Source organism: Balaenoptera acutorostrata, chromosome 2 (genome assembly GCF_949987535.1).
Source record: "Balaenoptera acutorostrata chromosome 2, mBalAcu1.1, whole genome shotgun sequence".
Lineage (NCBI taxonomy): Eukaryota > Metazoa > Chordata > Mammalia > Artiodactyla > Balaenopteridae > Balaenoptera > Balaenoptera acutorostrata.
Window position 1 is genome coordinate 80,923,568 of NC_080065.1, and position 144,179 is coordinate 81,067,746.

General features: G+C 42.1%; 2 protein-coding genes and 1 non-coding gene across 6 annotated transcripts; 1 reads left to right on the forward strand and 2 right to left on the reverse strand.

The window, feature by feature from the left end:
* The first annotated feature begins 4,192 nt into the window (after nucleotides 1-4,192).
* Nucleotides 4,193-90,136, forward strand: RHOBTB3 (Rho related BTB domain containing 3). 3 transcript variants are annotated; one of them, XM_007197460.3, is made up of 12 exons: nucleotides 4,193-4,324; nucleotides 4,505-4,730; nucleotides 12,765-12,951; nucleotides 22,013-22,167; nucleotides 25,205-25,316; nucleotides 27,797-28,162; nucleotides 35,002-35,114; nucleotides 38,167-38,287; nucleotides 43,646-43,819; nucleotides 47,064-47,230; nucleotides 51,249-51,345; nucleotides 89,252-90,136. In XM_007197460.3, coding segments are annotated over exons 1-12 (1,758 nt in total). In that variant the 5' UTR covers nucleotides 4,193-4,322; the 3' UTR covers nucleotides 89,290-90,136. The 3 variants fall into 3 exon arrangements, with proteins under 3 accessions (XP_007197522.2, XP_028018470.1, XP_057396161.1); XM_028162669.2 differs by lacking the exon at nucleotides 89,252-90,136 and adding an exon at nucleotides 56,547-59,495; XM_057540178.1 differs by lacking the exon at nucleotides 89,252-90,136 and adding an exon at nucleotides 52,998-56,526.
* On the reverse strand, nucleotides 86,128-95,350 carry GLRX (glutaredoxin). Of its 2 annotated transcripts, none has more exons than XM_007197459.3 (3): nucleotides 95,020-95,350; nucleotides 88,860-88,979; nucleotides 86,128-87,257 (listed from the first exon to the last, which is right to left on the reverse strand). In XM_007197459.3, the coding sequence occupies exons 1-2, from the start codon at nucleotides 95,224-95,226 to the stop codon at nucleotides 88,866-88,868; spliced, it is 321 nt and encodes a 106-aa protein (XP_007197521.1). In that variant the 5' UTR covers nucleotides 95,227-95,350; the 3' UTR covers nucleotides 86,128-87,257; nucleotides 88,860-88,865. The 2 variants fall into 2 exon arrangements, with proteins under 2 accessions (XP_007197521.1, XP_007197520.1); XM_007197458.2 differs by having other exon boundaries at nucleotides 86,128-87,254; nucleotides 95,020-95,342.
* Nucleotides 95,351-126,665: 31,315 nt separating this feature from the next.
* On the reverse strand, nucleotides 126,666-126,772 carry LOC114235917 (U6 spliceosomal RNA). The gene has a single exon (XR_003621987.2). It is a non-coding gene; the product is annotated as a U6 spliceosomal RNA (small nuclear RNA).
* Between the last annotated feature and the right edge of the window lie 17,407 nt (nucleotides 126,773-144,179).

Here is a 144,179-nt window from a genome sequence, read left to right on the forward strand (position 1 = left end):
TTGGCTTGAATCGTACACTCCTTAAATATTTTAGAAATATTGTTGAGCTTTATGAGTTTGGATGTCTACTTTTTAAGTGGTTAGCTAATGGTGATCGGTTCAGAACATCATTATCTGTAATACATAATTTGGGTGAAGATGTTAGTAAAAGTAAATATAAATTCATACTTACAACAGTTTTAAAAATAATTTTAACAATCATTGCCAACTTCTTGTCAGATCTAATTAGTCATTAGTTTTTCATCTTGCAGTGTGGTTCCAAAAGGGTGCCAGAAATGTCAGCTCAGCCCATTGTGTTTGCCTGTTCTTGCATTATTAACACTGTTTCCACTGATCCATGCTATAATAGTTTACTTAAATATGATCTATAAATCCATTTAGTTAGATACAGAAACTGCAACGTGTGGCAATATGTTAAAAGTGAACAAAGGAGAGAGTCCTCCCCTCCCCACACAGTGAGCTGCTGTGCTACCACCCTCTCCCCAGAACACCCTGAGTGCCTGCCCACTTAATGGATCAAGTTTGGGGTGCCACTACCAATCCTCACATTAAATATTAGTAGGGCTTAATTTCTTTCCCTTTTTTTTGGGGGGGGGGGGAAATATATGTGTTTGAAGATAAAAGTTCAAATATCTTTTCTGGAATTTCAGGGGTCAACTTCTGTATCTTACACTCCTATGTGGCTACAATTTATCTGGGGATAAGAACATCTATCAGAATGAATATGAAACAGTGGCATTCCAGCCAGGAAAATAGAAAAACATACTGTTTGGGCTGGAGGACCTTCCTTGTGTGTTCTGCAGTGACCTTGAAGTTGGAGGACATATGATAATCCAATTTGTTACACCCTGGTAAAAGTGCAAACAAACAGACAAACAAACAATGCTACTAATGAGGGAAACTACAAATATATAAACCAAATAAAAATTGTACATAAAAGGGAATTAATTATTTAAAAAGTAGTCTTAAGATAATTATGAAAAGAACCTTTAAGATATCAGGAAATGGACCATCTGTGACATTGTATTAGCCAAGATAAGTAATACTAGCTGCTGTAATATTTGACCCCAAAATGTCTGGCTTAACTCAATAAAGATCTATTTTCTCACTCATATCACAGTACAAGGCATGCTGTGAGGAGGCTCTGCTATAACTAGTCATTCAGAGACTCAGGCTTCTTCTAAGCTGCAGATCAACACATGGCTTCAAGGTTGACCCGGCTTCATCCAGTTGGTAGATGGATGGATGAAAAAAAATGGAGAAGGTCCATCTTCTCTTAACTACTCAGCAAGGATCATATTTCACTAGTGAGAACTAATCACATGGCCCTATCTACATGCAAAAACATTTGGGAAATGTACTTTATCTATGGGTTCTGGAAGAGGAAATGGGTTTGGTGAGCATCTAGACAGGCTTTTGTCATATAAACAGAGGTTGCTCTAGGGATTCCAAAGCTATAACTTGAGTATCACCAGGTCTGACTTTGGAAATCCCTTGGGAAGCCTCTACCATTCTCTTTTCTGCCTGCTGTAATAAAGGAATCAGAACACCAGCACTAATTTTAGCTCTTGCTGTTCCCTGAATCAGCCACGATCTTCCACATCTCTACCTCTGCATGTGATTTGTATATGACGTCTGTCCATTCTTTCCACCAATACTTCTAACCACCGATTCCTCCAAATCTAGCAAGCTTCTCTTCATCTTCTAAGACCTAACACAATGGTTACTTCCTCCATGAACATCTCTCTGATGACACACAAGGCACATATCTCTTCTTAATGTTCACTGAACTTTATCCATGTACTTTGTGCCTACCTCTATTACTGAATGCATAAGCCTGTATTATAATTTTTAAGGAACAAGTATGTTTTCAAAAGGATTGGATGCATTAATATTCACAACACAGTGACCATTAATAATATTGAATAGATTTAGCTTCTCAAGGGTGAGGACAGAGTCTTATATATCTTAGTATCTCCCATGCCTACCAGCACAGACCTGGCTCATATACTCAATAACTGAGGAAAAAGTGAACACTGTCTCCCTTCCTTCCACTTCCCAGCAACTCTAACTCTAACTCTCTCTCTCTCTCTCTCTATATATATAGTGGTAAAACACATAAAACACAAAATTTACCATCTTCACTGTTTAAAAGTATACATTACTATATGCACCTTGTTTGCAACAGATCTTTTAACTTTTTCATCTTACAAAACGGAAACTTTATACTCACAGAACTCCCCATTTTCCTCTACCCTCAGCCCCTTAAAACCAGCATTCTGCTTTCTGTTTCTAAGAGTTTGACTGCCTTAGATACCTCATGTAAGTGGAATAAGCAGTCTTTGCCTTTCTATGACTAGTTTATTGCCCTGGAGATTCATTCATGTTGTAACATATGACAAGATTTCCCCCTCTTTTAAGGCCGAATAATATTTCATCGTATGTATATACCACATTTTTCTTTATTCATTCACCCATTCTAGTGTCTTTGTCTTTGACTTGTGGTTACTGGAGGGGATTGATGACCCCAGAGAAAAGGTGATCCTGTACTCTCAAAGATTTCAGGATGTTTTAGGTTCTAGAGACTAAAAGAGAAACTATACTGAGTGCAAAGGAAATTAGATTTAAAAAAAATCAGTGACAACATAAAGAATGCCCCCCATTATACCCTATTTGAGCATGAGAAACTATGAAACTACTTTCAGTTGAGCAACCAAGGGCCCATAATAAAAAGTTGTTCACATTCCAAAGGGCTCTTACCCTAGGCTTTTCACTGTCCTACTCAGCACCTCCTGTTTCATACCCTCAAAATAGCTCGGTTGAGAAAAGAAACAGCAACATTTTCAAGTAGGGCAAAATAAATAAATAAATAAAGGGATAAACAAGAACTCTTTCAACACAGAGCACTTGTAAGAATTTTCATGTTTATGGAGAAGCAGAGCCCCAGAGTAAACTCTGGCCTTTCTTGGAATTAGTGGATTCCAGTGTTCATTTGCATTGAGGCAGTTTGAGGCCCTTTGGGGACATTCATAGCCTTTACTTCAGGGCGTTATCATGAAAGAATCTAAAGTATCCTTGCATTAGCATGATCGTTATTTTTTCAGCTGGTCTGAGGAGGTATTATTAAACACGTGGCCATAATGTGCACAGAAAAATCTCCAGGTAAACTAGCATTGAGCATGTAAACACAAACACCTCCCGCGTAACTGGTGTCTAAAACTATCGTAGTAAGAACCTCAACACTTAAAAAAAAAAAGCAAAAAACCCTGCAGTTTTTGGTAAAAGATGCCGAATATAGCTTGAAGTAGTAAACAATCCTTCTGAAGCGGTATTAGCGAATTAATTGCTGCGTGAACAAAGAACCCTTTCTGCACCAGGATGAATGTTGCCTTTATTTTTTTCCTCACAAGTATGATTCTAGAAAACAGCTGTACTACATGTTGACAAATGACAAAGCGGCAGACTTGCTAAAACACTTTTTGGTCAAGGCCAAGAGGGAAAAAAAAAAAAAAAATTGGGGCTGCTGGAGCGGCCAGCGAGCTGGACTCCCAGGGAAGCTGGCTTCCCTCACCTCTTTTTTTTCCAGTCTTTAGGGAGCAGGGGCCTCAACGACCCACCCTCCCCTTTCCCCGGCTCTGGTTACAGCCTGTCGAGTTGAACAAACTTGCTGCAGGCGGATTGGCGATCGGGAGCTCTCGGGCTGCGGCGTCGTATTTATTAATTTATATTCGGCGGCGCCCCGCGCGCGGGCCGCTCCTTTGTACCCGGCCGCCGCCGCCGGGGCTCCGGGGCCTCAGCGGGGAGCGCGGCCCCCTCGTCCTCCCGACCCCCAAGGCCGGCACGTGCTGCTCCCGCCCGCCCGCACGCCCGGCCCGCCGAGGGGGCGGAGGCCCGGCTTTTCTCCTACCCTCTCTGGGCCAGAAGGAGGAGGAGCAGCGGCGGCAGCAGCAGCAGCAGCAGCCGGAGGAGGCGACTGCTGCCCGGCCGAGGGAGCGCGGCGGAGCGGTGCTACGGCGCCCGGCAACGCTCGGCGGCCGCCGGGGAGGCGGGAGTGGCGCGGCCGGCCGGGATGTTCCCTGGCACTTCCTGACTGGCTGGCCGCGCGCACACGGCCAGGCTCGCACGCCCCCGGCCCCCGTGGCTCGCTCGCTCGCTGGCTCGCGCGGGCCCGCTCTGCGTCGGCCGCGCCGCGGGGGAGGCGCGCTAGGGGGGACGCGGCCCGGCATGAGCTGATTGCGGGTGGATACGCCGCCGTCGGGCTCCTAGAAGCCGTGAGGAGCCTCTTTTCTCCGAGTCGCCGCCCTGCCCTTGGATTTGAGATCATGTATGTACGCGTCGCGGTCCTGCCATTGTCTCTACCCCAGCGCGTGCCGTGCGCCCCTGGGCGAGGGGCTCGTGCCCATCCCCGCCGCGCGCTGCCCCCCGCACTTCCTGTTGGGATGAAAGGGAGCCTCGCGCTGACCACGCGCCTTTTCTCCCCCTCGCCCCCGTCTCTGCCGTGTAGGTCCATTCACATCGTGGCGCTGGGGAACGAGGGGGACGCGTTTCACCAGGACAATCGGCCGTCGGGGCTCATCCGCACTTACCTGGGGAGAAGCCCGCTGGTCTCAGGGGACGAGAGCAGCTTGTTGCTGAACGCGACCAGTACGGTCGCGCGTCCCGTGTTCACCGAGTATCAGGCCAGCGCGTTTGGGAATGTCAAGCTAGTGGTCCACGACTGTCCCGTCTGGGTAAGGGCCCGCAGCTGCTCTGTGCAGAGGCTGATGGAGCTTTCCTTTTCTTTCTTTCTCTTTTTTTTTTTTTTTTCCTCCTCCCCTCTTTTCCCCTTTCAGGAATGTGGACGTCCGGGTCACCTGGGGAGAGTTTTTAAACATTTGGGGGAAAATCTTTGGTCCTTCGTTTCACTGGGCAGGGGCAGCCTAGTCAGAGAACACTCTTAGAAGGGAAAAAACCCCAGTGGGAATGTGAAGCACTTAACGGGTACACTTCACGACTCTGGGTTGTCCCTTAGTAGACAGCTGACTGAATGTCCCAACCCCAAGGGACGAGGTCACTAAGTTTCACCAGTAGACAGCAATGTTTTTTCATGCCTACCCTGTGGGTGATATAAAATATTAGTGTTCTAAAAATAAAGATCTCTGAAAGCTCAACACAGCAAAAATACATTTCACTGGGGCAGCTCAGAAATAGGACCCCTGGAGAGGGGGCGGGAAAGACAGGGACTGAGAATTAATTTTAAACGATTCTTTTACAGCACGATCCACCTTTGAAAAAATTTAATTAGTGTTTTTAATTTTAATAATGAAGATATTTTTGATATATTTAGCCATTTCTTTTTAGTGACCGGTAAATCAGAAATATTGCTAATACTGTTTTGGGACTTGAAAAAGCTTTAAAATTTGCTATAATTAAAAGAAATCATAATGAAGTTGATAAATGCTAGTCTAATTCTTGAGTGATAAAAGAAGAAATCTACTCTCTGACATGTATAAATGTTTTCAGTACACAATAGCATCATGTTTTGAATGTTTTCATGTAATCTTACTTGAAAGTTTCTGATTCTTTACTAGTATAAAAGTTATATTGCAGGTAAGTATTATATTTTATAACAGAAGAAAGTTTAATGTCTAAAAAAATACAGATATCATTATGTGAGATTTACATTTAAACTGCACTTTAAGAAAACCGAATTAGGAACTACAGGGAACTAATACACCTTTCCAAAGAAATGTATAGAATGTACATAAAAACATTTCTTATGCAAATATCCATATTACTGAAAGAAAAGATCACTTGCCCAAATAAATTTTCAGCTAAAGTAAATTTGATAGGCTAAAATAAATGAAAAATGGGCTTTTTCAATAACAGGGATGCTATTAAATTCCTAATTATGACAGTGATGATGCTGATCATAGGAAGCATTGGTAGAGAACTTACTGGCTGGAGTCCATGCAAGCAAATGAAACCCTTCTTTTACTTTGGTCATTTCATTGTGAAAAAGCTTACAGTCTAAAAACTAATTGGTTCTACACTCAGTTGAACAAATGTTGAGTGAATAGAGTAAATAAATGTAGGGAAAATAAAATAAGCTGAATTAGGATGTTAGGATAACCTTTCCTGCTTTTTCTTTGAGCAGTGAACTCTTTCCTTTTTATGTTGTTAGTTTAGCAAAAGCAATACTTGTGATCCCATGGATTGAAGTAAATGAAATCTTCCAAATCGATTGAAATAAGCCTTCACAGTCTGGATTGTTTTGGTCTTAAGTTTATTGTTATGTTTTATTATGCTAATCACCTTTGGTTTGGTTAGACTCTGGCCTTTTTTAAGACATTGAGTTTGTAACCAGGCACAGTTTTCTGGGTTATAGTGGTCTTCAGACATAGTAGAATACATCTGTAGAGCTACTCTTTATAAGGTGCTTTTCTTCTCTTGGTGGGAAGTAAAAGCCCATCAGAGATATGAAAGTTGATTGTATTCATCAGCTGGTATTTGACATGTACTGAATCAGAATATTAAACATAGCAGAGCAGATAGAGCACAGGTTTTGATATCAAAAGGATCTGATTTCAGATCCTCACCTTGCGAGTTAGTGGCTGTGTTCCTGGGTAAAGTCACTCATCCTCTCTTAGCGTTGTTTTCTCTGTGTGTAAAATAAACATAATAATCCCTGCCTCCCAGAGCTGTGCTGAAGAATAAATGAGTTAGTATGTGTAAAGTTCTTAGCATCCAGATGGGCATGTAGTAAGTAATCAATAAGCCGTAGCTACGATAATAATAAAGTGTTTATCACAACTTTAGTATAGCCGTGTATTGCTTAAATGAAGCAAAAGTAAAGTTTTCCCACACATCATTCAAGATCTCCACACAAATGAAGTACATAGAGGCAGCCGTGTTAGTACTTAGTAGATGCTGTATTGCAGCCTCACAACCAAGTAGAATAAAGTTGTTGTTTTGCTGTAAAAATTAAGATTATTTTTCAAAAGATGAGTTCCATTCCCCAAATGTGGCTCCAAGCCTCGTGTTGCATAACTGCCTAGAGGAAATCCTGGAACTGATTTACAAGGGGTGGGAGAATTTGATTTCCTTCATATTTCTAGAAACCAGTGGAGCATTTTCTCTTTGAGACAGTTTGAGAAGAAATGTGGCATTGTTTTCTTGGAGTTAGAGTGAGATAGTTGTGCTTCTCTCCCTAGTTTTCTTCTGTATATCCGCAGCCTCACTCTGGATCTTTGCCATATATACTTGGCACTTTTTAAATAAATGTGCTTCAACTTCATTATATGTAGCTTATTGTTTAGTATGTCTCTCTCAAACCCACCCTTTTTTGTTATAGTATTATTTTATTTCTAGATCTTTTCCTGTTTACCAAAAATATTCCATAAAAAGCAATGAGATAATATATGCACACTTTTCTTGGGCAGGGTTTGAAGCTCTGATTTGTATTAAAAATAAAATTATAGATTTATATCCTCAGTACCACAGAGTTAATGAAGCCAAAACCCATTTCCTCATGACATTTTCCCTTAAATGTCTCCTTTTTCTTTCTACACGTCTCCAGTAACTCTGGAATTTTGAACTATTTGGAATGCAGAAAGCAGTTACTTTTGATTTGTTCTCACAGAGTTAAATGGCTGCTTGATATTGGTACCACTTAAGTTTAGTTTGTTCATCCCATTCATCTGACTTTGTCCTCTTTCTTTATTGTATTTATATACCCTGTTGTACTTATATACTTTGAGCTTGAATACTGTAACAGATACAGCTGGAACTGAATGGGTTTTGTGGTTTGGGATTTGGAAATTAGCATAGAGCTCTGCTGGGAAGCTTTCACATTTTCTTGATCTGTGTCCCAATTCACTTCTCCCTCCTCTTACATCCTCCACTAAGTTCAAGAATTTTGCCTTTGCTGTTTATATCCCCATAGTTTGCCTTTTTTTTTTGGTTTTTAAATCTTCCTCTAAAAAGGCTCTGTCCATCCCACTCTCAGTAAAGTATTCATATCTAAAAATTCTGCAATTCTTGTTACGCAGAATATACTTGTAGGAAATACGCAGGTTGTGAGGGTGTAGGGAATTGGGAGAGGCTTTGCTGGGGCATGGCAGTGTACTGGTGAGAAGAAGCTCTCTGCAAAAGGGCATTGCTGTGACACTTCTCCAGAATTTTCTAACAGGATAAAAGCTCTGTCACAACTGATTGATTCAAACCCTGGTTTGGACTCATATTTCAAAGTGCAGACTTTCATAGCCCAACAGTTTTTGGACTTGTTAGCCATATCTAGCTGTCTGTTTTCTTAATCTAGCTTTATTACATCCTAGGAATACATACCAAAGGCCACATGAAAGGACAAATAATGATTAATAGTTAACCAGAATGTGAGAAGGAAGCCACTTATGCATATTTAGCAATGGTATTAAGGTACATAACGATATTTTTCTTATACCACTATTCACACAGTAACTTTGAAAAATTATTTTTAAAATATCAAGGCGCAAAGTTTTAAGGAGTAGGGTCCATAATAAATTACTTTTGGCCCTAATTCTAAATATAAATATTATTAACTGTAGTCCAAAAGTAAACATTTCAAAACTGAAAAGCTTTATCCTGAATTTTTAATTGATATGAACAAAATACATGAATTGCACATATGTTCCTTACCATGTTAACATCATCTTATAAGACACACTATCTTTTTTGGAGGCATACCCCTCCGCCCCCCTTGTTCCCCTCACATGCACACTATATATATGCAGTACTGTCCAAAGAATGGATAAAGTTGAAAAATATATATGAATTTTGAGATATGGATAAAATATATGGAACGCCACAGAATTCACAGGGTATTATCAATACAATCTAAATCACTGAACAATCCTGCATTATCTAACTGGGTCACAGAAAATCCTCTGACGCTTCCTTACTCACATTGATGCTCTTGCATCTAATGAATAGTGTTAATTTTTGAAACTATTAGGTGATAAAGCTATGGCATAATTTTATTTTATTTTCTTGTGTATGGCATTTTATTTATGTTTTACTTCATGTGCATAAATCTAGCATTCTGATTTTTTTGTACTTAGTCCTAGTGGATTTTTTTTTTAACGTCTTTATTGGAGTATAATTGCTTTACAATGGTGTGTTAGTTTCTGCTTTATAACAAAGTGAATCAGCTATACATATACATATATCCCCATATCTCCTCCCTCTTGCGTCTCCCTCCTACCCTCCCTATCCCACCCCTCTAGGTGGTCACAAAGCACCGAGCTGATCTCCCTGTGCTATGCAGCTGCTTCCCATTAGCTATCTATATTACATTTGGTAGTATATATAAGTCCATGTCACTCTCTCACTTCGTCCCAGTTTACCCTTCCCCCTCCCCGTGTCAAGTCCATTCTCTACGTCTGTGTCTTTATTCCTGTCCTGCCCCTAGGTTCTTCTTTTTTTTTTTTAGATTCCATATATATGTGTTAGCATACAGTATTTGTTTTTCTCTGTCTGACTTACTTCACTCTGTATGACAGACTCTAGGTCCATCCACCTCACTACAGATATTTCAATTTCGTTTCCTTTTACCACTGAGTAATATTCCATTGTATATCTGTGCCACATCTTCTTTATCCATTCATCTGTCGATGGACACTTAGGTTGCTTCCATGTCCTGGCTGTTGTAAATAGCTCTGCAATGAACATTGTGATACATGACTCTTTTTGAATTATGGTTTTCTCAGGTATATGCCCAGTAGTGGGATTGCTGGGTCATATGGTAGTTCTATTTTTACTTTTTTTTTTTTTTTTTTTTTTTTTTTTGGCTGTGTTGGGTCTTCGTTTCTGTGCGAGGGCTTTCTCTAGTTGTGGCAAGTGGGGGCCACTCTTCATCGCGGTGCACAGGCCTTTCACTATCGCGGCCTCTCTTGTTGCGGAGCACAGGCTCCAGACGCGCAGGCTCAGTAGTTGTGGCTCACGGGCCTAGTTGCTCCGTGGCATGTGGGATCTTCCCAGACCAGGGCTCGAACCCGTGTCCCCTGCACTGGCAGGCAGATTCTCAACCACTGCGCCACCAGGGAAGCCCCTATTTTTACTTTTTTAAGGAACCTCCATACAGTTCTCCATAGTGGCTGTATCAGTTTACATTCCCACCAACAGTGCAAGAGGGTTCCCTTTTCTCCACACCCTCTCCAGCATTTATTGTTTGTAGATTTTTTGATGATGGCCATTCTGACTGGTGTGAGGTGATACCTCATTGTATTTTTGATTTGCATTTCTCTAATGATTAGTGATGTTGAGCATTCTTTCATGTGTTTGTTGGCAATCTGTGTATCTTCTTTGGAGAAATGTCTATTTAGGTCTTCTTCCCATTTTTGGATTGGGTTGTTTGTTTTTTTGATATTGAGCTGCATGAGCTGCTTGTAAATTTTGGAGATTTTTTTATCCTTTGTCAGTTGCTTCATTTGCAAATATTTTCTCCCATTCTGAGGGTTGTCTTTTGGTCTTGTTTATGGTTTCCTTTGCTGTGCAAAAGCTTGTAAGTTTCATTAGGTCCCATTTGTTTATTTTTGTTTTTATTTCCATTTCTCTAGGAGGTGGGTCAAAAAGGATCTTGCTGTGATTTATGTCATAGAGTGTTCTGCCTGTGTTTTCCTCTAAGAGTTTTATAGTATCTGGCCTTACATTTTGGTCTTTAATCCATTTTAAGTTTATTTTTGTGTATGATGTTAGGGAGTGTTCTAATTTCATTCTTTTACATGTAGCTGTCCAGTTTTCCCAGCACCACTTATTGAAGAGGCTGTCTTTTCTCCATTGTATATTCTTGCCTCCTTTATCAAAAATAAGGTGACCATATGTGCGTGGGCTTATCTCTGGGCTTTCTATCCTGTTCCATTGATCTATATTTCTGTTTTTGTGCCAGTACCATACTGTCTTGATTACTGTAGCTTTGTAGTATAGTCTGAAGCTCAGAAGCCTGATTCCTCCAGCTCCATTTTTCTTTCTCAAGATTGCTTTGGCTATTTGGGGTCTTTTGTGTTTCCATACAATTGTGTAATTTTTTGTTCTAGTTCTGTGAAAAATGCCTTTGGTAGTTTGATAGGGATTGCATTGAATCTGTAGATTGCTTTGGGTAGTATAGTCATTTTCACAATGTTGATTCTTCCAATACAAGAACATGGTATGTCTCTCCATCTGTCTGTATCATCTTTAATTTCTTTCATCAGTGTCTTATAGTTTTCTGCATACAGGTCTTTAGTCTCTTTAGGTAGGTTTATTCCTAGGTATTTTATTCTTTTTGTTGCAGTGGTAAATGGGAGTGTTGCCTTAATTTCTCTTTCAGATTTTTCATCATTAGTGTATAGGAATGCAAGAGATTTCTGTGCATTAGTTTTGTATCCTGCTACTTTACAAAATTCATTGATTAGCTCTAGTAGTTTTCTGGTAGCATCTTTGGGATTCTCTACATATAGTATCATGTCATCTGCAAACAGTGACAGCTTTACTTCTTCTTTTCCGATATGGATTCCTTTTATTTCTTTTCTTCTCTGATTGCTGTGGCTAAAACTTCCAAAACTATGTTGAATAATAGTGGTGAGAGTGGACAACCTTGTCTTGTTTCTGATCTTAGAGGAAATGGTTTCAGTTTTTCACCATTGAGAATGATGTTGGCTGTGGATTTGTCACATATGGCCTGTATTATGTTGAGGTAAGTTCCCTCTATGCCTACTTTCTGGAGGGTTTTTATCATAAATGGGTGTTGAATTTTGTTGAAAGCTTTTTCTGCATCTATTGAGATGATCATATGGTTTTTATCCTTTAATTTGTTAATATGGTTTATCACATTGATTGATTTGCATATATTGAAGAATTCTTGCATTCCTGGGATAAACCCCACTTGATCATGGTGTATGATCCTTTTAATGTGCTGTTGGATTCTGTTTGCTAGTATTTTGTTGAGGACTTTTGCACCTATGTTCATCAGTGATATTGCCCTGTAGTTTTCTTTTTTTGTGACATCTTTGTCTGGTTTTGGTATCAGGGTGATGGTGGCCTCGTAGAATGAGTTTGGGAGTGTTCTTCCCTCTGCTATATTTTGGAAGAGTTTGAGAAGGATAGGTGTTAGCTCTTCTCTAAATGTTTGATAGAATTCGCCTGTGAAGCCATCTGGTCCTGGGCTTTTGTTTGTTGGAAGATTTTTAATCACAGTTTCAATTTCAGTGCTTGTGATTGGCCTGTTTATATTTTCTATTTCTTCCTGGTTCAGTCTTGGAAGGTTGTGCTTTTCTAAGAATTTGTTCATTTCTTCCAGGTTGTCCATTTTATTGGCATATAGCTGCTTGTAGTAATCTTTCATGATCCTTTGTATTTCTGCAGTGTCAGTTGTTACTTTTTCATTTCTAATTCTATTGATTTGAGTCTTCTCCCTTTTTTTCTTGATGAGTCTGGCTAATGGTTTATGGCATAATTTTAAAACAAAGTGTTTATTTTTAAGTACAGGTGTTGAAAGAGGTTGCTTATTCCATCAGAGTCTCAGGAATTCTCTAGATTCTATTTTACTATTACATAGTTGTCCAGGCTAAATGAATAAATAAAAAAATTTAAAGACTTGATAGACTTCAAATGTTTTAAATTTCACGTAGTTACTTTTTTAAAAATAAATTTAAAAAATGAATTCCAAAAATTAAAATATAGTAAAAAAGTTAAACTAATATGTTACAGTTTATTTCATGATGGATTTGAAGATAAGCAGACTAAAGATTGCTCTTTACATTTTGGTTTAGGACATTTTTGACAGTGATTGGTACACCTCTCGAAATCTAATTGGAGGTGCTGACATCATTGTGATCAAGTACAATGTAAATGACAAGTTTTCATTTCACGAAGTGAAGGATAATTATATTCCAGTGATAAAAAGAGCATTAAATTCAGTTCCAGTTATCATTGCTGCTGTTGGTACAAGACAAAATGGTAAGTATTTAATTTTTCTTTTATATGAGAGTGCAGGTACCGTATTAATTTTGAATAGCATTAAGCTTATAAATGATTAGTACAGTTTTTTTGTGTGTTTTTTTTGAAAGCAAACTGACTGGGTTTAAATGCCATCTGTTATCTCTTCATCATTGGATATGATAATGGGACATCAAAGGGAAGTATCACAAACTACTGCTGTGATTCTGATGGGTACAAGTTTGTCTTTTAAACTGCTGTTCTATAGAAGCGAAGGAAGTCAGTAATTGTGTTCTTTTTGATATAGGAGAGGTATTAGGCTGACACTGAGCCCTGGAAAACTCTTTTTGACAATCTAAGGGACTATTCAGTTGGTAAGGATAGATTGTTCACATAAGGATGTGGGATTGGGAGCAGCGTTTTTAGGTAGGTAGCAATGAGTGAGCTGAATACACTGACAACACCACCTAAGAGAGAGGATTGTTGACTCCGTAGCTGATGGATTAATTTGGTTCAGTCAATTTCAGTAGTTGCTTCTGTGCATACTATTGGCAGATATCTCAGGGTCAACTCAGAATCCACTTTGAATTGGTGGTATTTTATAGTTCTTAGTGGTTATTTCCTCAGTAAATCTGTCTTAAAATTTCATTTTTACTCATTTTTTATTTTTATTGAAGTATAGCAAAATAAAGGACATTAGACTTCAGTAATTTTAGAGCACAGTTTAATGCATTTTTGCACATATATACAGCTATGCAACCATCACACATCTCAAGATCTAGAACATTTGCCTCACTCCAGAAGCCTCTCATGCCTCTTCCCAGTTGATAACACCCCTCCCCAGAGATAATTGCTATTCTGACTTCTAACAACATAGATTAGTTTTACCTATTCTTGACCTTCATACAGATGGAATTATACAGTATGTAGTGTCTTGTGTCTGCCTAATTTCAGTTAACGTGATACTTTTGAGATTCATCCATGCTGAACTTATCTGTAATATATTCTTTTTATTGCTGTGTATTATTCCATTGTATGAATACGCCATGATTTCTTTCTTTCCTTTTTTTTAAAAAATTTATTTATTTTTATTTTTGGCTGCATTGGTCTTTGTTGCTGTGCGTGGGCTTTCTCTAGTTGTGGCGAGTGGGGGCTACTCTTGGTTGCGGTGCGCGGGCTTCTCATTGCGGTGGCTTCTCTTGTTGTGGAGCACAGGCTCTAGGTGCATGGGCTTCAATAGTTGTGGCATGAGGGCTTCAGTAGTTTGTGGCTCGTGAGCTCTAGAGTGCAGGCTCAGTAGTTGTGGTGCACGGGCTTAGTTGCTCCGCGGCATGTGGGATCTTCCCGGACCAGGGCTCGAACCTGTGTCCTCTGCATTGGCAGGCGGATTCTTAACCACTGTGCCACCAGGGAAGTCCCCCATGATTTATTTCTGTATTCTCCTTTTAGTGATGCTTAGGTAGTTTCCTAGGAGTAGGATTGTTGGGTCATATGGTAGGTATGTTTTTAGTATTAGTAGATATGAATAAAGCAGGCCTGACCCTTCTTTGACCGTATGTCCCCTCTACTTCCCTAACTTTCTTTTTATTGCTGGTCATGATTCTTGAACGAGTCATCCACACTTCCTGAGTGCACTTCCTGACTTCCCATTCATTCTTCAGTCCACTACAGTCTGACTTTGACTTTCACAATTACACTGGGTTTGTTTTCACTCAGGGCTGCCAGTTATATGCCTATTGCCAAACTTAATTTACATTTTTAATAACAATCCTCCCTTTGAAATTATTCAAATACACCTCTCCCTCCACTTAATAAAGCTACTCTTTCTTTCCTGTTTGTTCTAATTCTCTTTCTTCTTTCCTGGCGCCCCCATCCTCCCTTACACACATATACCAAATCAGTACATCCGGTAGTTGTTGCCCAGGGTCCCATCCTTTAGCTTCACCTCTTCTTGCGGTTTACTCTGACCATGGACCTGCTAATCTGTTGCCCTAGCTTCCCCTGTATAGACACTGGTGATTACCCGGACTGTTTTTCTGGCTCCAGTCTCTCTTCTGACCTATGTCTCCACAGACATCTTCCTCTTTCTACTGAGTTCCCTGTCTTGGTGAATGATGCCAAACCTATCCATTCACCCAAACTAGAATCATCCAACCCAACTTTCGTTCCTATTCCCCATATCCAGTTGACTAAGAAGCTCTTTTGACTTTATATTTTAAATTAACCTCAAATTCATTGCTTTCTTGGACCCAAACCAAGGATCATAACCCTAGACATGTAAACACTAATATATATAAAATAGATAACTAATAAGAGCCTGCTGTATAAAAAATAAATAAAATTCAAAAATTCAAAAAAAAATTCATTGCTTTCTCATCATCTTCACTGGATTTCAGTTCCCAGTCATTTAATTATCTCTCATAATGACCTTCATTTTGGTCTAAAGAGGCAGTTCCAGATTTGCAGGATCTGAAACTTACACAATTTTAGAGGTCCTTTGTAAGAAAAAAAACTACAAAATTACAGATACATATATGTATACAAATGAATATTTATTTAGAATGTGAAAAGAAAGCACAAGAAATTACAACTCCGAAAAAGCTGTCAAATACGACAGACATTAAAAAAAGTTTCTATTATTTAAAAACCGGGGCTTCCCTGGTGGCACAGTGGTTAAGCATCCGCCTGCCAATGCAGGGGACACGGATTCGAGCCCTGGTCTGGGAAGATCCCACATACCACGGAGCAACTAAGCCCGTGCGCCACAACTACTGAGCCTGCACTCTAGAGCCTGTGAGCCACAGCTACTGAGCCCACAAGCCACAACTACTGAAGCCTGCACACCTAGAGCCCGTGCTGTGCAACAAGAGAAGCCTGTGCACCGCAATGAAGAGTAGCCCCCGCTTGCCACAACTAGAGAAAACCCGCGGGCAGCAACGAAGACCCAATGCAGCCAAAAATAAATAAGTAAATAAAATAATTTAAAAAACAAAAAAACCCTGACACTTCTTTAACTTTTCGTATATTTTTTGTGCTCACAGTCTTTGCAGTTCTTCACATGATAACAACTTTTTGAGATTTTCTATAGGGAGAAGAGAATGATAGTTTTTCTTCCAGCGTATTTCTTCATTCTCCACATCTTTGTGATGCTGGGCACTTCGGTTTTTGTTGTGTTTGTCTTTCAGCTCTGCCTCTTTGTGTCATGACGCCAAATTAGTCTGCACAGTGGGTGGAAGAAGCATTCCTGAAGGCCATTCATGTACCAAGACAGCTCGCAAACACTTACAAGGAAGTGACTACAAACCACAAATAATATCTCGCTAAACCTAAATTTAAATTCCCCTTAGCAGGATCCTAAAAATGTCCGTGGCTACTCCAGAGCTGCCTGATGCAAGGTGAAGTGAACTGGACTGGAGAGAGACTTATGTCTTAACCAGACATAGTCAGAACATCTTATTTTGCAGATTTTACAAAAGCATACATCATGTGAAAGAATCTAATGCCTAGGTTTCTCCCAAGGCTTTGGAAACAACCCACAAGGAAGGGCCTTGAAACTTAGGCTTCCTGGTAAATCAGCCTCTGGTCTCCTTTTCCCGCGTGGCTTCTTTCTGAAATGCATCCTCTCAGAATAATCATTCTAGAATATGTCTGATCATGGTACTCAATTCTTTAAAATCTTTAGAAACTTTCTTCTTTTTTTCTAACTTTTATTTGCAAAATTTCAAATCTAAGAAACTTGATAAAAATAGGACAGTGACCTCCAGAAATTACAAATACAAACACACACACATACACAGCACACACACACTTTTTTTTGTTTGAACCATTTAAGAGTAAATTGTAAACATTATGGGATTTCTTCAATCCTGATTAATTAAACATGTCTCATCTAAGAACAGAGTCATTTTCCTATTAACCATAATGCAATCATCACTCAAGAAATATACTATGACCTATTATACTATTATTTAAAATATAACCCATATTCACATTTTTCGATGTATTCCAAAGCTGGTTTTATTGTTTTTTGTTTTTTTAATCCAGGATGAAATTAAGAACTATGCATTGCATTTAGTTGTCAAGTCTCCCTGGTCTCTTTTAATTCAGAACAGTTCCCAATCACCCAGCCTTTTTCTGGGGGGTGGGGTATCTTTCATGACATTTTTAAAGAATCCAAGCCCATTATTTTGCATGATTCCTTCAGTTGTGATAACTGTGGTTACAAAATAGTGATTTCCTATCATTCCTTCTACACTTATTACTTGGCATTCTTCTGTAAATAAGGCTTTCCCTTTTCTCTGCTCCCACGTCTTTCTTTAAGAGTCACTATGATTCATGGGTTTGTTTCTTAAATTCAATATTTTATAATCTGTTCTTCTCATTATTCTTTCTGATACTCCAGTTACCCCAGATTTGCCTAGGGGAGCCTCTTCATGCTCTCTCCAATTAATTTGAGTCCTTCCTTGCTTTCTGGCACAGATGTTCCAGGCTCATCTTAGGCTTGGCCTGCTCTAGGACCCATGGGCCTCTCTACTTCCGCTGGCGTCCTCAGCTAACCTCCACTCAGTTGCCCTTGGTCTCCTCCTTGACCCCCTTCGCGAGGCAATGAGCACTTACATGTTGCTGCAGTGCATGAGGTCCCACCTGTCCTCCAAGCCTCAGCATCCCTCTTTGGTCGTCACTGCCTGCAGCCCCTCAGGTTTTCCTAGTTTCTGGGCTGATGAGAGTCTCTCCTAATGTTTGAGTGCTGCTGCATGTGCACACCTCCCTTCCTCCTCTCTCTTTCTCCCTCCCCCATCCCTTGCTTCCTTCCTTCCTTTGTCCTTCCCACCTCTTCCCCCTCCCCCTCATTATTTCATGATTTCTGTGATTTGGCAGGGAGAGGAGATTGCAGTGTGGGCTTAGCTTGCTCTCTTGAAAGTGGAAGCGATGTCTTCCCTTTTTTCTCACCTTCAGGCCTCAGCATGTGCTATACTGTGTCATGCTCTGAGTGGACTGGCCCTCTGCACAACCCCTGTCATATCTGCATAGCGAATTCATCCTTACCCTTTAAATCGTTCCCTCTTCTGTGAAGCCTTCCACACTCCCCCAGGTAGAGTTAATTTCTTCTCCCCTGTTCCTATGGTGATTTTGTACACCTTTATTTTAGTACTTTTTTTTTTTTTTTTTTTTGGGCTGCGTTGGGTCTTTGTTGCTGCACGCGGGCTCTAACTTTGGCGAGCGGGGGCTACACTTCGTTGTGGTGCTCGGACTTCGCATTGCGGTGGCTTCTCTTGTTGCAGAGCTTGGGCTCTAGGTGCGTGGGCTTCAGTAGTTGTGGCACGTGGGCTCAGTAGGTGTGGCTCGTGGGCTCTAGAGCACAGGCTCAGTAGTTATGGCACACGGGCTTAGTTGCTCCGCGGCTTGTAGGATCTTCCCGGACCAGGGCTCGAACCCATGTCCCCTGCATTGGCAGGCGGATTCTTAACCACTGCACCACCAAGCAAGCCCCAGTACTTATAATTGTCTGCAGTCGTATCTGTCTTGGCTCAGTTGACTATGAGTTTCATTTATCTGTGTATCTTTATATCTCTGCTATTTGAGGTGTGGTAGGTGCTCAAAAAACATTTGTTCAGTGAGTGAATGAATGGCTTTATGAATGATATACAGAAGTGAAAAGATCATTTTCACTAACAGGTTGAAATTAATTTACCTTGTAAGATGTGATTACAAAGTAATTACAAAGCTAAATCTGTCTCTTCAACTCAAGGACATGTATTGCTTCTCCCTCCTCCAATCCCTTGCAGTCTGTGGAACTGTGCTATGTGTTCTGGTAACTCCTCTCTCCAGCTCCTTTAAGAACAAGTTCGGCAAACACAATCAGTCTCATCTCTTTCCTTTGTTATACGTGTTTTGACAAGCTTGACTGTGTGTGTGTCTTCATAATACTTGGCTCTGAATAAATTTTTGGCTTTTACTAAATATTGAATCTATCTTTTTTTTTTTAAAAGCTTTTTTCCTCTTGTATCTTTTTTTTTTTTAATTAATTAATTTATTTTTGGCTGTGTTGGGTCTTCGTTTCTGTGCGAGGGCTTTCTCTAGTTGCGGCGAGCGGGGGCCGCTCTTCATCGCGGTGCGCGGGCCTCTCACTATCACGGCCTCTGTTGTTTGCGGAGCACAGGCTCCAGACGCACAGGCTCAGTAGTTGTGGCTCACGGACCCAGTTGCTCCGCGGCATGTGGGATCCTCCCAGACCAGGGCTCGAACCCGTGTCCCCTGCATTGGCAGGCGGATTCTCAACCACTGCGCCACGAGGGAAGCCCTGAATCTATCTTTAAAGTAGAAATTTTTCTCCAGACTTGACAAAGGTGTATTCATAGCCTTAAGTTCCTGAAAGCGGGCATCCTATCTTTTCTTTTTGGAGCTCTGACAGAGCCTAGTACATTGCAAGGCTGGAATTCCTCAAAGGATTTCTAAGAATCTCAAGCACTGGCAAGATTGTAAGAATCACCCTATCAGTTCTCAAATCCATTGCTTTGAAAGAGATGCCATTCATTTTAATTCCAGAGTTACATTGTGTTTGCTTTAAAAAAAAATAGACATTTTGTGATAACACCTTGAAAGATAATATATAAGAAAAAAAAATAAAAGACTACCGTGTTAACTAGAAGAATAACACTGATTCTGAAGTTCCAGGACTCTGAGGTAGGCTCATAGGAGTGAGTCCTGAAGAAGGCACCACAATTTAAGATTATATTGGGTCTTCTCATTGTTCCTGATGAAATGCTAAATGTAGGTTTATTTAATCCATAATGTTTTATTGATTCTCCTACCTAATATGTAATGACTAGGCATTTTTCCTTTTGGGTGCAAGTGAACAAAAAAAAATGTCTTCTGTGACATAGAGGAGATATAATGATTGGATATAAGGAGGCACTTTCTAAGTTGGTACGATGCTTGTGGCTACACACAGTGGAAAACCCCGCTCAGCTGGGTTGAACCTGACACTAGCTGGATTTTCCCTGAAACCAAGTTTATTTCCTAGCCATTATTTTACATTATGCTGTCTTAATTTTTCACTCAAAACACTACTGACTTTATTTTTGTCCAGAAATAAAGTTTAATAAGATGATCTGCCTACCCACCCCATTCCATCAGCATAAGGAGAGCTTTGTAGTCATAAGAAGACCTCTGTCTTCAGAAAATCAAAGGCACTGTTTATGAAGGCTTTGTAAAGAATGTGAAATACCAATGTGTTATTTTTCAAGATAGGCTAAATTGTGTTGGTAACGTTATTTGTTCTGAACCAAAAATGATCTCAGAAAAAGCAAATGCAAGAACTCAGATTAGGATTTGTTGTATAATTTGGAGAAACCAAGCTTCATTTTTAAATCACCACATCTTTGGAATTAATAATTTTTTACTCAAACTAAATTTTTATCTTATCTTTTGATGGCTCTTTATCAGGTAGAGCAAGTAACAGTTTTATTGTTTCTCCATCTCTAACACACAAGGAGACTTGGACAAGTCAGTTAACCTCTCTGAGCTTCAGCTTCCTCCTCTGCAAAATGAGAACGTGAATACATGGTTTCTGAGCTCCAAATGCTTTCAGTGAAGCTAAATTATCTAAGTCGTATGTGTATGTGCACACATGCATGTTACATGTATAGTATGCACGTGCACTGAATATCCGTAGCGTGCACGCCATGTGTACATACATGTGCTCCACCTCTGTGCAGTTCATTGGTAGGACATTTGTTGTGTAGGCTGTGGCGGGGAGTAGCCTAAATGCCCTCTCAGGACCACTGTACTTACTCCCTCAGTTACCTGGTCTTCAGGCCGCTGATGGTGAACAGCTGAGTCCCTTTCCAGGCATTATCCCTGTGCTGATAGAAGCCGCTTGCCCAAGGTCTTGCTCCCTCCACAGGGCAGCCCTCCTTTAATTACTGGCTGACGCAGGGATACAAAGGCCCAGCTTTGTATGGGGAACCACTCTAAAGGGCCATCTAAGCTCCAGAGGCCCCTGTTGAATGGCTCAGGTCTCTGTTGCAACAGCATTGCAGTTCGAATTCTTCCTCTGCCCAGTCCTGCTTCCTGCACCCTTGAGAAGAGACGTTCCCAAGATCACCCCCCAGTAAACCTCCAGCACACCAGTCTCCATCTCAGAGTCTGCTTCTCAGGGAAGCCAGCCTACAACAACAACATGCTCTTTTAGAAACGGATTTACCCCCTTTTGACTTGGCTGCCTTTTGAACAATGACATGTCTGATGATGTAGCATGAAACCAAACAAAGCTGGCTGACGAATATGGAGTTGAACATACACTTTTAGCGTTATGAAGGTGTGTCCTTAGAGATGGGTTGATGTACAACCTTCCCAGCCATAGGTCTGTACATGGTACAGCCATGACTCTTGGGACAGTTCACATTTTGAGTAATTACTTTTTATTCCTTCAGTTTTTAATTTTTTAATTTTGAAGCAGAAGATAAAAAGTGACTGAATTTGATCTCTGCAGTTGAATGCTTTAGAGTTCAATAATTGAAACGTTTGGATGAATAAGAACGTACTTCATATGAAATTTACAAAGACTGGCAATTTTGCAGCCTTAGAGATTGAGGTCAAGTTGAGGATTCTATTAAAATAAAAGTATAAGATCTATTCAAACTTAGTGAATATATTTAAAGTTTATTACAAAAAAAAAAAAAAGCGCCAATCCATGGTTTCTATGGGCAGTCAGGTTGTTGATTTTGTATTGATATTCAGGATGTCAAGGTTGTATAAAAGGAAGCAGGCCTGGCATTATGGGCTGATTGGTCTAATTACTATAATAGCCTTGGTAATATTCATTCACCTATTTAAAAATTCTTCTGTTTTCTAAGAACCTATTCATTCTTCTTGCATTTAAAGCTTGTTTATCTTAGGGACCTTGCTGTTATCACTGACACTTCGTATTCAGAGTCTAGTGACTAGTGGATATACTAAATGGCCCTGAACTGTGATTCTGGCATGAGCTCTTAATTTGCTGTTTAATGTCCAGGTTGTCTAGGTACATTTTTTCATGTTTAATTTCAAAAGTCTTTGTTCCTCATATTCATTTTCTCAGAAGAGTTACCTTGCACATGCCCACTGTGTACCTCAGACAGAGGGAGCTGTGTCAGTACGACGGAAGGGATCCAACTTGCTAAAGAACTAGGAGCCACCTATCTGGAACTGCACAGCCTTGATGACTTCTACATAGGAAAATATTTTGGAGGAGTGGTAAGTGGAAATTCCAGTCACATAAATTAGAGTCATTTGTCAGGTTGGCTCTTTAGCTGTTTTCCAGAGCCTCAATTAGAACTTTAGTTTTAAAAGCAGGATTAGTTTTAACCTTGTGAAATAAAACGGGAGCAAATACAAAAAAGGTTTTGTCAGAGTAAAACTCTAATTTTACTTCTCTCTCCAAACGAAACATTTTCTGTTGTCTAATACGATACTTTGAATTTTCCATTTGATGACACTTTACACAAACCTGTGATGTCTGTTCAGCAACTGACATTTTGTCACTTTTAGTGAAAAGATTTAGTAATCTTTACACAGCTTGATGAGCCTGGCAACCTGAACCAGCAGGGCCTGAAAGTTCTCCTTCATTTCTGTCTACTACTTGAGAAGGATGATTTTTCTTCACTATGTGTGCTTCGGCAAGATTTCGTATACTCCTGATGTTGCTGTAGCTCACAGTATATCCAGAGGAACTACTCGTACAAATGGCTTCTTGTTGGACAGGTGGTGGGGAGCCAGGGTCTGCTGCTCTGTTGCAGAGGCATCTATTGGGTCCTGCAGGCATTCTGAGGCCCACCTTAGCCCACAGCACCTACGCTACGACACTAGGGCTGCGTGCCCCTTGGAGAATACCTGTGGAGTTGTATCATTTAAGTACTACTGACTTTGGAACTATCTTTCCAACCCTCTAAGGAGTGACTCCTTTCAACAGACAAATCTAGTAAACATTGACAAGAGGCTTAAACCAAAGTAAACCCTACATTAAGCGGGAGCACTTTGGACTTCTCCATCAGTTCCTAGCTCTTCATCAAGTACTTTATCCAGTATGCCAGACTATTCATTGTATATATTCATGTCGAAATGTTGAGGTGTCTACAGATGACCAGAGAAATTTCATTTGTTCTGGAGATACTCAACTCCAAATAAGAACCAAAGATAAAATAAGAACCCAATATAATAGTTCTGATTTCTGTCAAATATAAATGGCTATTATTCATTCAGTAATGTAAAGAAACAATAATATAGCATTAAGGAAGATACACTCACAATTGATGTTATCAATGACTGTGAGAATCTTCTGTCTTATTTGTTTAGTGATGAGCAGTGGGTAGAAAGGTAAAGAGGGGTGAAATGTAATTTTTCTGTCAAGCTGATTATATTGTAGTGGCTTAAAAAAATCTTAGTTTGTTCTAAGAATTTTACATTTCCCTGAAATTCCTAGGGAGTTGTGTGTGTGTCGGGGAAGATAGTTTGGTTTCATTTGTTGGAGAAGATGGAGCTCTTGGGGGCCTTTGGTCTCCTGGTTCCCCTTTCCAGGTTCCTGACCCTGAAATTCTCAGGATCACTCTTCCCATTTCCCAACTCCCACTTTCTCTTCTTTTCTCTCATTGTTTCTCTTTGTTCCTAACACCTAGTGTTGGAGGCATGATGAGAATTGAAGATGTGGTCAAAGTCAGGAGAAAAACTTGGCGGTTTCTTTTTTCGCTAACTCAAGACTATGAAAATAAGATGAGAAAGATCTCATTTTAGACTCTTGAATAGTAAAGTACGACTGGGATCTTGAGTGTAAGAAACAATGGTATTTGCAGGAATATGGATGGAGTGATAATGTCAGAGTGAAAGGAGCATTTTACTATCTTGTGTTTAAGAGTCGGGGAGGAAGAGCTGTGCAGTGTTACCCTCAGACCTGGGCAAGGGTGGCATGTGCCCTGGAGCTCTAGAAAGCCTTATCTGGTCCTCCTCCAGTTGCACCCCTTCCCACAGGGCACGAGTTGATGGAGCCATGGGAATGTGCCCACTACAGCTAGTAGCTCCCTTCCGGAGCTGCATCATCCATGTGGTAGCCACTAGCCACACGTGGCTGTTTATATTTAAATTAATTAAAAAGTAATTCGTTTCCTCAGGTGCACTATCTACATTTCAGGTACTCTATAGCTACATGTAGCTAGTGGCTACTGTTCCGATGATTAGCACGGATGTTATAGGACATTTCCATCAAAACAGAGCAGAGAGCTCTGTGGAACAGTGCTGCGACCACGCTCCCGAACCCAGGACCCCAGAATTCTCTGACCAGCTGGCTCTGAATCTGTTTCCCAGGTCTGTACAGGCCTCTTTCCTGGGTCTGTCCTCCTGAAGGTGGACTGCATAGCCGGTGTTTGCACCCCTAGTCCTGAGGGGGGACTGCATATGGGGAGCGGGGGAGGGCACAGTGGATGGAGCTTGGTTGTATAGGTGTGGCTGTCCGCCTGTATGCACCAGCCTCCTCAGGTGAGGAGGTGTGGGGTGGAGGAGCGGGAGAGAAGAGGAGGGGTGGTCTTGGGTCCCAGGAGTTAGGGGCCAGCTCTCCCTGTGCTGCATGAAACTCCCGAGGACTCTAAGAATTTAAATCTGAACCTGGCCTTCCTGGCTTTAATGATGACATACTGGTCAAAGCAGGAGGACAGAATATATTTTACATAACAGTTTATTTTCTTGATTTACAACGCTTAAATATTTAAGTATGTGGTATGTGGACCTCCATTTGTACTTTTGCCCCAGGCCTCATACGCCTGGAGCTATGTAAGTGCATGTGGTTAAGATTTTTAATTTATATAATAAGTGATGTATTTCAAAGTAGCTTATTCAGGAAAAGAAGTAGAGCGCGTGTGAACTTTCCTAGTTGATATGGGTATATGTGACATAGAGCCAGATCTGTTCTTGCCTTGAATTTATCTAGTATTAGTTGCTGTGGTTGCCCACGAGATGGTTATTGGCAGTCACACAGTCGCACTGCTTGGCTTTCTTGATTATTCAAGAGAAAATACAGTTCCTGATTGATTGATAGTTTATTTATGTTTAGACAAGGCACAATCTGTTCTGCTTGAAAGATTTTTTTTTTTTTAATAAAACAAATTGTTTAAAAGTGTTTGCTAAAGCATACATGTAGTTGGTACTGGCATTAAAAACACTTGGCAGATGTGGTTTGGGGTACAAATAATCATGTCAGATACATCATTTCATTGGAGCTTTAATTAAAATTTGATTCATGTTTTAGTTGGAGTATTTTATGATTCAAGCCTTAAATCAGAAGACAAGTGAAAAAATGAAGAAAAGGAAAATGAGCAACTCGTTTCACGGAATTAGACCACCTCAGCTTGAACAACCAGGTGCATTTATTAGCCAATGTCTAGACATTCAGTTGATATTTATTGTAGATCATTTCACAAGTCATAGCAGTTGTTCTCAATTTTGAGTGTGTTCAGGACTCATTTGGCATTTTGATTCAGTAAATCTGGGATGGAGCCTGAATCTGATTTTTAAATAAGCTTCCCAGATGATTCAGAAGCAGGTGGTACCTGGACCACATTTTGAGGACTGTTGTCTTAAAAACTTGAGCCTATGGATTCTTAAAAATAGTGTGTGTGGTAGAGAGCTGTTCTAGATTATAGTCTAATGAGAAATAACCAAATGTAATGCATGAAACTTGAGTGGATCCTGGTTCAATAAAAACATCTAAAAGATGTTCTTGGGACAGTTGGGTAAAATTTCAATATGGACAGGAAATTAGATGGTATTATGGAATTACTGTTAATTTTCTTATGTACGATAACAGTATTGTGGTTAATAGAAGAATGTCCTTATTTTTAGGAGGTAAATGTGAAAGTATTTAGAACTGAACTATCCTGATGATTACAACTTACTTTTAAATGGTTCGTGAGTGAGAGAGGGAGAGAGAAAATCTAGAGATAAAGCCAAAAATGATAAAATATTAATAATTATAGAATTTAAGGGCAAGATATATGTGTGCTCATTGTATCATTCTTTCAACTTTTTTGAATGTTTGAAAATGTTCATAATACAAGGTTAGAAGACAATAGTAAAAATAAATAAAATTACATCAACTGTTATCAGAATTTATTGTATAATTTTGTGATAGCAATGGTAGACTAGTACTCTATTCAGATCAATTAATTATGGATATTATTTTAAAAAGGTACTTGATAAATATTTGTTGAATGAATGAATGTAAGTTAACAAACCAGGAAAGTATAGATTTGTACAGGAAGTCAATTCCAAGTTTTAAAAAATGTGGATACATAGACCATTAAATTGACTTTGCACTTAGTGGTGTGCACAGTGAAAGGGGCGACATGGTCTGTTATGTAGCAAACACTGGAGCCTTAAGTACTTTCTGGATGAGAGGAGGAGTGGGGAATAGCCAAATAAATAATATTGACAGATAATTTCTTAGTTCTTATTAATCAAGAAGAGAAAACATACCAGTTCCTCAGAGAAAGCAAAGCATTTCATGTCATTTAGCACCAAAAGGAGTTTCTCCTGTGGGTCTTCATCTGGGGACGCTAGGTGGGATAGTGGGCAGGGCCTTCAGGAGTGTCCTGTCAGCAGTACAGCCTCAGCTTCCACAAGACTGTCTCTTGTACCCCTTCCAATGGGAGAGCTGTGGAATTGCACTGATTGTAACCCAGGGTCCAGTCTGGGTTCACACTGAACATAACCCAGTCTGGGTACACGTTTGTTCTGGTGCTGACTTGTTCTAAGGACAGATCCTGGGCTCTGGGGCATGTGGCTTTCAAACTGTTCTCAGACTTTCAGGGTCTGTAAGGTGCCTCTGGCAGTGGAGAGGAGGCTGGGTAGGGTACAGTGCAGAAAGAGCCTGGCCCCCAACCTACCTTGTTGTTGTCCATTTTGTAGACAGGAGTTTTGCTTTAGAATAAAGAATTTTTATTCCTGAAGAAGTTTGAATTGCACTTGTTTAGATGGTTGCATAACCTTCAAGCAGCCCTTCACAGATCACACTGTCCTCAGCGCAGCTGTTGCAGAGAGTTCACAATTAGGACCTATGATGAGGGCCTAGGGTGTGGTCCTCTGTGTGGAGGTCCTGCATTTGATGGAGGCTAATCTAATTTTGTTAGCAACCACACTAGGAAATGGAAGGTAACATCCCCTCTTGGAACTCAGGGAGCCTAGACAGCAGTCTCCCTGAGGTGTGCTGAGGGGAAGGAGCTGGTTCTCGGGAAGCATAGTGTCTTACTAGGAGGAAAAAAAAAATTTTAGCATCAGAATAAAATGTTCACAATGGTTTCAAACAATAGAGTCTAAGACTCTGAGCCCTAGCTTTGAAAGGCTGCAGTTTTAACAATTTATTCCTCCACCTCCATTTCCAGTCCCAGAAAGAAAACAACTTCAGATGTGAGGTTGGGTTCTTCAGAACTTATTCAGTAATTTCTTTGAGTTTTTTTATCAGGTGAAAGTAAAGGATGATGACAACCAACATACTAAAATTCAGTATTTGGAGAAAAATTTTACTTTGGGACACACGTAGTGAGAAATGCTCTTCATGGCATTAGTACATTTTTCATTTGCACTACACAAAGTAAATACAGTATTTCTGTGTGTCTGTTTTAATCCCTGGGTAATTAGTTTATATGTGTTTATAATTAGATTAAGCTATACAGAAAGTGCTGTTTTATAGGTCAAAAATGGCCAAATATTGGCAACTTCATATAGTTCAACCTAATAATACTAAAAAATATTGTCTTGTTGTGTTTAAAACAAACCGGAAATGATGGGGGCCCATAGACCTAAAGAATAATTTATTATTTATTTTTTTTCTTCTTTGAAACAGAAAAAATGCCTGTCTTGAAGGCTGAAGCATCACATTATAACGCTGACCTGAATAACTTGCTGTTCTGCTGCCAGTGTGTGGATGTGGTATTTTACAACCCAGATTTAAAGGAAGTGGCTGAGGCCCACAAGATCGTTCTCTGTGCCGTCAGCCATGTTTTCATGCTGCTTTTCAATGTGAAGAGTCCTGCTGACATTCAGGATTCCAGTATCATCCGAACTACCCAGGATCTCTTTGCTATAAACAGAGATCCTGCGTTTCCAGGTGCTAGCCAGGAGTCTCCAGGCAACCCACCCTTACGAGTCATTGTTAAAGATGCCCTCTTCTGTTCTTGTTTATCGGACATTCTGCGCTTCATTTATTCAGGTATCTTGTCAAATGGTTCTGGCACATTCTCATAAGCTTTTGAAATGAAGTATGGCCTGTGGTCTCAGGTATACTGGTTGGTTTTACATTTCTCTTCTTCCTACCATCTGAGGTGATGATTATACATGAAGTAGTATTTTGCTTTATCGATAGGAATTGGTCCAAGCTTTCTGTCTCTTTACAAGTTTCCTTGCCTTGGTTTTAAATCTACTTGTAAAAACAATAATCTCTTTTCCTATTGAGCAGCTATGTTAGTATTTTATTTTTAAAAAACTCCAAAATGTGAAAATACAAGAATTTATTGTCCATTTTAACTTTAAAGAAATAAAATACTTCAAGTATATATGAAAATAAGTGTCTTTAGCTACTTATTCATTTTTTTTGTTTGTTTGACCCAGATTTTGGAGGGAATTGAGGAGAGAAGTTAGCATGGTCATTGCATTCAGTTTAGCAACTAGAAACAGTTGCTAAAGTTAGTCTAAAGTTAGTTAAAGCTGAGATCTGATCAACTTTGGCTATGATTATTTTAGACTTTACTTCTTTTATTTACTGTGCTCTTTGTAAGATTCAGCTTATCAATTGTTTTTCTTCTTATCCTTTTAAAAACTGAGTAGCATGTATATTCTAAAGATTAGACTCTTCATGAGTTATTTTAGCAGATGAACTGAAGGTCTCACATCTAAGTGTCCTATATAAGAATGGAAAAGAATGGATGTAAAATGATTTTTAAAGTAAGCATCTAAATATACATTTTCTGAAGATTTCTCTTTTTTAAAAAAATCATTTATTTATTTATTTATGGCTGCATTGGGTCTTCGTTGCTGTGCGCGGGCTTTCTCTAGTTGTGGTGAGCGGGGGCTACTCTTCATTGCGGTGCGCAGGCTTCTCATTGCGGTGCCTTCACTTGTTGCAGAGCATGGACTCTAGGCACACGGGCTTCAGTAGTTATGGCTCGCGAGCTCTAGAGCTCAGGCTCAGTAGTTGTGGCGCACGGGCTTAGTTGCTCCACGGCATGTGGGATCTTCCCGGACCAGGGCTTGAACCCGTGTCCCTTGCATTGGCAGGTGGATTCTTAACCACGGCGCCACCAGGGAAGTCCCAGATTTCTCTCTTCTTTATTTTCTTTTTCTACTTGGAATCATATGCTGATGAATTATTAGGTTGAGGTCGATCCTTCTCTGGAATGTGTCTGGAGAAACATTTATGATCTGTTTTTAGACTTCAGAATTGCAGATTGATGACAAGTTTATAAAAGTTTGCAAATAAAGAAAAAAGTATTATTTAGCATCAAAGATTTGGGTAGCCTTCAGTTGAAATGATTGATGTTAAGATTTCCCTTTTTTTCATTTGGGTTGTTTTTAGTTTTATAAGTTAAAATAAAAATTAATGGTTGTGAGAAATACAGTTGCAGCATGCAGATTTAAGTGGATTAAAAATATACGTATTGGAGTAGAATGTGGTGGTAGGTATTAAATCCATTGTTCCGTGAATATTGGCTTGGAAAAGGCATAAATAACCACTCGTAGAGAGCATGCCAGCACAGTGCCTTCAGCGTGGAGGCTTCTCTGTAAGTGTTGGTTGAACTAGTGAGTAGACGCTAGTAGCTGTGAATCATCATATGAATAAACCAGATAAGTTAGAGACTTCATTTAGTACTACGGATTTTTATGTTTAAACTTAGAATCTCACAGTTCAGAATTTAAGACTAATTTTGAAAAACCAAAATGTTTACATGTTAAAAGAAAAAACTGTCTTTAATGATATGTCAGAGAACCATGAAGGAAGTGTTTGACTTTTCTTTTCAATGAGTTTGCTGTTGAAATTATAAATTATTTAGCAAGTTTCCCACAGTATCCATTAAATACTTTCAAAGGCACACAAACACTTTGAGGTCAGTTTTATCCTGTTTAGTATGGTAGCAATAAAATAGCTAGATGTCTCTCCAGTGACAGAACCTGCTTGTCTTTCTCCTAGGAAGTAATTTTTTTTTAATTGTAAAATTAGTACTTGCAGATGGAAAAAAGGGGGAAAGAAAAGAAAAAGTTCTCCTCATCCCCCAGTCCCCTTCCCCGGAGTCCATTATAACTTTTGCATGTGTTCACTCTAATGCTTTTTGAAAGAAATTAATATATTGAGAAACTTGCATTAATGAAAATGTAATTTTTGGTGATTGCTGTTTTCTGGGAACCACAGGTAGTTTCCATGGCTGGAGTATACAGTGGGAGGTGATGGCTGGAAGGAGCTGAGGCTGGCAAGGCCAGTGGGAGCTCTTCCTAATGTCCTTAGAAGCTGATCTAGAATTTTATGCATGATCAGACCGGGCTTTAGAAAGATCATCTCTGGTGATGGTGGGAAGATGGAATAGAGCAGGCAAGACAGGAGTCCAGTCAGAAGGCCCTGTTATTCTGGAGCTCAGCCTTAGGAAGGCCAACATTCTGAAAATAGGTAGTTGGTTGGTCTTGCGGCTTGTCCATCATCTGGACCGGTCGTTTTCAAACCTTAAAGTGCATACAAGTCACCAGGTGATCTTGTTAATGTACAGATTCTGATTCAGTGGGACCGGGGTGGGGCATGAGGTTCTGCATTTCCAACAGTCTCCAGGCAGTGCTGATGCCATGGCCCACAAGTAGCTGCAGCACCTGCTCTTGGAAGAACTGGGACCAGCCACAGCGGATAAGGGCCTGGAATTCAGCCCAGAGGCCCAGGAGAGGAACCCAGTTATTAGTCTCAGGGCACAGGGTCAGAATGGAGTCAGCTGCAAGGCTGACTGATGCGGAGCTGTCTGGAACTGGGGCTGTCTGTGCCTTCTTGTAGCCCCTGCCTGAAGTTGGGGAAAGTGAATGCTTAGCAGTTGGGTGGAAACTAAGTGAGCCTGGGAATAGTGATTAGAGGGCATAGGGGCATGATGGCAGGGAGGAGTTGCTGAGCTACAAGCCCGTGACCAGTTCAGAGCACAGGCTTTGTAGTCTGATACGGAGCTGTTACGTTTCTGCTCTGAACTCTGCTTGTATGTGACCCGGTCAAGAGGTGGTGTCAGGTATGAGCAGGGCCACAGGCCATTGACCTGGGGCTACAGGGAGACCCGGATGTGGGTTGAGGAAACGGGAAAATAAATGCTTCAGCAGGTACCTGTTAATTATTCTTCAGTTATTTACAAAGTATAACTTTAGACTCAAGCAAAAATGATATTGTTTGCTGTGTCTAAAAGACATTAAAGCTATATTTGCACAGTAAAGACAGTTTTGAAAAATGTAGAAAATTTGTTAAGAAAAATCAACCAGATTCCCATTCTGAAATGTCTAAACGTTTATTGATGTTTTGTTTTACCCTTTTAGTCTTTCTGAATAGGTTACTTTAAAAAAAAAAATTTTTTTTTTAAATCAAAGCAAACTAAAATATTAAACCTAATTTTTTTTTCTTAGAGACTTCAATAAAGAGGCCAGGCTTGTGTGTTTTGTTTGTTTGTTTGTCTTATTGTTGTTGAACATTTAAAAACTTTTGAACAGAGCACAAGTCTTAAGACCCAATTACACACTGGTTTCCTCACAGCAGCCCAGGCCTGTCCGCAGGTTTTGTAGGGAACCGCGGAGGACAGGAGCCAGTTGTACTCACGTCAAGTTGGGCTGGGATGCAGAGGCAGAACTCCATGACAGGGCGTGCTTGGGAATATTTGCCCTGAGCAAAAACATGGGCTGAAAAACCCTATTAAACCTATCTCCTGCTTTATAAAAAAAAAAAATGAACCAAATTACAAAGACTGTCTTAATTCTTTTTAAATAACATGCTTCTTTTTTTTTAACCTTTAGGAATTTGAAATTTTGTAGGTATTGTGTCACCATGGACATTTGGGTCCTGTATTTAGGAAGGGCCTGTTTAATCCTCTGGTTAAAACTTTACCCATATAATAAAGGCTTCTGTTTATTTTCCTATTCAAATTTCTGAGCAAACAGATACAGTGAAAGTGTGTATGTTTTGCATATGTTAATTTCCTCTTGGAAACTGTTAACACTGCGTAATGTCTGAGTACTTAATGGCTAACACTGAAGGAGGAATAATCTGAAAAGTGAGGCCGGCAGTTTCCTGGTCTTGAGGAGTAATCCTTAAATGGTGTACAATTGTAACATTCTTACAATACACTACACAGTCTTTATGCTGGCAAATTCCTGAGTCAAGGGATCTCAGATGGTGAGGAATTGAAGTCTTTGTAAGAGGCTCAAGAATTTAGTTTTGAGCTCTTCCTGCCACAGATGGCCCTTAGAATTTCACATCACTTAATGAAATGCTGCCAAAGTAAATGAATCTGTGGAAATGAGCATAGTATTTTCCAGCTCCTGAAATTATTCTGCACTGCATGAACACACAGCTGAATGCACAGTGGTAGACCATGCTTTCTAAGGGTCTAAGTAAATAGGTGCTCTGAGAAGTTAACTAAAGAAAATCGCAGTCAGTTATGCAAGACAAGTTCTAGAGCTCTGCTGTATGTACAACATTATGCCTATTGTTAACATAATGTTTTGTGTACTTAAAATGACGTTAGGAGGATAGATCGCATGTTAAATGTTATTATCACACACACAAAAAAAAAAAGAAAGAAAAGAAAATCTTAGTCTGACTGTTGCTTTATTAGGACCTAAGTGTCAAAGATGGTTTGATTAGCATTTCTAATTATGAAAACAGCCCAATCATTAGAGTGCCCTTATGAACTAGTCTTATTTTCCTTTTCAGTTATTGGATCGTTCTGTGTCTGTTCTCAAACAGATTGGTGGACTGTAGAGATTTACCTGCTACTAATCCCATATATTTAGATTTGATGCTTGCTTTCTTTCAAGTACTCTTCTGAATGGAGATGTATTGTGTAGATGTTCTTTAGTTAATATAACTTTACTTTTAAAAACAATATCTGTGCTGTCCTTTAACATGCATGAGTGTAGACAGTCAAAACTACATACATACACTGTTTGTTGCATGCCACTGACCCTGGGTTTTGATAGTGGATGAAATGTCTAAAGGAAGAGCAATAGTTGTCAGCTCTCAATACACATTAGAATCACCTGGGAGGCTTTTAAAATTGGTGTCCGGGCCCCAGCCCCAGAAATTCTAATCTAACTGGTCTGGGGATAAAACCTCCAATGGTATTTTATAAACGATCTCCAGGTAAATGTAATGCACAGCTAGAGGTGAGAATCACTGGCTTAGAGTGAATTTTCTTGATTTGGGGTCCCTGGGCTTCTAAGGGGTTCTTCTACACCTAACATTTTAAAAAAATATTTTTAATTACCTTTTTTATTATTTAAAAAATTTTTTAACATCTTTATTGGAGTATAATTGCTTTACAATGGTGTGTTAGTTTCTGCTTTATAACAAAGTGAATCAGCTATACTCCTAACATTTCTATACAGACTGCAATGTCTATATGTGCATTGGAAATTTTCGGGAGTGGTGAGCCAAAAATTTATCAGATTGTGAAAAGCGTACGTGACTTTAAGTTGAAAATCATTAGTTGAGGAAGAGGAAAACTACTACACTTCGCTTCTGTCAGCATTCTTGTCAAGGGCAGGTAAGGAGAAGTTGATAGGCAAACATGCTAAGTACTGCAGGGCTCAGCTGTAATGAGGCCTGAGAGCAACTGGACTGTCAATTTGACTCTTCAGATGAGCTTTGGATCTCCTTGGTACAGCCTGGCTGCAATTGCCTGATCTCATTGGTTCAATAAATATTTATTCTGTGCCCTCTCCACTCCCTGGTATTCATGAAGGCATCTGGCAAAGCTCTGGGTACATGAAGGGAAACATCAGAAGAGCTAGATTGAGAGTAGATAGAAAAGGATCTCGAGTTACCCAGAGAGGTGAAGCGACTTGCCTAAATTAACACCAGTCATTACTGGCAGAGATAAAACTAGAAACTGGGTCTCCCAGTTGTGTCTACACCTTTTTGAGTTATATTTTTAGGAGTTAGGACTTTCTGTAAGCCATGGGATGGATAGGGGTAATCTCAAAATACACTTTTGGAAACTTATCAGCATTGATAACAAGATACGTTTGATGGGGAAAAGGCCACCCGGGAGCAGGGAGGCTGGGTAGGAGGCTGCTGTAGGCCAAGTGAGAGGAGTGTTTGGGGAAAAGGGGAGGTTTGCTGACCCTGTGTTTTGTAAGACACGGAGGAAAAGGGGCTGACAGAAGTGAAGTAAGCTACGGAGGAAAAGGGGCTGACAGAAGTGAAGTGAGCCTAGAAAGAGATGGCTTGAAAGTGGGTTGGGGTGAAAACAAGGGACGAAGGGACCAGGTGGGGTGATGTTTTTCTAATGTCATGGTTGTGTAGTTCATCAGAAAATTATCGAGCTCCCTTCTTCAGGTTGGTTCTGTAGACTTGGCTATGGAACATCCTACTGTGACCCTGACAATGCATGAGACCTTCTGAATACATTCTGCTCCTCTGCCTGATGGTAGTCACTACTCTCCATGATGAGTATGATTTAATCCAACCTTAGGACCACAACTACCCCTTACTCAGGGCAAGTAAATAATTTGGGTTTGGACCGCTTGTGACGGGAACTCATATACTAGCCATTGCTGTTATCACTAGCTGATCACCTACTATAAAGAGATAGTAGCTGTTCAGGAAGAAGGACTCCAGGTTTTGAGAAATAATTTAGGTGAAGGCAAACTTTTTTTTTTTTAATGTGAGAGCTGTTTAAATGTTTTAGTGTAATTACACGGATATATATTTGATAAATAAAAATTAAAAGAAAATACTAAAAAAAGGAACATTGATACCTAATAAAAGATTTATTTTTATTCCTGCTCTAACAGAAAATCCAATGTATATTAATTTGTTCACAGGCGCCTTCCAGTGGGAAGAATTGGAAGAAGATATCAGGAAGAAGTTGAAAGATTCTGGGGATGTTTCAAATGTAATTGAGAAAGTTAAATGCATTTTAAAAACACCAGGAAAGGTAAATTAGTTTATTGTAAGATAGTTTACTTTGACTTTCTCTGAATTATAACTGATATACTATGGATGAATATACTGAGTCGTGAGGAGTGTCAATAATATATAGTTTTCCTTAAGTATATTTTTTCCATTTAAATATTTTAAATATAAACACATGATTTCTTGCTATCTCTGATTTTAATTCATGTGAGAATTCAAAAAAGTGTGAGTCATGTCTTTAAAATGTTGGTTTGTGAATTCCATTCTCTGAGACATTCCCCTAGGGCTCTGGGAATATGCAATCTATGTCAAGAATGAAGGGCTGTTGAATTTGTCCAGTTACAGTTAAGCTTGCTGTGGGGGGATGCCTTCTCACTGCTCACGATTTCACTCCAAACAGCTTTCAGGCGCAAGGCAGTTTCTGTGTGTGTCTTTTTCAAGAGTTCCGAGAAATCTGTTTGACTAGGTAGACAGTTAAGGATTTGTTTCTCACCTAGTATAGATTTAAAATTATACATTAGGTTCAAAGATTATAAAAATGTAGACTTTGTATATGGTCATAAACTTGTACACATGAAAGCTCTAGTAACAGATTGTGCAGAGTCTATAAGGGCCTTAGAAGTAAGTTTGTTAAATTTTAAGATGACTACATTATACAGTTTAGCCAGTGTATTTTTATTTCAGATTCTGTGATAAACAAATTGGCTACAGTAGATAAAAAAGGTAAGTTGTGTGCAATGCTTAGCAGAATATAGGTTTATATTAACTGTAAAAAAAAAAGATTATTTCTTTGATTTTTATACAGACGACTGTCAATTCTACAACCTAAGTTTATTAACAATTTAATATTTTAAAACTGCATCGACTTTTATAAAGACTCCCAACTATTCTTTAATTGAGAAAATGATCTTTCTCTCTCTTTTTTTTTTTTTTAACAAAGTAACATGGAATTAAGGGGCAAGACCTTTCTTTTCTTGTTTTAATAACACATTGAAATAAGTACACAGAAGCTGTCCAGCTGTACAGGTGTATGGCAGGGTGGCAGCTCTCTTACAATCTAATTCAACTAAATAATGCTTTTGTAGAAACGTGCACATAAACTTGCATTCTGCTTTTCATAAGTTCCCTAGATTAACTTGTTCATGGACCAGTGAAAATGTACATCTGTATTCTCTGCAAACTTCTGCCCTCCCATTTTTTTCAAATTCAAGACGTAGGTGGGAGTTCCCTGGTGGCCCAGTGGTTAGGATTTGGGCTTTCACTGCCATGGCCTGGGTTCAATCCCTGGTCGGGGAACTGAGATCCAACAAGCCTCATGGTGCAGCCAAAAAAAAAAAAAAAAAAAAATTCAAGGCATAGGTGACAAGGAAATCTGTTACACAGATTCATAATCTGTATATATCCATACCTGAAATACATCTACATATATTCATGATGTACAAATTCATAAGCTTTATATAAATGGTTAGGATGGAAGTGTTGCCTTTTTTTCTAAACCTGAGCCTTTCCTTGGGTTGGATTCTGAACACAGTCATTCCTTTGAGTACCAAGAATAATACAAATTCTTCTGGGGGAAGGGAAAGCTGGGGACTATATTATTCCATGAAATTGAACTAAATTCCCTCCTTTGCACAGGAGGACAGAAGATTTCTTCTGTGCTTTCTTCCTGTGCTTTCCCGGGGTAAGGGTCTCTCTCCTTCATTGAGTATTAGGAATCAGGAAATAAACATTTAAATTGTGAGTCTGCCACAAATTACCTGTGGCTTTGAGTAAGTCTTCTCAGGGCTTTTTATAAAATGAGGGATAAACTGGCTGATTTCTAAAACCCCTGCTAGCTCTCAGGTTCTGGTGATGCTTTTTCACCGTTCCTCTCCTTTATGTGTGGCAGTCACCCAAACCCTCTCCAAGAGTTCCTTCAATGTGTATTAAAGTATATTGTGTGTAGGACCTGAGACTATAGGAGCAGGATTTGTATTATCCTGTTTTGGTTGTCTGTTTTGCTCATGGATGTCATTCTGGAGTGTATGTTCTTTGGGAGGAAGGATAACATTTTTTCCTTCTTGCCAAACATTTTAACTTCCCACCATAGTAGATTAACCTAGAGTGGGGAGTAGGTGCCGTTTATTCTTATTGCTAAAGTTGTATGCTTGATTATTTCTTAGGGATAAAGCTTTCTGAATTCCCTACCTAGCCAAGCAGAGGGTCAGAGTCTGACCCCAGGCTGAGGTTCTGAGCGTCAGCCAGGGAAATGGGTGATGGGTGAGGGAAGAGGAGCTGGCCCTGTTTCTGGGGTTGTCAGAAAGGATTGTCTGAAGGATCACAGAAAGGATAAACAAAGCACCAAATCCTGAGTGGAGAGCAGAGGAAGGCTGGAAACCCCCAGGTCAGAGATGGTGTTACTGGAGCCCGCCAGTTAGCAATTGTGAGAGGACAGATAGGTGTGGTCATGGGACAGGTTCTCTAGAGCTCCAGATCATAGATGCAGTCAACCTTTGATGATCAAGATTCCAGCAATGACAGCTATGGGCAGGAAAGATATTCAGGATTATAAGTTTGCAGATTAAGACAGAGATGAATTAATCCATCACTCTCAGGTGTTTTAATGTTGGATCCAGTGAGCAGTAGGACATGGTGTGATAGGTGAAAAATATGTTTTCTTAATTACAAATTAAGTTTTGTGTATATATTTTCTTAATTAATGAATAAGCAAGCAGGTTGTATATGCAAACATATTGTACTAGGTGTTCATATGAGATTGCACTACTGTTGTCTGTTTCCCAGCTAACAAAAGTCCGTGGGGATTCAGGACCCCGCAGCTTCTCAGCTGTAGAGTCGAGTTTTCACTTAGCCAATTCCTTCACCACTGTGAGTGCTGCATAGGGCAGTGTTGCTCATTGACAGGTAGCAGATGTAGTTCTTGAGGGTAAGTTTCCGTGAAAGCTGTGATCAGAGATGCCATAGAGGAGGTAATCATTACTTCTTTAGACATTTAGCACAGTTTTCCAAATTCTCTAGGCAAATTACCAAAGCATATTGTATAACATTTCCCCTTGTATTTTTATTTTTCCTTATAGTTTAATTGCCTGAGGAACTGCAAAACCTATCAAGCCAGAAAACCTCTGTGGTTTTATAACACTTCCCTCAAGTTTTTCCTTAATAAACCAATGCTTGCTGATGTTGTCTTCGAAATACAAGGTATAGTTCAATTTTTACAAAGTTCATTATTCATTTTTATTTCTTGTTTTCTTACCTAACTTTCTATTTCAGCTTTGAATATTTTGGGTGAAGGAATGACTGTTCTCTATTGTAGGATGTAGATTAACACGGCTTGAATTTCTACAAAAATTTTCTAGGGAAATGAGATATTTTATTAAAATAAGAAAAGAAATGTATATATTTTTTTCCTTATTTTTATTTCCTTACCCAATGCTTCATTAACTTTTAGGCACCAGCAAGGGATGGGGTGATCTGTAATATCGCCCCCTTGTATATTTTTGTTTGTGTGTTTCTTTAAGATTCTAGTTTTTGAATCATCTGAAACCAGCCCCCTTAACATTATATTACCTCTAGTTTATTTTTTCAGCTCTCTTAATTGAGCAAAAGGAACTAGTCTGGTTGAGGGTCGTGCCTGGCTTACATCAGGCATCCGTAGATATTGCTACATTTTCTCCTTATGGCACTGAGAATTACCACCGGAGCAGCGGAGAGCTGCTTTTTATCTCTGTAGCAAAGTAATGCTACCTAATTTTAATAAACATGAGCTGTTTTAATGCCCATTATTGATTATTCGCTTGGATACTTTGGTCACTTTAGTAGATTGAAAGCATAGTATTAAAAATGAATTGTGAAATACCTTCAATTATGCAAGAAGGCTAGAAGGAGTTGTTTCAGATGACTTAAGTAGCACTTCAGATGGGCTATTACCAAAAGGAAGATATAATTTAATTTTATGGTAGAAATGTATGGCAGCTAACAGTAATTTACTTTTTAAAAATTTCCCCCAGAAAGATCGTTTTACTTGTAACTCTGCTCACTTGCTAAGACAAACAGTGAATTGGAAACTTTCCAAGGTGCGTTTGGCTAAGCTACTGTTAGTAGCTGCAATGTGAGCGTGGGCCACTGAGAATGGGACAGTGAGTGACCTTGAAATTATATAAAAAATGATTTGGAAAAAAGAAAGCTAACAAGGGACTAAATTTGCTTATAATTTTCATAGGAAGCACTGACACCAAACATTGTTAGTGTAACCTACTGAAAAGATTTTCATGGGGAATATTTAATGCATGAAAATATATGTTGTATTAAGAGAAAAGAAACAGCAGTGATGTGGAGAATCCTTTCTCATAGTCTTTTGCTTTTCTTCCATGATTCCACCTACTGACCCTTTGCAGGCACCTGCTCACACCCCACCTTTGCAGACGCTGGATCTGCAAGGGTTCCTTGTAATGCCTGTGCTGATGCTGAATGGCAGCTGCTCTAGTGCCCTTTGTAGCCTCCTCAGCTCAACAGCCAAGGCCTCCGAGGGAGTCAGGAGCAGAGAGAAGCAGGAATGGGTGGAAGCAGGGTCCAGCAACAGCTTCTCTGCCATCAGCTGGAGGAGAGGCAAACTGAGCTCTGAGGAGTGTGGGGAGGGCAGCTTCCAGAGTGTAGAAGCAGCAGTGTTGTCTGCTCTGGAGGAGGGTCTGGAGCCCTAGCTCTAGCCTTGGCTTTGCCTTCCAACCAGTGTGTGTCCTTGGGCAAGTCCTTAATATGTTTGGCCTTGAGTCTTCTCATTTGTAAAGTGGAGAAAGTGAACCATGTAGATTCTAAAAGGTCCTTTTTAGTGTTAAGCTTGATGAGATGATAGTAACAGACCAGGTCAGGGTCTTGCTTGGATGCATATTTACTATATAATAGGTTTTGTTGTGTTACTTTACATTTCTGATCCTCTGTTTCCTCACCTATAAAATGGGGATACTAGTTTCTACCTGGGAGAGTGGTGAGTGGTCTTGGAGATGGAGATGGTGCATATAAAGGTGTGTTTAGAGGCCTGATGGGCAGACTCCACTATGCTCCCCCTACAATGGCATCCAACACTGGTGGATCACTGCTTTTTTTGTGTGCTGAACCGAGGGCTGCAGCAAATCCCTTTTTAAAAATGTTCCAGGGCTTCCCTGGTGGCTCAGTGGTTGAGAATCTGCCTGCTAATGCAGGGGACACGGGTTCGAGCCCTGGTCTGGGAAGATCCCACATGCCGCGGAGCAACTAGGCCCTTGTGCCACAACTACTAAGCCTGTGCGTCTGGAGCCTGTGCTCCACAACAAGAGAGGCCACGATAGTGAGAGGCCCACGCACCGCGATGAAGAGTGGTCCCCGCTTGCCACAACTAGAGAAAGCCCTCGCACAGAAACAAAGACCCAACACAGCCAAAAACAAAATAAAAAAAAAAATAAAAAAAAATGTTCCAGGCATCACTGACAACTGGCTGGAGTTGACATGGGATATAAAACCTATTTACTATCCCTGAAGTAAATAGTCATCAAATATATACATATACAAATATATATATATATACACACAAATATATGTGTGTGTGTGTATGTATATATATAAAACTACCACCCACAATTTGTTGTTTGAGTTTGTATCTTTTTCCATTAAATACTTCTAAAAAAAGCAGCTCTAAAACTAGTCATGGTAAACTTTTGGATCTGATGTAGAAAGGTATGTTTCTTTTTTTTTTTTTTTAATATTTATTTATTTATTTATTAATTTATGGCTGTGTTGGGTCTTCGTTTCTGTGCGAGGGCTTTCTCTAGTTGCGGCAAGTGGGGGCCACTCTTCATCGCAGTGCGCGGGCCTCTCATTATCGCGGCCTCTCTTGTTGCGGAGCACAGGCTCCAGACGCGCAGGCTCGGTAATTGTGGCTCACGGGCCTAGTTGCTCCGTGGCATGTGGGACCTTCCCAGACCAGGGCTCGAACCCGTGTCCCCTGCATTGGCAGGCAGATTCTCAACCACTGCGCCACCAGGGAAGCCCTGTATGTTTCCTTTTGACATTTGAATCTGTGCCTTGTGAAAAATACTTTTACAGAGTTATATTCTGTCTTGTTTACTTAGTACATATTCTAAATCTCTCTTGAGCTAGGCAGGTTTCCTGTTTTCAGAATAAAACAAAAAATGATTCTAAAAATTTCGTTTTTGAAACTTGGCAAGTAGTGTGAAGAAGGTATGACAAATGTAGTATTTTATTTTACTATATAAAAAAACAAAGATCCTTGATAATCTGTGCAAAGTTACTAGAAACTTGGGCTTTTAAATTTTGTTTCACTCTTAAAACTCTTTTCCTTAAAAAAAATTCTTCAAAAACAATAACAGTTAAATACTCCAAAGGAAAGTTACTTTAGGCCTTGACATTTTGAAAGGACATGTTTATCTCTTAGCTTGAAAATTGATGTTTTTTTCCCCCTAGTAATTCTTCAGCTCTATCCTATTGCTGTTGCATAAATAATCGTTACATTCTTTTCATTCAGCATGTTTTATACAGTGCTTATACATTTATGCAGTTCATATACAATGTTTAAAAATGTGACTATACTGAGGTATTGTATTACAGTTTCACAATAGAACAATTTATAACACCAAAACAGTAGTGAAAAGGTGAGAAACAGAAATGGATGTTTTCTTGGAGGTATAATGGTTTTTCAAACTACATTCGAAGCTTGAAATGGGCTTTGAAAATGCTTTAAGGTACTGACTGTTTTGTTTCTGGTTTTGTAACTCTGCTGTAACTACATTATCAATGGAAAATTTCTGTTAAAATTTCAAGGTTACCCAGCAAGCTTCGTTCCCATCTACTACTATCTACTAGGTATTTTCTTGCCAATCTTAAATCCCTCTGCTTAATCCAAATGATGGGTTATCTAGTTTGTTTAAGCCATACTTCTAATTTTCTTTTTCTTTTTTTCATGGTTCCCTATTTAAGATTTTAAGACTAAAGTTACAAGTCAAATAACATCGCCTGTTTGAATTTCTTTTCAATTGCCGTGTACAAATATATCCAGCATGCTTTAGTTATGGAAACTGGTTATCCCCGGAGATGGACACTGTAACCTTGAGGGCAGGTGACCTAAAGGCAAAGAGGCAGAGAGGAAGGGGAAGGGGCTGAGAGGGGAGGCTGCCTGCTCATAGGTGTGAGGACCTGGGAAGAGAGCTCCTTTGGCTTCTCCCTGCGCCCTCCTGGGGGAGGTGCGCCTGTGTGGGTGACAGTACCAAGCAGGGAGCTCAGAACTGGCACTGTCCGGCATTGCGTATGGATCCTGAGGGGTTATTGGCTTTGGAGAAAGTCACTGGGTTTACGTGGAACTTTTTTCTCCTTTTTCTGAGCCAGAAGATGTTTTGCGTGGATTTCAAGAGGATGAAGAACAGTAACTGTAAATATTTTGGAGAAGAATATATGTCCCTGAGAAGTATGAGATTTAGGGGCTGCCAGGTGAAGACTCTTGGGCAGAGCAGAGTGGTCTGGCTCATAGTGTTACTTTCTGGAAAGGCACAGTTTTGTCACTTACACTGGCGGTGGTGTCTTCCACCAAACTAAAAGCTTGGCTACTCCAAAGCAGGGTAGCTCCGTGTTTCTCATCTTTGTACCAAACACGGTGATTGGCACATGGTGGATGCTTGGTGATGATCTGTTGATCTGATCTAGACTGAACTGAGGGCTCACTATGGGTTCGTGGTTTCCTAAGGTGGTGGGAGTGGTAGGAACTGCTTCTTCACCTGTGAGCCCTGGGCCACATGCGTCCCATCTGGCATTGCCTTGGTGCGGTGGCGCAGTAGCTGGAGAGCTTAGCAAGCTTTCACTGGAGAGTCGGTTTAGTTTAATGAGCTTCAGTGAGGGGTGTAGACTGAGGGGCCTTTAAAATTGAAAGCCGCTCTGGCGCTCCCACAAGCAGGCAGGCGTTGTTCATTTAGGAAAGAGTTTCCCTGTGGAGGTCGTACGACAGGGAGGAAGCAGGGGACTAGGTCATCCCCATCCACGTCACCCATAAAGTCTGAAATGCTCCCCTTGGCCCCAGAAGAGATTCCCTTGCCATTCCTTCTGTGATCTATGGACTACTTAGGCTAAGGATGGTTTACTGTTTCTGATTCAGGGAAGCCCAGCCAGGACTGTACTGTGAGTAATGGTTGTGTTTTCTTCTGAGACACATGGGCAGGGGAGGGTGGTGGTGTCTCAAGCCAATTGCAAAGAATAGATGTTTCATGATAAAAAGACATTAAGCAAAATATTGCATTTCAGTGTTTCTGTCTTCAGGAAATAAAAACTAAGTAACAAATAATTGCCTGACTTGCAAATTGTTGGTTTCAACGTCAGCTTTTGAACTCTTAATTTTTCAATTTATTTTAGAACTACAAAGTCTCCAAAGTTTAATACAGGTTATCACCTCCACATCTGGTTTCTGAATATCAGCTTAGCCGTGCCTACTGCAATACCATTCTAATTAGAAGGAAAATTGCTAGAACAATAACTCTGCAGGTTTATCTCCCTTAGCTTTGTTTCCCTGTCTAACCGTTACAGGTACGACGGTACCAGCCCACAGGGCCGTCCTGGTGGCCCGGTGTGAAGTGATGGCAGCCATGTTTAACGGGAATTACATGGAAGCAAAGAGTGTTCTGATTCCAGTTTATGGTGTTTCCAAAGAGACTTTCTTGTCATTCTTAGAATACCTATACACAGACTCCTGTTGCCCAGGTGAGCCATTATGAATGTTAGCTAGAATCTCATAACTCTTTCTTTCCTGATAACCCATTTTGAGAAATTGCTTTCTGTGAAATCTCTTTTCGTTTAAGGTGTATGAGAGTTGACGTCATGGAATGTGCTAATAAGCAGGTGGAGGTGATCTGGGGACAACAGTGAACTTTCAGTCAGTTCACGTGGAAGAGCAGAGACTGGGTTCCTCTTCTGGGCGCTCAGACCCTGGGATAAGTTCACATGTCCCAGCCAGCACCAACAGCGTGCTGATCACTGTAGGCACCCCCCTGGAAATGGAGGTGTCTTGTGGTACCCAGTGGCTACTTCACTTCTACACACCGGAGCAGAGAGCGCCTTAGAACACTGTCCCTTTCATGAGGAGAAAAGGGCTGGGCAGCTGCTGTTATGGCTCTGACTTCTGTTTGAGGCACTTTAAGGAATTTCAGTATTCTGAGACTCCTTTGGTCATCTCTCTGGCCCAGAGGATGGGCTTTTTCTGACTTTTATTTAAAAACTTAAAAAGTCTGACTTTTCCTGACTTCTCCTAGAGTCAGACTCCTAAAGCTGACTTATCCAAAAACTTTTCCTAAATGGTTTAGAATGCCCAGTGGACTGTAGGATTTATTTTCCTACTCACCATTAACTAGGAACTGTCTATGGCGGCTTCATGTTGCAACAGACCTTGCAGGTTTCCTGTAGCTGGAGGCACTTTGGAGAAATTGTAGAATCCTTTCAACAGGCCTGGAGCCTTGGGATGCAGGCGTGGAAGCCCATTTTAATTAGTCTTTGTCCTTTCGCCACCAGATGGCTCCCACCACAAACACAACTAGAATAAGCCCGTGGTGGCTTAGTCCAGGAGCCTGAGACCTTGGTTACAGAACCTGGCCAAGAAACTACACATTTCAGACCATACCTCTCTTCAGGTTTACTGCTTTAATTTTAGATTTGGAAGACTTCCAATGTTCGTTATTGAAATCTCCTAAGTTTTAAACAAGTCATGAGCCCTCTAGTGAAAAGTTTTAGAAGTTCCAGAACAGAACATTCTTTTAATTGAATTAATTATGGTCTTGCAGCTTTCTATAGAGTATTTTGGAGCCAGTTACAAAACCAGTGTTAAAGACTGGCTTATCATTTCTGTTTAATAAAAATGAAATCATTGGACTTCCCTGGTGGCGTGGTGGTTAAGAATCCGCCTGCCAATGCAGGGGACACGGGTTCGAGCCCTGGTCCAGGAAGATCCCACGTGCCGCAGAGCAGCTAAGCCCGTGCGCCACAACTACTGAACCTGCGCTCTAGAGCCCGCGAGCCACAACTACTGAAGTCTGCGTGCTCTAGGACCCACGTGCCACAACTACTGAGCCTGCGTGCTGCAACTGCTGAAGCCCACGTGCCTAGAGCCTGTGCTCTGCAACAAGAGAAGCCGCCGCAATGAGAAGACCGCGCACCACAATGAAGGGTAGCCCCCGCTCGCCGCAACTAGAGAAAACCTGCACACAGTGACGAAGAGCCAACGCAGCCAAAAAAAAAAAAAGACATCATTGATTCTTATCAGAACGTGTGTTATTGTGTATTTTATTATTTCAGTATTGGCAAATTTATATATTAAATTTAAAAATTTGACCAGTTTTGAAATAATAAGAAAATTTGGTTTCTTAATCATCCTCTCACTAGAGTAATTGAAGCTTTGGATTTTAAGTTTTATCTTACTAATTAGAAAAAATGCTCAGAAAAGCAATAATAACTATAAGACAAAACACTTTAAAAATTGGTAAAAGGTGAAGGTGTGTGTGTGGGAGGGAAATGAGTCAAAATGAATAATCAAAAAATTAAGCTGGATACTGGAAAATTTGCATTGGGAAAATTGCAGAAAGAAAAATAATCTATTCATTATGATAAATAGTTATCATACACACTCTTCTTGGTTCCTAGCTACAAAGAATGTAAGGAGTTTAAAGAGGGACAAGAAAGAATTACAGAGAAGTGTTAAAAAAACAAACAAAAAAACCTTGGTGACTGCCAGAGGTTGAGGGAAAGGGGAAGTGGGGAGTTAGTGCTTAATGAGTGCAGAGTTTCAGTTGGGGAAGAAGAAAAAGGTTTTGGAGAAGGTAGTCGTGATGGTTACACAACAACGTGAATGTACTTAATGCCACTAAACTTTACACTTAAAACTGATTAACGCTAGGGACTTCCCTGGTGGTGCACTGGTAAAGAATCCACCTTCCAATGCAGGGGACGCAGCTTGGATCCCTGGTCGGGGAACTAAGATCCCACGTGCTGCGGGGCAACTAAACCCCGCGCCTCAACTAGAGAGCTTGCGTGCTGCAAACTACAGGGCCCACGTGCCTGGAGCCTGTGCGCCACAACTAGAGAGAGAGAACCCACACGTTACCACTAGAGAGAAGCCTGCGCACCACAACAAAAGATCCCGCATGCCGCAACAAAGACCCGATGCAGCCAAAAAATAAATTAAAAAAAAAAAAAAGATTAATGGTAAATTTTATGTTATGTTTATTTTACCACAATAAAAACAAAACAAACAAACCTGGGGACTAAAGCCAGAAGAAGAAAAATTGCAAGGATTTAGTATAGCTAGCAGACAGAATTACCCAGTAGCCCTGGAGTTGATTATTAAGGGCAATTGTAGAATCTCTTTCTCTGGAGAATTAAAAACAACAACAGATTCACTTCTGTGTGTGAAGGCTTGAATAAATTCCTTTTAAACTACATTTTTTTTTTTAAACTTTTTTTTGGGTTTGTTTATTTATTTGTTTGTTTATTTATTTATGGCTGTGTTGGGTCTTCGTTTCTGTGCAAGGGCTTTCTCTAGTTGTGGCAAGTGGGGGCCATTCTTCATCGCGCTGCGCGGGCCTCTCATTATCGCGGCCTCTCTTATTGAGGAGCACAGGCTCCAGACGCGCAGGCTCAGTAATTGTGGCTCACGGGCCTAGTTGCTCCGCGGCATGTGGGGTCTTCCCAGACCAGGGCTCGAACCCGTGTCCCCTGCATTGGCAGGCAGATTCTCAACCACTGCGCCACCAGGGAAGCCCCAATAAATTCCTTTTAAAATGGAGTAATAGTTTAGATTGCTGACTTACCCCTTCAAGGCTTTTTTAGGCATTCTATTCTACATTGGATGATATAGTCAGCATTTTTTGGTTTTTGTTTTTTTGTAGTTGTTTTGTTTTTACGTCATAAAAGAAATGGTTTTATGGTCCATTTTCTCTTATTTCCCTTCTTGCATCAGCTGGCATTTTCCAGGCGATGTGTCTCCTGATCTGTGCAGAAATGTACCAAGTGTCCAGGCTGCAGCACATCTGTGAGCTGTTCATCATTACACAGCTGCAAAGTATGCCAAGCCGGGAACTGGCATCTATGAACCTCGATATAGTCGACCTGCTCAAAAAAGCCAAGGTAATTGGCCCTATGTGTCTGGTTGTTTGATTTTTTTAAAAATACTACAAAAATTATATTACTTCACTCATTTTTTCTGTTCATTAAGAGATATATTAGTGCTTGTCTTACTTTGGAAATTTGGCTAAATGAAGTAAATGTGCCCGCACAACAATTTCTGCAGCTAGATAATTTTGAAGCATAGTGTTTTTGAGCAATCCCTTTCTAAGGAGGTAGGATTTGCCAGTACAGAATTTTTTCAACTGAATGGTGGCCCTTATTAGCGTCAGTTGAGTGTGGTGCTGTATTATTTTGTATAGGCATTATAGAAAACAGAATTTACATTGAATTTCCCTCAGATGATCACATCTTAGGGTTCCTGAATGGAAAATGACAGGATTGGTCCATACATACTGATAGAGATGGTTACGCAGAACTCATTTATTTGTTCGTTTGTTCATTCCTTCGTTCATTCATTCACTTCACGAGCATGTTTTACAGTTCTGGTTGTTTGTAGGAGGTATTGGTGTACTTCATCAATTCTTTCAAACACCTTTTGTTGAAATGTCTCATTGTACGAGGAGTTATCCTACCATTCCATCGCCTGCCCTAAGACAGTTGTAGGGCTGCAGCAGTCATGGCACAGTGATGGGTACTGAACTTGCATTAAGCTGAACCTTCTAAGTCTTTTTCATAGGAATATATCTGATCCATTGTTACAGACAATCAGGACTTTGTAAAATATTATCTGGCGTACAACATATTGACTGTCCCTATGAACTTTGACATCCAGAATTAGGAAAATATGACAAATTTGTCTTCACCCAAGTTGCTAAAATAGAGCCACGTAATGGGGCAAAGGACTGACTCTGTGACAGCTAAAAGCTTGCCTCCACGCTGAGATGAATTTATTAATCAATATGTCTATTGCTCAGAATGGAAGGGAATTCATTTAAAGCACCTAGGTCTTCTCTTATTATCTCCATAACTATTTTGGAGTTCATTTCTCTCATAATCAAGTCTTCAGATCATATGTATTTAATGTTAGGGAAAAAAAAATTTTTTTAAATGAGTAACCTTAATCTCTCTTTGTAATATAATTACATTGAGCTTGGGATTAATAGCTATTCTCTAGATTTAAAAATTCTTTTTATTTTCTTAACCACGGCACCACCAGGGAAGTCCCTCCTGCATTTTTGATGTATCATTTTTGTACATTCTAACAAGTCTGTCATACTTTTAAGAAATGGGCACAAGCTTTTCTTTCCTTATCTTGTAGTATCCTTTTACATAGTTCCCGCATAAGAGAACTTCCTACTTGGTTGCACTGATTTCTTTAAGTGCCCCCCCCAAACACACACGTGCACACACAATTCCTCATTAGCGTCATTTATGATTGTATTGTCAGAAATTCTTCCTGACCTGTATTCCCTGAATGTGTGGTTTCTATGTGATTATCCTTCTTTCTCCCTTTGAATTTTAAAAGTCTGAGATACCAGCTTTTCTTGAATTTTACTATTTGTTTCTGAAGACTTTTCTGTTTGCTAAGATTAAGCCTACCTTTACCGGTTTTCCTTTAGTCTATTCCTGGTGGTCCCTAATTTGCCAATTATGAATCACAGAAACAGGATAATTTTCTCCCTGTTTGAAGTTCTTAGGTTGAGGTTCAACTTCGCCAGCCAGTTCATCTGTTGGTCAAACTTTAGTTAACCTTTCCCTCATTGCTTCTGACTTCTAGGAGGTGAAATTGTCTTTTGGCAGAATTAGATTTCCAGTAGCTCTCTGAATAATTGAAATTTCCAATTCCTCTATCATCTCTGCCAGTTTTGTACTGTGTATCAGGAAAGCATCATTCATACTTTTGATACAAATAAGCAGTTTTGATACAGATGAACTGGAACTCTCCTTTAACCTCTCTCAGTTCTTTACCATGATTCTACCTTCAGGTTCATATGTTTCCATCAAGTTGAAATCTTAACATGCAACAGAGGCTTTTTTCCCTTAATCGGATCAGTTCCTTTGGATTGAGGTAGAGATTTCCTTATTCCTCCTCCCCTTTAAACCTTATCTTGGCAAACTTTGGTGATTCCTGTGAAGTCCTGTTTACTCTCATATTAAAGTTTTAAACTCAAATTCTTGCTTATAACCTGTGCATTTAATATTTGGCTTCTTCAGGCCACCAGTTTTGTTTCTGACCTTTTCCTTGTGAGTTTTGGGGTACTTTTTCCACCATTATTATTCTTCACAGGGCTGTTAAATGCTGTAGCATTTGGTTTATGGTATTTTTTAAAATTTCTTTTTAAAATTCTGTTGTTTATTTCAGTTTAAACTGTCTTCTCAAGTCAGCACATATTCTTCCAAAAATGTAGTTTTTCCAGTGGGATGCATTCCATCTCTTGCCAAGAGCCCACAATTATGAAATCTTAAATCTTATTCAAAAATAAAATTCTGCATTTGAACCATGTTTTTATAGCCAGCTATTCATTTCTGTGGTCTCCCTCTCTTTCGAAGTCACAGCCCTTAGGCAGCGTTCTGAACGTCTGTTGGTAGGTTTTCTCCTCTGGGTTAACCATCTAGTAGTGCTGGTGGCTTCTGTTAAAATAGCTCCACATTCTTGCTCTGTTCCCTTGAGATCACTCATATTCATCTGCTAAAACATAAAGTGAAGAAAGATTGTTAATATGTGATGTGGTATTAGATGAACCATGAAGTCTCTTACAATTCAAAAATTCTGAGTTTGTATAATTAAGATCAGAGGGACCTGTGAATTTACATGTAAAATATTCACACATTGTAACTTTTAAAAAGAGTGATACTTGAGTTTCATTCTTAAGATTTGAGATTACAAATCTGTCTTTAATTTAGCATTACTTATTGCTTATATACTATTTTTGAGTGTCCTTAAAAGAGCTATATTTAGCCTAAAGGTGGAAGCAACCTAAATGTCCATCAACAGATGAATGAATAAACAAAATGTGGTATATACATACAATGGAATATTACTCAGCCTTAAAAAGGAATGGAATTTTAATGCACGCTGCAGCATGAATGAACCTTATGCTAAGTAAAATAAGCCAGTCAGAAAAAGGACAAACATTGTATAATTTTGTATAACTTGTATAACTTATATGAGGTACCTGGAATAGCCAAATTCATAGAAAATAGAATAGTGGTTACCAGAGCCTGGGAGTAGGAGGAAAGGGGAGTTATTGTTTAACTGTACACGTAAAGATGGTTAAAATGGTAAGTTTTATGTTATGTATATTTTACCACAGTAATAATAAAAGAACTATACTCATGTTCCTAAGTTGCCTGCCAGCATGCTACTGTAATCTGAATTGCGTGGTTAGATGGATTAGTGAGTGTCACTGGGTTGGCACCGAGGTAATGATGTCATGGCCAAGTTTCTGAGTTTCCCTTCCATTAGCTTTTGGAATTCAGGATGATAAATGTGCTGGAAATCCTGCTCAGTGTAACAGTACATCCCAGTTAAAAGCAGTTATTCAGACATAACCTTCTCATAGAAATAATTACATGTGGAAACCCATACCCTTAGATTGATGACATTTCCTCCTCAAAATATTCTTTGGTTTTCTCTGCAGGTGAATTTGTTGAGATATTGCCAGATGTATACCTTTGCTAACCATAATCTTCTCTCTGCTACACAGATATAAGTCCAGTTAGTGAAGGCCATGACCTTAGATGAAAAGCTTAAATGGAAGTCCTCAAGAACCTCTAGTAGTCTTTGTTACCCACAGATGCAACCATGAATCTGCTTAAAGACATTCAGCCACTATGGCAGCCGTAGCTTGTTCTTCATTTGATTTGGTTTCTTCATTGATGTGATTTTATTATTATTCGTTAATAATGCTCCCTTTTCCTTTCTGCTGTCAGAGTAGACTGAAGGCTGAATCATATACAGACACATTAAACGTGGAATTGGGCCCTCCGTGAGTTCTCCTGGACCATTCTCTCGATCTAATCATCATGTTGATGGTCATTATGTACAATATTGTTTCACTTTCCATTTTTCTTGCAGTTTCACCACTCTGATTGCCTCTCAACCTGGCTGCTTCATTTCATTGCCACTAACTACCTCATCTTCAGTCAGAAGCCTGAATTTCAGGATCTTTCAGGTAGATTGTTAATTAATGTTTTTGGAATGAAAAACCTTTACGTTCTTTGTTCTTGGATTTGAGACATAATTTATAGGAATAGTAGTTTTTAAAAATAAAAAGTCAGTGTAAGACATTCCTTTTAAGTATGCAGTGTGGTAATTGAGGACACTTATAGTAACCAGTGTTTCATAAGAAGCTTAACCTGTGTTACACAAGAAGTTTTCTAATGATTGTTTCATAGCTCTCATCCATTTTTAAGTGCATTTTTTTCTGAAGTAGAGAGAGAAGGGGGCCTCACATGACATTTGGTTGTGATAAATGAGATTTGGTTTTAAACACCTAAGTGAGAAGCAAAATGTAAATAGTACAGCTTTTTAAATTTTCTTCTTAAAAAGAAAAAATTACCTCTAGTATATAGTTCTGTTGTACTGGTATCTCCTGTCTCTACAGGAGTCCATTATATCATTCGACAATAACAATTTTTTATTGATCAAAGAGTGGTGCAAAATTTACTGAGCAGAGAGTATACTTAATGTGATTTTTTAAGGTAAATTATAAAGATTAAAACCAATCAAAGGGTGAGCTTCTGAGTGCTGCATAAGATGAAAGAGAATGAAAATAGAAGAGTCATCAAAGTAGACAGTTTAGATACAATGGTTTGCTTATGTTATTGCCTAGAATAGACCCAAGGAATAATCAAGATAAAGGGAGAAGGAAATTAAAGATCTCCTAGTCAGGTAGTTTCAAACTCTAAGTGGAGAAACCTCCTTGGCGATGATGCCCGCAGTTCTTGTGAGGTGGGGGCAGAGAGCGGGGTGGGTGGCGCAGAAGAGGGAGAGGGGAGGAGAGGCTGCGCTTGCTGTTCTTGGACTCCTCCCTCCCACCTTCATCCAGAGGGGTTCCACTTTGCTCTGCTGAGATCTTAGAATTCTGTGTAAAATTTTGCTTGTAAAAGAGAATCTGCTGCTAGAAGAGGTGAGCATCTCTGGTTTCATTCAGCTGTTCATTGCATATTTAAGGAAACCAAGAAACAGACAGTCAGTTTTTGGCAGATGTATTCAGCCAGTCAACAAACATTGTATGCCTATTGGGAGGCTGTTTACATAGAATTTAACTATTAGTGCAGAAGAGTAACATAATAAATCATAGCAGGACAATAGATACTTATTAACCATTTACTTTGTGCAAGAAACAAAGTTCATTCATAAACATAAGGCATACTTCCCCTTGCTGTTAGTTAGTAGGGGCATTCTTACACAGTTATTCTTTAAGGAGGCAATTAAAAATGAAATAAATGAACATTTTGATTTTAGGACCGCCTTTATTATGCCACCTGAGGTCACCTTCATTTGTAAAAGACGAGTCAGATGATTTTCTACTTACTATTTTGTGTAGATATGTGATACACATAGAGTACTATTACAACCTTGGGGGAAGGATGCTCTCTAAATCCTTTGAGTTATTAATCTTTATTTTATACTGATACTTATACAATTGCCTATGAAGTATGTTATGACCACCTGGCACAGTGAGAAGCAGGACTCCAGGGTGTAAGTTGAGAAGGCAGGGTAAGAAAATGAGGCTGTGTCAGTGATCGTCTTATGTTCCTTTGATGGGAATTAAAACAGTTTCCTGAGTGCTCTGATTTAGCGGTGCTTGTTCATGTCCAGGACCTGCTGTGATGTGTCCTTTTGGGCAGAGAAAAAGAAAGCCCCTGTGGATAAGGGAGAATTTGATAATCTGTATCAGCAGTCATAAACTGGCAGTCTGGGCTTCCCTGGTGGCGCAGTGGTTGAGAATCTGCCTGCCAATGCAGGGCACACGGGTTCGAGCCCTGGTCTGGGAAGATCCCACATGCCGCGGAGCAACTGGGCCCGTGAGCCACAATTACTGAGCCTGCGCGTCTGGAGCCCGTGCTCCGCAACAAGAGAGGCCGCCATAGTGAGAGGCCCGCGCACCGCGATGAAGAGTGGCCCCCACTCGCCGCAACTAGAGAAATCCCTCGCACAGAAACGGAGACCCAACACAGCCAAAAATAAATAAATAAATTAATTAATTAATTAATTAAAAAACAAAAAAAACAAAAAAAAACTGGCAGTCTATGGGTTGAATGTAACTTGCTAAGGGATTTTATTTGGACCACATGGTATTATAATTTTTTTAGTGTCAATATTAAAAACGGTAACATGTCACATTTGGAAAATCCAAATTTCTGGCTTCTTTTGACAAAGTTGGAAGATCTGGCCTCTCTGGGCCCACCTTCCCACATGGCAACAGCCTGGAACTGAGCAGTGGCTACTCAGTCAAAGGCGCGTGTCCTCTCCATGGTGCCATCGTCTCCTCTCCTCCCTGTTGCCTGACTCTTGTCCTACCTCACGTGGTCACTTGAAATTGAAAAGGGTTCTTGTCACAGTCTCTTTACAGCTTCCTTGAAGAATTGCTCGTTTTCAACTTCAAAAATCATCAAATTATTATTGGAATTCTATGAAATGTTTTCCCTTAACTGGGAATTTTTCTTCTTTAGAGGCGTTTAGAAATTTAAAAGCGGGACTGGAAAAGATCTCAGGTTAATGTGGCACCGATACATCAGAACTCAGTGAAATAGTTCATTAAATCCTAGGCGTATTTTATACACTGGACTCTTATACGAAAACAAACAGCAATGCACAGGAATATGTTACCCTTGGCATTTATGGATTCGTTATTCTCACAGTTTAATTTATCTCAATATTATGTCATATATTATATGTTATGGAGTTTTTTGTCTCGTTTTGATTTTTGCTGGCTACCAGAGCTCATCTCTGACAAGTTTTCTCTGTTTTTTTTGCTTTTGTTTTTTCAATCTTAACTGAGGGAGCAGCCTTATGTCACCTTTGCTCCCTAATGAAACCTACAACTGATTTCCCTGGGCAGCTAGGTTGTTTCTTCTTATCCAGGCCCTGCAGCCTGGATCAAGACCTTGTTAATACAAATTATAATAGATGGGGTCAAACAGTAGATGGAGAAGTGGAAACTGACTTAGCAGAAGCAAACCTAAGTGCCCACAGAAGGGAATACTGATGAGAAACAAACTGATTCACCCAGCAGAATACTGTAAAGCCTTAGAAATTTGAGGTACCTGGTATTTCAGAAAGCAGGATGAGGCTTGGGGCTGAAAGCCATAGGATTAGTTGAATGCTTTTGCTACACTCCATCCCACCCAGGCAGGCAAGTGCTTCTCCCTCATCATCACAGGAGTTTGGAGGTTTATTCCTGGATAAGTTAAGCCAAAAAAGTTATAGAATCACGAACTCAGAGTATAGCTGAGATTGGGGCAAGGAGCTGGACTGAAAACATAGAGATCATATGAAAGTGTCACATTATGTAGTAACCCTCCAGCCTTCTTCCCATATCCAGGTTCTGGAATTCTGGCAGCTGGGTATTTGACTCCCACCTTGACTACCACTTTGACACTCATACTCTGGGCATGAAATTGAAGCATCCTTCCCTGACCTCACATAAAAAGCTGTAGGTGCAGTCATTTGAGAATTCTCTCAGTTAACCCAATGGATATCTGTTCAGTTGTGCTACAGTGTATTCCACCAGTCAGCAAGTCCTGCCCATGCCCAAAAGATTTCCAAACAGCTTTCTAGCATCTCACTCTTAAATATAAAGAGGCCAACTGAGGGTCAACAGATATTTGAGGCAGTGTCCAATGTGAAAGATGAATACCAAAAACAAAACAAAATGAATAAAAACAGAAGAGAAGGAACTTACAAGAACAAAGCGTAGAAGAAAACCTTAAAAAAAACCCTATAATTAATATCCTCAAAGAATAAGAGATATACATTCATAAAACAGGGATAGAATGTTATAAAAAAGAAACAATATTCATAGAGACAGAGTATATAGAATGGTGGTTGCTGGGACTTGGGGGAAGGGGAAACGGAGTTGTTTGATGGGTATAGAGTTTTAGTTTTGCAGGATGAAAAGAGTTCTGGAGATTGGTTGACAACAATGTGAATGTACTTAACACTAATGAACTATACACTTAAAAATAGTTAAGATGGAAAAACAAAAAAAAAATAGTTAAGATGGTAAATTTTATATTATGTGTATTTTACCATAATTTTAAAAAAACAATAAAAGAACAAGAAGTTGCTCTTGAAAATTAGGATAGCAAAAATGAAACCATAACAAAAAAACCAAACAACTAAATAAATAAAAGAGTAGAAAGATAAAGGTAAGGAAATCTAGAAAGTAGGACAAAAAGGATGAAGAGACAGAGAAAGGTTTTTTAAAAAAGTTGGAGGCTCAATGCAGGAGGTGAAGTATCTCAGTAATAAAAGTTAATACAAGAAGAAAAAAGAAAAACAATGCTGAGGAGGAAATTGTCAAAGAAATAATACAAGAAGTTATCCCAGTACTGAGGAACTGAATCAACAGATTAAAAGGCTCTGCTAAGTGCTCAGCTTAATGAATAACAAGGTCTATCACTGGGCCGTGCAGGAACACTGACTATAAATAGAAAAATCTAAACGTTTACAGAATAAAAAACCCCACAGATCACGTATCAGCGACCATGAATCTGAATGGTAGTAGAGTTCTTAACAGCCTTGGAAACTAGAAAGCAGTGGAGTACTGTCTTCAACATACTGAGGGGAAATTTTCAACCTAGAATTCCATACCAAACCAAATGATCTATTGGGTGTAAGGACAGATTAAAGACGTTTCATCACAAGCAAGGTCTCAAAAATACTTCTTATGCATACTCCGCTTCAGGAAGCTAATAAAAGTTGTGCTTCACCAAAACTAGAGAAAACAGAGCGAAGAAACTGGAGTCCAGGAGTGGAGGGATCCAATGCAAAAGCATGAAGCAGGCATAGAAGGCAAGAGGGCTCTGAAGAGAGGGGTCTCCAGGGCAACACCACCACCACCCCCATAGGAATGGCTAGATCCTCTGATAACTGTGGCCCTGTGGAAAACAGAATTGAGAGGACTTCAAAGAGTTTGGAAGGTTGAGTTAGCTACAAAGAAAACTAATTAAAGGAAGAAAACTAAAACAGTATATAATTGTGAATCACAGAATAACATAAATACTGATGACTGATTGAGGGGAGGGGAGGAAGTATACAGCAGAGCTTGGATCTCACCTATTACATAGGAAACCAATAGTTAATATCGAAACTTGATCCCAAATAAAATATATTCAATTAATATTCTTTTTCTGAAACTTTTAGTGGAAGAACGCAGTTTTGTTGAAAAGCACAGATGGCCATCAAATATGTACTTGAAGCAGCTTGCGGAATACAGGAAGTATATTCACTCCCGGAAATGTCGTTGCTTAGTAATGTAACCCTGGAGTTTTTAATATACACACACTTTTTCTTGTTATTATGAAGAATGGGGGTACTTCTAGGTTCTAGGAAAATTCCTGTGACTGCAACCAATATGGGAGTTAAAAAAAAAAATCACCATACAGCTTAATGTGCTTATTAGTTCTTATTGAAAAAAACTACTATTATGATCTTAAAAGGGAACAAAATATACCATAGGCTAAAATTAAGACTTCACCCGACTATATAAGGCTGTGTACAGCTATTTTTCCCTTTAAGATGCCCTATTGGTTTAGTGATATTAATACCCCTTCCATTTAAGAAATGTTTAAATTTTAAAAAAATCATGTAGGATTAATACAGAAATTTCATCATGTCTGAATAATTGCTCTATTAAAATAAGGGCCTTTTAAAGACCCAGTATGACTGTTTCTATAGTGAGAAATCTAGAAGACTGATCAGGCTGAGATCTTAGGAATAGAAATTTGCCTAGGATTTTGAAAGCGAAATGCCATTTCATTCCAAATCAATGGTAGTGTTTGAACCATAATGGAAAAAAAAATCTGTTTTTTATCTGAACAATCCAGCTGAGCCACCTTGTCTCTCCCCTGGGATTCTGATTAGGCAAGAAATCTATGGAGGACTGGCTTTGTGGCCATGTAACCTGTGTGCTTACACAAGGCCCCCTGCTTAGAAGGGCCCCATGCTTGGTTCAGTGCCCTGTGATCGCCATCTTAAAATTTGTAATAATGTTTGAAGAAGGGCCCTGCATTTTCACTCTGTACTGGGCCCCCCAGATTATGCATATCTCCTAGCAGGGTATGTTTTCTTGCTCAAACGTTATTATCTCTGAAAGCAGAAAAGAGGCACTGACATCAAGGAAAGAGAAGGAAGCTTGCTGAGGGAAGAGATCACATGGGGTTTCCCCCATGGGAAAGTCTGTACCACCCATGGCCTCCCTCCTCTGCCACCTCCGCTGGCAAGTGAGATATGCATTATGTTGGTTTCACTTTGTAACACTCACAATTCTGGCACTACACAGATGAATACTTTCTTGATCATTCTCTAAGACCAGGATGTTGGTAAAAGTGACTGATCAGTGTGACTTTAATATGCACTTATAAAAATGCTCATAGGAAAAGATGCTTTCTAGAGAATTTGCAATCAAAGGCTCAAGAGTTTTTCTTCTTTCAGTGTATTTACTAAGATTAGGATATCAGTGGCTTGAAGTGTGTGAATTCTTTCTGAGGACTGAAAGGGTATTTGATGAGGAATAGCATGAATCTTGTCCTTCAAGATTATCTAATAAGTTCAGAGAAAGGATATAAATCAAGACTTGTTACATGTAGAGAAAATGGTACTAAGATAGAGGACAAAATTCTAGTTTCTCTTGTATCACATGTCAACAGAAACAATTACATCAGAAGCTCACAAGCTGAGAGATGGAAAACCACATTACTTTGTTGTTAGCATCATTTTCATCTGTAATTCGGTATTGGAATATATTTTTCTTGTAATTTCCAGTGACTTTAGAATACACGTAGTTCTTCCGACTGTTCAAAGGTTTGATTAAACAGTTTTATACCATAGTATAGACACAATACTATACAGTTAGTCCTTGGATGTATACCAACACTGTCAGAGTAAAACAGTAAAAATCCCCTACAAATATCTTACAAGAAACCTGATTTTAATTGGATTGTGTTGATAAATATTACTGGAATGCAGTTTTTATTTTTTGTATTTAACTCACTTGAGCTAATCAACTATTGACAAATTCCACTTGACAAAGATTAGCATTGGAAAGAATAGATACTGTAGTAGATTTTTAGAAATTCATTCACATTTAAGGCCTTTTAAAATGCAGTGATAGCCTTTTGCTTTTCATAAGCATTTTCTTACCCCTGCATTAATTACAGCACTTAAAATTCTAAGTCAGTCTTAACTTTTAATCTAGGAAATTAAAAAATATAAGTTCTAAAGCAAAATATTTTCTTGAAAATACTATTTAGCATTTCAGTAGACCATAGATAGTTTCTAGGTTGTTGGACAAAAGTGGAAGTTGGGTTTGGGAGCTGGTGCTCTGTTGGTGCTGTGCATGTAGTTTTTATTATGAAAGTTCTTTGCCGCCTGTGAGTGACTCAAACACCCCGATGTCACAGCTCTCCTGGGCTAGTCAGAACAGTAATCAAATTAGACTAGACTCTTCAATACCTTTGAATTAACTCAATTTAAAATAACAAGAATTTTTTTTTAGAAAAAACCTTACAGACTATCTTGGAGAAATGAGTGCTCTTTTTGAGTTTTTCTAATTGAAAGATTATTTCTAGATGAATGTATGCTTTGTGCTGATCTCTGCTTCAATATATTTACCAATCATTTTAATTAGAGAAGATACTGTATGGTAGAACTAAGGCTTTTTCTTTCTGGGACAGGTTTTCACCTTATATAACCCTTGTATACTCCTGACTACTCTGTGTTCATATTGTAGAGAGTAGGCTTATAATATAGAAGGTTCAGTAACATAGCTGAAATTCACCCTTTCTAAGCCAGCACGGTGGCTTCATATGGGCAGAAGCAGAAAACTGAAGAATTGGATAAATTTGACTGCCAAGACAGCTGAACTTTTCAACTGTAGTTTTAAAAACTACAGTACACTGATATAGCTAATTAGACAAAACGTCCTCAAGAGTATTTTATTTAATTTAAGGCATCTGTTTAATTCAATCTTTAATAATTTTGCAAAGAAGGGTATGTGTGTATTTTAATATAGCCTGACCTGAATTTATATGTTTTTAGTTTTAGTATTTAACATTTTTGTAACAAATAAACCTTTTTTTAAAACAAGTTCAACACAGTGTCATGTAGTTATTTTTACCTTGTTGAATTGCTGAAGTTAACTTTGGGAATTCTGCCTTGTATTTCTCAAGCATAATTATGCTTCATGAAAACCACTATGCGTAAAATATTTAGAATGCTGTTGATATGTTAGATGTGTGTGATGAGATAAAGAAATTTATATTACCTTTAACAGCTGGTAGCAGAATTTCTCTTAACAAAAATAACTGCAATTATTTAGAAAAATGCTTTGATAATTATGTAGCCTAGAAATGAGCCCTTATAGGCTTTAGTGTTGGCTGGGGGCAAGACTTTTGAGAAATGGAGAAGCAACTTCACATAATAGAGGGTTGAGAATTTGGATCTTTCCAACAAAATGAAAAGGCAACCTACTGAATGGGAGAAAGTATTTCCAAGTCATATGTCTGGTAAAGTGTTAGTATCCAAAATATGTAAAGAACTCATACAACTCAACAGCAAAAAAACCAAATAATCCAAATAAAAATATGCAGAGGTTCTGAATAGACATTTTTCCAAAGAAGACATACAGATGGCCAAGAGGTACATGAAGAGATTCTCAAGACCATTAATTTTCAGAGAAATGCAAATCAAAATCACAATGAGGTATCACCTCCCACCTGTCAGAATGGCTATCATCAAAAATACAAGAAATAACAGGTGTTAGCGAGGATGTGGAGAAAAGGGAACCATTGTGCACTGTAGGTGGAGAGGTAAATTGGTGCAACCACTATGGAAAACAGTATGGAGGTTTCTCAAAAACTTAAAAATAGAACTACTATATGATCCAGCATTTCCACTTCTGGGTGTTTATCTGAAGAAGATGAAAATACTAACTCAAAAAGATATCTGTACTCCTGTGTTCATTGCAGCATTATTTACAATAGCCAAGATATGGGAACAACCTAAGTATCCATCAATGGATGAATGGGTAAAGAAAATGTGCTATATATATATGCACACAATGGCATATTATTCGGCCATAAAGTATAAAATCTTGCTATTTGTGACAGCATGGATGGACCTTGAAGACATTATGCTGAGTGAAAAAAGACAGAGAAAGACACATACCATATAATCTCACATATATATGGAATCTTAAACAAACTAAAACCCCCCAAAAAACTAAGCTCATAGATTTAGAGAACATATTGGTTCTCTAAGGCAAGGGATGGGGGGAGTGTGAAATGGGTGAAGGGGATCAAAAGATGCAAATTTCCACTTACAAAATTGGTCAGGAGGATATAATGTACAGCATGGTGACTATAGTTAATATTGCTATACTGTATATTTGGAAGCTAAGAGAATAGATTTTAAAAGTTCTCATCACAAGGAAAAAAATTTGTAACTATGTATGGCAATGGATTTTTTTTTTAACATCTTTATTGGAGTATAATTGCTTTACAGTGGTGTGTTAGTTTCTGCTTTATAACAAAGTGAATCAGCTATACATATACATATATCCCCATATCTCTTCCTTCTTGTGTCTCCCTCCCACACTCCCTATCCCACCCCTCTAGGTGGTCACAAAGCACCGAGCTGATCTCCCTGTGCTATGAGGCTGCTTCCCACTAGCTATCTATTTTACATGTGGTAGTGTATATATGTCCATGCCACTCTCTCACTTCATCCCAGCTTACCCTTCCCCCTCCCCGTGTCCTCAAGTCCGGCAGTGGATGTTAACTAGACTTTCTGTGGTGATCATTTTGCAGTATATGCAAATATCATTATGTTGTATACCTGAAACTAATATAATGTTATATGTCAATTATATCTCAATTTTTAAAAATTAGACCTTTCCAGGATGGAGGAGCCCAGGTAGGAGGGGGAGAGAGACCAGGCAGCCATAACCGGAGGATGGAATGTGTGCTATATAATACAACAACTCCTCCCTAGAAGTTTCCTAAATTGTCAGTTAAGTTTCCTAAACCCATAAAGGCCTCCACAGTTCCATTGGAATTCCGTTCCTAACACAAATCTGACCTGGGAACGTACCCTTCTAGAAAACTCCCATTGCTTATTAAGGAACCTCCACAGTCCTCACTGCCAGCAAGGCCTTTCCTAACCTAGCCCCATCTTTTCTGCCTTGACAAGTAGAACTGTCCATCCAGATGTCTGTGTACGTGCACACTTCATGCTCTTCCCATGGCTTGGGTTGTGTTGCCGTTTCCTGTCTACTTTGCAAACTCCAGCATATGCTGTAGAGTCCCACTTATATTATCGTACCTCTTTTGCTTTCCATGACTCTCCCAGGAAGAATTAGTTGCTTCTGCATGTGTCTTTCCTTAGCTCTTTATTCGTACCTTTCTTATGGCAGTTATTGCATTTTAGGTATTTACGTATTGGTGGGCTCTCTATGGTAATAACTTGAGGGCAGGTATCATGTCTTGATTTATCTTTGTGACCCAGATGGTTGGCTGAATGGGGAGTTGATGAACAGATAGACTGGAAGAGTGGTAGATCATTGAGGGGATGCAGAACATGTACAAAATGATCTTGGGGACACTCCTGCCTGGGAGTCTCCATTGGAGGTTAGTGTGGTGCTCCAAGGACAATGATGCTTCAAGGACAAAGGACGACCCTGCCTGAAAAAGTGTCAGTGTTACACCCAATACTGGACTCTTAATCGCCCTCCCCACCATGTTGCGATGGTTACAAAATTCCTGAGCCCACCTGGGCAACGGAACCTGTCCCAAATAAGGAAAGGCATCTGGCCTGTCCCACTCCCACCCTATAGAAGGAAGGTATATGTGCCTCGACCAATCAGTAAACGAAATTTTCACCTCAGACCATTCTTTTGTTTTCTGGCTATAAAAACTGATCAATAGCACATGTTTGGGCTCGACTCTCCCAGACTACTAGCAAGTTGGCCTGCTGTTCTGGCAGTGACTTTTCTCTCTAATAAATTCTATCTTCTTTACATTCTGCCTTGTGTCTGGAAATTCTTTTCCAACCCACGTTCAGACCACGACAGTTAGCAGTGAGATGGGCTGTGGGGGACAGAAAAGTTCCTGTTGTGCGTAACGAAGGGGAAACAACTCCAAAGTTACACATAATGTTTAACTGCATACAAATAATTTCCCTGGCATGCGCTGGCTGTGTTCTCAAAATCTTAATTGTCCTGCTCTACTGTCACAGCTTAATGTTCAGTAATGATCAGATTATTATGAGAGTATCTGAGATTCTCTTACATGTTCAGAGCAAAGAGCTCTCTTATTTACTCCTATTTAAGAAAATACAATTTAGTAGACACAATATATTACTTACTTTAAAAAATTAAGTGAAAAGGAGATGGGATCTCAGCCCCTCTTCGTCTGTTGGCAACTTGGACTGGAAAGTCCGCAGAACTCTTTAACTCAAAACACTAACCAAAACTGAACCAGTAACTTTTCCTTAAAGGCTGAGCTTAGTCCTTCATCCAGGACTTAGTGCTTATCTTGTTTTGTTCACATCCAAGCCAAATGGTGCATCCTTTTATCTTGTTTCTTCTTCCCCTAGTAACTGCATCACCACTAAAACACTTTTCTCTTAATACTTATAACTCCTGTTACTCCAGAGTTCCCAGTGGTTTAGTCTCTGATGTGTCATGTTCAAGCAGAACAGCCAAACATTATTTAAAAGGTTTCTCATTTTGTTTATATTTTAGTGTTGTCATTTTGTGATAGGTAATATATTTACCTGGCTCAAAATACTATAAAAAGTATACTTTGGGAAGAGAGTTCTTGCTCCCATCTCTGTCCCCCATCACCCCATTTCCCACATTCCCATAGGTGATCACCTTCATTTGTTTTTTATGCATCATTACAGTGTTTATTTATGGGAGTACAGGCAAAGGAAAATGCATAGTCTCATCTTTCTCCCTATGGTCAACAGAATAATGCCCTCCCTCCAACATCCACATCCTAATCCCCCAAACCTGTGAATGTTACCTTTCATGGCAAAAGGGATTTTGCAGGCATGATTTCGTTAAGACTCTGGATAAGGGAAGATTATCCTGAGTGGTCCATTTTGATCCCAAGGGCCCTTAAAAGAGGGAGGCAGTAGAGCAAGAGGAGAGGAGGCAACCGGGGATGAGAGATTTAAAGACGGTACCATTTGAAGATAGAGGAAGGGGTCATGAGTCAAGGGAGAAGGACTGCCTCTAAAGCTGGAAAAGGCAACGAACTGATGCCAAACCCTGGCCTCTGTGCACCGGCACCAAATTGAATCTCGGAGAGAGAGTTCTGGGTGAAGTAGAAGAGAATAGCTTTATTGCTTTGCCAGGCAAAGGGGGCCACAGTGGGCTAATACCCTCAAAACAGTGTGTCCCATCCCGGGGCAGGGTGGGGGTGGGTGGGTGGGGAGGGTGAGGGTTGTGAGGAGTCTTGTAGTCAAGGGGCGGGATTTCTGATAAGGATCAGGGTGCGTGCAGGGCCTGCATCCCTTCAATCTAGAGATCATCTGGCATCCGGTGGTCCCGTGATCTGTGGTTCTCAGGATATTGAACTGTGACCTTCTTTCTGGAATGAAGAATGCTTCATCGAATAGTTAACATCTTCCATTTGTTGGGTGGGGGTTTTAGTTCTGCAGAAGAGCTCAAAGGTACTGTTCTGTGTATCCCTTGAGGGGAACCAGGACCCTGCCCCAAGGCTACACTGTTGTTTCTTGACTGCTCCTCCCTTGTCTCTGCATTCTCTCACTTCCCTGATTAGCAACTGTTTGAAGCTGCCCTTTAGAACTCAGGAAAGGTCATAGAGGCTGAATGAAGCCTATTTCCTACAAACAGGAAATAGGGGACTAGAAAGACTTTCATGCCCTGAAGCCCCATTCGGTCCTGCCTGGTTTCAGAATTCTCCCTTCAGAGCCTACAGAAGGAAGGAACCCTGCTGACATCCTGACTTTAGCCCAGTCAGACTGATTTTGAACTTCTGACCCCCAAAACTATAAGACAATCAATCTGTATTGTTTTAAAACCATTAAGTTTATGATCATTTGTTAAAGCAGCAAAAGGAAACAAATATACCCCTTTTCTTATATAAAGATGACATGAATTATATCCTTTTTTCTCTTTAAGGAGGATTGGGTGGGACTCAATACCTTGAACATTAGTAATTCATGAAACCGGTTGTTCTCAAACTGTAGCTGTCATCAAATCACCTGAAGGGCTTTTTTTTTTTTTTTTTTTTTTGAAATTTCATATAATGTCTGAAACCTTTATACCTGAAGGGCTTTTAAAAACAGAACCTGGGACTTCCCTGGCGGTCCAGTGGTCAAGACTTCGCCTTCCAGTGGAGGGGGTGTGGGTTCGATCCCTGGTCGGGGAGCCAAGATCCCACATACCTCATGGCCAAGAACCCAAGACATAATACAGAAGCAATATTGTAACAAATTCAATAAAGACGGTCCACATTTTTTAAAAAGTTTAAATAAATAAAATAAAAACAGAACCCTGGACCCCAGCCCCAGAGTTCTGATTTTGTCAGTCTTGGTTGGGCCTTGAGAACCCACTAAACAATTCCATGTCTCTTGGGTCTGAAGCACCCAACTACTCCAGGGCTCCCTCCTCCATCAGTTTAACTTGACTTCTAGACCCATGTCCCTCCCTGTCTTCTTGATAGTTCTTCTGGCTCTTTCACCTTCCCTTCATTTTGCTAATTCTCCTTCATAAGAGTTTGACCAAAAGATCAGAGTTTCCTCCTGAGGCCTGGGCCTGTGGAGCAGTCAGGCGGAGCAGAGCTTCCCAGGATGATTTCTGCTGGTTGGGGAAGCGATGAGGGAGGTTTCAGGAGGTGGGGTCTCGACTCAGACTCTCTCAGAATCACACAGTAGGCCTGTAGGCCTCACCTCGCACTGCTGGTGACCTTCCAGTCGTCTGTCGAGCTTGGGATTTCTTTAGGCTTATGCTGAGTACTGGGCCTTTTACCCTGTTGTCCAACAGATGATACAGGGCTGGGAATTCTCAGTGAATTAATGTAAAATTAAATTCTGAAAGGACTTAGAAACAGCCCTATATGCACTTTTAAACAGGAAATCTGAGTCCATCAATCTTTTCTGTTTATAATGACAGATTTTACTACTATCTCAGAATCTACTTTTTTTCCTGAAAATTGTCTACCTTTTTATTATCTTCCAATTTAAAAAATATATATTCACCTTCCCTGTAAGAATTAGAAACAATATTGGAGCACAATCATAAATAAATAATGTTTTTTACTCTGGAGGGCCTCATAGGACAAAGTTTGGTTAAACCAGTTTTGTGAGCCCTGGGAATTCTTTTTATAGGCAGCAGGTGACCACTGTCCCCTCACACAGGCTTGCTTCCAACTTCTGAGTGCTTTTCTCTTCCTCCTCTTGAATGGAAGTATCTTGCTTTTGCCTGTACTTTAGTAAGTTTAAGGCTATTGAAAAATAACTACAAACTCCTCAGTTGCAGTTTTCATAAAATTAAAATTTATGTAGGCTATATTTTTTCCTAGAAATCTCTTGTCTAATTCTCTCCCCAGGGTCACCTGGGTAACTGGACACATCACTGTTCTTGGGTCTTATGGCCCCTTTGTTGGAAGAGGAGTAGGGTGGTTTTTCTAAATTTATAGTGACTTTCTCTGAGGAATGAATTGCCTCCGAGTAAATTAGGACATTTTGGTCTAGAGTAACTACATACCAAAGTCCTTGAGAGGCTATGGGTAAAACCCCTGGTAATAGGGTAGAAAGGCAGATTACAGTGCTGCAATGTCCAGGTACGGTTCACATGCTTTCCTTGACTTAGAAAGAAGAAGTTAGGATAATTTCCTTTGCAAGAATTCAAACGTAAAGTTGATCACTTAAAGTAGGTACCCACCACCACCACAACAACAAAAACAACACTTTCTCTTTCATATTCCTCACTATTTTTCATGGATATGGTAAGAAAGGCTGATCTTGTATGGGACCTTAGTATTAGTAGGCATCTGATTGTATTTTACTTCATTTTTATGTGTCTTTTATCACCATTTCCAAAACATAATAGTTGCTTCAGAAATGTCTGTTGAATGTAATGGGGCACAGTTGATGGAGAACCCAGCAGAGTTACTGGCCTCCAAGTTGACAGTGTTGACTGCTGTGGCCCAGGAGCCCCATTTCTGCTTAGGGACCAAGGGACTTGACCAGAGGTTTGGCCCCAGGGAGGGGCAGAGAAGTCACTCAAAACAGAAGCAGAGTGAGACCCCACTCTCAAGGGACTTCAAGGGCAGGGCCTTCGGGGGGGTGAGTGTGGAAGGACAGGAGACACCCGAGGGATAACTTCAGGAGACTTTGGGGCTCGTGTCCTGCAGGCAGAGATGTAATTGAGTGAAATTTCTGTTACTACTGTTTATAGCTGTTGTTATTAATTTCTGTTACTACTGTTTATACTGTTTATAAGCTGGGGAGGCTTGGGGAAATTGAAGTACTATTTATTATTTCAGCATTACTATTTATTGCCCTTTTACTAAGTGCCAGGCATTTTGCATATGTTATTTCCTCTTCAAAAAGATAACATATAGCACAGAAAAGTCGTCTGGTGAGGTGATTAAACACCAGTGGCGAAACCAGATTGCCCGGATTGACTCAGATCCCGGCTCCACCTCTTACTGTGTGACCTCAGATAGGTGAGGTAGGCTCTCTCTGGACTTTGCTCATTTATAAAATGGAGCTAATGGACGTAGCAAACTCGTAGGTTCACTGGGAGGAGTAAATGAGGTCATACGTGTAAAGGGCTGAAACCAGTGTCTCGTGCAGAGTTAGAGCTCTGTAAGGATTAGTATGATCACGTTGTCCCAGCAATCATGTGAGCAAGGTGCTCTGAGTATCTCCATTCTAGCATGAGCACAGTGAGTGACGGCCTAAGGCCACATAGTCAATAAGTGGCAGAGCTGGCAGAACTCATACCTGACTGCAAAGCCCACGTGCTCTACCAACTAGCAAACAGCCTTCATAGGCATCCCAAGAAAAATGTAAAATCATCCAGCTTAGGCGGGAATTGATGCTCCTTTTGAAGGTGTTGTAACACCGCTGGCTTTGTGCAATGTGGGAAAACAAATGGAGTCTGGACATGTCCTGGCTCCGAGGTCAAGGAGTCATGCAGGTCATTACTCCTCTTCCACCTTCATCCCCACCCTCCTCCCAGGACACTATTCCAAGGTCTAATCTGATCATGATTCTTCAAATGTTATGATGGGTTAACACACCACCCTGTGGTTAATATTTGAAGTTAAGTAACCTGAGACTGATGACTGGAAAACAAACAGCATATCCTGGTATGAAGTGTCAGAGAGGAAGGTAGCTGGTTTCAGGGCATGAACAGCCAGGGAATGAGGTTTCTCTGTTAGTCCTCTTTCCTTTTAATCAATTTTAATTTCATTAGTTAACTTAGTTACTTTTAATTCTCATAGGAAGAACCCAAGCTGGAGAGATTTGCTTAGCCACAGGCACACAGCTAGGAAATGGCCTAACCAGGATTTGAATTCTGTCCATGTGGCTTCTACACCAGGAAGATCTATACCTGGAGCAGCAATCTTGGGTTCTGGGGCCAGTTCCTCTAGGAAATGTGCAGCTTAACATGAACATTCTCTTGTTAAATAGTACAACTGAAATGGATGAATTACATAAGCTATAAAATATGCCTGAATAAAATTATTTTAAAAAGAAAGGAGGAAAGAGAAAGGGAAAAAGGAATAAAAGAAGGGAGGGAGGGAAGGAGGAAGGAAAAATATGAGTAGCTAGAAAAATGTTTTCTTACTGGTTTAATAAGTACTGTAAACCAGTGACCTGGGTTCAGTGAAGCCCCACAGAACTGGACAAAAACTGGAAAACTTTGTTTCTGGGTAAATGCTTTGCATATGCCCTTGTGAACTTCTTGCGAATTTATCTCCCCCGCCTTTCCACTTGCCCCTTCCCCACTGCGTATCACACCCACAGTACAGCCTTGGGACAAGAGAATTCTACACTGAATTCTCCATGAAGAGCAAGTATAAACACCTTTTTGTGCGTATGTTTGCTTTTGGTAAAGGCATGCTTGCTGCAATCCACAGAGTCCTAGGATCTCTGACTGACTGAAAGAGTTTTGTGTTAGGGATGCCATTTATACAGTTGCTGATGCTTAGGACTGTGTTGTTTACTAACACATCCCAGATGCTGATTTAGTACATCTGGAAGGGCTAAAGAGTTCGACTGGATTTAGGGCCTGGTTAGGCTCACCTGCTTATGCCCCTTTGTGACCCATTCCCACATCATCCCTTCAAGCTGGAGGTGCCCCTCAGGGGGGCTGTTTCCCTGCCATCTATCCTTTGTTGTCCTCTTCCTGTGTCTCAGCAAAGGGAGGGAGATGAAAGTGTGTATATGTGTGGGATTTGGTGAGAATAAGAGCATAGTTGTTGTTTTAATAGACTTTTTTAAAATAAATTTATTTATTTTATTTATTTTTGGCTGCGTTGGGTCTTCGTTGCTGCACGCGGGCTTTCTCTAGTTGCAGTGAGTGGGGGCTACTCTTCATTGTGGTGTGCGGGCTTCTCATTGCGGTGGCTTCTCTTGTTGCGGAGCACGGGCTCTAGGCACGCGGGCTCAGTAGTTGTGGCTCACGGGCTCTAGAGCGCAGGCTCAGTAGTTGTGGCACGCGGGCTTAGTTGCTCCGTGGCATGTGGGATCTTCCTGGACCAGGGCTCGAACCCGTGTCTCCTGCATTGGCAGACGGATTCTTAACCACTGCACCACCAGGGAAGTCCTTAATAGACTTTTTTTTAGAGCAGTTTTAGCTTCACAGCAAAATTGAGAGGAAGGTACAGAGGTTTCCCGTATTCCTCCTGCCTCCACACGTACATAGCCTCCCCCATTAGCAAAATCCTCTCCCCCAGAGTGATACATGGGTTACGATTGATGAACCTACATGGATGCATCATAGTCACCCACAGTCAGTAGTTTACATTAGGGTTCACTCTTGGTGCCGTACGTTCTGTGGGTTTGGGTAAAGGTGTAACAACATGTATCATACAGAACAGTTTCACTGCCCTAAAAATCCTCTGTGCTCTGCCTGTTCATCGCTCCTACCCCCAACCTCTGGCAACCACTGATATCTTTACTGTCTCCATAGTGTTTTGCTTTTTCTGGAATGTCATATAGTTGGAATCATACAGTATGTAGCCTTTTCAGATGGGCTTCTTTCACTTAGTAATATGCTTTGAAGGTTCCTCCATGTCTTTTCAGGGCTTAATACCTCATTTCTTCTTAGTACTGAATAATATTCCATTGTCTAGATGTACCACAGTTTATTTTCAGTACCTTCTACTGAAGGACATCTTGGTTGCTTCTAAGTTCTGGTAATTATGAATGAAGCTGCAATAAACATCCATGTGCAGGTTTTTGTGTGGACATCAGTTTTCACCTCCTTTGCGTGATTACCAGGAGTGCATTGCTGGGTCACATGGTAAGAGTATGTTTAGTTTTGTAAGAACCCACCAAACTGTCTTCCAAAGTGGGTATGCCATTTTGCATTCCCACCAGCAATGAATGCGTTCCCGTTGTTCCATATCCTCGTCAGCATTTGCTGCTGTCAGTGTTCTGGATTTTGGCCATTCTAATAGGTGTGTAGAGATATCTCACTGTTGTTTTAATTTGCATTTCAGTCTTTTATCAGATATGTCTTTTGCAAATATTTTCTCTCAGTCTCTGGCTTGTTTTTTCATTCCCTTCACAGTGTTTTGGGTGCGGCTGAACTGCACTGACTCCACTTTGTCAGCTCCACCTTAAGCCCACAGTTGTATTGCCCTCCTCTCTGCAGGACTGAGATTGAGTCTACTCACAAGGAAAGCACCCAAGCCAGCTAGGTTCCCTATCAACTTTTACCCTTTCCTTCATCTGATATGAAAACTGGAAGAATGCCTTTTGCTGAACCAGATGGTAATGAGACCCCTGGTTCCTGTCAGTGAGGATATGATTTTCCCTATTAGTGAGATTCTATTTTTAGCTTCGGCTCCTTTAAATTCCCCTGTACCCCTTTAGGCAGTGTGGCATACAGCTGCTAATGCCTCTGGATCATCAAACACCTGATCCTGTCTGTGTCAGTTACCCCCAATAAACTTCATAGTTACACTTTATGGAATTGCCTGCTTTGTTTTTTGGTCTCAAAGTCCCTTCTCAGTTTGGAGGGTATTATTCAATATCTCCACCTTCCAACACTTTCACAGAGCAGAATTTTTAAAAGTTCGGTGAAGTCTAGCTTATCAATTCTTCCTTTCATGGGTCATGCCTTTAGTGTTATATCTCAAGACATCACTATACCCAAGGTCATTTAGATTTTCTACTATGTCATTTTCTAGGAGTTTTATAGTTTTGCATTTTACATCTATGTCTTTGATCCATTTTGAGTTAAGTTTTGTGAGGGATGTAAGATCTGTGTCTAGATTCATTGTTTTGCACGTGGATGCCCAGTTGTTCCAGTGCCATATGTTGAAAAGATTCTCTTTGCTCCGTTGCATGGCATTTGCTTCTTTGTCAAAGATCAGTTGACTGTATGTATGTGGGTCTATTTCTGGGCTCTCTATTCTGTTTCATTGATCTATTTGTCTATTCTTTTGTCAATACCACATCATCTTTTTTTTTTTTTTTTTTAAAGGATTTTTCTTATTTATTTATTTATTTATTTATTTTGGGCTGTGTTGGGTCTTCGGTTCGTGCGAGGGCTTTCTCCAGTTGCGGCAAGCGGGGGCCACTCTTCATCGCGGTGCGGGGACCGCTCTTCATCGCGTTGCGCGGGCCTTTCTCTATCGCGGCCCCTCCCGTCGCGGGGCACAGGCCCCAGACGCGCAGGCTCAGCAATTGTGGCTCACGGGCCCAGCCGCTCCGTGGCATGTGGGATCCTCCCAGACCAGGGCTCGAACCCGTGTCCCCTGCATTAGCAGGCAGATTCTCAACCACTGCGCCACCAGGGAAGCCCCTTCACATCATCTTAATTACTGTAGCTTTATAGTAAGTCTTGAAGTCTCATAATGTCAGTCCTCCAACTTGGTTCTGCTGTTGACTATGCTGGGTCTTTTGACTTTCTGTGTAAACTTTAGAATCGGTTTGTAAAATCCAAAAGTAACTTGGTGGGATTTTGATTAGGATTGCATTGAATCTATGGATCAGGTTGGGAAGAACTGACATCTTGATAATATTGAGTCTTCCTATCCATGAACGTCAAATATCTCTCCAGTTATTTAGTTCTGTGACTTTTTTTTGTTGGCCATGCTGCACTGCTTGTGGGATCTTAGTTCCCTGACCAGGGATTGAACCCAGGCCCTGGAAGTGAAAACGCTGAGTCCTAACCACTGGACCATCAGGGAATTCCCTTTGAGTTTTTTTTAAATCCTCAGGTTCAGTTATGTTAAATAGGAAAGTGATTGACTTTCATATATTATTACCCTTGTATCCTGAAACCTTGCTGTAACTGCCTGTTAGTTCTAGGAGTTCTTTTGTCGATTCTTTTGGATTTTCTACATAGGCAATCATGTCATCTATGAATAATGACTGTTTATTTCTTTATTCACAATCTGTATACCTTTTGTTTCCTTTTCTTGTCTTATTGAATCAGCAAGAACTTCCAGTATGATGTTGAAAAGGAGGGGGACAGTCTTGCCTTGTACCTGATCTTAGTGTGAAGCTTTAAATTTCTTGCCATTACATGTGATGTTAACTGTGGGTTTCTTGTAGATCTTCTTTATCAGATTGATGATGCTCCCCCCATTCTTAGTTTACTGAGAGTCTTTATCATGAATGGGTGCTGGATTTTTGTCGAATGCTTTTTCTAGATCTTTTGGTATGATCATGTAATTTCTGTTGTTTAGCCTGTTAATGTGATTGGTTACATTAATTGATTTTCAAACATTGAGCCAGTCTTGCATACCTGGGATAAATCTGCTGGATTGAGGTGTATAATTTTTTTTATACTTTGTTGGATTTGATTTGCTAATATTTTGTTGAAGAATTTTGCATCTATGTTCATGAGACATATAGGTCTGTAGTTTTCTTGTAGTGTTTTTGTCTGGTTTTGGTATTAGGGTAATGCTGGCTTCATATAATGAGTTAGGAAGAATTCTTTTGCTTCTATTCTCTGAAAAATATTGTAGAGAATTGGTATAATTTCATCCTTAAATGCTTGATTAGAAATCACCAGCAAACCCATATGGACCTGGTGCTTTCTGTTTTGGAAGATTTTTTTTTTTTTTACAATTCAGTGATTGGAAGATTATTAATTATTGATTCAATTTCCTTAATAGATAGAGTCCTATTCAGATTGTCTATTTCTTCTTGGGTGAGTTTTGGCAAGTTGTGTCTTTCAAGGAATTGGTCTATTTCATCTAGGTTTGTGGGCATAGAGTTGTTTATAGTATTCCTTTAGTATCCTTTTTAAAGTATATATATATATATATATATATATATATATATTAATTTATTTGGTTGCACTGGGTCTTAGTTGCGGCACGCGGGCTCCTTAGTTGTGGCATGCGAACTCTTAGTTGCGGCATGCATGTGGGATCTAGTTCCCTGACCATGGATTGAACCTGGGCCCCGTGCATTGGGAGCGTGGAGTCTTTTCCACTGTGCCACCAGGGAAGTCCCTATTATCCTTTTAATGTCTATAGGATCTTTAGTGATGTACCTTCTTTCATTTCTGATATTTGTAATTTGTCTCTTCTCTCTCTCTTTCCCTCTCTCCCTCTCTCCCTTTCTCCCTCCCTCTCTTTTTTTCCTCTCTCCCTCTCTTTTTTAAGTAACCTAACTAAAGCTTATTGATTTTACTGATCTTTTCAAAGAATCATTTTTTGGTTTTGTTGATTTTCTCTATTGACTTCCTGTTTTCAAAAATTATGTTGATTTTTGCTCTCATTCTCATTATTTTTTTCTCCTACTTAATTGGGGTTTGATTTGCTTTTGTTTTTGTAGTTTCCTAAGGTAGAAGCTTAGATAGCTGATTTTAGATCTTTCTTTTTTTAAAATGTATGAATTTAATGCTGTAACTTTCCCTCTAAGGACTGCTTTTGCTGCACCCCACAAATTTTGATAAGTTGTCTTTTCATTTTCATTGAGATCAAAAATATTTTAAATTTCTCTTGAGGTTTACTCTTGGACCCATGTCTTATTTAGAAGTGTGTTGCTTAACCCCCGTGTATTTTAGGATTTTCCAGGTATCTTTCTGTGTTGATTTCTAGTTTAATTCCATTGTGGTCAAGAGCACACATTGTATGATTTCTGTTCTTTTAAATTTGTTAGGTGTGTTTTATGGCCCAGAATGTAGTCTACCTTAGTGAATGTTCCATGTGAGCTTGAGAAGAATGTGTATTCTGCTGTTGTTGGATGTAGTCTACAGATGTTGATTATATCCAGTTGATTGATCATGTTGTTGAGTTCGACTATGTCCTTACTAATTTTCTGCCAGCTGGATTTGTCCATTTATGACAGAGAAGTGTTGAAGTCTTCAACTTTAATGGTGGATTCATCTGTTGTTCGTTGCAGTTCTGTCAATTTTTGCCCCATGTATTGTGATGCTCTTTTGTTAAGCACATACATGTTAAGCATTGTTATGTCTTCTGGAGAGTTTATCCGTTTATCTTTATGTAATGCCTTTCTTTATCCTTGGTAACTTTCCTTGCTTTGAAGTCTGCTCTGCTTTCTTTTGATTAGTGTTAATATAGTATGTCTTTCTCCATTCATTTACTTTTAACCTCTATGTGTCTTTATATTTAAAGTGGGGTTCTTGTAGACAACATCTTACTGGGTCTTGTTTTTTGATCCACTCTGACAACCTCTGTCTTTTAACTGGTGCTTTTAAACCATTGACATTCAAAGTGATAACTGATATACTTGGATTATCTATCATATTTGTTAAAGCCTTCTATTTGTTGCCCATGTTCTTTGTTCCAATTTTTGTCTTCCATTTTTTTCCCTGCCATTTGTGGCTTTAATTGAGCATTTTATATGATTGTGTTTTTTCTCTTTCATCGTGTATCAGTTATACTTTTTTTTTCTTCCCTATTTTAGCGGTTGCCCAAGAGTTTGCAATATACATTTACAACTAATTCAAGTCCACTTTCAAACAGCAATATACTGCTCCACAGGTAGTGCAAGTACCTTATAATAACAAAATAATCGTAATTCCTCCCTCCTGTCCCTTGTATCATTTCTGTCACTCATTTCATGCATACATAAGCATACATAAACTCATATATATGCATAAGCATCCATAACCAAATACATTGTTGTTATTATTATTTTGAACAAACTGTTAACTGTTAGATCAATTATGAATAAGAAAAATAAAAGTATTTTTCACTTGTCCCTTCTTCAGTGTTCTTCCTTTCTTTATGTAGTTCAAAATTTCTGATCTATGTCATTTTTCTTCTCTCTGAAGAACTGTTAACATTTCTTGCAAGGTAGGTATGCTGACAACACATTCCTTCAATTTTTGTTTGCCCAAGAAAGTCCTTATTTCTGCTTCACTTGTGAAGAGTAATTCCCAGTGTACAGAATTCTACCTTGGTGGGGTTTTTCTCTCAACACTTTAAATATTTCAGTCCACTCTCTTCTTGCCTTCATGATTTCTGAGAAGTCAGATGTAATTTTTATCTTTGCTCTTCTATAAGTAAGGTGTTTTTTCCTCTGGCTTCTGTCAGGATATTTTCTTTATCTTTTATTTTCTGCAGTTTGAAAATGATATGTTTAGGTGTAGTGGGTTTTTTCATCATTTTTTTTCTGCTTGGTGTTCTCTGAGCTCTCTAGATCTGTGGTTTGGTGTCTGGGGAAATTCTCACTCATTATTGCTTTAAATATTTCTTCTGTTCCTTTCTGTCTTTCTTCTCCTTCTGGTATTCCTATTATGTATATCTTACACCTTTTGTAGTTGTCCCATAGTTATTCGATATCCTGTTCTGGGTTTTTCAGTATGAGACAGGAAGGGGGCAGGGCACAACATTTACAAGAATGACATAGCCAGAGGACACGACATAAACTGATTAGAATCAACTAGGTCCAAGATGGCGGACAAGTTGACTTCCACTAGACCTTGAGCCTCAGTATATGCTCTTTGTAACACATCAGCAAGCTAAACGACACACACACAGGCGCCATGACAGTTAACAAGGCCGACCATAAAGGTCAAAAAGTGGGTGGTGGGGCTTCCCTGGTGGCGCAGTGGTTGAGAATCTGCCTGCCAATGCGGGGGACGCGGGTTCGAGCCCTGGTCTGGGAGGATCCCACATGCTGTAGAGCAACTAGGCCCGTGAGCCACAATTACTGAGCCTGCGCGTCTGGAGCCTGTGCTCCGCAACAAGAGAGGCCGCAATAATGAAAGGCCCGCGCACTGTGATGAAGAGTGGCCCCCACTTGCCGCAACTAGAGAAAGCCCTCGCACAGAAACGAAGACCCAACACAGCCAAAAATAAATAAATAAATAAATAAAAATTGTATAACTTAAAAAAAAAAAAAAAAAAAAAAGTGGGTGGTGGCCCAATTCCTGGAAATCCCCACGCCTTCCCCAAAATAGCCGGAATACTACTCCCACTCATTAGCCTATGAAATTACCCACCCCTATAAAAACTGACAACCCCATACCCTGGTGCCTCTCTCACCTTCTGAGATGGCCCACACTCTGTCTATGGAGTGTGTTTCTCCTTGAATAAACTTTCTTTCACTTTGCTGTGGCTGGCTCTTAAATTCTTTCCTGCACGAAGCCAAGAACCCACACTTGGCAGCCGTCCCAGGGACTCAGACATGACCTGGGATGTGACCATCCTTTCGCGCCCCACTCTCTTTCCTGCGTCAAGTATTTTTTTCTCTTTGTTTTTAAGTTTTGGAGGTTTCTTTTGAGACATTCTCAAGCTTAGAGATTCTTTCTTCAGTCTTAGTTTGGGCTGCTATAACAAAATACCACAGACTGGGTAGCTTATAAATAACAGAAATTTATTTCTCACAGTTCTGGAGTCTGGAAAATCCAAGATCAAGGTGTTGGCCCTCTTCCCGGTTCATAGCCTGCAGCTTCTCACTGTGTCCTCACATGGTGGAAGGGAGTGTTGTGGGATCTCTTTTATAAGAGCACTAATTTACTAATTCACCCTCATGACCTAATTGCCTCCCAAAGGCCCCACCTTCTAACACCATTGCATTGGATATAAGGATTCTAACATGAGTTTGGGGAGGACACAAACATTCAGATCATAGCACATGTCAAGTGAACTAATGAGTCCATCAAAGGCATTCTTCATTTCTGTCACAGTGTTTTTGGTCTCTAGCAGTTCTTTTTGGCTCTTTCTTAGAATTTCCATCTCTTTGCTTACATTGCCCATTTGTTCTTTCATGCGGTTTACTTTATCCATTATAGCCTTTAGCATGTTCATTGTAGCTGTTTTAAATTCCCAGTCTGATCATTCCAACAGCCCTGCCTAATGCTTCTCTATCTCTTCCAACTGTGGTTTTTGCCTTTTAATATACTAGTAATGTTTTCTCGATAGCGTGAGACAATGAACTGGGTAACTGCTGTTAAGTAGGTGTTTAGTAATGTGGTGGTAAGATGTGTGGAAGGAGGGGAGCCTGTTACATCCCTTTGATTAGGTCTCAGTCTTTTTAGGGAGCCTGTGAGCTTCACATGTGCTTCTTGGTGCCCACACCCTGGGGGGGGGTTGCCCTGTCTAAGTAGAGTAGGGCGGCTAGAATGGAGTTGGGTATTTCCCTCTTCCCTTAAGGAAGGCCAGAAGGAGCTGGAGTTGGGGTTTTCCCTTCCCCCAGGTCAGTTAGGCTCTGACAAAACCCCAGCACATTAGGCTGTAGTTAGAGAGTTAACTCTTGAGAACAGACCTTGTTAAGAAAAACAGAATGCTCTGGCTTATTTCCAGATGGTTCCTTTTCTGCTCTCCCTGCTTAAAGCATGAGGGTTTTTCCCTCCAGCATTCACTGTGAGAACCTCATTAGAACTCCAGATGGTAAAACTCACAAAAGCATGGGCCCTCTGATGACTGGGTCCCCTTGGAGTTTTTAGCTCTGAGCGTGGTCCTCATGGAGCCTCCAGCCGTTCCTTGATCACAGCTCAGGTTCCCCTCCCCCAGCACTCATTCTCATGTAAGTTGAGATTCTCGGTATTTGCCTGTCAGTCTCCCCAATTTGGGGGGCACTGGTTTGCTCTATGACCTCACTTCTCTTATGGATCTAAGAAGAGTTATTGATTTTTCAGTTATTCAGCTTTTCACTTTTTGTTAGGACGGAGTGGAAACTTCCAAGCTTCTTACATGCCGAATTAGAAACTGGAAGTCCTCAGTAGCATACATTTAAAAAGTTTATCAGATAAAAGGCTCGGACTCTCAAAATGAGTGCAAGTCCTGCAGGCCAGCACATCACGTAGCCCGGCATTTCCCAAACGCATTTGACCACGAAGCCCCTTTCCTCGTGTACCATTTATCAACATGCCATGGAACCAGTTTTCTGAAGAACCTGCTTGGAGGAACACTGAGCTCGAGCACAGTGCATGCTGGAGAAGTATCAAGTTGTTCCTTGAAGTTGTGGCTCAGAGCCCAGAGGCCCAGGGAGGCCCTCCTTTGGTCATTCCATTAAACCAGGAAGCACAGTCCCCTTTACAATGAAAGCCCTGGTTAAAGGCAGAGCGGTGCTGTGTGCTCCCGGAACCCTGCTGGGCTCGAATCCTGGCTCTGCTGAGAGCTCCTGGGCAACTTAACCTCTCTGCGCCTTAGTTTTGCCATCTGTAGAATGGAAATGATAATGACTAATGTTAGTTGGCTTATAGGGCTGCTGTGAGGATCATATGAGTGAAAACATGGTCAAAACTTAGAAAGTGCTTGGCACCCAGTGTGTGCAGCTGGGTCTTTCCAAGCTTCTTCCATCAGTGTACCCTGCAGACTCTCACATTCACCTGTTTCAACCAAGGGGGACACTATATAGCCTCTTTAAAATGCCTAGGAAACATGGGGTAAAACCCATACCTTGATTTTGGTGTGAGTTAACCATTATTTGATACTACCTTTACACTGCAGCTGTTTTCTAGATTTTGATCTGTATAAGTAGGAAGACGGAGGAGGACCAGTGTTAGCCCTCTCTTTGGTACAGGGAACTAGTCTCCAATATTTCCAAACTTGTAGACACCCCTCTTTTTTTTCAATATTAAAAAATGGGGGCTTCCCTGGTGGCACAGTGGTTGGGAGTCTGCCTGCCAATGCAGGGAACACGGGTTCGAGCCCTGGTGTGGGAAGATCCCACATGCCGCGGAGCAACTAGGCCCGTGAGCCACAATTACTGAGCCTGCGCGTCTAGAGCCTGTGCTCCGCAACAAGAGAGGCCGCGACAGTGAGAGGCCAGCGCACCGCGATGAAGAGTGGCCCCCGCTCGCCGCAACTAGAGAAAGCCCTCCCACAGAAACGAAGACCCAACACAGACAAAAATAAATAAATAAAATTAAATTAAATTAAAAAAAAAAAATGGGACAGGCCACAGCCTCTCCACATGTAGTCATTGCGCTTTAACCATCGACTGAGACAACAGTAATAATCAAAAGCTATTATCAATGTTAGGACGCTTTTTTAAAAAGTAAACGTTTTAAATAGATAATTATATGTACACGCAGTGATCCTTGGAATGAATTTATGTTTTATTCCCTGCTGCTGCTGCCATGTAAGGAAATAGACCAAGAAAACCTTTTATTTTTATTATTTTATTTTATTTTATTTTTTTGGCCGTGCCATGTGGTATGTGGGATCCTAGTTCCCCGACCAGGGATCGAACCCGGGCCCCCTGCCTTGGAAGCGTGGAGTTTTAACCACTGGACTGCCAGGGAAGTCCCCAAGAAAACCTTTTAACTGGGTAAATCGATTATTCACCTTTATTAAAATATTAGAAAATATAGATGCAGTGAAAGATACATGCGATGGCATTTCTTTATATATACCTGTGGAAAATCAGAGTATCTGTATATTCTGTGACCCTCTCAGTAACCCTGAGACCCCTCCCCAGGTTCTGCAGGTCACAGGGTCCACTCTCCTGTAGTCAAAGAATAATCAGTGGAGAAAGGGTCCTCATACTAAAGACCATCCTTTTAGTAAGAAACACTTATCCCTCACTTCTCAAAATCTTAGGAAGGGGGGATGTCCCTTCTTGTGCCAGCTCAGGGGTGTTTAAGGGAACACTTTGCATCCATTGATCCATCCCTCATTTGGACAAGGGGAATTTCTCGTTAGGTTAAGGACAGTCTATCAGCCAGTGGACCTCACCTGAATGCAAAGAGTTTGGGGTAAATTGGCCTCAAAAGTGGCCTAAGAGGAGGGGCGAGGGAGGGAAGGATTGGGAGCTTGGCATTAGCAGATGCAAACTGTATATAGAGGGTGGATAAATGACAAGATCCTACTGTATAGCAAAGGGAACTATATTCAGTATCCTGTGATAAACCAGAAAAGAATATGAAAAAGAATATTAATATATGTCCAAAAAAAAATGGAATCAGACTATAAAAAAAGGGAAAGTGGCTTAAAGCCACATTGTACCCTCACTACTGCTACCTGCCTCGGGCTTCCTGGATGGAGAGAAGAACCAGGGCTCCTCTCTGGTTAACCCGTGGTTTATCTATCTGGGACCACCCACATTCTTCCCTTTCTGGAGGCAGCCTGAGACCCATCCTTTCCTTCCCTTGCACTCTCTTGCCCTCTCTGGCACTCTCCAAACATTCAGCGACTGTGTTTGTGACTGGCATCTTCCAAGTAGTGGGCTAAGGGCACTCAGAGTCAGTTTTGCACGTCCACTCCTGCCACACGGGGGGGTTGCATTCTAACTGTTGGGGGGCAGCCTGGGTGGCCACAGGTTCCAGCTGAGCTAATTTGGTCTTCCGGGGAGCTGTCAGTCCTCCATTCCTAGAGTGAGTCCTCTGGTCCCCGTAGTCTAACCAGAGTTAGAACCCAGGGCAGATTAGGTTAAAGGTCATCCATCCTCAGCCCTCAGGATGACTTGGAAGAATCATAAGGAAAGGCAGTGCAAAATCCCCACCTTCCCACCTTAAAGACAACTTGTAATTTTATGTACAGACTATTCCAAGTTTCACAAGGCACACGACAGAAAACTAAGAGGGCAGCTGCTCTGCTCTCTCCTGAGAAAGCTCAGCTGCAGGCGTCCAGAGGCTTCAGCCCTGCTGGGTGGGACGGAGGACCCCAAATGAGCAGGAAGAGCCACTAGGAGTAAAATCCCAGGCGCACTAGGCGAGGCCCCCAAGAGGTTACGCAGAGTTCTGCGCTTTCACTGGCTCTGCAATACCCCTCCATCCCTCCTCCCCTCTTCAGCTCTGCATAGCTCACCAGAAAAGTCACCTGGGGACAGGAAACATAAATCATGTGTAAATATAGACCTGTGTTTAAATATCACTTATGCTTAAAGGGACCAGGCCAGAATTCTCTTCCACTAATTAGTAAGATTAAATTCTTCCCCTTCAAATGTCCAATGTACTTAATAAGAAAAGATCGCTATTAATATAGCAAAGGGATTTTAGTTAAAATATCTCAGCCCAATTCTTTAAAATATTTCCCAGGACCCACTAAAAATTGTTATGGCGCAGTGAATGAGGGAGCATGGCTTTCTCTTACAACCAAATGTCAAGGTAATGGCCTAATGATACCCACTGGGGATATAAATAGTGTGATCTGGGCCACCCTGATCACCCCTGGCTGTTGTTTTCCCTTAAGGGCCATCTTTGGACAACCTTGAATTGGGAAGAATGGCTGTCAGGTGTCCCACTCCAGGGGCCAGTCTGGAAGGGGCAGACTGAAGGCAGTTATTAAAATGAGATACATGCAGGAGATTGAATCACTTGCTTTTTAAAGTAAACCAAAGGAATAGAGCTTTGGCTATGAAGTTTTTGCCTGGTTATTCTTGTTGCTTCCCTCTGCCAACCCCGTGTGCCAACTTCTTGGTGCTCTTTGGATGACAGTCCTTTTTATCCCTGCATATCACACAGAATTACTCAGCAGGGAACAGACAGAAAACAGAAGATTACATGAGAGTCTGCACACTGATGAGGGGGTTGCCAAATCCCTTTCCCCTGCTTGGCAGCCAGAACCTGGTGGCACGCCCCAACCCGCTGGGAAACTGGAGAAACTGAACAGCTGAAAAGAAAAACGTCCAGGAGCTAACAGCTGGATAGTCCGCAGCTAATCATTCATTCACTCACTCATTCATTCATTCAAACACCTAACAGATATTTATGAAGTACCTACTATGTGCAAGCAGTCTTCTTGAGGCTGCAGATACAGCAGTAAATAAACAGACACAAATTCCTGGTCTCAAGGGGTTAGTGGTGAAGACAGATAGTAAATAAAGTAAATAAGCAAATTATACAACATATTAGGTGATAAATGCTATAGAGAAAAAACAAGGAAGAGGGATAGAGAATGCCAAGTGAAATTTTAAATAGGGTGATGTGAGAGGACTTGCTGAGAAGGTGACATTTGAACAAAGGTTCTGTGGTGAAGCCCACCAGTTGACAAGCCCAATTCATGCACACACAAATCTTCCAACCAGGTTTTGGTGCCTCATTCTTAAATATTTATGCACAGCCAGATTGCAAATGTTCAATGCAGAACATTGGAAGATCTTCAAATTTAAGCAGAAACAGAACATAGGAACTCAGAGAGAATGCTGGAATCAGAAGACAGCTTTTTTAAAAAGCCCCAACTAGGGCTTCCCTGGTGGTGCAGTGGTTGAGAATCCGCCTGCCAATGCAGGGGACACGGGTTCAAGCCCTGGTCTGGGAAGATCCCACATGCCGCGGAGCAACTTGGGCCGTGAGCCACAACTACTGAGCCTGCGCGTCTGGAGCCTGTGCTCCGCAATAAGAGAGGCCGCGATAGTGAGAGGCCCACGCACCGCGATGAAGAGTGGCCCCCGCTCGCCGCAACTAGAGAAAGCCCTCGCACAGAAACGAAGACCCAACACAGCCAAAAATAAATAAATAAATAAATTAAAAAAAATAAAAGCCCCAACTATAATTAATATCCTATGAGAGAGAAAAGAAAAGATTGCATCCATAAAACAAGAACAAAAAAATATTAAAAAGGAAACAACTGAGAACAAGGAAAAATTCTTGGAAATAAGAAAAAAATCACAGTTGGAAAAAAACCTCAGTAAAAATGTTTTTAAAAATCTCAATAACCTCAGCAAGGTAAGGTACTGCATTTATGAAGCAAAAACAATTCTAGAAAAAAAAGGAACACTCAAATAATATTGAAGAGCTATTGAAAGTTAAAAACATCATCAGAAATTAAAAACTTGATAGAAAAACAAGGAGGGGAAAATGAGTAAATCCCTCAGAATAAAACAAAGAAAATAGGAGAGAAAATATAGCAAAAACTAGAGGACAAGTCCAGGAAAGCCAGTATCGGATTGCTAGGAGCTCCAGAAAGAGGACACAAAGAAAATGGAGGGGAGGAAAGTATCCATAAAATAATCCAGTAAAATTTCCAATGGGCCTTTCAAACCTCCAAGTAGCCCCTAAAATAGACCCTCCCCAAGGCACATCACTGTGATATTTCAAAGGGAAGATTTTCTAGGTTTCCAGAATATAAAACAAACAAGAAAACCAAACAGGTCATCAAGAATCAGAACGGCTTCAGAGTTCTTAACAGCAACACTGAAAGCCAAAGACCATAAGCAGTGTCTTCAGACTTCCAGAGGAAGATGACTTCCAACTAGAAGCTCTATCCAGGTGAACTAGCAATCAAGTATCAATCAAATAAAAATATTTTCAGACAAGCAAGGTTTCAAAAAGTTTACTTCCCATTCTCTTTTCCTTAAAACTTATGGAGGATATATGGTCCTCCAAAATGAACAAGACTAAAAAAGAGAAAGATACAATGTGCTAATTTTCCTTTGACAGCCATTCTCCCCTTCTTTCTTTCTTTTTTTTAAACATTTATTTATTTATTCAAAACAAACAACTGTTTTTTTTGTTGTTTTTTTTTCCTGCCCTAGACTGCACCTTTGCTTGGGGAAAGTTTTTTCGTTTTTTTTTTTAAATTAATTAATTAATTTATTTTTGGCTGTGTTGGGTCTTAGTTTTTGTGCAAGGGCTTTCTCTAGTTGCGGCAAGCGGAGGCCACTCTTCATCGCGGTGCGCGGGCCTCTCACTATCGTGGCCTCTCTTGTTGCGGAGCACAGGCTCCAGACGCGCAGGCTCAGTAGTTGTGGCTCATGGGCCTAGTTGCTCTGCGGCACATGGCATCTTCCCGGACCAGGGCTCGAACCCGTGCCCCCTGCATTGGCAGGCGGATTCTTAAGCACTGTGCCACCAGGGAAGCCCCAAACAACTTTCTATTGAAGTTTAGTTGATTTATAATGTTGTGTTAGTTTCAGGTATACAGCAAAATCATTCATTTATATACATATATATATGTTCTTTTTCAGATTCTTTGGCATTATAGGTTATTATAAGATATTGAGTATAGTTCCCTCTGCTATACAGTAGGTCCTTGTTTATGTATTTTATGTATAGTAGGGTGTATCTGTTACTCCCAAACTCCTAATTTTCTTTCAATGTACACCTCCTTGAGTTTTAGCTGGGCAAGGGGCTTCCCAGCAGGGACACCACGGCCTAGTGTCACCCACAGCTAACTTCTGGGCAATGGGATATGAGCAGAGTGGTGCACACAACCCCTGGGTTGATTGTGATTTCAGAGAGCAAAGCCACCTGCTTGCCTCTGAACTCTTACGAGAGAAATAAGCTTCTGTCATTATGTTTTTGTTACAGCACTTTAGCTATAACAAATACTTATGGGGTGTGGGAAACAGGAGATCCAACTCAGGATAGAGAGCAATGGAATCCCCAGGATGACAGTGAAGGGAGATCCCAGGAAGAGAGCTGTGCTCTGACGTGGACAGCAAACAGTCCAGATTGGAGCAGTGAAATGCCCCATGTTGAGAGCTCAACTGTGGTCTTTTTTTTTTTTTCCTTTAACTTGAGGTGAGAATGCTTAAATGAGCCTGAAGCAGATCGTTATCTGAACTTAGTTTGCCTTGTGCTGATGACATTTCTGTTCTCCATGCCACAGCCTTGGCTAGTTGAGGGGGTATAGGCTTGCCACACTGCTATGGACGTGGTGTGCTTGGACCTGTTCCTGAAAGCTGGAGGCTGGCCATGGAAGCCGAAAATGCAGAGCAGCCCATTTCCATGACATATTTCTGGGGGATGCCCAGTACCTGTTCATACAATAACCTCCCCAGTATGGGTTGCCCAGTGTTTCCAAAGACTCATTTGGGAATACCCCTTTGGTAAACTCCCAGGGAAACAGAAGCTAATCTATGACTCAGAGCCTCTGTTCAGCTTATCTTCTCCTGAGGCCCTTCATCTGATGGTGAGAATATTGCCCTTTCCTTACACAGCTAGGTTGGTGTTTGCTATTGCTTTTCAAAACTAAAATGTATTGCTGAGGGATATTGTAGGAAGTAAAACTATAAAGGATCAGAATGATTACAACAAAATGAACTAGAGATCATCTCTGTGAAGGGAGGAAGGGGATACATTGGGAGGGGGCACATGGGCCTCTACAGTACGGTTTTTTGTTTTTTTTTTTTTCTTTTGGCATGTGGGATCTTGGACCACCAGGGAAGTCCTGGGCCTCTAAGATACTTTATCAGTACTCTGGAAGCACGCTGTTATATGCGTGCTTTACTTCTTAACTATGGAAGCAGATACATGGGTGTTCATTTAAATAGAACTATGCATTCTATATATTCTTATATATGTCTAATACATTTTACAGTATTTCTAAATAGCTTAAATACCTATGAAACTGATAAATGTGTGGCCAGGACTGGGGTTTGGGAGGGGTGGAGTAGTGTTGTAGTGTTGTTTGACATTTTAAACCACATGCATGTATTGCTTTGATAAAATAGAACCTCTGTGCTAGAAACTGGGCATACGAAGGTTTTTACGTCGAGGCTACTGCCTTTGAGTATTTCTGAATATGGCAAGAGACCAGTACAGATGATTAACTGCAATACAGCCTGATGTTTTAAGATTACAGAAGAAGGAGCAATGACTTTTTTTAGTCAAGAGGCAGTGAGAGGAGAGGGTAGGTCCAGAGGGGAGAGTCTGTAAATCAGGCCTTGAAGGCAGGGTTTGAAAGAAGAACAAAGGATAAGAAAGGGTATCTCAGGAGGAAGGAACACAATGAGCGAGGACATAGAAATGTGAAAGAAAGAGCAGGCAGGTGGTCTGGAGGTGATCAGGGACTGTGCAGTTTGCATACTGCACAGCCTCCAGGGGTGGCATTCATAGTGTTGTGCAGTGTGTAACCTACTCAATCATCCACAGCCATCTGGTTGAAGGGAGTGGTTAGGGTGCATAAGGGAAGGGAGAGGAAGCCAAAAGTACGAGAGTATTAGGAGAGAAACAGGAAAATGGAATGTGAAAAAGACTATTATTGAGTCCTAAACATTATTCGATAGGCTAGTGTTGACATATTCAAATTATGAAATTTACAAAATTACACCAACCGTTTATACTCAATGAAGGACAGTGGCATGTGCCTGCAGGGGATGAACATGAAAAAACTTTAAGTTGGTATATTCTGCAATAATCACATTCCTTAAGGTCTTGAGAACGTAGAAAAGAATTGGACAAAAATCACTGTGTGATCCATGGGTACTTCTTTATTAGAGAAGAAATTAACCATTCATACTAGAGACTTACAGAGGGAAATTAACTTAATCTTGCAATTCTAGAACAACCTTCACCATAAGGAATTCTTAAGCTTTCATAGAGTGAGGGGGAAAGAAAGGAGAGAGAGAAAATCATTTAGAACAGAGTTTCCCAAATTTGGCTACTTTCACAGACATATTCTTGGAGGTGGGGATACAAGTTTTCTATGTAACTTTTAAAATTTTATGTTTTACTTTTGTTTATAAACAAATTAATACACACTTGTTCAGGATTCCCTGGACAACCATCTTACGTAACAGAGTGTTGCCACGTGATCGTAGCATCTGCATTTATACCTCTGATCCCTGTGGCCCAAAATGAAGACCAACCGTGCTTAACTTTTCAGGGGCGTCTCTCAGACTGCGTGCTCAGACCCTTCACGGAATTGTTGAATATTTCCTATGAGATCTATGAGTTGTCACGGTTTAGAACACTGGTTCATGGCAGTGATTCTCGCAGTAGGAGGGGGTAGGAGGTGGGGTGGGGATGGTGGCTAGGGAGACACCCTTTGAAAAAGCAGATTCAAAATATCTATTGATTTCATAATACAAATTCTATAAAGTCAAACTCAACAAAATAATCTTTGGACAGTAGCAGAAAACCAACTATAGATTCGACCCAGGAGGTCTGGGATATACTTGGTTGAGAAACACTGGTGTTGAGGTAGAGGAGCCCCAGCACGTGGAAAACACGTAGTAAGGAACACGTGCCAAAGACAAGGAACATCTTTTGGGTCAGTGAGTGAATCCTAAGCATATCTTGTCTTTTTGGAAACCAAAGGGCCAATCCACAAGAAACCCAAGACATCCATCAAACTTCTCAGACCTGTTGTTTTGGGCAAGTTGGTCCCCTTTTAATACTGAGTCAAAAGAAGAAAAAGCTGTTTTTGCCCCCAAAATGCCCCCCACCCACTTTATTTGCATTAACATATTTCAAACTTTTAAGTAAACAGTTGCTGTAGCTGGGTAAACGTAGCCCCAGGTCCATCCACCAGGAAGTGCTGTCATTATCTGCAATGCCATCCAGCTCTCAAGGGGGATATCAGCCTGGGGTCTGCTCTGCTAGGAAAAAATACAAAGAATTGGATTTTCTTGGAAAAGATCAATTCCTCTCATTTCCCTTTCATTACCAGAACACTTACTCTTGCTGTTTAAGCATAATCGGTTACAGATGGCCTTGAGATGCAAGTTGCCAGTAGAATACTGAGAGCATAATATGCTGAAGGGCAATGCAGATAAAGAGACCTAGGGAATATGGCGGACTCTAGTGCCCACGCCAACATAGAGGCAGCTGGGGAAATGGTGTTTCCCACCTTCCCAGGAAAGTTGTAAGTTTTCTTTCATTCTCATCTAAGCCTAAATTGCTAAAGAGTGTTCCAGAAAAGCAAACATTTGGCACAGCGGTTAATTGGGTTTTGAGTGCTCTCGTGCATGGGGTGAGGCCAGAAAGCTAACCCAAACAGACACAGTGTTTATTTGAGGGGATGATGTTGTATAATTGTGATTAAAACTTTATAACATTGACTAATTTATTTCAAGGGATTCAGTTGCATTTTTCAGACCTTGTTTTTTCACTTCATGTTGCTATTCTGAGTAACCACCACAAATTATATGTACTCATTGCCCAAGGGTTAATTATTAATTAGTGGGCAATAAATACTCCTCAAAGAACATTTTAATTTGAACCCCTTTCTCCTTTGGCTAAAACAAACGAGTCTTTCCACCTGTGAGTCAGTGCAATTGGCCTGCTTAGAAGCTAGCTTGCACTAACAAGAGCTGGGGGGAGGGGAGTCCATCAGACCCCAAAGGTATCTTGATTCCTTTCTGAAGAATTCATCACCCTATGGTTTTCCATTCAGTCAAAGATCTCCTTTAGGTTACAATTTTAGAAAACTTTGTTTTGTCATTTGGGAAGCCAATTAGATTGAATTGATTTGCAGGGTGAACACAGGTAAAGCAAAAATTACCTTGATTTCACATTGCACTTAGAATAATCTAGGTTGCTTACCATGGCCTGTGTGCTCTGGTCCCTGCCCACATTTGTTACTACTTTTCCTTCTTTCTGCGCTTCACTCAGTCTGCTCTTGCTTGCTTTCAGTTCCTTGAATATTCCATACTTGTCACCTCAGGGCCTTTGTACTCGCTATTATTCCTTCTGCCTGAAAAGCCCTTCTGCTTCATCTGTACATGGCCGTCTCCTTGTTGTCAATCAGGTCTCAGCTCAACCAGCCCCTCTGAAAAAGGCCTTCCCTTACCACATTAGCTTAATTTGCTCCCCATCCCCCTGCCATGTTCTATCAAATTATTCATTTGTTTCAGGAATTATTTACTTACTTGTTTTTGATCGGTCTACCTCTCTAGAATATAAGTTCCATGTTATCTTTTTGTTCATCTCTGTATTCCCAGTGTCTCGTACAGTGTCTGGCACATAGTAAGTGCTAAATAAATATTTGTTAAATGAAGGTTGAGTGAAAAGCTTTCCTCCCATTGATGAAATGAATCCATTTGTAAAATGGGAAACTCATACGTGACGTCACAGTTCCTCAAATCACCCCAGATCATTCTTTCCCTAGCCAGAGTGCCTTCCTAGATTGTAATAAAACGTGGCAGTAGAATTCCACCATCTCCCAGTGCTCCTGGCCCAGCGTCCCACCTGTCACTCACCTATAATTATTGTAGAGCTCCAATTTGCTGTAGCCGTGTCAACAGCTCCCCTTTCGCATGCATATTTACTAGTTCATTGCATCCACCTATGCACTCTTGACCGATGAAGACCCGAGGTACCTAAAAAAGCAAACAAGCCAGGACATTTAGAGAACATCATTATTAGATTAGACATTTTATCCTTCCTCTAAATATTTCCCATGATCCAAAGCTTTTCAGATCACTTCACAACCTCCTCATGTATACTCTTTCAGGGCAGAACTTTATTATAAGCATAAAATTATTCATTCAAGAACCTTCTTAAGCCAAGATGCTTTTCAAATAGAATGTTCTGTGTGTGTGAGATTGTCTAACTTGTCAAAGGGATTTAAAATTTTTACTCTATGTTTCAGGGAAAGAGTTTTGGTTGGCCGCAGCTGGACTACCCTGATTGAATTCTGGTTTCTCTACAGCTGGGACCACACCTGAGCCCTTAAACTGAGTCATGGCAACCAGGAAGGAGTCTGTCTCTAAGTACAGCTGGAAAAGTATTTGCATCAGTTCTCTGTCCCTGAGTTTAGACTCACAGTTTATTAGAGTCGTCTCTCTCGTCTGTGAGCTCTGTCCTCAGCTGGGGAAGGGGTGGTGGTGTCTGAATCTCCTTCTCTAATACCTGGCCCATCATAAGATGTTTAAGTGCTGCAGCCCTGGGAGCAAGGACATGCATCTGCTTTGGTTTCACACCTGGCATGGGTGGGTGGCCCAGGGCCAGCCAGGCTGACACAGTCATTCTACCCGCTGAACGTGTTCATCTTGAGTCAAACTCAGGCTCCCTCCCTGCTTCTAGGTAAGGTGTGTTCAGGATTCTAGAGGGCTCTTGGAAGGAGGAGAGAGGAGGAAGTCTTTTCACTGTGGCTCAGGCAAATTCCAGGCCAGGGGTGTTACAGAAAGGCTGACTGGCAGTGAAGAAACAAGCACAATGCGGGTACCCTGAGTGGTCAGGAGCAAGCAGGTCCTCTCCCAGAACACTAGGAACACACCAGAAGGGGCAGGAGAGGTGAAAGACAGAAGGCAGCAAGAATATTTTCAAAGCTTTTGACTTTCCTCAGAAGGCATAGTAATTCAGATGCATTTTTAAATTGAGGTATAGTTGATGTACAAGTTTCAGGTGTACAACACAGTGATTCACAATTTTTATAAATTATATTCCACTTATTATAAAATATTGGCTATATTCTCTGTGTTGTACAACATATTCTTGTAGCTTATTTTATACATAATAGTTTGTACCTCTTAATCTCCTACCCCTGTATTGCCCCTCTTCCCTTCCCTCTCTCCACTGGTAACCACTAATTTGTTCTCTATATCTGTGAGTCTGCTTCTTTTTTGTTATATTCACTAGTTTGTTGTATTTTTTTAGATTCCACGTGTAAGTGATATTATACAGTATTTGTCCTTCTCTGTCTGACTTATTTCACTTAGCATAATACCCTCTAGGTCCATCCATGTTGTTGCAAATGGCATTATTTCATTCTTTTTATGGCTGAGTAATATTCCATGATATATATATATATATATATATATACCCCATCTTCTTTATCCATTCATCTGTTCATGGACACTTAGGTGACTTCCATACCTTGGAAACTGCCAATAATGCTGCTATGAACATTGGGGTGCATGTTCAGATGAAATTTTTTTTTTTAAGTGTGAGAGTTGAGAAAAAGGGCCAGATTATTTCAGGTAAGTCCTTACCTTATTTTTATTAAGAAGGGGGTCTGGGTGGAAGTACGCTTTAAAAATTAAGGCCCCAAATTGAAAGGCTCCTGCACTGCATTGCCATGGCTATTTCCTATGTCCCGAGAGTGGGGAAGAGCACACAGGACTGTGTTCCAGCAAGAAAGCCTGGTAATGTCCTCCTCAGTCACAGAAGGTGACGCCTGTCCCACCTGCACTGCACGCCTGTGTGGGGACTTCGCAAATGGAAGCACCATCAAGGCAACATTGCTGTTTTACTAACTGAAAGAATATGCGGAAATGCGAGGTCAGAAACCTAACTTTCCCCCTGGATCGGGCCATTATTTTAGGGAAAATAAAGCACCTCTCAAATTGTTGGGGGCCTTTTGGCTTCTATCTCCCCAGGAACAGTTGGCTGTGGTCAGTTGCAATGGTAAATAAAACAGAATCCTAATGTAATTCTAATGTAATTCTAATACAGGGCTCCTTCTGTTGAAGCCATTACCTAAAGGAGTAAAACTCATCTGAGCTTTAAATGAGGACGAGATGTATTCATTCTTGAACTGCTGTTATTTTCAGAAAGAACTGAGCAATGGTCACTCCTCTTGCCACTTGCCACATCTCCACCTTTGGCCAGGGTGCTGGCCCAGGGGGTTTGAGTTCAGTTATTTAGAGAGAAGGCCCTGAGGAGTAAGGAGTCTTCTCCTTAGATAGCTGTTCTCAAACTTGAACCCTGCATCAGAACTGCAGAGGGCTTGTTAAAACATAGGTTTCTACTCCTTGCCCGCACATTTCTGATACAGGAGATCCGGGTTGGGGCTCAAGAATGTGCATTTTGACAAGTTCCCAGGTGATGCTGACTCTCAGGGGTCACATCTGCAAACCACCGGTTGGCACTGATAGTGGTTCATTCCTCCTGCGGTAACTGAGGCTTTGGGAACCCACAGCTCTACAGCAGCCCCCAGCCACCTGAGGCAGGCCCTGAAACATGATCAGGGCGGAGTTCTGTGCAGACCATCTGGCTACAAGCTGGCTTGCCTGAGGGCTGAAAGGCCCCTTTGCCCTTACACCCACCCTCTAGGCTAGGCAACAGTTAGCTGTGGTCAGTGTGATCAGTTGGCAGCAGGACAGTGTGGGAGGCTGTGGTGACAAAACAGGAAGCTGTTGATGCAGCTGAGGAAGGGAGACTCGTCCTCTGTGCCCTCCCCTCCTGGCCCATCGGCCTCTTCGGAGCAACTTGAGTCTGTTACTGCCAAGAGGCAGAGAACTGCCACCATAAAAGCAAGCGTGGGAATTCTGGGGCCCTTCCCCTCCCGGAGCTTTCCGCAGCCCCGGCTGCAGCCAGGTGGCATCTCCTGCACTCCGGTGTTACTCAGAGGCTCCCAACATTCTGCAGCACCTCCTTGGCTACTCCCTGGTACAAGACACCATCTTTCCTCATCTGAATTACTGCTCTAGCCTCCAGAGGTCTCCCAGCTTCAACCCTCACCCTGGCCTTCCTGTCTTCTCTTCCCCCACAGCCACTGGAGCGACCCTTTCAAAATCAAGTCAGATAGGGTTATTCCTCTGCTCAAAACCCTTCAGTGGCATCTCATCTCCTGTCACAAGCACATTCCGTGTGATAGCTTGAAAGGCCTCGCCAACCTATACCGCGTGATCTCTCGGACCTCATCTCCTCCTAACTCATAATGTGCCACCCATACAGGCCTCCTTGCCAGGCATACTTCTACCCCAGGACCTTAGCACTTGCTGTTCCCACTGCATGAAATGCCCTACCCCTACATTTCTGCATGCCTTGATCCCTCACTCCCTTTAGAGATCTACTAAAATCAGTGAGGCCCTGATGACTCCATTTAAAACTGTACCTTGCTGCCTACAGCCTACCCGCCTTTCCTGCCTGTTTTTTTCTCCATAGCACACATCACTTACCACCTTCCAACATACTGTTTTATTAATTGCATTTCCTAGAATGTAAGTTCCACAAAGGCAGGAATTTTTGTTTGTTCTGTTCATGGCAGTATTTCCAATGTCCAGAAAAGTGCCTAGTATAGTAGGTGCTTAAAAATATTTGTTGTATCTAGAAAAATTATCCTTCAAAAGCAAAGGAGAAAAAGATTTTCTCACACAAACAAAAATTGAGGGAATTTGTTGCCCAAAGATCTGCCTCGTAAGAAACGTTCAAAGACGTTCTTCAGAGAGAAGGAAAATGATAGAGGTCAGAAACTTGGATTTACATAAAGAAAGAACACTAGGGAAAGGAATAAGTGAAGGCACTGATCTAGGAGCTGTGGCTATAGCGAAACCAAAACCAGTTTCTCCAAGTACATGGCCTGATAGAAGGCCTACGTTTCTGTAATCAATCAAGTCTCGTTGGGCTCCTACTATTTGCACAGCACACAGGCATCACAGGATAAGCAAGATAGCGACAGTTCTCAAGGTTTCCAGTCTCTTCTAATAGAAACCCTTCACTGTTCGGGATCATGAAGTATACAGCTTCAAAGGGTTTGTTCTTCCCCTTGGAGGAATGGCATTCAGGACTCAAGAACCTGTGAAAAGTATTTTGAAAAATTCAAAAACAAACTTAAAAGACCACTAGAAGAAAAAGTGTTGCTTTACAATGAATTGAAAAAAAAGTTGTTGAATGAATGCGTGAAGAGGTTTGTTTTTCCTGCTAGAGAATAGGTGCTGCCGGGCTGAAAGATGTAGCTCCCAAACCTGGTTGCAAATTAGAATTACCTTTTTATTTTTTTGACAGGAGATAAACTCTGTTTTCACTTCCAGATTTTTTGAGGTATAACTGACAAATAAATATGTGTGTATTTAAGGTGTACAATGTCATGGTTTGATACACATATACTACATTAAGAAATGATTACCGCAATCAAGTTAATTAACATACCCATAACCTCACAGCTACCATTTGCATGTGTGTGTGGTGAGAACACTTAAGATCTAATCTCACAGCAAATTGCAAGCACACTATACAGTATTACTAACTATACAGTATTACTAACTATAGTCACCATGCTGGACGTTACATCTCCAGAACTTATTCATCTTATAACCCAATGTTTGTATCCATGTCCTAGGGGTCTTTAAAACTACTGATGCCGGGCTGCCACCTCCCATATTGTGATTTAATTGGCATGCGGTGTGACTAGGGCATTGGGAAGGTTTTTTTTAAAAGCTCTTCAGGTGATTCTGATGAGCAGCAACATTTGGGAACCGCTGGCCCAGAGGAATGCCTCACAGCGGGGGCCACAGGCGTACTTACACTGCCCTTTCCCTCCTTCCAGAGACGAGGGTCCTCAGCTCACAGCAGGGGCCCTGGAAGCAATGGGGTATAGTGTGTTTTGCCTCTTTCTGCACCAGAAGGCTGATTTCTGACTGGAGAGGTGGGGAGAACAGCCTCCCAGGCTTTACACTGAGAAGCCGGAAAAAACACGGTAAGTCAAACTAAACCTGAGCTAGGATATGTGCTTCTGCAAACGCTGTGTCCTAGGATGTGCGTCCTGAAAGGGAGTTTGGGTGAGCTGGTGGGACGGGACTCACCACCATGCCCCCGCCCCAGCACCTGAACTGATGCTGGTGATCTGGTTGGCTGGCTATCTCGTCGGGAAGCCGTGGGTGCTGAGGAAGAGGAAGGCTTTTCACATAGGGGACAGCGGTTCTTAGGGTCCCACTGTCTACTCATAGCAAAAAGGGATGTAGACGTCACCTCCTCCAGTCTGGTGCTGCAGCCAGGAGGTCCCTGAGAGTCACGGAGCTGGTGACTTACCAGGATCACACAGCAAACCATTGCGAGAGCCATCCGGAACTCTGGCCTCTGGACTCCCTAACAGGCCTGGAAACATCCCATAATTTAGATTAAGGAGCAATAAGGAGCCGTTAGATTTTTCCAGTGGGAGGAGTTGGATAAAATATGGAAGAGTGAGCGATTTAGGTGAAGGTTAAAGAGAGCCTAGAGAAAAGATGGAAGGACAGCAAATCCCACTTGGCCCTGTGAACGCAGAGCAAAGAGTGCACGCGATTCTTGCACAACAACAGAAATGTACCGATCACACTTGGCCCCTGCATCCCTCCTTCCACCCCAGCCCTGCAAGCGCAGACTGTGAGTGCTTAAAACAAAGACTCCAGATAGCTCCCCAGTGACTCCTGGGCAGCTGCTGGGCCCGCTGCCCCTGACGCCCAACACAATCCGCTGTGCTCCCTCCTCTGATGTGAGAGCGCCGTTGGCCGAAGTCCAGCCGCCCATTCAAGGAAGCAGTGTCCGCTCTCAGGCACCCTCCCCCACCTGCACAGCCCTCCAGCCGCCTGGAGTGACAGACAGAGCCCTAGCGGTGTCCTAGAGAAAGGCACAGGCGTACCACGTTCACAGCCCCGACAAGAAAAAGGAATCTGGGAGCCTTCTCCCCAGCCTTTTAGAAGGAAACCCCAGGCTCACCGTTCTGGCTCCTGTGAGCTGTTGCAAATAGTCTTGAATCTCGTTGGTGTCACCGTGGGCTGTGATATCGACAAATTCCAAAAGCCCTTGTTTGAAGGGCAAGTGGCTGAGGAGCTCCTGGGCCCTTCTGCTGTAGGGGCAGGTGGGCTTGATGAACACAACTACCTTCCCAGGCTGGATTTTGCTGTTCACAAACGCTTGAGCCATGCTCACAGGCTGCTATCTCCTGGAGAGGAAACCTCGATTTGCAGGTATTGCTTGGGAGTAAAGCGGGGGTCCGGCCAGCTGGCTCTCATTTAAAGGAACCTCCCTGGAGGAGGAGTTTGCCCGGTAGCGTGCTCCATTTTTAAAGGGCCAGTCCTGAAGTCATTTCAGTCTGGAGTGATTCAGCAGCTAGAGCTTCGGAGGAACGCCCGCTGGTATGTCATCATCAGTAGCTATGTCCAGGCTGTCATTGTCCTCAGCCCCTTCAGGAGTGCCTGCTCTTGGGAAGAGAACAGAGTCAAGTCACTCTCTGGGGAAGCAGAAAGCGTGCAGAGCAGCCCCAGGGAGGGGGCGGAGCAGACAGTCAAACCTTTGTTGTCTCTGAGACACAGTTTCTAAAAACACAGGCAGACAGAATCATTCAAGAAACAGAATGTGCTGAAATCTCTTTAGAAGAAGTGAAATTCAGGTGGTGACTTTGTGTCCCGTCTTGCTTGGCCTGCACTGTTTGCCGTTGTCACTGTTTAGTGGAATTAGCTCCCCGCTTTTAAACATCTGGAGATTTCACAAAAGAACCTGGACCCGCGACCTCTCTCTGAAAGGTCAGGTCGTCTTCATTTGTGGCAGCAGCTGGGGCTGAGTTGTTGTTCTTTGGGTAGGGCAGACGGCGGCTCAGGTAGGCCACTGCCCGCCCCTCGCCGGGCTGGCTCACACCTTCCAGACCCCTGCTGTTCGTCCCTAAGCATTTGAGTTTGTGACCCTTGAACTGCACTTTAGCATGGAAGTGAATTCCAGCACAAACCCAAATTTCAAACTGCAGGTCCAGTGAAGGTCTTTTTCTCTGTTTGACCCTTTGTTTGTGACCCGTGGTTTTCACTGTTGTGAGTCTAAGGGGTGAAATAGCTCACTTCTCACAGTCACCTGAGTGTCGTAAGACGCTGTAGGGCCTGATGCTCTTCCCTGTGGTGCCCACCCTCCCGAGTGGGCCGAGCGAAGTCTTTTGTTCTAGGGCCAGTTCTGACCCCTCCATGTGCAGTCAGTTAAATAAACAAAGCAAGGAAAAAAGGAAAACCACCTCCTTGAAAAGGGAACTATCCTTTTCCCCAGGAGGTTTCACACTGAGACTAGGGCCCAAGCTGGAGCTGCACACCTTCACTGATTGTCACGTCAGAATCCCAAGCATAGCATGATTGAGGGAAGGGAAGAAAATTGACTCCTGGAAGCAGCTCTAAGTTTTACTAAAATTAAATGGCAAAGCAAGAAACCCAGATTCTGAGTCACAGAGAGGGACTAAGATATGAGATCTCTGGCCCCAGAAAGAATGTGCTAGGGCAGGAGGCCTGAGGTGACTGGTCCACGTCAGGCTTGGGACTTCCCAACCCACAGCTTCATTCTCTCCTGAATAAGCTCCTGGCAGAGTCCTTGTCGTCTCTCTTCGTTTCGTCCTTTCGCTCGGACTCCTGTGGCGGGGCCGCTCGCTGAAGCCCGGGGCCTCCTCAGGGCCGCCGCCTTCCCTCCCGCGCGAGGGTCCGCAGCACGCCTCGCGCCTGGCACGTCCCTCAGAACCGCTCTCTTCTCAGCGTCTGGGCGTAGCCTCTCCCGCTCCGCTGGCTCTTTTTCCTCAGCATGTGACTCTGGTCAAGTCTCTGCCTTGTTACAAACCACCACCACCACCTTCCATCTCCTTGACCCTGCTTTCCTGCCCTTCCCTAAAAGCCAAGTCTCATAGGACTTGCTGTTATGTTTGCCATCTGAACTTGACCCACCTCCCATCCTGTCCTCACCTCAGTGCAGTCTGACCTCCTTCTCAACCATTCTGCTGAAACTCCTTTGGCCAACGTCAATCATGACCGCCACGTTGCTAAATCACCTTGCAGCCAGGTGTCCTGCCTGAGACTAAACCAGAAGTGTGGGTGTGGAGTTTCTGGTAAACCGGTGGAGTGAAACTCCCAAAGGATCTGTTTGCATAGGGTCCCTGGAGGGTTGGGTACCTGGGGCAGAGATCAGGGTGCAGGAGGAGAGGGCTTCTGTTGTCTGCCCTACAGCTGAGGCCCAGGGAGTGGTGTCTGAAGCCTTAGGACAGATGGCCACAGGACACAGCTGAAGAAGGCCTTTTCATGAGACTTGGAACAAAAACAGATGGCAAAGAGGGGGAGTCTTCTCCACTTTTCAGAAAATGCCGTGGCTTGACTTCAGTGAAGAATTCAAAGCATAGAATACTCTGTTGCGTTACCATCATGAAAGTTTATAGCTTGGGCACATCAGGAGATGGAAGCCATGGGTCTCGGGGGTATTTCAGGGCGGGCAGCCATCGTGGGGGCTGCCGTCCTGGAGTGCTGTGCACATCAGGAGGGGGTGTGTGTGGAAGAGACATGAGGACTCTTCTTGGGTTTGTGCACCCCCAGGCACTCCCAGAAATACTGGGAAGCAAGGACTTTTTTCAAGGCAGTGGAGGTCCTGCTCTGCAGATAGTTGGCAACAAGCTAGTGATCCATGTGAAATATGAAATACGGGCTATTACTATTAATGTCATCTCATTTGTACCGCAGGCTGATGAGGGCTGGGACAATCTGGCCACAAATGAGCATTTTTCAGGCTCTTTTGCTTACTTGCCCGCTTTGCAGGATTTGACCCTGTAGACCACTGTCCCTCCATCTCCCCTCCTCCCCCCAGCTCTCTTCTTCCCCATGTCATTTGCAGCTTGATCTCTTTCTCCTTCCTGTATCTGTGGGTATTCTGTCTCAGCCTCTTCCTCAGGAGTTTTGCCTGCACATGGGGTATATCCTGGGGCTTGGTCCTCTTCTCACTCTGTGTACACCCTCCTTGAAAGATTTTTGTCTGCACACCTGGCTCCAGCTATCACCTTTTTGTTGATGAGCTCCACATTTATTTTTCTCATCCAGAACTCTTTCCTAAGCCTCAGGAATTGATAGTTCATTGCCTACTGAGAAGACCCACTTGGGGTTCCTCAGGCATCTCAGCCTCTGCGTGACCAAAACGGAAGCCAACCTCCTGTCTCTTCCATACCTGCTTATCCTCCCGGGAGTCCTGTCATCTATCCATCGGCCAGGGCAGAAACCTGGGAGGCATCTTGACTGCTGCTTCTTCCCCAGCTCCCTGCTTTTTATTTATGCAGAGTGACCAAACTCTAACAATTTTGCCTCCTAAGTATCTCCCCAGTCTGACTGCCCCTGCCTTGGTCCAGCCCTCATCAGTTCTTTGCTAGATCTTGTTAGAATCTCCACCTTGACCTCCTTGCCTGGCCTGACACGGCTGCTGGGATGATCTTTATGTATGTACATCATCCTGTCATGTTCTCTCTTTTTCGTAGGAAACTTCCATTTTTCTCTAGGATAAACTCCAGATTCCCTAGTGGGAATGTGGCCCTGTGTGATTGGTCCTCCCTGCCTTAGCCACGTTGCTGCCTTTGCCCCACATTTCTCCTTTACCCCAGCTGTATCGAGTCTGAGCCATTGCACCTGCTCCGCTCTCTGTCCATGGTGCCCCTGGCCCCCATTTCTGTGTGGCGGACTCCTGCTGGTCCAACACGACCCAGATCATGTCTTGACTCCTCTAGGAAGTACCCCTAAACACTGGTCTCTTTTCCCCACTGGGTTGGGTGCCCCTCAGCTGAGCTCACACAACGTGCTGTACTCTGACTCATGCCATTTCATTGTTCTTTTTTACTCCTTTTCTGTCATCTACAGTGAGCTCGCTGAGGGCAGGGAAAGGGCTTTCATCCCTGTATTACCAGAGGCCAGATGCACACTGGTCCTTATCCATCCACCCATGCATCCACCCTACAAACATTAATCAGCTCCTCTGGGCCAGACACAAAGATCACATGCAGCCCCAGCCCTTAGGACATTATAGTCTAGGGGAGACGATACAGACATGGAAAATGAACCCAGTGTTATAAAGTATTCTAGGTGGTATAATAGAAGTATGTATGCGCATGAGGGTGACCAAAAGAGAGTGGCCATTCCCGCCTGGAGGGTGCTTAGGGAAAGGTAGACAAAGATGAGCTAGGCTGAACCTCGAGAGAGGAGATGTTTTTGAGTCTACAAGGTAGGGAAGTGCACTTCAGGCAGAGGGAACAGGAAATGCAAGAACGACATAGAGGGCACTTGGTGTTAAGTGTAGTCACATGTGAATAGAGCATTAAGGGTTCGAGGTGGGGAGAGAGGAGAGAGACAGCTGGAGAGCAGGCGGATCATGGGTGTCTTTTACCAAGCTGAAGACTAAGGACTTTACATATAGGCAGTGAGGAGCAGTAATAGATATATTTTAAGCATGAGTAGATTTGCAGTTCAATGTTTGATGAATTCAGCATGTTGTGACATCTTCCATTTAGCACGATGAGTGGCTAAATGCAATTTGACCACAGAAGGAGTGGTAGGGATGCTTTGAAGCAGGCAAACATTTAGGGTCCTTCGAGGCTCACCCTGGGACTGGTCCTGGCTTCCACAAGGCTTGGAGTGTGCAGAAGGGCAGCTCAGTGGTTGATGGGCTGCCGGTGTTCTGAGCTTCCCTCAAGACCTCTAGACTCATCCTGGCTGCCCTTGGCCCTGTCTATGTGCAGCTGCAGGAGTTCAGGTGAATGAACCACGTTGCTAGCAGCCCTTACCAGCCTCAGACACATGCAGATTCTGGTGTGTGGCTTTGCCCGTTTTCAGAGTCTATCTTGTTTGATGCGCTCTCTCTAGATTTGACCACAGAGCACCAATCTGACTCTCACTGTAGACTCTAACTCCAGTTTGACCTCAGAAGACACTGACGCTGACTCTAACTGTGGTCCCTCACCTTCTACCTCTGAAGGGGGCTGCTCGGTGCTGAACTCAGAAACACTACAGCTCCCATTTACTAAGGACCTACTGTGTGCCAGGCTCAGTGCTAGGAGCTTTACATACATCATCTCTAATCCTCACAGTGACTTTGAAAGGTAGATACTTTGGATCCCAAACTGACTAGAGGAATAAGGAGAGGGTCCCTGACTTGAAGGACTTGAAGTTCAACCAAGGTCAGGAGTAGAGGCTGCTTTCCAATAGGCTCCACCATATACTTGGGAAGTCTCTCCAAAAGTTGCCACCTTTTCTAAGATCCAGGTTCAGTTCGAGATAGCATGTCACCCACTGATACTGGTGCCTTGAGAGTCCCTGGGTCCCACTGAGGTTTCTTGCTATCATTTGAGCGCAAGACTGTATCCTTTACCTTTCCAAGTGTTTCACCACATGCAGCTCTTACTCTTTCTATTGGCTTCATGGGAGGGCTTTCTCTCCTCTCCTTAACCGAATCATGTCAGGCAAACCAAACTGAGCCGTTTATTAGGAATCTCTTTATTAGGGACAGCAGGAAGGAAGTGGCATTATGTTTCTCTCTTTTCCCAACTCTTGGTGCCAAGGTAGGATATTTCACAGGGCATCTGGCCTGTCTCCTTTGGGATGGTTGTGACTGGGGAAAGATGAAAGGTGAAGGATTCCCCTTGGGCTGTGACTTGGATTCCCTCTAAGGGGTTCTAGGGTACTTTGAGAGAAAGCACATAGATTTAGACTTCAGAGCATTGTATAAACAAGCAAAATATGATAACTCCCGCTTTTATAGCCTCAGCCTCTAACCGGGTTTATCAGCTTGGATATTTTAGGTAGAAAGAAACAAAATACCCAGTTTAAACCAGTTTTCATTAGAGGGTTGATTTTCTTGGCTATCAGGAAGTTGGAGGTAGGAGGCAGGCTCAGAGCCTCAGGGATCCAGGGCTCTGGGTGGGTGTATCTGAGATTCTCGTGGTCCTCCCCTCATGGCTGCAGGTTGGCTGCAGCTGGTCCAAGCATCCGTCCTCACAAAACTGTGTTCAAAGGTAGGAGGAAGAGGGTAGCCCCGGCAGGGGGTGACACAGGTAGGGCATTCCTCCTCCATGCTTTCCCCTCAGCACACTTCCCTTATACCTCCTGGGCTGGAACTGGTTCACGTACCCTCCCCAAGGTTAGGGGCTCTCTCCCCTAAGCCCACTGATGTGTGCTTGATACCTGAGTTCTCTGGGCCAGCACAAAGAGACAGCACAGCTGTTGGATAATCGACCCGCCTTACTCTCTGTCATACGTGGCACTCTGATTTTATCGACAAACACCCACCTTTCACCATCAAGAGCAGGGGTCTGCTTTTCACTGGTGCCTCCTTCCCAAGGTAGCTACGTCAGAGGTGAAGGGATTTTCTGGACTAGTCCATCACTCCTGTACGTGCTAGGATGCCTCTGGCTGTAAGGAACGGAAACCCCAACTGAAACTGGCCTAAATAATAATATTCAAAAAAACAAAAGTCTGAAGTAGCGCAGCTTCGGGGCTGGCACAGTTGAGAGGCCTCAGCTCCATTCCCCTGCCCTTGTCCACGAGATGGCTTCACCCTCAGCCTGGCGGTGGAATCCCTCATCTCTGTGAACAACAGTGTCCAGAGGAAGTGAGAGAGGGTCGCTTCTGAAGATTTCCCAAACCTCACCTGGTGGTGTTGGTCCACTTTGCCTCACAAGCTCATTCCTGACACAGATTAGCACAAGGCATAGAATGACCGCACTTTTGGAGCGAGTAGGCCCATGCCTGGAGTGGAGACGGTTTAGCCCCTCCTGAGGGAGGGGGCCGTGTTGGGGAGGACTGGACTCCTGGGCAAAGCTGGGAGGAGGAAGGGGAACATGGACGTGGGGGAGGCAACCACCAGCTCCCAGGACAAACTTCTTGGAAGCAGAGAGACGCCAGCAGGGACTTTATCTTGTTTAGTCAAACGAAGCTGAAAACACTGAAATAAAGGATGACAGCTTCTGCTGTCGAATAGATGGTTGTATACACTTTTTTGATGCAATGCCTTCCAAGCCTAAATGTTTTCAGCAGTTTCAGATCTGTCACTTCCTCCTTTCCAAAGGCAGGTTATCAAAATGATGTTTATCTGTTAAGTATCCCCTCTGTATACCTGCCGTTTGCAGGTAGGAAAGCAGCCCCTGGCAGGTTTGGAGGCTGTCCAAGGCCCTCCAGCGATAGACTTGGGATTCAAGCCCAGGTGTGTCTGAGCCCAAAGCAGGCGCTCTCTGCTTTGCTCTGCCCAGCAAAGCCCCCGGTCTTAGAGGGAGGCCAGCGTCAGTCTGGAAGGGGCCTCGAAGGCCACCTACACTAGCCCTGTCGCGTGCTGGCGTCCCCGCCAGGGCATTTTTCTGCCGTGCTAGTTCAGCCTGCCCTTGAGCCCCTCCGCGGAACAGGCAGGGATTGGAATCAATGAAAGGAACGCTGGGCATTTCCCACGGAGGGTGGGGCCTGCTGCTGGCTGTGAACCAAATGCCCACGCCCAACCCGAACACAGCTTTCAAGGAGGAGGGAACATTGTGTACTTTCATGCGGATTATAGGGCCAGGACGAGGAAGAAGGCAGAACAATGTGTGCAAAGACATCATGTGAGAGACAATCACAGCTTTGCTTGTGAGAAAGGACATAGTGTTTCCAAATGGGAGTGAAGATGAAATCACATTGCCGGGCTTTTCTGAAAGCACACCTGAGCACATTTCTTCTTTCATACTGAAGTCTCTTAGCCATGTGTCTCCCGCAGCTGGTGGCCTGAGTGCCAACTCGCTCCTTGAAGCTCAGCTTGATTCCACAAAGCTGATAAAGCTCAGAAAGCTTAACTGGACCTATGGTGAACTCACCCTACAACGCAAATTAGACATTCCTGTTATCATCTAAGTTCTAGTCTAACTTTTATCTGGATACCTTTCGTTGATACACATCCACTCCCCTGAACAGTCTACAAGCTGGTTTTATTTCTTGCTAATTCCTTTGATGTCAGTACAAAAGAAAACACTGATGAGTGCTCAACTTGAATACCCATCAGTGGGCACTAATTTAGTAATAATATAGGAATATGATGGAAGACTGAAATTTTTTTTAAGATTTTTTTTTGATGTGGACCATTTTTAAAGTCTTTATAGAATTTGTTACAATATTTCTTCTGTTTTATGTTTTGGTTTTTCAGCTGTGAGGCATGTGGGATCTTAGCTCCCCGACCAGGGATCGAACCCGCACTCCCTGCATTGGAAGGCAAAGTCTCAATCACTGGACAGCCAGGGAATGTCCCATGAAGAGGCAGACACATGTGAACTGGTTTGGGACAGTCTCTTATTAAGATGCAGCAGGATGGCAGCAGTACGCTATCATCACTAGTGTACAAAGAAATGGTATGTTGAGTGGAACTTTCTTTTTGCACCAGAATTGGGAGGCCAGAGCTGGGGATGAAGAAGGGTAAATACTGCATCTTCTATAGAAAGCTACCAACAGCTGGTGAGACTTCCTTTTCAGGGCTTGCAGAAGGATGACGGAACTGACCCTGTGACCAGCATGTTCTCCCCACCACCTCCCCCGACCCTGGAGGCCTAGAAAAGGATGTTGGTGTTTTTCCTTTTCCTCCTCCAAGCCAAGTGAGAAGGGTCCCAAGAGAAGCATTCTTAAAGATTGGCATGTACCTGCAACAAGGGAGACTGGTACCTCACTTGCCAGTTGGCCAGCTGCTCAGGTTGTCAGTACCTTGGTGCCTACCGAGGAGGGCGAAGAGCCGTGGGAGAGATGGCAGGGTCTGGCTCGAAGAAGATGTGTGAGTTTCCCCTGGGGTGAATGGACACCAGGAAGGGGGACAGCATTGAGCCATCTTGTAGCAGCAGGAGCCTGAGGAGGTTGGAAGAAGTTAACCTGCAGCTGGATCTGCCACACTGGGGAAACTGTGTGGGAGAACTCTCTCTGAAGAACTTACCTGTGAGCCCCAAAGAGCCTGAATTAGGATGCTAGCCACTCAGAAAACATCACCAAGGGCTAGTGTTGGCCAGGGAGCTGTGACCATTCACAGGGAGAGGACCACAATGTTAAGCCACTTAGAGATATTTGCCTTCCTTCCCTCTTGTCCCTCTCAGTCCCCAGCCTTGAATAAAGATGGGGAGAGATCTCATAGAGCCGATTATGTCCCTCCCGTGTCCACTCCAAGAGCTGGACTGGGTCAGGAGTGTATATGCCTGCTGCAGGTCCCCCAGCCAGCAACGGGGGTGGGGTTTGAGCTGATAGGAGATTGGAATTTTAAACTAGATTAGATGAGACTCCTAATAACTAAAGGCAAACAGAAAGCTATGGGATCTGTTCATCTTCTGACCACCAGGCAGAGAAGGGAGATTGGACAGAGCACAGTAATAAGTCACAATCAGTGAAAAATAAAAACACTCCAGGTTAGTTTTTTGCAGCTTCATGTATCTGAATACGTATAGACTATCTCTAGAGGGACACACAAGAAATGGGGGGCAGAGACTGACTCTTGGGGGTGACTTGGGGACTGAATGCATTTCAAGAATGAGAGGAAAACCTACTTCCTGCATACCTTTTGTGCTGCTTTTTGTTTGCTTGCCGCTATGTACGGGTACGACACAAAATTGGCAGAAGGCATGCCAAAAGCAGTGAGATAGAACAGGAGTGGTGGAGGAAGTGGAGACAGGACCCTTAGATCTCAGAAAAACTTGGCCAAGTTCACCTCTTTAAGGGAACGGGCTCACACTGAGGTGTAAAACCCAAATTCCTTTCTGCCCCAGCAGGAGCGGGGTGTGGGGATGGTAGGGGCTACTCTGCACCCAGGTTGTTCCTGAGAAGCAGAAGATGAGCATGAATCTGGACGCTCACATACAAGCCACGGGCTGGAAGCCGCCTGTCCCAATGGCAGGGCACGGAAGAGAGACTGCAGTGCACACAGCCCTCCACCTGCCCGTCCTGCAAGTGCTTGTGTAGAAAAACTCAGAACAGGCAAGGATGAGTAATCAAAAAGGAGCCATCACGACATCTATGTACAGACTGTGCAAGAGGAAAAGTCTGGAAGCAGGAAGAGAGGAAATGTCAACAAAGCATTACAAGTTGTATATACGAGGATTTTCCTTGTGGCATTGTTGGTAATAACAACAACAACCCTAAAACCTGAGAACCTCCCAGATACTCATGAATAGGAATTAATTATACAAATCATGGTAACCTATGTAATTGACTACTTTGAAGTCATTAAAAAATGAGTTATATATGTATGTCCTAATATGGAAAGGTCTTCAAGATATATAATTTTAAGTGATCTAAATAGGCAATATGAGGACATATTGCAAAATTCTAATAATACAAGATGGTATTAGTAGACAGTGAAAGCAAAGTTGCTCCTTCACCCCCATCTCCCAGCTGCTTAGATCCTCTCACCAAGAGCAGCCACTGTTCCCAAATACTTGTGCCAGGATATATTACTGAACTTTTTAAAAAAGTAAGGTCAGAACAGCATGCAATTCCATTTGCATAAAATTTTAAAGTACATATATGTGCAGATGTGAGTATATAAAATATATAATATATATAATGCATAATATGTATATATATACACACAGTACAGTATATAAAAGCAATATATATTGTTTTTCTGAAAAGCAACTCAGGACCCTATTAATCAATCAATTGATTAATTAATTTCTTCAGTCATCTTTAGGAAAATGACTAGCAATCAGAGGAGGGTAGGGTAACTTGATCAAGTCAGTAGTATTTTATTTTGAAAATATTTTAAAATATAAAACACATTTTCCCTGTAAGAGTTTCAAACAATATAAAAGTATTTGAAGTCACAATGATCGCTATGCAGGTGGCAGTTTGAGGCCGACCCTGCCAGAAGAAGTAGGATGCCAGCCAAGAACCAGCAAGGACTGGTGGGACACTAGGCCCCGGGCAGAAGTGCGGTGGTAAAGCTGTGGAAGGGCGGTGTCCAAGCTGGCCCCTGGTGACCCTGGCCTCCTGGAATGCATGTCCTGTGTAGTTCCATCTCACACTGCATAGGGCTGACCTGTATGTACCAACAGGATAGAGTGAAATGATGTGCATGACTTTTGAGTTAGTTAGGACATAAAAGACACTGTGGCTTCTTCCTTGCTCTTTCTTGGATCCGTTGCTCTGTCTTACAACTGCCGCAGGGTGAGGACACTCAAGCAGCCCCATGTAGAGGTCCATGCGGCAAAGAACTGAGGCCTCCAGTCAAGAGGCATTGAGTGAGCCATCTTGGAAGCGGGTCCTCCAGCCCTGCTTCAGATGACGGCAGCCTCAGCGAACAGCTTGACTGCAACCTTGTGACAGACCCTGAGCCACCTAATTGGCCCTGGACTGTTGACCCTCAAACACTGTGTGAGATAATAAATGCCTGTTGTTTTAGGCAGATAAGTTTTGAGGTAATTTGTTGTGCTGCGATGGAGAACTGATATGACGGCCTAGGCACCCTGGGCCTCACCCCACATGCAACAGGGGACTTGATAGTCAACTACTCCAGCACCATTTGCAGGTGGGAGTAGGACTTCTGCTAACACAGGGTATGTTCAGCCTGCAGCCTAAAGGTCTTCAGAGCTGACATATGGGAAGGGGTGAGGCAGTTTGAGGCGTGTGTGTGTGTGTACAACATGTGGGTATGTGAATAAGTGTTGTTCCCTGGAGCCTTCCATAAAGAAAAAAAGGAACCTGTTTTATGTGCCCTTTGCCCCCAGGGTGACTATGAATCCTACTTTAGTTATGGGACCTTTTTAGTTTTTTTTTTTTAATAGACTTTGTTTTTTTAGAGCAGTTTTAAGTTTACAAAAAAATTTGCGAGGAAGGTACAGAGGTTTCCCATATTCCTCTTGCCTCTACACGTACATAGCCTCCCCCATTATCGACACCCACCCCCATGTGTTACAACTGATGAACCCACATTGACACATCATAATCACCCAAAGCCCATAGTTTACATTAGGGTTCTCTCTTGATGTTGTACATTTTACAAGTTTGGACAAATGTATAATGACATGTATCTACCCTACAGAGTAGTTTCATTGCCCTAGGAATCCTCTGTGCTCTGCTTATTCATTTTTTCCTCCCAAGAAGGAGCTTTTTATTCCATGTTATACCTTCTTCATTGACTCTTTACCATATGCATGTATCACTTTTATGTTTAATTTTTTATTTAAAGTAGTGATTGGGCAGTAAGGGAGTGGAGAAAAGCAGTATAGTGTAGCCTTTAAAGAGCTTTGGTAGGAGAAAGGGAAGTGAGAAAGTGATAGGGCAATAGCTTAAGGAAATAACAGGGCACAGAAAAAAGTATCTTTAATATGAGGGAGCGTTGTGTACTTTTTTTTTTTTTTTTTTTTACAGGAAGCCACCAGTTGAGGGAGGAAAATATAGTGAGAGAGTGAATGCTTGCTAGAGCAAGGTCACAGACAGAGCTGAGGGTAGGGGACAGAGGGCCAGGCAGTGGGGTTAACCTTGGCCAGAAGGAGGGACACATCTTCAGGGGAACGCTGGCGTTGGGGGCCTCTGGGGGAGTGGTTCTGGGGCTGAGGATGGGCAAGCCAAGTGGCGGCAGTGAGAAGCCCAAGGGACTCCAGACTGACACATGGCTGAAACAGCAAACGGTGGGCTCCAGGCTGGAGAGGAGGCAAGTGAAGCCAGGAAAAGATGGTGAAAGAACAGAGTGAGGAGGGGTTGACGTCAAAATGAAGATGAAAAACTGGTTCAGTGGCAGAAATTTAAAAAATAATTTTTTAAAAAGTTATGCTCAGTGACAGGAAATTCAGGCTCATAAGCAAGCACTCCGTGGATGCTTGGCTGCATGACTGAATATGAGTAGCAATGTCAGAAACGTTGAAACAAAACTATGAAAGATTTTCAAACAGCAGTTTCAAGCCTTTCTTGGGAAACACAACTTTCCTTTGGCTAAAATGGCCCCACAACTAAACGCGGTCTGTTTGACCAGGGAGGCAACACTAGAGGGAAGCAAACCACTGAGGCCAATTAGCTACCAACTCATCAACACATTAAATTAATCTCTTCGGATTACCAGCTGTACAGCACCTGCCTCTTACAGAAGTAGAAGCTACATTCATGCACAACTGGTTCTGAGAAAAATTCCTTATACATGAGCTGAGATGCTAAAGGAAATGAATCACTTAGGAACAGAGCATCTTTAATGGAAAAAGACAGCTTGTCCCACCCAGAGACAATTGCTGGGCACACGTATATGGAGCTGTCATTTGAAATGATTTGTCCAAAGTGCTTGAGGTAAAACTTAAATGAAGCTGAAACTGGAAAATAGAGTTCTGAGCTGCCAGTAACTATTGAACAACATTACCAGAGTGTTAGGAGATGAATCAAGAGGAAACACCAGTGTCTTAGCTGTTCCACACCCAGGAATCCTCCCTTTCGTTTCTTTCTACCCAGCATCCTTTCCCCATGTAACAACTCTCAGGTTTCATGATTCCTCCATAGGCATGGAGTTCAATTAAAGATAGACAAGTGTTCTTCAATGGGCTTCTGATTAATAAATTTGGTCACATCCAAATGATGGAAGAGGATGCAATTGTTAATAATAACAAGGTATCTCTCTATCTCTATCTATATGTGCTGAGGTTTCTAGGGTCTAAAAATCAAAGTGCAGAACCATGTGTATAGGACAGTCTCCTTTGTATGAATATAAAAATGTGGGGTATGAGATTATTTATATGTATGTGTATTTATATTTATATATATTTGTATATGAATGAGATAGATCTGTATATCCTAACATGAAAGATTTCCAAGTGAAAAATATATCAAATTTTAAAAGTTGCAAAATAATATCTATATCTTAAAAAATGATATATGTGCATGGATCCATGTACTGTTTATGATGTATATGTCCAGAAAGGGGGCTGGAAGGCTGTACAGCAAACTGTGGGCATGTGGCCTCTGAGGGGAGAGTGGCTGTGGGAGGGATGGTGCCGGTTTTCAGCTTTGCTCCGTAGACTTCTAAATTGTTTGAAACTTGTACAATAAAGATGTATTCATGGGCTTCCCTGGTGGTGCAGTGGTTGAGAATCTGCCTGCCAATGCAGGGGACACGGGTTCGAGCCCTGGTCTGGGAAGATCCCACATGCCACGGAGCAACTAGACCTGTGAGCCACAACTACTGAGCCTGCACGTCTGGAGCCTGTGCTCTGCAACAAGAGAGGCTGCGACAGTGAGAGGCCCGCGCACCGCAATGAAGAGTGGCCCCCCCTTGCTGCAACTAGAGAAAGCCCTCGCACAGAAACGAAGACCCAACACAGCCAAAAAAAAAAAAAAAAAAAAAGATGTATTCATGTATTACTCAGATAAGAAAAAAAAAAGACCAAAAATTAAAACTATGTGATCAACTCTTGATACTTTCCTGGGAAATTAGAGAATCAGAGTGTGGTGGTACAGACACGAGGTGACGCATCCCAGGTTTACTAAGCATTGCCTTGCTGGGAGCTGGCCAACAGAGGGTCATAAAAGAGAGAGGGAACAGAGTTTGGTAGCATGCTAGGCCCAAGCCCCTCATTTATACGGATTTGGGGACCACCAGAGAGCTGTGAGGAGACTGAGCTTGAAAGTTCATCTCAAAACATTGTGACCCCTCAGCAGCTATGGGGTAGCGGGGAGGGGAGAGGCCTTATCCAGGTTGCTGAGGAGTAATTTCTCTACACTTTCCAGGAGAAGATGTAATTGTTGGGCTTCCCCTTTGGACTCTGAATTACTAAAAACACAACTGTTTTTGGAGAAGACAGATTGTCACCATGTGGCTGGTGATGCCTGAGTGCTGGGGCATGAGACGGCCCCAATGGCCCTGTGATGTGGGCCAACACGTAGGGACAGGTGACAGTGAAGGCCAGTCTGCATATGATAGAAATAGCAGATGATCAGAAACTGAGGGTATTTTCTGATAAAGAAACTGTCGAGAGAGCCTCATCCACCAAAGGGCAGACAGCAGAAGCAAGAAGAACTACAATCCTGCAGCCTGCGGAACAAAAATCACAATCGCAGAAAGACAGACAAAATGAAAAAGCAGAGGACTATGTCCCAGATGAATGAACAAATTAAAACCCCAGAAAAATAACTAAATGAAGTGGAGATAAGCAACCTTCCAGAAAAATAATTCAGAATAATGATAGTGAACATGATCCAGGACCTCAGAAAAAGAATGGAGGCAAGGATCAAGGAGATGCAAGAAATATTTAACAAAGACCAAGAAGAATTAAAGAACAAACAAACAGAGATGAACAATACAATAACTGAAATAAAAAATACACTAGAAGGAATCAATAGCAGAAAAACTGAGTCAGAAGAATGGATAAGTGACCTGCAAGGCAGAATGGTGAAAATCACTGCTGTGGAACAGTATAAAGAAAAAAGAATGAAAAGAAATGAAGGGGCTTCCCTGGTGGCGCAGTGGTTGAGAATCTGCCTGCTAATGCAGGGGACACGGGTTCGAGCCCTGGTCTGGGAGGATCCCACATGCCGCGGAGCGGCTGGGCCCGTGAGCCACAACTACTGAGCCTGCGCGTCTGGAGCCTGTGCCCCGCAACGGGATAGTAAAAAAGGCCCGCGCACCGCGATGAAGAGCGGTCCCCGCACCGCGATGAAGAGTGGCCCGCACTTGCCGCAACTGGAGAAAGCCCTCGCACGAACCGAAGACCCAACACAGCCAAAAATAAATAAATAAATAAAAATAAAGTAGCTATAAAAAATAATAATAATAATAATTAAAAAAAAAAAAAAAAAAAAAAAAAAAGAAATGAAGACAGCCTAAGAGACCTCTGGGACAACATTAAACACAACAACATTCGCATTACAGGGGTCCCAGAAGGAGAAGAGAGAGAGAAAGGACCCGAGACAATATTTGAAGAGATTATAGTCAAAAACTTCCCTAACATGGGAAAGGAAATAGCCACCCAAGTCCAGCAATCACAGAGAGTCCCAGGAAGGATAAACCCAAGGAGAAACATGCCAAGACATTGTAATGAAATTGACAAGAATTAAAGACAAAGAAAAATTATTAAAAGCAACAAGGGAAAAATGACAAATAACATACAAGGGAACTCCCATAAGGTTAAGAGCTGATTTCTCAGCAGAAACTCTGCAAGCCAGAAGGGAGTGGCACGATATATTTAAAGTGATGAAAGGGAAGAAACTGCAACCAAGATTACTCAACCCAGCAAGGATCTCATTCAGATTTGATGAAGAAATCAAAAGCTTTACAGACAAGCAAAAGTTATGAGAATGCAGCACCGCCAAACCAGCTGTACAACAAATGCTAAAGGAACTTCTCTAAGTGGGAAATACAAGAGAAGAAAAGGACCTACAAAAACAAACCCAAAACAATTAAGAAAATGGTCATAGGAACATACATATTGATAATTACCTTAAATGTGAATGGAGTAAATGCTCCAACCAAAAGACACAGACTCGCTGAATGGATACAAAAACAAGACCCATATATATGCTGTCTACAAGAGGCCCACTTCAGACCTAGGGACACATACAGACTGCAAGTGAGGGGATGCAAAAAGATATTGCATGCAAATGGAAATCAAAAGAAAGCTGGAGTAGCAATACTCATATCAGACAAAATAGACTTTAAAATAAAGACTGTTACAAGAGACAAGGAAGGACACTCCATAATGATCAAGAGGTCAATTCAAGAAGAAGATATAACAATTATAAATATATATACATCCAACATAGGAGCACATCAATACATAAGGCAACTGCTAACAGCTATAAAAGAGGAAATCCACAATAACACAATAATAGTGGGGTACTTTAACACCTCACACCAATGGACAGATCATCCAAAATGAAAATAAATAAGGAAACACAAGCTTTAAATGACACAATAGACCAGATAGATTTAATTGATATTTATAGGACATTCCATCTGAAAACAGTAGATTACACTTTCTTCTCAAGTGCACATGGAATATTCTCCAGGATAGATCACATCTTGGGTCACAAATCAAGCCTTGGTAAGTTTAAGAAAATTGAAATCATATCAAGCATCTTTTCCAACCACAACGTTATGAGATTAGAAATCAATTATAGGGAAAAAAAACCCATAAAAACACAAACACATGGAGGCTGAACAATAAGTTACTAAATAACCAAGAGATCACTGAAGGAATCAAAGAGGAAATCAAAAAATACCTAGAGACAAATGACAACGAAAACACGTTGATCAAAAACCTTTGGGATGCAGCAAAAGAAGTTCTAAGAGGGAAGTTTATAGCAATACAAGCCTACCTCAAGAAACAAGAAAAATCTCAAATAAACAATCTAACCTTACACCTACAGGAACTAGAGAAAGAAGAACAAACAAAACCCAGAGTTAGTAGAAGGAAAGAAATCATAAAGATCAGAGCAGAAATAAATGAAATAGGAACAATGAAAACAGTAGCAAAGATCAATAAAACTAAAAGCTGGTTCTTTGAGAAGATAAACAAAATTGATAAACCTTTAGCCAGATTCATCAAGAAAAAGAGGGAGAGGACTCAAATCATTAAAATTAGAAATGAAAAACGAGAAGTTACAGCAGACACTGCAGAAATACAAAGCATCATAAAAGACTATTACAAGCAACTATATGCCAGTAAAATGGACAACCTGGAAGAAATGGACAAATTCTTAGAAAGGTATAACCTTCCAAGACTGAACCAGGAAGAAATAGAAAATATGAACAGACCAATCACAAGTAATGAAATTGAAACTGTGAATAAAAATCTCTCAACAAACAAAAGTCCAGGACCAGATGGCTTCACAGGTGAATTCTATCAAACATTTAGAGAAGAGCTAACACCTATCCTTCTCAAACTCTTCCAAAAAATTGCAGAGGAAGGAACACTCCCAAACTCATTCTACGAGGCCACCATCATCCTGATACCAAAACCAGACAGATACTACAAAAAAAGAAAATTACAGACCAATATCACTGATGAATATAGATGCAAAAATCCTCAACAAAATACTAGCAAACAGAATCCAACAGCACATTAAAAGGATCATACACCATGATCAAGTGGGATTGATCAAGTGGGAATGATGCAAGGATTCTTCAATATATGCAAATCAAACAATGTGATATACCATATTAACAAATTGAAGAAGAAAAACCATAGGATCGTCTCAATAGATGCAGAAAAAGCTTTCAACAAAATTCAACACCCATGTATGATAAAAACTCTACAGAAAGTGGGCATAGAGGGAACCTACCTCAACATAATAAAGGCCATATATGAGAAACCCACAGCCAACATCGTTCTCAATGGTGAAAAACTGAAAGCATTTCCTCTAAGATCAGGAACAAGACAAGGATGTCCACTCTTGCCACTATTATTCAACATAGTTTTGTAAGTCCTAGCCACAGCAATCAGAGAAGAAAAAGAAATAAAAGGAATAGAAAAAAAAGTTGGAAAAGAAGAAGTAAAACTGTTACTCTTTGCAGATGACATGACACTATACATAGAAAATCCTAAAGATGCCACCAGAAAACTACTAGAGGTAATCAATGAATTTGGTAAAGTTGCAGTTTACAAAATTAATGCATAGAAATCTCTTGCATTCCTATACACTAAGGATGAAAAATCTGAAAGAGAAATTAAGGAAACAATCCCATTCACCATTGCAACAAAAAGAATAAAATACCTAGGAATAAACCTACCTAAGGAGGTAAAAGATCTGTACTCAGAAAACTATAAGACACTGATGAAAGAAATCAAAGATGACACAAACAGATGGAGAGATATACCATGTTCTTGGATTGGAAGAATCAATATTATGAAAATGGCTATGCTACCCAAAGCAATCTACAGATTCAATGCAATCCCTATCAATTACCAATGGCATTTTGCACAGAACTAGAACAGAAAATCTTAAAATTTGTATGGAGACACAAAAGACCCTGACTAGTGAAAGCAATGTTGAGAAAAAGAAACAACAAACAGAGGAGGAATCAGACTCCCTGACTTCAGACTATACTACAAAGCTACAGTAATCAAGACAATATGGTACTGGCACAAAAACAGAAATATAGATCAATGGAACAGGATAGAAAGCCCAGAGATAAACCCATGCACCTATGGTCAACTAATCTATGACAAAGGAGGCAAGGATATACAATGGAGAAAAGACAGCCTCTTCAGTAAGTGGTGTTGGGAAAACTGTACAGCTACATGTAAAAGAATGAAATTAGAACACTCCCTAACACCATACACGAAAATAAACTCAAAATGGATTAGAGACCTAAATGTAAGACCGGACACTATAAAACTCTCAGGGGAGAATATACACAGAACACTCTTTGACATAAATCACAGCAAGATCTTTTTTGACCCACCTCCTAGAGTAGTGGAAATAAAAACAAAAATAAACAAGTGGGACCTGGTGAAACTTAAAAGTTTTTGCACAGCAAAGGGAACTATAAACAAGATGAAAGAACAACCCTCAGAATGGGAGAAAAATATTTGCAAATGAATACAAGGAAACAAAATGAAAGGAAATATGCGTTCCATATTTTTTAGCTTATTTTATAACCCACTTTTCCTTCATATTTTGCTTCAGAGAAACCAAACCAAATAAAATATAATGATAATATCAAGGTCCTTAAAAAAAAAAAACCCAAAGATTTATTGAGAGGAGAATATAATAGAGTAGCGGGTTGATAATTCCTATGTGGAGTTTTCTCTGGTGCAGGTAAATTCCCCTGCCCCTAAACAGGAAAAATGCTCAGGGCTTTGTGTTCTGAGTTCCCAGATTCCCTTGTCTGGGATGGGGAAGGGGCCAGTGTCAGCTCTTCTGTGTTTTAGAATGCAAAAATTAGTTTTGAAATGTAAGGAGGAGCTGGAGGGAGTGAGGGTATGGGACTGAGCTTTGAGGGGAGGAAGGGGATGGCCTGGCTCCAATGGTAGAAAGAGGGTGGTGGGTCTTGAGTAGCGGGCACCTGTGTGCCTCTCGCCATCCAGCACCCCAAGCTGTGATACACCCGGGCTGAATCAAGCGAATGAGGCTATGGACACCTGGCAGTGAGCACTGAGTCTCAGGACTTGGGGGCCTGGCCTGGAGGGGGTGGAGGCCACCAGAGGAGCCTGCAGGTGGAGCCAGGGGCTGGACATTGGGCAGCTTGCTGGCGGCCATAATGCACCCAAGGCCCCTGTCCAGTGTTCCTGGATCCTGGAAACTTTAGAACCCTAGAGTTCTTTGCCGATCCCAAAGGCGGGGCAGGGGCAGCGTGGCTAGGGCTGAGCTAGATTTCGTTTTCTTTAGAGAAATTAAGAAATATGGCAATTTTTATGCTCTAGGGTAGTGGAATGATTCCCACCACACACAGATTTGTTGGTAGATCATTGAGGAAGGGAGTTTCATCCAGTGCTTTAAAGAAGCTGGTAGAATTGAAGTTTGGTGTGTGGAGAAAGAAGAACAATGCATGAGCAGGTCCAGCAGAGCCAGAGGTGTGATGGGGGAGGCCTGCAGAGGAGCTCCTGGCAGCAGGTGTTAAAAAGGGACGTGGGGACCAGAAATCCCTTCAGTTTTCTGTGGGTGTGGCTACAAAGCCCTCCCCTGACTCCTCCAGGACACCTACAGTGAAGTTGAAACTTGTTCCCGATGCTTTTGGGTGGCTGGCTTCTCCTCCCCCTCCTTCCTCTTAGAAATGTTTTAAAGTAACTCTGGGTCATTGTTACAAAAAATTATATAAAGAGACACTTCCTCTTATTCCTGGCCTCAAATTCCTCTCTCCAAACGCAACCACAGTTCCCTGTTTCTTGTTTCTGGAGATGGTTGTTTATGTATTTTTTCTTAAGCAATAACATACTGGCTCACTGTTCTGCCTTTGTTTTGGTCACATGACAGTTTATCTAGAGTATCTGGAGCTCCAAAGCATCTTTATAATGCTACTTAGTATCCCATTTTATGAATGGACTCTAATACATTTAACCAGTTTCCTGTGGTTGGAGTTTGGGGTTGGTTCAGTCTAGTAGGACGGCTACAATGACTCTTCTTGTCCTGTGAGTGTATTCTTTCAGAGAACTCAGGGCACTCAGAGGGGAATCCAGAGTCCACGGTGTTGCAGAGACAGCCAAAGGGGACTCAGAAACCTGAAGTCAGAGGACCAAGAGAGATTAAATGCCAGGGAATGGGGCTTCCTTGGTGGCGCAGTGGTTAAGAATCCACCTGCCAATGCAGGAGACACGGGTTCGAGCCCTGGTCCGGGAAGATCCCACATGCCGCGGAGCAACTAAGCCCGTGCGCCACAACTACCGAGCCTGCGCTCTAGAGCCTGCGAGCCACAACTACTGAAGCCCGCGCGCCTAGAGCCCGTGCTCCGCAACAAGAGAAGTCACTGCAATGAGAAGCCCGCGCACCGCAACGAAAAGTAGCCCCCGCTCGCCGCAACTAGAGAAAGCCCATGTGCAGCAACGAAGACCCAACGTGGCCAAAAATAATAAATAAATAAAATAAATTAAAAAAAGAATGCCAGGGAATGTTAATATTGGGAAACTTTGGGGCTTTTCTAGCCTGAGAATTAGAGATTTGAGGGATCTTAAAGAGATCTCAAGGACTGTTCATTCATTTTCTCCCTCCTCTGAATCCCAGGAGTCCCTTGACTAACCTACCCTAATGTGCCTGCAGTAGGGTCTTTTTTTTTTTTTTTAATTTATTTATTTTTGGCTGTGTTGGGTCTTCGTTGCTGCGCACAGGCTTTCTCTAGTTGCATTGAGTGGGGGCTGCTCTTCATTGTGGTGCACGGGCCTCTCATTGCAGTGGCTTCTCTTGAGCATGGGCTCTAGGCGCGCGGGCTTCAGTAGTTGTGGCACGCAGGCTCAGTAGTTGTGGCTCACGGGCTCTAGAGCGCAGGCTCAGTAGTTGTGGCACACGGGCTTAGTTGCTCTGCGGCATGTGGGATCTTCCCAGGCCAGGGCTCGAACCCATGTCCCCTGCATTGGCAGGCGGATTCTTAACCACTGTGCCACCAGGGAAGTCCTGCAGTAGGGTCTTGAGAAGGAAGACTCACCTTTACAGTCCCTGCATCACTTACAGGCCCCCCAGAAAAATCTGATTGAATTGAATCTTATTTTCTTGTGAACAGAAGTATAGCATCTGCTTCACTGTTGTTTTCTTCCTCTGAATCTTCTAATGGAGAACTGCAGTCCTTGCAAAGACCTTCCATTTATTTCTGGGGAGCAGCAGAGGGTGTTTCACATGCACTTAGTAATAAGCCCTTTCAGTGGCTGCTTGACGTCCCTGATACTTTTTACCTTCCTCCTGACTCTGGCTCCATCTCTTTTGGGCCCTGCTGCTGTTTTGCTGGGCTGAGCAGAAAGTTCCATACTTTCGACATCACCCTGACAGCTCTGCGCTGTGAGCCTTGCTTGCACAGATCCTGTAAATCCCTGACATGCCACCATTCTCCTAACATAGGCAAACGTAGGCATGTTCAAGTTTGGGTATGGTTCCATCTTCCAGGACTGGCTCAATGTTCAAGGATTAGGAAACCCAGTACCTAACTCTCTCATGACCTAAAAAGCAAATGGAAATTCACTTGGGAGGAATAAGTGGGTGGTTGTGTAGACAGATGCTGAGTCTCCTAGTAGTTGAACATTGAGACAAGCAGTAGGGCGATGCCACCTTAATGGGCTTAATGGATGATGCAACTTAATGGATCTTAGGCCCTCGTTCTGACACAGTAACACACCTGGCTATTGTTACTCATCTTTGATAATTGCACCCCTTGTGCAAGAAGAAATTGGTTAGGAAGAAAGATTTACATAAAAGAAAGGTGAAAGAGAATTATGCAATCTACATTTTTGTTTTCTTCTCACCTAGTGGAGTTCTGTGGCAAACTAGCAGAGACAGCAGGACCTGCTTCAATTATGTTCTGCCAGAATTTGCCAGTGTGCTGTAAGGACCAGCAGTGGTTCTGATTGGTTGGAGCCCATGCCATCTGAGATGTTAAATATTTTAAATATGCCTGGGCATATTCTGAAAATCATATTCAATATTACACAATAATTTTATATATCGAAAGTTTTAAAAGGGGATTTCTTTTGCAATTCAAACTATAGGAAATGATGTTTGGCAAATTCTTTGGTTGGTGACATGGGAAAATGCAAAAGATAGAATGGGAGGGAAGAGACCACTGGGGACCAAACCAGAATTTGGGGTAGCGGTAGTAAGAATTTTTCACCTCTCTGACGGGCACATGGATGAAATAAATTTGAGAAACACTCAACTACTAAAAATATAGGTGATAGAGGTGATTCTGGCTAGGTACCAGTTGGGGTAATGCATGAAGAAAACCCCTATTATAGCCTCCCCTCTGTATGTTGGCTGGAGAGCATGCGTTGTCAGACATCAAGATTGAAATCACTCAGCCCTATGGTCATCGGAGGTGCCATTGGCCTTCCTGTGTCTCTGTGGGGTCCAGCGTATTCTTCCAGGACACCCTTGTTTGTTCTTGTCATTCTGTGCCTTTGGGCTTTGTGCTGGGAAAGGACTTCCTGAAGCAGAGGTCCACGGGGGGACAGTGTGTAGAAGTTGAGAGCAGGGCTTCAGGGTCAGGAAGACCTACTTTCCCTCGGCTGCCACTGACTGGCCATGTGAATTCAGGCAAGTGACTTTATCTCTCCAGCCCCAAGTTTCCTCTTTGGTAGACGGTGTTAGATTGGATGGTGTTGGAACCTCTCTCAGAGGAGAGACGAGGATTACATGGGATGCTATCCTGAAGTATTCCCCACGGTGCCTGGCCCAGAGTACGTGCTCTGCTGGTAAGTGGTAGCTGGTACTGCTGATACACAGGGGCGGGAGAGGGATACTGGGAGTTTGATTTCATGCTAGAAAGAGAAGGCAGAAATGTCAGGAAGGCTCAGGAAATCCCTAAGTTTAGGAACCTGAAAAGGGTGATGACCAGGAATAAAGACCATAAGAAAACTGTAAGACTTCTGAATCTTTGAAGTTTTCCCCTTCCTCAGTATACCTCTAGTTCTAATGAAGAAGAAAATCTTTTTCCTGGATTTCAAGAATGTCAAAGGTAGCTGGAAAGACAAGTCTGTCCTCTGTCCTAGGCCAAAGTTAGGAGTAGAGAAACTCTCAGGAAACAGTAGACAAAAAACCAAAAAAAGCTGGTATCCTGGGGCCCGCAGGAAGGCAGAAAAAGTAGCTGACAAGCAGACAAGACTCAAAATATGGCCCTGGGGGCTCGGCCAGCTGGAAGCCTGCGGTGCTTCCTGACACAGTGGCTCCTGGAAGCCAGTTTACCCAGGAACACTCCCTGCCTGTGCTGGGTCTAAGTTTGTGGCTTACTACAAATAAACATTTACTTAATGAACATGTAAGTGAATGGGCAAGCTAGCTTAGCCAATAGTTTCTGTTATTTAACTGCTCTCCAGCCCACCAAAGGCATCAGGTGTGCATTATCTGATCAATACAGAGAGCAGCAGAGCTGGGCCGTTGAAGAGACTACACAGCTGTGGTTTCTGCCAGGGCAACATCCCTTCTTCCAGCAAAGAATCTATCTTTTCCTTTTGGGGAATCACCCCTCCCCTATTCTTGATTTGGGTTCCATCCTTTAAGACTCAGTTGTAGCAGGATGTGACTTCTGGTAAGTTCTTAAATCCCAATGCCCAATGTGGTCACGTGACACGAGCTAACCAATCAGAACCAAGCCAGTGTGTTCAAGGAGGGGCACATGATACAATCCAAGACGATGAGATGCAACTCCTGATACCTGGCGCATTGGGACACAGGTGCTCTCTTCCTAGAGGGCTTTAAGTTTGTCTGCTTGCAACTCTTGGAGTTTTGCCTTCCCTCCAGGAGAGCCTAAGTGAGGATGGAGTCCATCAGAATAAAGTGGAGATAAGAGAGGGAGAGATAAATGCCTGATGACACCATTTGAGCACCTGCCTCTGATTGTGCGGATCTGCCCCTGCACTTTTCCATTGCCTGGGCTGGTAATTTCCCTTTTTTGCTTAAGTTGGTTTGAGGTGGGTTTCTTTCACTGAAATACAGCAGGAAACTGAGAGGGCACCTTCTGTTTTCACCAGTGGAGTACAGAAGCAACATCGTCCTTTTCCTTTAGACCTGGATTACAGACTTCTCTTAACTTCTTAAGAGTTAATCTCTTCATGCTGACCCTTGGTTTTCCCAACTCATGTCTTGACTCAAGCTCTTGAAGCTAGTCTAAAATTAATTCCACACTTTCTAAAATAAGGGGAAACAGAAGTTGGTGAGAGAATATTTTACAAGATAGTTTTTTGGGTTTTTTTTGTTTTTTTGTCAAACGTCTACCAGTGTGTCCTCTGCCAAGGCTGGTTCAGAGCCAGAGATTTAAGCCCTGGAGGAAGTGCTGCCTTCTTCACGGCATCTTTTTTTTCTTTAATTAATTAATTAATTTTTGGCTGCATCGGGTCTTCGTTGCTGTGCGCGGGCTTTCTCTAGTTGCAGTGAGCAGGGGCTACTCTTTGTTGCGGTGCGCGGGCTTCTCATTGCAGTGGCTTCTCCCATTGCGGAGCATGGGCTCTAGGCACGTGGGCTTCAGTAGTTGTGGCTTGTGGGCTCAGTAGTTGTGGCTCACGGACTCTAGAGCGCAGGCTCAGTAGTTGTGGTGCACAGGCTTAGTTGCTCCATGGCATGTGGGATCTTCCCGACCCGTGATCCCTGCATTGGTAGACGGACTCCCAACCACTGCGTCACCAGGGAAGTCCCTCACTGCATCCTGACAAAGAGTAACTAATAGCTTTAAGACAGTAAGTAAAAAGATGGGAAAGAAAAAAAAAAAAACATCTGAACAATGGAAATGATGATTCAATTACTTTTCAGGTTCTAAGGGTGTGGTTTGGGGTTTAGTAGGTATTAAATGTGTTTTGCATCTGAGGCTCCTTGTCTGTCTCTGGTAAGAGAAAATGTCTCTTAATTGAACCTGACAGGCAAATCAAACTGCCTTTAGTTTTACATGGTTTGACAAGCGTGCTTTTCTAAGCTGTGGGTCAGATGAGATGTGGTTCTTTCTTGTCTACGTGGACACCCTGTTCTCCCCTCTTCGGCATGTCCAAAATGTTCCCCACTGTGTGTGACTCTGGGATGGCCCCCAGTGTGCTTTAGTGCTCTCAGCTGTAAAACAAGCACTTTGGACTGGATCAGTGATTCCAACTTAAAGAAAAGAAAAAAGCAGTGGGGGGCTTGGTTTGACATAGCTTGTACAGAAGCCCACCAAACTGGAGCTGCTTGGGCTGCGGTGGGAGTGCTGGGCTGGGACCCCGCCTTGTTTGGCCTCCAGGGTGGCTCCTGAGGTGCCTCCCCAAGCCTCTAGGACTCTGAGGGGCCTTGTGAAATGCCCACATGTTCACCAAGGTCCTGTCCCCCTCCAAACATTGCAGCTCTCTCATTCGAAGTGCCACCTCTGTCATGAAACCTTTCTAGTACCCTGGCCCACGCAGATTTCTTCTTTTTCTGCGGCACTGTCGCGTTTGTGAGTACATCACACACTCTGGCCTATGTTTTTAAACTGACCTAGGTGTGGAGATTTGTCTTCCTTTGAAGCTGGCATGTCCATGTCTTTCTTTTGGGAAGTGACTCAAAACTCACTTGGGAAGCCGAATGTAACTGAAAGAACTCCAGGAAATGGGGACAAAAGCTTTGTTCACAGACTGTGGAAGTCTGGCCTCATCACACCAGGGCAGAGCATGGCCAGTGCAGACCTAAGACCCCCACATCGGTCCTCCTCCTCCCAGACCTTCTCACTCTAGTGCACACATTGGCCAGGCTGTGGTAGTTGGAAGGTCCTGGAAGATACCTGTGTGATCTGGGTCGTGGCCTCGCCTTTCAGCATCACTGGGCCAACCAGTGATGACGGCATCCCCAGGAGGAAAAAAGGCTGGGCCTATCACTAGTACCCCACCTGCCTTAGTCATTTCCTTACCACTGCTTTCCTGAATAGAGGGCTTTACAATTGTCATCCTCACTCTGGGGTTCTGTGTAAACTTTATTGGGCTTATAAACATTCTTCACGCAATGTGATTTCATTCAACACAGCATTGTCTAACGTGGGGCCTGACCTAGGACTGTGTAGGAAGGTTTTCTGAGGCTCATAGAGACATTGTGGTTGGAACGTCACCTAGTGGCGGCACAGAGTAGTGCTGGTCAGGAATGAATATGAGGAATATTTCCAAAGGGTGGAGAGTAAGATAAAGAGCATTCAGGGGTCTTTGGTCTCCACAATTTCATTGAAAATATGCTTTAAAGCAAAATTATCCTGAACATAATTTTTAGTCTTTTAAAAATGATTCCAAAGACAAGTCTGTGTCACCATAATGAATACTAGCTATTATTATAGAGTTCTCTAAATGTAGGAGATTGGGAAAAATCTGTAAGTTTTCCATCCCATTTAAGTTTCTATTTTTAAAAAATTGGTACATCCACATCCTCTGGGTTTCCCATGCATGTTTTCGCTGTAGGAAGATTCCCCTGAACCTGGAGATTTAAGACCCATGGAATGGGTACCACGCAGTATTACTTTAAAGGGTATGCATTTGCTCACCCAACCTCACCAATCCTCTCAGCCCCAAGAGTGTCCAGCTTTATGTCTCATCCAGCTGTGGGTCTAGATGTGGTCAATCCAGGTTGCATCTCAGCCCCTGAACGAATTTTGTAAGAATTTCTCTCTCTTTCACTGTCTTTGTTTTTGTTTTGTTTTTTGTAATTTATTTTTATAATGGGGTTTAGCTGATTTCCAATGCTGTGTTTATGCTGCTTTACACCCACTTGATTCACTTACAGAGAGATATCAATAAATACTTTTTAAGATTAAAAAAAAAATTGGTACATCCAGAAATAATATACCATGTAACCATTAAAGAGAAATAGGTTTATATATAGAACTGGCTAAGAGATATGAAAAGAAGGATGTAGGATGTAGAAAGTATCAAGAGAATGCTACAATTTATGTGAGAAACACATTAGAAAAAAATATATAAATTTGGTCTGAACAAAACTTTTGTTAGTAAAGTGAGAGACTGAATTATTCAGCTCCAAAGAACAAGGGACATTTGCTGCTTCCAGCCACGAGGTGTTCTCAGGTGACTTGGAACCTAACTAGTGTCTGAGGATCAATCCTTGTGATGTGTAGTGGTCCTAGAGGGGCACCCCACTAAAACCATTAAGTAAATACTGCTCTTCCAGGGACACACAATATAAGGACTGATCATTTAGTGCTGTAAGCGCCCATGGCGTTTTTAAACTGTCACAGGGAGAAACTGAGACATTAGAAGAGTCTAATTGGCCCAAGGGTAACTTCCTGGGGAGCTAGACTCAGAAGCAGCTCACATCCACTCCACCACACTGTCCTCAGAAAGCTGTTCAGATCAAATCTCATATCCGAATTAGACTACTGAATTGATAATGGGAAATTGTGCCTCAAAGGCCAAACAGCTCCTGAACAGACAGCCAACTCTGGGGATACCATCTGGTTTTATGTATGCTTTCAAGTACTTAATTGAGAATTGAAAGAAATCCTGCCCTGAAATGGCCAAGATGGGGTTCTTTTGGCTCTCCAAAACTGAATTTTGTGCACACAGAGAAAGCCAGCAGAAAGCAATTTCTTATCATGTCAGTCAGTCTCCTGGATTCCCTGCCTGCAGAGTCTGCTGGAAGCAAGAGTGGTAAGAATTTTTCTCTTTTCTAAAATTAGATTAGCCAGAGAAAATATTTGCAGGGCTAGCTCCAATTTGAATTGGAGTCTTCTAAATTGTTAAAATTTTAGAGAGCGCTCATCTTAAAATACTTTACCTATTTTAATTGGTATGCAGAAGCCCCCAAAGGCTTCAAAATTCCAAAATAGCCTCATTGAAAGATTTGTTGTAGAAGGCTAATGAAAGATTAATGATATAAAAGGTACCTAAAACAAACAAAATTTAAGGATGACATAACTACTGCTTCCCTCTATCCTCCTTTATTTGAGTACTCATCCCAGTAATCCTCTGTCTGGATTGCCTTTCCACTCCGAAGAGACTATTAAATGGTTACTTTAGAAATGGGACCACCTGAGGCTGTAGGTGAGAGGCTGTAGGTGAAACTATTCAGATCAAAGGCCCAACTGAGGGCCATAATTAAAGAATTTCTTAAACCCTGGGAGGATCCTCAAAAGTTTTTGTAAATGGATTACCAAGATAAGGGGCCACCAGTCTGACTAAACTCCTAAATTTAGCTGATATTCAGAGCCTGATGATAGAAAAAAAAAAAAATTTTTTTTTTTGACCTTCTCCTCTGAGCTAAAATGAGGGAAAGAAAAACATTCCAGCATAGGTGAATTGGTATATCATTCCTTTGATAACATTAAGGGGGTCACCCAATTCTTTGAGGAATTAAAAACAGCTGTCCTTGTTTTACAAATCTAGTCTTTACAGGACTAGAAATGTGAATCCAAAAACAATCCACAGCCTACCAATCCTTTTACCACTCCCCAAACCTCCCCTATTTATTTTAAAAGGTCTTTAAGTATTGAGAAAGATCAATAGAGTCATCATCATTTAAGTGTAATACTTGTACCTAGGTTTACTAGAAATCAAATAAGATCTTATTATTCCTGTTATTAAAATTTGTCAGCAAGAAGTATAACTTGATAAGATGAAACTCTTAAGTAAATTAAATGTAAATGAGATAAGAGTTTTTAGGTGAACTCTTTAGGAATAATTATGTTTTAGGACTGTCTACTTAAAATACTTTCTCTAGATTTTTGGTAACTTGAAACTGCTAAATGAAGTTAAATGATGGGAATTCATTGAATATTCAGATCATTTCCAAATAAGATACTGGAAAATTAATTGCTAAACAAGTCTAAGTTTACCTACTTTTGTCTTATTAGAGAAAAACTAAGATGTTTGGGTTCATTGGACATGTCTTATACCCCACTGAGGAAAGATATTAGGTTATAGAAATGTTATAAGTTTGCCAACCAGAATGTGCTGGTAAGACAAACAGTTCATAATTGCTTACTTAGTTTTCACTAGAAACTAAGGTTTTTTAAAGAATTCTAATTAAAATATGCAATTAAAACTACTAAAAATTAGTAAGTAAAATATCTTTGTATCCAAGGAAAAAGAAGGTGTAAGGAAAGGAAATGTTTTTTTGTTAAGGGAAAAGAAAGTAATTTTGTCCTAAAGCTGGTTATTTCTAAATGGGGGAGAAAATAAGGGACAAATTAATATGGATATAGAAAGTTGTAGAAGGTTTGTGAGAAATAAAAGAATCTTTAGAAAGGAATACTATGTGTAGTCAGGGCTAAGGTTAGAATAAATTTAATTAAGTAAATTTTAATGTTAAAGTGGTACAAAACCTGACTTTGGTTTTCTCTCTGTTAAGAGGACAAAGTTTTCTTTTTTTTTTTTTTTTTTTAAAGATTTTTTGATGTGGACCATTTTTTTTTTTTTTTTTTAATGAGGATCTTGAATCAGATGCGTATGTTTGATTGATTGATTGATTGATTGATTGATTTTGGCTGTGTTGGGTCTTCGTTTCTGTGCGAGGGCTTTCTCCAGTTGTGGCAAGTGGGGGCCACTCTTCATCGCGATGCGCGGGCCTCTCTCGTTGCGGAGCACAGGCTCCAGACGCGCAGGCTCAGCAGTTGTGGCTCACGGGCCCAGCCGCTCTGCGGCATGTGGGATCTTCCCAGGCCAGGGCTCGAACCCGTGTCCCCTGCATTAGCAGGCAGATTCTCAACCACTGCGCCACCAGGGAAGCCCTAGGACAAAGTTTTCTTAAAATATCGATCAACTTTTTTTTGGGGGGGAGGATTTTATTTATTAAAATTTTTATTGGAGTATAGTTGATTTACAATGTTGTGTTAGTTTCTGCTATACAGCAAAGTGAATCTGTTGTACATATACATATATCCACTCTTTTTTAGATTCTTTTCCCATATAGGGCATTACAGAGTATTGAGAAGAGTTCCCTGGGCTATACAGTAGGTCCTTATTAGTTATCTGTTTTATATATAGTAGTGTGTATATGTTAAACCCAATCTCCCAATTTATCCCTCCCCCCGTCCCCCCTGGTAACCATAAGTTCTTTAACTGGTAATCTGTTATAATTTTCTTTTGAAATCTTTTATTGTCACTTTGATTAAGTGAATAAGTACTATTCTACAGTGACCCATGATACTATTTGACCAGGTATTTTGAAACCTTTTGGATATTTTGACAAAATTTCCAAATATCAAATTCTAATTGAAGTTCTTTTGACCTCTAGCTAACTTTGGGATGCTTCAGAGAGGACCCCTGAAGCATCTCAGAGAGAGGAATAATAAACTAATTAGGCTTATTTGCTATGTTAAGTTACATAGAAAGCATTGTCCAATGAGTGGTGATAAACCTTCTTAGGTTATATTGTATGGGTAAATATTGTTAAAAAGATTCTAGAAATTATATGGAATTTCTAAAAATCTGATATGTCTTGGTAAAATGTTATAAGTTATGATTCTAGTTATCTTTTTTTTAACATCTTTACTGGAGTATAATTGCTTTACAATGTTGTGTTAGTTTCTGCTGTATAACAAAGTGAATAAGCTATACATATACATATATCAAAAATATGGAATGCTTCATGAATTTGCGTGTCATCCTTGCACAAGGACCATGCTAGTCTTCTCTGTATCATTCCAATTTTAGTATATGTGCTGCTGAAGCGAGCACTCTAGTTATTATCTTAAATGTTGTATTCACAGCATTAATCAAGTTTCTTTGTTAATTGCATTGTAATCAGATCTTTAACTGTGCCTTTTAAAGTGTTTTGTCATTTATGGACCATTATTGTTTTTTTTGTTTTTTTTTAATAAATTTATTTATTTATTTTTTTTTTTTTATTTTTGGTTGTGTTGGGTCTTCGTTTCTGTGCGAGGGCTTTCTCTAGTTGCGGCGAGCGGGGGCCACTCTTCATCGCGGTGCGCGGGCCTCTCACTATCGCGGCCTCTCTTGTTGCGGAGCACAGGCTCCAGACGCGCAGGCTCAGTAGTTGTGGCTCACGGGCCCAGTTGCTCCATGGCATGTGGGATCTTCCCAGACCAGGGCTCGAACCCATGTCCCCTGCATTGGCAGGCGGGTTCTCAACCACTGCACCACCAGGGAAGCCCCATTATTGTTTTATTCTGATGCTTTTGCAAAAAAATGCTTCATCTTCAAGAAGAGTCAGAGAAATGACTTTTTGACAAGTACAGGTTTCTGATAACTTTCAGATCATACTGCTGAACTGGGTAAGAAATTAAAGAATTCTAATGGAAAACCTGATAGCTTCATAAAACTGTTAACAGAAGATTAAGATCAAGGATTAGTCACATAGGACTGAGTGAACTGATGAATATGGTATAATTTTTGGGTTTTGTCTGAAATATTACTGGTTTTAATCTGTGTTTTCCAGATATAAAGAAACCTTTCTCCTCAAGCTAATTATGACTTACAGCAATTTGGTAAATTATACCTTTGTAAGTAGAATTGAAACATCTATCTTTTCTCTCTACCTGATTCCTCCAGAAATTGGAAACTCTTATGTTCCCAGCAGGCTTGTTATCAGGTGAATAAGAAAGGCTGCCTCCTGGCAGGTGCAGGAATCTCGATATTTTGGGGAACTCAAGAGAGGAATCCAGCCAAATCTACAGATATCGCAAGCGGAATCTGATGGCAAGCCAGATTGGTGTGGTTTTCCTGGACTTGAGGGGCCTTTTAAAAGTTCAGTTTGAGATTTCTTATAAAAGGTTCCAGCAGAGCCAACTTAAAAGAGCCTGTATGGTCAATTACATTTATGTAAATGACCAGGCCAAGTTTATTGAAACCAGACTTATTTTGCAAATAAATCAGTCTTAATTTGGCTATATTTGGTAGAAATTAGGGTAATTTTAGAGGGGGAAAATTATATTTCAGTGGACATTAAGTAGTAGTGTTATTGTTTTTGAGGGTTTTTTGCTGTGTGTGTTTATTGCCTAAGACTCACTGCTCAGATGGCTCCTTGTTGCTCTGTTACATTATTATAAAGTTTGTTCCTGAAGCTTAGCACAGTAATTTATCTTTGGATGAAGATCAGATGCCCCATGACCTGCAACCAGGAGATTATGCATTGTCACAGCTTTTTCAGTGTGCCACTCTTCCTCCCTAACTGCAGGATACAGTTCACTTTTGAAGGGGTTAAGGTGACAGCGTTCTAAGGGTCTGAAGATGCAAGGAAAGGGCTAGATGGCAAACAGGTACACTTAATTTCCAATTATAAAATATTCCTGGTGTGAAATTTTAAAGTGATGGAGTTGGTAAGGTGAGGCTATGGTGAGGAATGTGAAGGAACATTTTCTGGTACAGCAGCACTTGCCTAGGAGAGATAACAACGGAAGATGTGTTTCTCACAGCTGGCTCTGACCAGCTGAAGCTGATAAAGGACCATGAACTTGGAGAGACCCTGGCACACCAGGCTCTCAATGGTCCTAACTGAAGACTCTTCCTAAACAGTGAGCAGTGAGGTTTGTTTTAGCCAACTGTTTATTTTTATTTTTTTTATTGAAGTATAGTTGACTTACAGTATTGTGTTAATTACTGCTGTATGGCAAAGTGATTCAGTTATACATATATATATATATATACACATCCTTTTTTATATATATTCTTTTATATTATGGTTTATCATAGGATATTGAATATAGTTCTCTGTGCTATACAGTAGGACCTTGTTGTTTATCCATTCTATGTATAATAGTTTGCATCTGCTAACCCCAAACTCCCAATCCATTCCTCCCCAAGCCACCCCCGCTGCCTTGGCAACCACAAGTTTGTTCTCTATGTCCATGATTCTGTTTCTGTTTCATACATAGGTTCATTCGTGTCATATTTTATATAGATTCCACATATAAGTGCCATCATATGGTATTTGTCTTTCTCTGTCTGACTTACTTCACTTAGTATGATAATCTCTAGTTGCATCCATGTTGCTGCAAATGGCATTATTTCATTCTTTTTTATGGCTGAGTAATATTCCATTGTATATATGTGCCACATCTTTATCCATTCATCTGTCAATGGACATTTAGGTTGTTTCCATGTCTTTAGCCAACTGTGTTTAGACCTGTGGATTCATTCTGTCGTCTCCAGAGAGATCCAGAGTACTGGATCTCAATCCTTAGTTAGCAATAACCACATGAAACCTGCTTCTGGCTAGAACTTTAAAAACTCTTTTTCCCTCTCAGTGAACTTCTGCTTCTTCACTAGCTTGTGTTCCTTCGTCTGGCAAGTCAGTAGACTTAGCTTTTTCTTTTTATCTATTTATCTATCCGTTCCTTCATCCATTGTCCATCCATCTCTTCACTTATTATTTATTAGCTCTGGTGGTCTTTGTTTTATTTGTTGACAGGCATAAATAAATTAGAATATGTAAAGCACTGATAAGTGATAGCTATTATCTTATTCACTCACTGGTATCTTGTGTATATATTATAAGAACAACATGTCACTGAAATATTTTAATTCTGTCTCTACTGGAAGCATACATGAATGAGTCATTGACTTCAGCTGATAGAACGTTTCTAACCCAAGTTTGTAAGTGACCGTGTGGTGTTCAGGAATGCCTCATTTGGCATCTAGAAAGATGGCTGGGAAGATTTTAAGCCTCTTCAGTGGGAAAGAGGCTGACATATTCAGGTCTAAGTTCAGGGTCAGACACTGACGTTCGAAAGACTCTTCATTGTGATTCTAACATATGGACTTTTGAAAATTATAACTGAACTCTTTAAGAAACCAGGGTTAAAAGGTAGTTTGTTGGTATATGAGCATCTGTAAGGCCTGTTTCCAAAGCTCAGCATGTGCCCACATGTGCCCACTCGCACACAGCCTTGGCCTTGCCCTGTAAACTCCTAGCACAGCACACAAGGGTGGGCCCTTGTTACAAGGGAAATGGCTCTGTTTCTCAGAGCAAAGAGATATTGAGGACACTTCCCAGTAAGTGGTACAGAATAAGGCCCTATTGTTTCCTAGGCCTGCTGTTCTGTGTAACCGGAAGCTCCGGGTCCTGTCCCTGCCCACCTGGCCAGTTACTGCTGCAGTGGCAGCAGCGAGTCCAGGCTCTCCTGGTGAAGGCCAGCCCAGAGCCGACACCACTCGCCTTTCCTACTTGCCTGGGCTGTTGTGGCACATGTTTGAACTGGCCAATGAGGAAAAAGGTCATGGGCAATTTTGAATCAGCTGCCAAGTGCTGCAGAAACTTTAAGCACAGAAATGGACAGGGACCCTGAGGTCAAGACTCTAGATGCCACTGCCCTGCAGTCAGAGCACCTGCTTCTGCAGGTCAGGCGAAAGACCACTGGGGACTGCATGACAAAGATGGTAGTAGGGTCACTCAGATAGAGCCAGCAGTCCAGGCCATCACAAGCTGGGAACCGGCTCTGCTTCACGTGTGAGTTACTCCCCTTCTCGTTGTCCTTTTAGTTGAAGTGAATTATTCACTTGGAATCTCTACTTTTGCCAATTGTCCAACTGGCATGGCTGCAGCTCCTTTCCCCAAACCAACACTGAAGAACCTGTAGAAGCAGGAAGGAAACATGGATTCTAAACATTAACAACAAACCACCCTCCCGCATTGTGCTTCTCCCTCAGGTTAATGGCTTGAGCTCTCATATGACTGTCAAGAGAATGTCCTTTCCTCCCCTCGAAGTTCTCCGTCTTGCGATGAGTCCAAGGAACCCCAAAGGCCACTTGGTCCAGTTGATTTCCACTGAGCCCCATCAGTGCTGATCTGGGGCCTTGTGGGTCGTGCCAGGAGTTGAACCCAGGCCCTGCTCTGTGCTGCGGTGATTGAGGTTCAGGGGTGCAAACTGTCCTGCATGAGGCCCATGACCGGTCCAGCAGTGGTTGTTAGTGATGTGCGGGTGGGGGAGAAGGTCCTCCTCCCCAGCCTTTTACTGGTGTCCCAGCTTTTTGTCAACATCTCTTTGGCGTACACACACACATTCACACACACAGCCATTGCCCCCAAGGCATCCCCGTAGTTCAGGAAGACTAGTTCTAACCCCGACACACAGGCCCTCCCCGAGAAGGCCCTGTCCTGGGGCCTGGTCCAGTCCAGACTCCATTGTCCTTCATGGGCATTTCCCTGATGTTGCTGCTTGCCTGCTGGCCTCCTAGGCAGCTGCTCTGACCCACTGATGTGTTCAAATAACAATGAACCTCAAAAGGGAAGGGGTCAGGGGCTCGATTTGTACACCTTCCACATAACCAGATCTAGATGAATGCTGATGGCAGCCTTTGTGACCCCCTCCACCATGTCCTGTTTCACACTTCTTTACCAGGAGGAAGGCCTAGAGACATCTGCTCTGGAACAAAGGTCTGTTTCAAGGGCTCACTGGGACATTCAAATGACCATTCCTTTTGTTAATTTTTCTTCACCAAACAATCCATTGCATGCATTGTCATTTTATATGTGTCTGTGGTCATTTTCAGACTTACTTTGTAGGAACAGAACAATTTTTCCAAAGAAAATTTTAAGAGGATCACAGTATTAAAAACACCAAAGTAGTTCTGTTCTGGCTGAAGTGGGGTGGGGGTGGGGGACACGCTGAGGGCTTTGAGCTCTGCTCTCTTGCCCTCCTGCTTTCCCCCTGCAAACCCCCTGCACTCTGAGGACACCATCTGAACAGTATTCACATCAAGCTTAGGATCTAGAATGAGAAACCTGAGTGTGTGGCCATCAGTCAGGGCTCCTGGCTGTAAGCAGAAAAGGAGTTTATTACAAATACAGTGAGCGGGTCGCCACACCCCTGGGAGGGACAGAGGACAGGTTTGCAGGGAGCAGCCCCACGTAACAACACCGTGAAGACAGTGCTGTGACTGGGCACAGGGACCACGGTTCACCCCACTGCCACCACTGAGCCTGCACACAGGGCCCTGCTGCTGGAGCTGCGGCCACGGGGCCTCTGGAGGGTCCATTTGCTGAGGTCCCTGCTGCCACTGCCCCATCTACCTAGGATGGAGCCTGCAAAGTCCTTGCTTCTTCGCTCTTCCAGCTTCTGAGTCACAGTCTGGGGCAAGAGTGTCCCGTTGGAGGACGTTGTACCACGTGCCTGCACTTTAGCTTTGAGGAAGACTGAGAAAGTGGGTATTTGGCATTTTCAGCCTCTATAATGTGAGATGGATCTATTTTAGGAGGTTGGAAATTCTCCAAAAGGAGAAGGAGGTTCAGATGCTGGGGGAGGAGAGGGACGACAAATGTCCACTGCAGTAGCTCTACAAGTTGCTTTATTTCTGAGCATCATTCCTCTAGGAAAGACAATGGCCCTTCTAGGTCATCCATCCATCCATCCGTCAGCAAATGTTTCTTGAGAGCTGTTTAGTTATCTATTGTTTCATAACAAACTACCCCAAAGCTCACTGGCTGAAACAACCATTTTAATATATCTTATGATTTTGTGAGTTGGGAATTTAGGAAGGGCTTAGATTATCTGAGAGATTCTTTGCTCCATGTGGAGTCAATTGGGGTCCTTTGGGACATTCACAGGGTGGCCGATCAGACCTGGAGCATTCAAAATAGCTTCATCCATTTGTCTGCCTCTTTGGGATGGATGGCTGGAAGGCTGGGCTCAGCTGGGCTCATCTCCCTCCCCACGTGGACTCTCTGCGTGGACTCTCCAGCAAGATAGCTGGACTTCTTACGTGAAAGCTCAGGGCTCCAAGAGACCAAGTTCTCCTTAAGAACTTGGAGCTGCCATAATGTCACTTAACACTGTGTTCAATTGGTCAAAGCAGTCTCAGGCTAGCCCAGATTCAAAAGGAGGAGAAATAGACTCTGTCTCTTGATAGGAAGCATCAAAGAATTTGCACCCATCTTTAATCCACAATAAGAACCAACTATGGGGCAGGCATATATAGGAGCAGGGCATACAAAAATAAATAAGACGTGGTCCTGTCTTCAAGATGCTCAGTCATATAAGGTTACCTGAAAAGCAAACAAATGAAAGCAGTAAATGAGATCAATGCGAAAATGCATTGTAGATTGCAAAACAATGCTAATATGAAGGATTGGCTCTAAAACCAGGATATAACAACCTCTTCTAATGCTCTCAAATATCCGAAATCATTTATTGACCAGTTTGCCAAGAATCAGGAACTCAGCTAAGAGTTTTCCTGGCATAACTGTCCCCAATTCTCAGGCCAACTCTACTGCTGCAACTTCTACACGGTAGAATCAATGCTTCTTGTTTAATTACACAACATCTTTGGATCTTGCTTTATATCAGCACCCATCACTCTCTGCTCATCGAAGCTATTTAATAGATGCTTCTCAAGATAGCCACATAGGCTACTTAAGAAGAGATTTTCAGTTTACAGTCACCCACACAGTTATTCCTTGAAGGCTTGGATTCCTCCATCTTGTAATTATTGCTTTAATCTCCTGAGCCACGAGACAGCAAATTTTCAGGCTACAAGGCTGAAAGAGTTGAAGACATATCTAAAGGTGCAAAATTTAAGTTCCTACTGTGTAAAGAGAACTAGACAACAGACCACTTTGTGCAAATACAGTTTCTGCCTCAGAGAACAGTCACTCAGACAAGATTTTAAAACTGTACATTTACCTGATTGATAAAGTGACATGTAAAGATAGACAAAATGAGAACGTAGGAAATTTGAAAAGTAAAAGCACAAAAGTTAGTCATAATCTCATCATCCAAAAATAGTACTATTGGGCTTCCCTGGTGGTGCAGTGGTTAAGAATCCGCCTGCCAACGCAGGGGACACGGGTTCGAGCCCTGGTCTGGGAAGATCCCACATGTGCAGAGCAACTAAGCCCGTGCGCCACAACTACTGAGCCTGCGCTCTAGAACCCGCCAGCCACAACTACTGAAGCCTGTGTGCCTAGAGCCCGTGCTCTGCAACAAGAGAAGCCACCACAATGAGAAGCCCGTGCACTTCAAGGAAGAGTAGCCCCCGCTCGCCGCAGCTAGAGAAAAGCCCACGAAGCAACGAAGACCCAACGCAACCAAAAATAAATAAATAAAATTTATTAAGAAAAAAAAGTTCTAAAAAAAATAGTACTGTTAACATTTTGATTGATTTCCTTCTGGGTATTTATTTACTTATTCATTTTCACTTACTGAAAGTAACATTTCATTTTTTAAAGGGCAGTTTTAGGTTTACAGAAAAATTGAGCAGATAGTAAAAATATTTCCCATCTATCCTCCTTTCCTGTCCTATTACTAACATTCTGCATTAGTCGGCACAGTTGTTACCACTGATGTAGCAATTTTGAAACAGATTAACTAAAGTCCATCATTTACACTAGGGTTCACTCCCTGTGCCGTGCGGTTCCATGGGTTTTGACCCATGCATAAGATCATGCATCCACCGTGACTGAGTCACACCGATTAGGTTCCCCATTTCTCTTTTGTATTGTCACATCCAACCAGAATACAGTTCAGCACGCAGCTGTTCTCTATTTTTCACGTCAGAGCCTAAGGAGCCTTCCTTTACCGTATTGCCGTCTGCCTCTGCACGTCGATAAACTCAAACACCATAGGAGGCAGTAGCCTACAGGTAACCATTCCCCTGTATTAATACTGCGCACGGGTTTTTCCCTCATCATATGGGATCTTTAAAAATCAGTTCGTGGAAATAGCTTTCCACGATCTACATAACATTCAAGGCAGAACAAACAACAACAACAACAAAGTTTAGGAAGAAACAGCGCTGTGTGGCGTCCCCCAGCGCCTCCCAGCCAACAGGCTTTCGTCTGAGGGCCTGAGGCTCGTGCTGAGCGCCAGGTTCCGCGTGGCTGCCCGGAGCCCGCAGCGGGGGTGGGCCTTCCCCGGAGGCCAGGGAGGAGGGGCTTGGCCGGCTCTCCGCGTCCTTGCTTCTGCGGGAAGGACTGCGCCTCGGCACCACTCCCCGCTCACTGCCATCCATCTGCGCCCCTCGGAGCCTTTAGATGTAAACCCGACACTAGCTTCTTTCGCCTTTAGGACTGGTTGGCTTCGTGGGGAGATGAGCAGTGGCGTTGGGGGAAGTGAACTCGGGCCGTGTGGGACGGCTGTAAGGGACATGCCCGTCGGATTACCCGACCGGGTCAAGCTGCTTCCCGGGAGACTTCAAACTGTGGAACGCTGTCCGGAAAGTTTTCACCGGAGGGCGAAAAGACTGGCAAGGTCCCTCTGCCCGCTGGCATGTAAAAGTGCGGGCCAGGATTAATGAGCATAATAGTGCTTTGTTGCGGTGGTGGTGGAAGTGATATAACCCTGACGCTCTGCATCTGCAGACCCCGGACCCCCTCCGCACGGCCTCCTTCACCGCTCACGTCAGCCCACAGCTCAGCGCCGCGTTCCTACAACGCGGTGGCAAGCGCGGAATCCCTTAAGTCCTCAGAGATGGCGCCGCCGTCCGTGGTTCCTTGCGTCTGTCTGTCACGTGTTCCACAGCCGGTATGTGCCAGAAATGGACGCTGTCTCCGGGACAGCGCTTTCCTCATCCCTCACCCCCGCCCCACACTTAAGAATGGGCCAGGCCCGCCCCTCAGACCCGGGTGGGTGCATCCCATCCAGAGATGCCTGTGCAGGTTCCACCCGTGGGGCCCCTCGTGGCGCCAAGAGCCCCCGGGAGAGGCCTTGTTTGTTTTCGCCACCAGAGTCCAGTCTGTCCCCTGACCTCTGACCCAGAACTATTTGTTCCAACCATTCCCAGTCTGTTGCCCTGGCTCAAAACAAAGTGGATGAAAGGTCTTTCCTCAAGCCCTGCTTTCATGCTCAGGGGGTCAGTGAAAATGAGTGGGGTGGTCATGTGGCTGATGAATCATTTTGGCCCTGAAACGAACAGTAAAATATACTCTAGTTCAGGGCCTAGTAGGGCGTTGACAGCTGAGAGGCAGTAAACGATAGGAGCACAGTCTTTGGGCCAGAGAGAACTGGGCTTGAGTCTGGCTTTGACTCCTCCGTGTTGTGTAAGCTTAGGCTGACCTCTTAACCTCTCTGGGCCTCAGTTTCCTCATCTGTAAAACAGGGCTGATCATAGCGCATCTCTTATACAGCATTTGTGAGGATCACATGAAAACAAACAACAAACCCCACAAAGGTAAAGCACTTAGCCTACTGCCTGGCCTCAGTAAGCTCTCAAGAGACTGTAGTTCTTTTTATTCAGTCGCCAGGAAAATCCCGAAGAATCAATGTGTTGTGTCACTGGTGTCCCTAGCACTGTCAGCAAACACTTCCACGTTGCCGAAGTAGCAGCACTCTTCATCCAACACACCTTTGCTTTGTCTTTCAGGCCTCCGGCTTCCACAGATGCTCATGGGTTTAGGTCAGTAAACTCTCAGGCCGGGAAAGTTTCCTCATGATTGTGACATAAATGAGCACATCTCTAAAGAGCCAAAGAGGTGCTGGCAAAGACCTGCACAGGCCATGAGTTTCCTGTGAGTTTCCCACTACCAGCCGCTTGGAAGCCGCTGAGGTTTGATTGCAGACTTCTCCTTCCCACAGCTGGCTGCAGTTTACTTCATCTCGGAGTCAGCCCTTGATCTCCTCCACGCTGACAGCCAGTTCTGTCTGGCTGGGGGATTGTGACAGCCTTTGTTTCCATGTGGGCAAAGTCTTTTGAAAAGGGGAAAGCTCATTAGTTAGCTGTCATCCTCAAACGTGGTTAAGTTATGAGTAATTCTACTAGGAGAGCCAGGGAGCTCATTAGGTTGAGGCTTTTATCTCCTTGTACAGAGTAGTGGGAGATTAACTGGGATATTGTATGTAAGTTTCTGTCAGCTGTGGAGTTGCTTACAAATCCAGCAAGGAGGATGACCATGATATCACTTTCCCTACCTCTGGGAGGTCAGTAGAGACACCCCTGAATATGCAATCCGGCTATACCTCCACACACGTGCACACACACTACCCGCATTCTGTGGTGAGGAAGGGATGGCGTGTGGCCTTAAGGGTTGGTTTGGATAAAGGGTGCATATTTCTGCTAGTGTTTTTGTTCTTTTTCCAGTCAGGCCTGGCCGTGGCTGTTGCCTCAAAGCCAATGGCACCGACAGGACTTTTTGGTCTCCTCCATCAACTCCAGTCCGCTGCTCCGTCGCTCGGCTTCCAGCAGGTGGCGCTGCTTCCCGCGTGGGCCTGGCCCGCCTGCCTTCGCTCCGAGGAAGCCAAAGAGATGCCGGGAAGTTGGGAAGTGGGTCCTCGCGCAGGTCGAGCTGCCGCCGTGGCAAACGCAAATGATGACACACCAGCTTGACGAGGGCCTTTGTCAGAAACCATGGGGATCTGGCGTTTCCGCACAACGGAAAACAAAGTGCTTCTGCCTGCCTGGCCAGAGTTGACATTTGCTCACCATTGATTCCGGCGCATTTACAGGCAGAATGAGTTCATGTGAGATTGCAGGACCTTGCCATGAGTCAGATTCACTTTCTGTAAATCAGAATCAACATTACACTTCCCCTGACTTTGGGCCATTATTTGAACTTTTAGGTCACCATCTGTATTTGTATTAACTGAAGAAATTCGAGTATTTCATAAGAACTTTTTTTTTTTTTTAAGGGCAAAACCAGCTTAGGGCAGATTGTAGTTTTGAGATTTTTGTCGCTCTTAGCTCCAAAAATAGGTTGGCCTTATATATTATCTACATGTTCAGAAGTATGCCATGTACAAATTCAAGTGAAACTTGCAAAATATTTTCTGGCAGGAAGCCCAGGAGGGATTGTTCAGGGGGACAATGGTGACTGGCCCAGGCATGGGAGCAAGACACATAGGTGAGGAGACAGGCGCAGAGCTTTTTTCCAACACCTAGGAGAAAATGTAGACAGCTGGAGTTGATCTGTTCTTAGGGTTATGGCCGAATTTTGATACTGGGGGAAAGAGACAAGATGGAGTTAAAAGTGGAGAGAAACAACAGACCTGGGAGGGTTCGAAAGGGTTTGAGCAGGTGAACAAGAAGGAACCTGAATAATACTCTGGATTTACATCAGGTGAAGCACCTGAAGAGGTTTAACTTGGGAGGAGCTGGGGGCACGGGAAAGCTTTTCATCGGCAGGAGAGGGTTGAGAACAGCTGCTGGCCTGGACTTGAAGGTACATACATCAGGGAGCGTCCCTGGGCCTTGCAAAGGTGGTTCCCTTACCCGCCTCTCCAACAGGCTGCTCCTGACTCTTCTCTGCCATATTTAGGGGGAAATACATCCCCAAGAAGTTCCCTGTATCCTCGTTCCTAGTTTTAGCTAATCGTTCCCCCCAGGATTTTTTTCTATTGATATCCAATCCCCTTATTCACCTCGTGAAACCTCAAATCTCATTGTCTCCTAAAAGTTCTCCTACAGATATGTCTATGCCTGGTTGAATTTTTTGTGCTTTTCTTGGTATGTACTATTATTATTATTTTTGGGGCCTTTTATGTTTTTACTGAGAAAAAGGATCTTTGGAGACCAGAGAAGGTAGGAAAGAGTCTGTGGCCTTTCTTGAGCTCCCTTTTCCTTCCAGGCCTCTTGGGCGGGTGGGAGGCGGTGGTGTCTCCAGCTGCCCTGCTGACCTCTTGCTTTAGTAGGATTGGGTGGGAGCCGATGGGAGGGACATGAGTACACACACAGAGCACCTTTCAGACACAAGGATATGGACGTCTCAGGTGAGTGAGCAAACAAAGAAACAACCCCAAATACTTTGAAAACCAAGTCCAGCAGAGTTTAGCTTTACCCAACTAAACTAACCCCCAAACCCAACCCTCAGGGCACACAGGAAGAGTGATGCTTATATGGGTAATATATTCTCATGAATGTATGCAACCTTATGAGCAATTCTTGGCTTGAAATAGGAATTCTACCCTTTTCTTCTTCACTCAGAGAAACATATTGAGATTGAAGAAAATGAAAGAATTCTCATTCTTTATGAGTGTGTGTGTGTGTATGTACATATGTATTTTATCTGAGAGGGGAAAAATGCAAACTGACACTTGGCCAAGTAATAGATTATGATTGATCCCAATGCATCAGGGCAGTAGAGAACAGTAAGGACACACACACACACACACACACACACACATGTCTATCCTACATCATTTTGGAAATGGAGAAACTGAAACTCCTAGGGGGCTTAAGTGAATCTCCCGAGACCATGGTATGTCAGAGGTGCAACTATGTCTTCCAATTCATGCCTTTAAAGTTTTGTCTCTTATCCTTTGCAAGGTGGCTGGGACGACCAGGTGCTGGTCTAAGTGCCTCATTCCATTTTCAGAGGAGCTGAGGTCAGGTGCCCCCCTACAATTCGAGAAGGCTTGCCAAGACCACGCCGCGTTCCCCAGCGCTCAGGTGAGTGTTCTTCTCTGGGTGATGGCGCCTGATGAATCTGGCATTTGTGAAACGCATAGGCCGAGAGGCTGGTTGGACTATTGCTCAATATTCTCAGGTTGACAGCATTGATTTTCTGTAATTTGAGAGGAGTGTGGCATGTCAGCCAGGCTTTTATCATGGCACCTCTCTTCTCTTCCTGAGGATTGTTTGCATTGTGGAGATTTCCTGGTGATATTTTTAGTGTCTGATTCTCCATGGTTTCTCATTTCCAAGTAACTGTGGCCATGTTTTAGTGACTCGTACAGATGCCCCTGATAAAACTGATGACTGTTCACTGGAAAGCCCGGGGATTGTCCCACAGCTCGCGTTATTGGTTTCAGCTGATTTTCACAAGTTTTCAGATAGCTTACCTTCCAGAATTACAGATTTTCATTAGCTACCGTTCTTCATGCTGAATCAGAAAAAGGATATATTCTGGGGTAAAGCAAAGGGGATGGATGCAGCAAATATTCACACACCATTTTTTCAGTGGTCTCCTTTCCCTGCTGCTTCTTTCATGCCAGCTGTAGTTCCCCAAACCCTGCGTGTGTGGTCAAGGCCGCGTGGGGAAATAGATGAGCCACACTTTTCTGCTTCTCTCTAATTACAAATTTTATCACTTCATCTGACATAGAAAGGGTGTTGGTTGGAAATGAAATACACATTAGGAATAAGCTCTTTAGAAACAGCAAAAAAAAAAAAAAAAAAAAAGACAAAACCAGAAAAACAGCTTTCATGGCATTCATAATATGAAGGGTTTTTTCTGAGAGTCTGGAGCTAAGGTTATGAAGAGACAGAGGAGTCATCAACCCTTCTTACCCCCTACAATCATGGGAACAAAAACATCCAGATCCACAACACTATACATTTTCCATTCTCTCAACACATCTCCTGGTGATTTTGTCTCATCTCTTCAGCACATGTGCCTGGCTCACATACCACGGCGGCCACCCTCCCCGTCTCTTCTCCCATCTTCTTTGCTGCCCTCACTGTCATTCAGGACTATTCAAAATCACCTTCACTATGAAATCTTCTTGTCCCCCAGTAGATACCCCTTTATACTATATTATTTTGCTCTTGAAACTTAAAAACCAATGTTCTCAGGTCCTTCTCCGTGTCCATCACATGTCCAACAGATTGCAAGTTCTTCCAGAGTGGAGGCAGAGTGTCTGCTAACTCCTTTTTATTCTTCTTGTGCTTCTTCATTCCACAGGGTAGTCTTCAGTATGAGGAGCATCTGATCTCAAATCTCTCTCGTTTCCAACTTAGACCAAAATCTAGTGCCCTCCCAGCCGAGCTAAGAACAGAGCCCCCTTTCCAAACGCACATGTGAACCGTCCCTCCGAATAGCCAGGGCCTGCAAGCCAATTAGGTTTCCTCTTCTTCCTCTACCCAAATATGACCTTGCCGATACCATCTCCTATTAGATGACAGATGCGGATGTTTTTATTGCATGGTTACTGTTTGCCACATGCTTCCTGGACAGGTTTCCAGGTAACCTTAATGGCTGCGCTTCTGGGGAAGGAGGAGGAGAAAATAACTCACCTCTTCAGTAAGTGGTTTTAAAAATATAACAGCATTTACAAGCTTTTAAAGAGCAGCTCTCTCTCTCCTTCCGGCCGCTCAGGCCTTGTTTGCTTTGTGATAGGAGCCCCCCGTAATGCTTGGCAACCTCTGACTAGGACAGAAGGCAGACTGAAAGACCAGAAGATTGATTTTTCTGTGGAGGCTTTCCATGGGGGGCGTGAGAGAGCGATCTCTTGGGGAAGCGGTGGTCAGGGAGGCTTACTTCTTCATCTGGTCCTCATTCGTGTGTGAGGCTGAACACACTCTTTGTCTCAACAAGCGAATCCCAGACCACAGAGGGGAGCAGTCCTTCCTGGAGGTCCTGAGACGACGGGGACCTGCAGGGTAAGAGGCTGGGGCCGTTACAGCCTCTCCTCCCATTCGCGTTTCCATCCAAAACTTGCAGGGTAAATGTCCCCAAATTGCTCGGTGTTCTGCTTTGATGTGGTCACAGTGTGGCCACCCAGGCTTACTTTGGTGCAGCCGGATCCCGTGGATCAAACTAGGCCTGACTGTCCAGTTTTGGAAACTGGGAGGCATTTTCCCCTCTGCCAGAGCTTGGGTTTACCTTCCCCAGGGCACTGAGCAAGAACCTCATGTTTACCAAATCCCAGCCTCATGATTTCTTCCTGTCAGGGCAGGAGGAGGAGAAGTAGGCACATAATATCAAGTAGACCTTGCAACTTCTGTCCCTTCATTTCTGCCCAACATAAAGTTACAAGGGAAAGAATAGGTAGAGGTGGGGTGTTGGGGGTCAGGGGATGGATCGGTTGTGTGAGCTCTGAAAATGTAATTTTAAAATTCTCACTGCAAATCAAATCATTAGATCTTCTGCATATAGTTTTATTTTTTCAAAACTATTCTTAAATTAAAATTTAAAATCTACACTATACTTTAAATGCTCTGGACAATGTACTGGGGTTTTTTTTTTGTTTTTTTGTTTAAGAAATGCTGTTGTGAGTCCTCTGAAAGATGTACATTCTCCACCTGGTTTACTTTTTGTGCAGATTTATACATCAACATATCAAAGCTTTTTAAAAATCAAACACTCACACAGTATTTTACAATATCCAATAGTTGCTAAATCAACCCCGAATCTTCTCTAGACTTTTTTCACCCTTTGGTGTTGCCTCGAGCAGAAAATTACTTAAGAACAGCAGCCACTGCCCATCCAAGTTCACTCTCATGGACATAGAGGTGGTGGGCTTTTCCACCTTGGTGTGCAGACTGGTTTTCAAGGTTTAGGGAGAGCTTGGTTACATAACACCTACTAGGTCTTAAAATAAAAAATGTCATTTCTCCAAAGAAGGTATACAGATTGCCAACAAGCACATGAAAGGCTGCTCAACACCACTAATCATTAGAGAAATGCAAATCAAAACTACAGTGAGGTATCACTTCACACCAATCAGAATGGCCATCATCAAAAAATCTATAAACAATAAATGCTGCAGAGGGTGTGGAGAAAAGGGAACCCTCTTGCCCTGTTGGTGGGAATGTAAATTAATACAGCCTCTATGGAGAACAGTATGGAGGTTCCTTAAAAAACTAAAAATAGAACTACCGTAGGACCCAGCAATCCCACTACTGGGCATATACCCTGAGAAAACCATAATTCAAAAAGAGTCATGGACCGCAATGTTCATTGCAGCACTATTTACAATAGCCAGGACATGGAAGCAACCTAAGTGTCCACCGACAGATGAATGGATAAAGAAGATGTGGCACATATATACAATGGAATATTACTCAGCCATAAAAAGAAACGAAATTGAGTTATTTGTAGTGAGGTGGATGGACCTAGAGTCTGTCATACAGAGTGAAGTAAGTCAGATAGAGAAAAACAAACACCGTATGTGAACACATATTTATGGAATCTAAAAAAAAATGGTTCTGAAGAACCTAGGGGCAGGACAGGAATAAAGACGCAGACGTAAAGAATGGACTTGAGGACACAGGGAGGGGGAAGGGTAAGCTGGGACGAAGTGAGAGAGTGGCATTGACATATATACACTACCAAATGTAAAATAGACAGCTAGTGGGAAGCAGCTGCATAGCACAGGGAGATCAGCTCGGTGCTTTGTGACCACCTAGAGGGGTGGGATAGGGAGGGTGGGAGATGCAAGAGGGAGGGGATATGCGGATATATGTATACGTATAGCTGATTCACTTTGTTGTACAGCAGAAACTAACACAACATTGTAAAGCAATTATACTCCAATAAAGATGTTAAAAAAAATAAAAAATGTCAATCCCCATTTCATGTAGTGGGTCTTATGGGACCTAATTAAAATATGCACATAAGTCTTTCAGGAAACATGAGAGGTAAGAGTCATGCACTGTTTTACATATGTGAAGAGATAACCTTGTATATTTTGGTGTTCATCAACTTCATGAAAATAGATCGTGAACCACCACCAAAAATATCATTTGGCTTTAAAGACTGAATGTACTGGGTTTCTACAATTTCCTTAGGTTATTGGGGTGGAAAGGTGGAACCAGAGGAGGTAAACAGTTCATATTAAGGCAGATTGAGGCTCAGCAAGTCCCAGATTTCCAGCAGGATTGAACTCCCTGAGTCACATCCACTTTGGGTGGAAGATTCACTGGGGAGTGGGAGGAGCAAAAACCAATCTGTCAGACATGAGAAAGCCGGGCCTGACGATGGCTATAGAGTACCTACAAATCAAAAATATTAAGATTCATTCTCCCTCAGCATGCATAATTCAAAATAAAGACTACTCAAAGCCACAACATAAATGTAAAAGATTCTCCTGTGGTAACTACCTGATTGATTAAAATATTTTTAATTTTTACTTTCTCTCTCTGTTGCTGCAGTCCTAAACACATACTTGGTCTGCCTGTTAGCTACCTTAGCCCTCCTAGTGAGGTGGGGAAGGGCGGCTATGGAGATGGTCATTTGAGAGAATGGAGGTGCGAGGCTGGGGACAGCTCGAGAGCAGTTCTCTTGGCCAGTCACAGGGCAAACAGAATAAAGAGACACACGCAGCACGAACTCTAGAGTGGGTGGGTTTCAAAATGTATAGAGCAGTTCCTTGTAGGTCCCAAGCACTGGGTACTTAGTGTATGATTTACACACATTTTCTGGCTGGAAGGCTGGAGGCAAACAGACAGCTCATTAGGAAAATAACTGAAGAGCTAAATATAATGGAGGAAGTAGGCAGCAGATCCCAGACAGATGAGCACGGCTCACAGTCTGTCA

Excerpts from the sequence above, each read along its gene's own strand:
- GLRX (XM_007197459.3), bottom strand. The coding sequence starts at position 95,226 with ATGGCTCAAGCGTTTGTGAACAGCAAAATCCAGCCTGGGAAGGTAGTT. Across the intron at positions 88,980-95,019 it reads AGCTCACAGGAGCCAGAACG|GTACCTCGGGTCTTCATCGG; the intron begins GTGAGCCTGGGG and ends TTGCTTTTTTAG.
- RHOBTB3 (XM_057540178.1), top strand. Across the intron at positions 43,820-47,063 it reads CACAGACTCCTGTTGCCCAG|CTGGCATTTTCCAGGCGATG; the intron begins GTGAGCCATTAT and ends TTCTTGCATCAG. Across the intron at positions 47,231-51,248 it reads ACCTGCTCAAAAAAGCCAAG|TTTCACCACTCTGATTGCCT; the intron begins GTAATTGGCCCT and ends TTTTTCTTGCAG.